At 33.7% G+C, this 120,970-nt stretch overlaps 10 protein-coding genes and 1 pseudogene across 23 annotated transcripts; 6 read left to right on the top strand and 5 right to left on the bottom strand.

Moving 5' to 3' along the window:
- Positions 1 to 7,110: 7,110 nt before the first annotated feature.
- On the bottom strand, positions 7,111 to 8,730 carry LOC132058877 (aspartic proteinase PCS1). Its single transcript, XM_059451262.1, has one exon. The coding sequence runs from the start codon at positions 8,640 to 8,642 to the stop codon at positions 7,350 to 7,352; it is 1,293 nt and encodes a 430-aa protein (XP_059307245.1). The 5' UTR covers positions 8,643 to 8,730; the 3' UTR covers positions 7,111 to 7,349.
- An 18,736-nt stretch (positions 8,731 to 27,466) lies between these two features.
- On the top strand, positions 27,467 to 30,676 carry LOC132058876 (uncharacterized). 2 transcript variants are annotated; one of them, XM_059451261.1, is made up of 3 exons: positions 27,467 to 27,589; positions 29,252 to 29,433; positions 30,056 to 30,676. In XM_059451261.1, exon 3 carries the CDS (start codon positions 30,065 to 30,067, stop codon positions 30,488 to 30,490), a length of 426 nt encoding a protein of 141 aa, XP_059307244.1. In that variant the 5' UTR covers positions 27,467 to 27,589; positions 29,252 to 29,433; positions 30,056 to 30,064; the 3' UTR covers positions 30,491 to 30,676. The 2 variants fall into 2 exon arrangements, with proteins under 2 accessions (XP_059307244.1, XP_059307243.1); XM_059451260.1 differs by having other exon boundaries at positions 30,045 to 30,676.
- Positions 30,677 to 33,059: 2,383 nt separating this feature from the next.
- Positions 33,060 to 41,536, top strand: LOC132058874 (uncharacterized). 5 transcript variants are annotated; one of them, XM_059451256.1, is made up of 3 exons: positions 33,261 to 33,592; positions 38,523 to 38,574; positions 40,866 to 41,536. In XM_059451256.1, the coding sequence occupies exon 3, from the start codon at positions 40,896 to 40,898 to the stop codon at positions 41,319 to 41,321; it is 426 nt and encodes a 141-aa protein (XP_059307239.1). In that variant the 5' UTR covers positions 33,261 to 33,592; positions 38,523 to 38,574; positions 40,866 to 40,895; the 3' UTR covers positions 41,322 to 41,536. The 5 variants fall into 5 exon arrangements, with proteins under 5 accessions (XP_059307240.1, XP_059307239.1, XP_059307242.1 ...); XM_059451257.1 differs by lacking the exon at positions 38,523 to 38,574 and having other exon boundaries at positions 33,060 to 33,592; XM_059451259.1 differs by lacking the exons at positions 33,261 to 33,592; positions 38,523 to 38,574 and adding an exon at positions 33,694 to 33,716.
- A 976-nt stretch (positions 41,537 to 42,512) lies between these two features.
- LOC132058873 (DExH-box ATP-dependent RNA helicase DExH18, mitochondrial) lies at positions 42,513 to 48,427 on the top strand. The gene is made up of 2 exons (XM_059451254.1): positions 42,513 to 44,928; positions 47,617 to 48,427. The coding sequence occupies exons 1-2, from the start codon at positions 42,720 to 42,722 to the stop codon at positions 47,706 to 47,708; spliced, it is 2,301 nt and encodes a 766-aa protein (XP_059307237.1). The 5' UTR covers positions 42,513 to 42,719; the 3' UTR covers positions 47,709 to 48,427.
- Positions 48,428 to 49,048: 621 nt separating this feature from the next.
- Positions 49,049 to 57,620, bottom strand: LOC132058872 (NADH dehydrogenase [ubiquinone] iron-sulfur protein 1, mitochondrial). Of its 3 annotated transcripts, XM_059451252.1 has the most exons (6): positions 57,213 to 57,620; positions 56,378 to 56,429; positions 53,955 to 54,201; positions 52,563 to 52,857; positions 51,385 to 51,759; positions 49,049 to 50,261 (listed from the first exon to the last, which is right to left on the bottom strand). In XM_059451252.1, exons 1-6 carry the CDS (start codon positions 57,561 to 57,563, stop codon positions 49,365 to 49,367), a joined length of 2,217 nt encoding a protein of 738 aa, XP_059307235.1. In that variant the 5' UTR covers positions 57,564 to 57,620; the 3' UTR covers positions 49,049 to 49,364. The 3 variants fall into 3 exon arrangements, with proteins under 3 accessions (XP_059307235.1, XP_059307234.1, XP_059307236.1); XM_059451251.1 differs by lacking the exon at positions 56,378 to 56,429 and having other exon boundaries at positions 57,161 to 57,619; XM_059451253.1 differs by lacking the exon at positions 57,213 to 57,620 and having other exon boundaries at positions 56,378 to 56,634.
- A 3,771-nt stretch (positions 57,621 to 61,391) lies between these two features.
- LOC132058871 (nicastrin) lies at positions 61,392 to 72,943 on the bottom strand. Of its 2 annotated transcripts, none has more exons than XM_059451248.1 (16): positions 72,587 to 72,943; positions 71,058 to 71,177; positions 70,849 to 70,963; positions 68,716 to 68,798; positions 68,563 to 68,639; positions 67,432 to 67,509; positions 66,976 to 67,047; positions 66,793 to 66,866; positions 65,861 to 65,993; positions 65,634 to 65,705; positions 65,269 to 65,388; positions 64,704 to 64,775; positions 64,077 to 64,214; positions 62,860 to 62,944; positions 62,308 to 62,752; positions 61,392 to 61,901 (listed from the first exon to the last, which is right to left on the bottom strand). In XM_059451248.1, the coding sequence occupies exons 1-16, from the start codon at positions 72,651 to 72,653 to the stop codon at positions 61,637 to 61,639; spliced, it is 2,016 nt and encodes a 671-aa protein (XP_059307231.1). In that variant the 5' UTR covers positions 72,654 to 72,943; the 3' UTR covers positions 61,392 to 61,636. The 2 variants fall into 2 exon arrangements, with proteins under 2 accessions (XP_059307231.1, XP_059307232.1); XM_059451249.1 differs by having other exon boundaries at positions 62,308 to 62,749; positions 72,587 to 72,942.
- Positions 72,944 to 74,423: 1,480 nt separating this feature from the next.
- On the top strand, positions 74,424 to 80,633 carry LOC132058869 (protein ABA AND ROS SENSITIVE 1). Of its 3 annotated transcripts, none has more exons than XM_059451245.1 (9): positions 74,424 to 74,589; positions 75,797 to 75,877; positions 76,733 to 76,832; positions 77,672 to 77,888; positions 78,340 to 78,637; positions 79,510 to 79,585; positions 79,681 to 79,727; positions 79,837 to 80,039; positions 80,146 to 80,633. In XM_059451245.1, the coding sequence occupies exons 2-8, from the start codon at positions 75,804 to 75,806 to the stop codon at positions 80,012 to 80,014; spliced, it is 990 nt and encodes a 329-aa protein (XP_059307228.1). In that variant the 5' UTR covers positions 74,424 to 74,589; positions 75,797 to 75,803; the 3' UTR covers positions 80,015 to 80,039; positions 80,146 to 80,633. The 3 variants fall into 3 exon arrangements, with proteins under 3 accessions (XP_059307228.1, XP_059307229.1, XP_059307230.1); XM_059451246.1 differs by having other exon boundaries at positions 74,424 to 74,593; XM_059451247.1 differs by having other exon boundaries at positions 74,424 to 74,597.
- An 8,501-nt stretch (positions 80,634 to 89,134) lies between these two features.
- Positions 89,135 to 98,228, top strand: LOC132058868 (potassium channel SKOR-like). 3 transcript variants are annotated; one of them, XM_059451242.1, is made up of 13 exons: positions 89,135 to 89,625; positions 93,109 to 93,333; positions 93,435 to 93,498; positions 94,167 to 94,506; positions 94,638 to 94,933; positions 95,081 to 95,161; positions 95,339 to 95,437; positions 95,532 to 95,753; positions 96,056 to 96,244; positions 96,350 to 96,425; positions 96,515 to 96,809; positions 97,401 to 97,522; positions 97,872 to 98,228. In XM_059451242.1, exons 1-13 carry the CDS (start codon positions 89,405 to 89,407, stop codon positions 98,111 to 98,113), a joined length of 2,472 nt encoding a protein of 823 aa, XP_059307225.1. In that variant the 5' UTR covers positions 89,135 to 89,404; the 3' UTR covers positions 98,114 to 98,228. The 3 variants fall into 3 exon arrangements, with proteins under 3 accessions (XP_059307225.1, XP_059307226.1, XP_059307227.1); XM_059451243.1 differs by lacking the exon at positions 95,081 to 95,161; XM_059451244.1 differs by lacking the exon at positions 89,135 to 89,625 and having other exon boundaries at positions 93,290 to 93,333; positions 94,108 to 94,506.
- A 7,454-nt stretch (positions 98,229 to 105,682) lies between these two features.
- On the bottom strand, positions 105,683 to 107,743 carry LOC132060544 (F-box/FBD/LRR-repeat protein At1g13570-like; annotated as a pseudogene).
- A 2,928-nt stretch (positions 107,744 to 110,671) lies between these two features.
- LOC132058867 (F-box/FBD/LRR-repeat protein At1g13570-like) lies at positions 110,672 to 113,855 on the bottom strand. The gene is made up of 4 exons (XM_059451241.1): positions 113,722 to 113,855; positions 111,667 to 112,469; positions 111,426 to 111,572; positions 110,672 to 111,317 (listed from the first exon to the last, which is right to left on the bottom strand). Exons 2-4 carry the CDS (start codon positions 112,450 to 112,452, stop codon positions 111,033 to 111,035), a joined length of 1,218 nt encoding a protein of 405 aa, XP_059307224.1. The 5' UTR covers positions 112,453 to 112,469; positions 113,722 to 113,855; the 3' UTR covers positions 110,672 to 111,032.
- A 1,638-nt stretch (positions 113,856 to 115,493) lies between these two features.
- On the top strand, positions 115,494 to 118,859 carry LOC132058866 (F-box/FBD/LRR-repeat protein At1g13570-like). Of its 2 annotated transcripts, none has more exons than XM_059451239.1 (4): positions 115,494 to 115,613; positions 117,107 to 117,946; positions 118,042 to 118,206; positions 118,362 to 118,859. In XM_059451239.1, exons 2-4 carry the CDS (start codon positions 117,128 to 117,130, stop codon positions 118,662 to 118,664), a joined length of 1,287 nt encoding a protein of 428 aa, XP_059307222.1. In that variant the 5' UTR covers positions 115,494 to 115,613; positions 117,107 to 117,127; the 3' UTR covers positions 118,665 to 118,859. The 2 variants fall into 2 exon arrangements, with proteins under 2 accessions (XP_059307222.1, XP_059307223.1); XM_059451240.1 differs by lacking the exon at positions 115,494 to 115,613 and adding an exon at positions 116,133 to 116,911.
- The last annotated feature ends 2,111 nt before the right edge of the window (positions 118,860 to 120,970 follow it).

The following is a 120,970-nucleotide window of genomic DNA, read 5'->3' as shown; positions in this document are numbered from 1 at the left end:
TCAGAAAGTAGTGCACAGGGATTATCCCAATAAAGGGCAAAGATACTACTGAAATAGGGACAAAAGTGCATGGGGATTAACTCATTGGGCAATGGAACAGTACAAAATTTGCTGTTAAGTTTGAAATTTTGAAATTTTTTGGGGGCCAGAAAGTTTTTATTTGAATCCAGCATATAAAGCACATAAAAACCCCAATTTTGTCCATTGTATTTGAACAAGTCTACTTTTCAATGATTGGAGAGATATAAGGGTTCATGATAAAATAAGCTTTGATTAATTTTCAAAATGTTAGTCAACGTTAAGATTTTATTGGACAAAAATAAAAATAAAAAATGATATTTTTCTATATTTAGTAAATGATGACTTTGAACTTCTCACTTTACCCTAACGTCATGCTTTATAGCTACACAAATATTTATGACTTGTTTTAGATCAAAAGTTCTAAAAGTCTTTTCATTGTTAAAATTTGTGTACAATCAAATACCTTCACATAAATCGAGACGAACGGAGTATTTTTTCTTCATTTTAACCCAAAAAAAGGAAAACATATTCAAAGGAGTATGGAAGGGTGGGGGACCAAAATTTGGTGAAAATAATAGTGTCAAAAGTCGTAGGCGTCAGTTCATATAATAGCAGACCAAACTATTTTAGTATCATATTGCTGGACACTTTGTTCATCTACTCTTTCCTTTCTTTAAAGATAAGATTCTCCAAGCGTGCGTCTAAAACTACAGTTGGCAGAAGACCATACTTTTATGATTTATTTTTATATCTGATATTCGAAATTCACTTATCTAATTAACTTTTTATACAGGATGATTAAACTATGCGGAGGATTAAAACCACCGAACCGCAACTTTACGCGTCGCGTCCCCCTTAAGTGTCCACACCCCTTAGCCGTGTAAACACGCGCTCGCATACCTGTAGAAAATGCGATGTGGTTGTCCACGTAGATATCCACGTAGATAATTACAACCCGACCCAAGTTACCCATTTATTTTAACTTTAAACTAAACAGGTGGGATTTAAACCTTTATCTCAAAATTTCAACCCTCACCGATGGTTTGTCTCCTTCATATGTTCTCTGAAAGCACGTTTCATTTATATATTCCATTACATTTGTTCAAAATTATAGGGGAGTGAGTAGATTATTTCTCCTCCACCAATGAGCTAATCTAATAAATAATTAACTTTAATAGAAGGAGCCCAAACAATAAGCATTCAAGGATACGGCTAACTCGCATTTTCATATTTTCTTTTGTTATTTCTCTATCATGATGCTTTCCTTTCCAAAAAAAACTCAACTTTGAAAACGAAAGTCACCACACACTATCAATGTATTAAGTTTTCCTAATACTAATAACCGATACAATACAAAGAATCGGCCAGTATAAAATACGTAAACGAACATGCATAACTAAACATAACTAAATATTAGTTTCTTAGACTTTTAGTTAAACACAATAAAATTTGACTAAATTCGCATAACTAAACATAACTAAAAGTTCGCCCCTTTGACTTTTTAGTTAAACACAACTAAAAAGGAGGACCAAGATAACTAAACATAACTAAAGTCGTTATTCTTACAGTACTTTTAGTTAAACACAACTAAAACGCTCTTTTTTTGATCCGAGGGATAACTAAATATAATAAAGCCAGCTGTTCTCCAAAGATATTAATTTTCATTTCTAAGAAAGTATGCCTCTATTTAGCTTGCATTTTAATCTTCTTTCTATTGATATTGTTCAACTCACATTTAATTAGTTGTAATTAACAACAATTAACATTTATAGGTTTGAGACAAGCAACCCAAGCGATATGTCCAACTTAACGAATATAAGTAAGTCTAGATTTTTATTCATTTCTATTTTTAAAGTAACATAAAAAAACTTAACAAATGTGAGTTTGTGGTAATTAAGTTATATCCCAAAGAAATTAACAAATCAATATTTAATTCTATTCGTATATATTTCAAAACCTAACAATAAATTGTTCGAATTCGTCAAAACAGTATCTAATTAATGACAATGGTTAATATAATGGTTTTAACAATTAACATATTTTCCGGCCACTACAACGCAACCCATAATTAGTCTAGTATTATAAATCTTGGTTCAAAGATTAATTCTTTGTAAGAAAATTGATGGCAAAGAGAAGAAATTTAATTTATTCATTTGATTGCAAATTTCTAATAAATGGTGGAGGAGAATGGGGGTGTGGTGTATAAATAGGAGTTTATAGAGAGAGAGTTCATAATTTAAAATATTGTTTAAAATGGTTATTTTAAATTTTTAACCGGTCTCCACAATGAAAATCTGACCCCTCACGCGCCAACGAACATTTGAAGTCACAAAAAAATTGAAGGATCAGTGGACATTTCCATGGGGACGCATCGAATAAGAAAAGCAAAGTTCGGGGGGGTTTTTAATCCTAATGTTTGGTCAATTATAAAAAAGTTGAATTCGGGGGTCTCTCAAGCGCTTTTGCCTTTATTTTTATATCTGATATTCGAAATTCACTTATCTAATTAATCCAAATTCACATTACGTAGAGCGCATTAAACAAAAGATATTTACGAGGTTTCAAGTTTATATTTTGTGACAAGTAATATGATGTTCTTACTTACTAGTAAGGTATTCATCGAAAGAAAATTTCTCTCAAAATTAATCATTAGGTTATTTTTTTCCTCATCAGAACAATAAGGTGTTTATGCTTTACTAAACTTGTTGAAGAGGTGATGAATCCCTTCCTGAAAAATTATATATTACATACAATGTCAAAATTAACTAAATTATAAAAAGAGAGAGCTTAAGAAAAATTTTAATTCTTGAATTTATATATCAAATACCTATCACATCCCTTAATGGTCCAAACTCCAAGCCATGAACTTCTCGAGGAGCACAAAAAAGCAAAGCAAACTTTGAAAACGATCTAACACTAGTTAGTTCTTTTAGATTTATCAAAGACTTTTGATCAAAAAGAATATATATTAAAATAACATCGATAAGAAAATATTAATTTCTAAATAAAAAAATATAATTTGACTAAATTGCCCCTAATAAAATATGCATTGAGATTTGATCACATAACATTTAATAGGGGCAAATTTAAAAAAATAATAGAGTTTATTCTTTTTTTCTTACTTGCAAGTACATTTTTTTATCTAAGGAGTACTAGTTAGTTATATATATACAAGCCAGCTGTTTCCTCTTAATTTTCATTTAATTTTCTCTTTTATCTCCTTTTTGGCTTCTTTCTATTGAATTTACTCTAGCTCCTTTATTTAATTAGTTGTCTTTGGTAAGCATTTATCTTTTAGGTTTGGCACCAGCTAATGCCTTGCTCTTCCGAATAAGTAAGTCCCGTGATGCTTTATTCATTTCTTTTTTCGAAAACATTTTCAAAACAAAGCAACAAAAGATTGTATAGATTTGACTTAGAAAAAAAAGACATTTTAATTCTATTTTATGATAGTTGCTGGAGGCATTCGTCAAAACACTATCTAATTACTATTATTATTTAATATAATTTGTAAAAAAATATTTTCCAGCCACTACTTAAAAACCAAAAATATTCTCTTCTCAGAACTATGCTTTATAAAAAATGATATTCTTTGTACCAAACACTCAATTAAATCACTCCTTTATTCATTTGATTGGCAAAATCTTAATTCGAGGAGAATGGGGCGTAAGTAGATCTACATAAGTTTATTGAAGGTTCATAATCACGAAAGATTATGGTGAGGTGATAAGTATTAACGGTCTCCACAATGAATATCTGACGTCAGGTGGGATATCAAAAAAATTGAAGGATCAGTAGACATTTCCAACATCGAATAAGAAAAGAATTTCTTTTTCTAATGTTTGGTCAATTATAACAACAAGAAAAGAAATAGGTCCTCTTCTAGCTGGCTCAAATTTAATTTAGTGAAGAAAGAAGAGATAGTAGAACTGATAAGACATGGTTGGTAAAGAATCAAGAACAAAAGATATTTAACGATGTGACAAGTAATATATTTTTGTTCTTACTTACTAGTATATGCTTTTTACAGCTAAGAAATTTCTCTCAAAATATATGTGACACTAATATTCTTTTTACATTGTCAAGGGCTGTGATTGGACAGATTAAATTCGTCAGAGGAAGTTAAACTTTTAAATTTATAAGTTCTAAATTAAAAAAAAAAAAAAAAAAAAAAGAGAGAGAGAGAGAGAGAGAAGAAGAAAGTTACTGATTCTTGAATTATGATATATACCAATTAAGTAAATTTTTCTAGTACTGATATACGGTCTGGTGCGCCATAGCTCTATATTTTGCCGAAACCGTAATTAGAATGCTAGCTCCGCCCCTGAAATTTTTCGATCGTTAATCAAAGATTTTGAGTTGAAGATTTGAATATATATTAAAATATTTTCGGTAGGGAACGAGCGCTTCTCTTTATAACATAATTTGAATTTTTTCAATTAATGAATTAGTTTGAAGTTTCTAGAGTTAAAGAAAAATAGTATACCCTTCTTTTTGTTCTTACTTGCAAGTATATGTTTTACAGCTAAGGAGCTTTTTCAAGTTATATGGGACAGTGATATACTTTTGCTGTCACTTAGAAGCATATGTTTTTACAGCTAAGAAGTTTCTTCTCGAGTCTACAACTTACTGATTGTCTTAACAACTTTTCTAGTTTGGCAAATATAAAGAATCTGCCTTCCAGCGAAGGCAACTTTTTTGTTTTTTCATTAATATATATTTCATATCAAACACAAAGTTTTTCAAAAGACAGTGATTTTAGAAATTTGTGGTCTAAGATCATAAAATTTCTTTGGTTATAGACTAAAATTTATGATCTTAAAACATATTACCAGTGATAGGTAAGGGTGTATTTAGGCTTTGGAATGTCAAAATGCGGTTCTAAATTAATAATTTATACATATTTATAATCTTTAATATAAAAGAATCAAATTCTTAGATATAATTTAAGGAAAGTCTCAGAAATGGTAACCACATCTTTAGCACCCGCCCAATGTGTATATATAAAAGCTTGTCATTATGGATAAAATAAGAAGTAAATGTTTATTTTTTCTGAAATAGACAAATTGGGGAAAAAAATGCTATTATATCTAGGAGTAAAAACTTACCTCACTAGATGTTTACACCAAATTATATTAATTTATTATGATTATATTATAAATCAAGGTGAGAATGTGTAATTAATTATCTAAAGTTGAGTAATCGAAGTGTACTGTAATCATTAGATTGGTGGAAACACTGTGGTTTTACCCTTTCTAAACCCAAAAGAAGACCATTCTCTAAACGTGGTTAAATGCAATTAGACGCTAATAAACTATTTGAGACATTATGACTCAAGTACAATTAGATTTGTCCAAAGGCTTTAACAAAGAAAGAAAAGGAGAAAGGGGGATTAATATAAATGACTTTAATTAACACCTAAATCTTCTTAATCCACTTTTAACAAGGGCCGGCACAACACTCCGAAGTACTTGTCTTCTTAGTAGCAAGCATATTGCCTATAGGTAGACCCCACCATTATTTTGTATTTATATCATTTCTTTTTTATTTATTTTGTTGTTATTATTATTATTATTAATAATAATTTTTGTCTAATCCATAACATAATTTGATGTTTTTCAATTATCATGAATTAGTTTGATTAATTTCTAGAATTAAATCAAGATATTATATTTGTTTTATTTAGACTTGAATATTGAAAACTTAGTGACGTTTCGGGTCAAATCTCAGAAGAGGTAAAATAATCTTAGATGATATCTTTCTACCCGACTAAACCTTGGTAAAAAAGCTATTGATTAGGCAAATTTGATGGCCGTTAGTATGAGCAAGGGGGTTCATCCAAATCTCTTTTACAGGAAAATTGCACTATAAAAGCATGGTAAAAAATTATTTGTTATGTATGTATAATAGATGTTGATACATGCTATCTCTAACTACCATTGGCTCAACCATTACCAGTGAAAAATAGCAGATATTCGATTGGAATAATCAAAATGCGCGCAAAGTACTGCTCCAAACACTATTATTCATATAAAAGAAAAATATCCGTATAATTTAAGGAAAGTCTCAAAATAGTAAACATCTTTAGCACCTTGACAACATGTAATCCTTGTTTTTTGCTTGACCATCATCAGCTTCTACAATGGTCCTAATTTTTTTTGCTAACCCAAACTGTTGTAGAATTTTTGGAGTAAGTGGTTAGTACGAATATGCACTAAAGTCTGTTCACCAATTAAATCTTTACGTGACCGACCACGGCAAATTAATAAATGAACCAGGACACATGTACAATTTTTTTCACTCTGAGGGTAATTATATTTGTTATGAATCCATCCATATCTATAGCAAATGGTACGAATATGGAGAGTCACAGAATAATTAAACTAACGAATTTTAGTGATCATGTATTGTCACAATCACAAAAAGTCACTATCAGTATTTTTCTTCTCTAAAATTAATGTTTACCGGTTACTTTTCGACCTCATTTTTGAAAAATAAAATAGAGTTCACAAATCACTTTTGTACCTTATCTTTGAAAAATAAAATAACGTTTATGGGCTACTTTTATCGTTAGAAAGAATCACTAACTTAAAGCCGTGACTGTATTCTAAAATTCTACTTGTAAAATTAAAATTTCAAAATAATGGATTTTTCTTTATAAATTATAAGGTTTAAGAATTAACTATTAATTGTGAATTTTCTCGTATTTTCGACCATAGCTTTATATTAATTAATATCAGATAACTAGGCTGCTCTTGTTTAATGTGGATCCTACTGTTTATCCAAACAATTTTATGATTTGCATAAATAAAAACAAGAGAGTTCGATCCTACCGTATTTTTGGTGTAAGGAATAATGATACACAAAGAATGAAGTGCATTTCAAGTTGTAGTTTAGCGATCAATGAAGCGAGATAAAAATTATAGAACACCTTCCAATCTTAGTAGTAGATTAAAAGACGTTTAGATAGGCTTCATTGGATAGAGCTATCATGAACCACATGCAAGTGAGAGCTATCAATAACTTGCCCAAACTGACTCGAACAATATCCGTAAAAATTCAACCGGAAGAATAATGCTATTGCGAGAATAAAATAATAATATCCGATGGCATAAACTAAGCCAACTCAGCAAATATACATAGTATACATCCATGTTTTATGTAATTTTCTATTAGGTCAAAGACATATTTTATACAACACAAGTCCCCAACAACTCCTCTAGATTAACATATACACCATTTTTCAAAAAGCATCAATAAAAATATGTACTCGAAACAAGCACCCATAATATGTGACAACCACCGCCTACTAACACTATTGTAGTACCCTACTTACACGCTCCTTTCCCAAAACCAACTCTTCTATTACTCAAATCAAATTCTACCCATAAATTTTGTTGATGAAAATTACCAATAATATTACTTGCCATTCCAAGTGATTCTGATCTTCCAATCCCCACACAATGAACTCCTCCACCTACATCATCCAAAATTTTCTCTTTATTGATCAAGATTTCCACTCCTTTTTCAAATTCTAGTGTCATATCACCTATCGATCGTCCAACCTGTACAGAATTTATAGCATCGAAGCACATATCAAGCGATTCACCGTAAACGTACCCCTTCTTCAATTTTGGACCTACTAACCTAACGACTTCATCTCTAACTTTATTATAAGCTTCCTCCACTAGAAAAGTATATTGTGTGCCTGAATCAATCATCGTTTGGCCAGAACCACCAGCGTTTGGTCGAAAAACCCTCTCGGGGATATTCAATTTTTTCCCGCCAATTTTTATCCCTACCATGCCAATAGTGTAAGCTAGGGGGTCCAAATTAGGCATGCGTTGACTTTGAGGAAAAGTCAAAAGATTAATGTATTGGAACATATGTGAATTGGGATTTTGACCTAGGTAAAATGTGCCACTTGGCAATATTTTCCCTTGCTTACTAGGGACACAATAAGAGAATTTTTGCAATTTAGCTTGTGAGGCAAATGAGAACCTTCCAAGATTCATTCCCAAAATACCCTCGGCGTCACGTGACTCCGTCGCGCAACCAAGGATTAAAGGAGGGGTAGTTTGGGAATTCGAGAACGTTATTTTTTCTCGGACAAGATTACCCTCAGCTAAAGTACCATCAGCATAGAAGTAAGAGTAGTGACAAAGACGTTTTTGGTCACACGATGTTGGGAGGGTAAAATCGGGAATTCGAGGCTTACATAACGGGTGGTTACATGGAAGAACAGAAAAAGAAGAGGACAGAGAAGGATCAAACGTTGTTGGAGGTGTTATTTTACGTGATAATTTTTTGTTACATTGTATCCAAGAAAGTTGACTACCAGTATCTAAAACCATTTGTTGATCCTGTGGCGGTGTCCCTATAGGAAGTGTAACAATTAGAGCCATTGAATATTTGAAATTTGATTTATAGTTCAAAGATGGGATTTTAGTCATGGCTTTAGAAGAAGATAGAGATATAGATTTTAATGAAGAATTTTGAGATAAAGGGGTTGTAGTAATAGGGAAAGAAAGTGATAAGGGTATGTTTTCTTGGTTTTTTTGGGCTATTGATAGACGAAGAAAACTGAGGAACAAAATCAAGAAAGCTTTGTAAGTTTCCATGGAGAAAAGAAAATGGTTCACGATTTTGGGCTAGGGGATAGTTTCAGTGGAAGGAGGTGTTTGGCTATTTATATGGTTTTTTGTAGGGAGGAAAAAACAAAGGAGGAAAAACAAAGGTAAAGAGAAAAATAAGGGAAAAAGAAAAAGGAAAAGGCAAACACGGTTTTGAGGATAATACTATTTTGAGTTGTTTGCTTGTAAGGTGCTTTCTAATGATCACAATTACCTACTTGTGGAGTACCACTAAATTGTAGTTGAGCCACTAGCTACTTTCTTTTCTTTTTTTCTCTCTTTTTCTTTCATATTCTTGTATTCATTTTTTTTTTTTGGGGGGGAGGGGACGATTATGGTGTTCATGTTAGTTTTGGCGCATCTCGACTATGTCATTGAATATCTGTTATTTTCCACCGACATATGTATGTCTACTAAGATTTAGAGAGACAAGAAAAAACTACTTAATATTTGTTTTGCCTCAGTTGGAACTGAGACTTTATGGTTTGCGTCCTACTTTATTGATCACTTCGCGATAATCTTGGGTGTCATTCTTCTATTCAATATTTGAAACTAATTCATCTGTATATGTATTGTGTGAGGCTTACTGAAGGAGGAAACGCCTCTATTTGGAGCTTTTTCATAATCAAGACTCAAATTTTCAAGATTTTTTATTAAGGATAGAAAAATCATGGGTATTTATTTAACCATGTTCCTTGGTTGCCATTACTATTCTCTAGGTTTATTTTTCTTTCTTAGATTATGTGCATTTTCTCTGCCATGGCCTCTTTTCTTATGAAAATAACCCTTCTACCACCCTATGAGAACCTAAAAAGGTTAAAAAGAAAAAAACAAGAGTTTTTCTATTTTATTTTAAAAAAAAAAAAAAAAACTGGTTCTGTTCTTAGATAATTTCCATTTTCTTTCTTTTTTATTCTATGGAAAATTAGTTTTTTTTTATTTTTTTATTTTTTTTTTACACAATCATAGACTTTTCCCTATGAGAGAACCCTTCTACTACTGTACTACCTATTAGAACCTAATAGAAGAAAACAGAACAAGGACTAGATTTTCCTTAAAAAGAATTATATGAATTCTTATTTTATTTTATTTCCTTTTGTTTTATGGAGACTTGAGTTATTATTTTTAGTCATAGCCTATTTCCCTATGAAATAACCTTCTACCACCCTACGAAAACCTTTTAAAAAAGAAGAAGAGTTTCTCTTTAAAAAAAGATTTTTTTGATTCTCTTTGTAAGAGAATTTATCTTTTCATTCTTTATTTTTATGGGGGAAAAATATGAGTTGTTAACATCCATAACAGGTACAAGTGGTTGAATTTGAACTATACAAAATAAGAGAATGGATAAAATAATAAGTGATTAGCAATTAGGGAGACAAATTTGGAAATTTGAGAAATTTGGATAATGTCACTTTCTAAGCACAAGAACCATGTTTTAGTTTTGGTTGCTGTTTGGCAAGCAACTTGTCCTCTAGCTATTGTTTTATTTCCTTTCAGGCTTTCACTGTCTTCTTTTACAATTTTTTCTCCATTTCTTTATCCCTTTTTATGTTTAGAAAGAAAAAGAATTCTCCTCCACCAATTTCTTATTAATTATAGTTTCATTTGATGTTCAAAGAATTTCTAATGATATGGTATTACAATGGCCACAAGGAGTTCCTTGTTCTTCTTTTCTTTTTCTAATTTTGTGTTTCTTTTGTAGCTCCAACTTTTTCTTTGTGTTCTCTTTTTCCTCCACTAATTAACTTTAAGAATTAATTAATATCTTATAAATATTATAGGGCTATATATATTTTAGTAAAAGAAACAGCCTATGGTCTAGTTTCTTTCTTAATTTTCCTTTGCTCTAATTCACCTAATTAATAAAGAGCTGGCATCTTCTAATTAACTACAAATATTGATATAATTCGATTGATTAATTCAGGAAAAAGGACAGCCATTTCTTTTGGCTATCTTTTACTTTTGATATTTTTAATTTATCCCTTTCTTATTAAGAAAATTCAAAGTTTTTAAAAGCATAAAAGTGGCAATCAATCTTGCTTAAAATTATAAGGTGGTCTAGAACATATAAACATTCTTCTATTACCAGTCATTTTCTGTTCATTTTTCTTTTCATGAATCTTGACTAATCATCCTATAAATGGCAGGGCCCAGTTGAAATTGTGGGAACCCAATTATGACAATCAATATAAGATGAAAATTAATAGTATATTTCTTGCATATAATTTGGCACTAAATGTCATAGTATGCATACTAATGTTAATAGTACTTGAGAGGAAATAAGTTGAAAAGATTGCCACATGGTCCATTCTCAATAGCTACTAGGTTTTTTGTAGACATCAATCATAACTTTCCCTCCCTTGTTTGAGACTATATTGAGCAGAATATATATTCTTCGGAAATTTATTAAATTTGTATTGATTTGATTCGAATAATGATAGACATAGATCACCTCCGTCAAGGTAGAAAACTAGCTAGTAGATCATTTTTATATAAAGAAGAGCAACTTGTCAATAACTCTTAAATGCTCAAAATAAAAAAGAAAAAAAAAACTGTTATATGACTCAAAAGTCAAGAAGATGATAACCTAAGGCCTAGGTTAGATTTCCTTTAGATATAAATTATAATTGACAGATATTGCAAAAACTATTTTTCTTACAAGGGAAAAAAACATTAGTTTGTTGCATTAAAAAACGTAAAATGGAAGGTGTAGGACGTTAAGAGATCGTGCTAGCTAGCTCATTGACATTATTTCGAAAATAATAACACAAACTTGTAGGTGAATCTTATATATATGGAACTGAAAATGATAATTAGCAATAATTTCCTGCATTGAACTCTGTCCTATGGTGTCGTCCAAACTATCATGGCTTTTTTACAATTGATCAGAGGCAATTCCAAAATTAAATTTTACTTTTTCAATTTATAAAAACATTAGTATTAATATTAAATGCAATGTATTTATAAAATTATTAATTTAGGCGTACTATATTTATAATAATTATAATAAATATTTTACACATAAATTCATATTTCATTATAGTATAATGATGAAATGGATGAGAACAGCAGGTATACAAAACTCAACTCACTATCAAATCAAAATCACATGTTAATGATAAATCATTTCACTCGATATATGTGAAAGGCTAAGAGAATCGTCCAATTTCTCACACGTAGCATAAAAAGCCATAAACTAAAGTAACAATCAAGCTTTTGAATTATGGGCAAGTTTTAGCCATATGGCACAATCGATTTCATCCACATTTTGTCCTAAAATTAGAATACTTTGAGTGTTTGTGTAGAAGCCTTATTTAAAAAGCTTCAAGCTTTTCTTATGTGTTTGTTTGGTATATTTTTTTCAAAAAAGAATTTACCGACCATCAATATCACTTCATTCTTAATCACAAGCTTCTTGAATCCTAAAATAAAGTCACTTTTAGTAAAAGCAACGAAGAAGCCACATAAATTAAAAGATGATCAGTTAAACCCCCTTGGTTAGAAAATTATAACATATATAAAAAATTATATTCCATATATAAATTAAAAATTACTTATATATATATATATATATATATATATATATATATATATATATATTAAATCGTAAACATCTTTGATAAAATTACTGGTTTCACCATTGATAAGGAGTCTTTTATCGATTCCAAAGTAAACTTTTCAATATGAATCTGGATTGGTTGGTCCTAAAACAAATAAGGGACTCTGGATAAAAAATAAAGATTTTTTTTTTTTTTGGTTGGTTGGCTAAAGAAAATATTTTTTTTAAAAAAAATTGTTTCTTTGTTTCTCCAAGTTCTTTCAATAAAATGTGTCCACATACCACCCCTATATGTGTGAAAATCTAGTAGGCTAGATTCTTATCCTTTGTCAAGTCCCATTGTAGACTTCCATGCATACTTGATTATCTGATGCGGTGAGATGGATGAGATTTCTCCATCATTAAATGAAAGTCTTGAGTTTGAATCTAGAAAACGAAAAAGTTCATGGTAAAAACCATTTTTTTTCTTTAATGGATTCTATCCTCACGCGAATATGAAATAATCAGATCAGTAAATATCGAATATCAGATGAGTATAAAAAAAAAAAAATGAATGTCTTCTTGTTTGTGGATAAGGAAAAAGACCCCCTCTCTGAGGCCTGAGCCACTCTTAATCGATTTCTCTTAGATAAATATTACATTTAACATGATTTTGATAGGCACTTGATTGTTGATGTAATTCATAGACAGCTCTATCTGAATTGCACTTATTGCAGCAACCTTTGGAAACTTTTCGTCTTTAGCTAGAAATAATAATCATGACCAATTTCTCTCTTTAATTGGTCACGCACGATGCAAATAAATTAATTAGGCCAATAAATATCGGATCCCACTTTTTTTTTTTTTTTTTAAAGAAAACACTTTACGTATTTGAATTTTTGTTTGCACTGCACAATGAACTTTGTAGGTTTATTTTTATTTTCCCTTAAAATAATTTATCTTACAGACAAAAGAGTTTACCGTTGTTAATAAAGAATTAAAATTTTAAGCCAATAATTGTGGACATCTTATTAATAAAGAGATGCTTATAAGGATGTGATAAACGAAAGTTCCCTTCACTTGAAGCTGATTCAATCATGGAAAAAGACAAGCAGATTTTATTTTATAAAAAGAAAGCTATTGACAAATAAAATCTGAAATATATTCAAGGTTCACGATTAATGTCATCAAAAAGGCCAAAAAAGTGAATCACGGGCTTTTTATTAATGCAAGCATATTGTGTTTGACCAAAAAAAAAGTTTGCGATTTCACACTCCTCTTATGATATGAAAAAGATAAGTGTCACATTAATCAATTAGAGGTTAGCAATAAAAACCATTAATATTTCTTGTTTGTTTCAACTTCTATATTAATTATCTTGGACAGATGTAGAAAATTTGCGGAAGATTTTCCTAAGGCAGATAGTGACATACAAAAACTTTCTTGGAGGGTTCGTGGTTACGATGGGTTAATCTTAACAAGACAATAATTCTTGTGTTGTCAATAGAGATTTAAGTTATATATATGTCCTGATACTTTAATTAAAGTTACACTTGCATTACGTTTAACATGTTTAGTATAGTAACTTGGAAATAATCGTACTAACATTTAATTTTCAAGTTATCATACCAGACTTATTAATGAGATAACTTAACGTGAGATACACAATCAATGTACAAGCTTAAACTTTTGTCAAAAATACATAAAATGCTCACAGAATTTGACAGAACTTGCTTTTTTACTTTGGTTTAATCATGTAATATCAGAAATCCATTGATATTTATATAGATTCACGCCACGTAAGAGTTATTTAAAAAATCGTTAGAACATATATAGAGTTCCGTTTGGATTGAAGATCCACATATCTTAAAAATTTGTTAGAAAAGAATATGCATAAAAAATAAGTTGGGGTGCTAAAACTGATATTTTTTTTCTCAACTTATACCGAGATTTTTATTCTTTTAAGGGATCTTTTAGATAAATAATACAAAACTTAAATGGGTAAATTATTTTTTTGACAATTTTAGTAACGCATAATGATTGGTTTCATTGGAGTAGTATTGGTTGTATAGGACATAATCATTGAAACGCTGTGGAATTCAGTTATAAATAATCAATGAATTTGAAAGTAATAAAACAACTCTCTAGTTGGTTCACCTCAGTTGACTCAAAGTACCTCTTGAATTAAGATACATATGACTATTAATGTTAGATTCTTTTTAAAAATCCCATTTTTTGAGACTAAAAGAAAAAATATAAATAGAACAATTAATGACAGCATGCTAAAAGCCCATGATATACCTTCTTGAGTTGAATTTCTCCAATTAAAATCATTAGTTAATTAAAAAAATGATTAGATTCACTTTCTAATTTTGATCTTTTATCCATCCTGTCAATACAAAACTTACTAATGGGAAACACTAGTCAATGACAATACCAAAGTACGTATATACGGATTGGTTTCATTGGAGTAGTATTGGTTGTATAGGACATATGATCAGTGATCACATTGTGGAATTCAGCAGTAAATAATCAATGAATTTGAAAGTAATAAATGGATGCAACAAACTCTCTGCCAGGTCAAATTTTATCCATTCAATTTGTTGCCTCCCTTAAAAGAGACATGAGGATTCAATTAATGGTACTACATATGACTAATGTTAGATTCTTTTTAAAATCCCATTTTTTGATTGGACTGAAATGCAGAGAAAAACAAATTAAAAAGGAATAAAACCTTAGATTTGGTAGCTATTGAGTTTGGAATAAGTACACTAATTATAATTTTCCTTGCTTGAGTTGAATTGCTTAAATAATTTATTCTAATCATTAGTTAATTAGTTATAAAAATGATTAGATTTCACTTTCTAATTTTTTCCTTCTTTTAAATTTTCTTTAGGGTGAAAATCACACAAAGAAAACGAGATTGAGGAAGATTGGAGTTGAATTACACTTTTCAATCAGTACTATTATCTGACACTTTATAGTAAACAAAAAAAAAAAAAAATTGTCCAAAGAATTTGTCAAATTAGAAATCAATTTTTTTTTTGGATCAATCCTGATAGACCTACATTATGTGCTAATATTTAAAAAATATCGTGTTCTATATAAAATACTGACCCTTCTGGAGTCTTGACACACGATTAATCGTTGGTCAGTATAAAATTTTTAAGTCTTGCAAAGAAAATATTGATTTACTACTCCAACTCTCCAAGTATGCGGATAGTCTCAAATTACTCATTGTCAATGAAAAAATAAATATAATTCAGTTAAATCCCTGCACGTTGTGATTAAATGTTACTAAATAGTTTTCATAACATTTGTGTTGAAACCTTAAACAACAGATAGAAAAATATTAGGAGTATTAAGATCCTAGAAAGTTTGGATTACGTACATTTACTACGCCACTAATCCGATGCCAATAAGTTCCAGGTTTTTTCAATTTTTTGTATTTTCCACCCAATGTCTAGTATTTGCTTTGATTTCGGATTACATTTGGAAAGTTTCACTCCAAGGGTTATAGAACTTCCTAGCAAAGACTATTATATCCGCATACCTCGAATACAAAACTTGTAGTTAAGGATGAAATAGTTTTATTACTTCTTCGCTACAACCTTGGTGGTCAGGTTTTTCCCTAAGAAGAAAGTAGTCTATCACACTATTTTTTTCTTTTTAATTTGATCAATATAATCGATTCGTTGAACCAGCAAAAGATTTTCGCATCTCTTGTTTAATCCTCGATAAATATTTATTTTGCTGATTTGGATCTATATGATTAATCTATCTACTAAATAAAAAGAACTGCATTTATTATTTTGCAAATTGGAATCTTTGATTAGTTTGCATGTCAATTAACACCAATCTTGAACATAATGAAAAAAGAAAAAAAACAGTACCCTAATATGATTCTCTTTGAAAAAACTATCTGTAGAATGTTTGTGGTGTTGTCGAACCTTCTCACTACCATACAAATGAAACAAATAAAATAGAATTTACTATACACACTATACACTAGAACATTAGCCTTGTTCAATGAACTGAAATAAATTTCTCTTAAGATTTTCCCAAAGTAATTGAGTTATAATTCGTTTGGTCAATATTTGGTAGGGACACTAGGGAACAACTTCCTAACCTAGTGACTAAAATTAGTATTGTCGTCTTGGATTATATAGTGTATTTTTCTCTTTCTTATTTTATTTTGTATTAGTATGTAAATATTTTGTTTGTATTATACACCAACCGAAAAAAACAAGGGAAAAGAGATAATCATCCCGTATACATGGCAAAATATAGCTAGTCACGTGGCAATATGGTATTGAAACACGTGGTAGTAGAAGGTGGAATGTTACAAGTTGTCTCTTGTAATTCGAGTAAGAAGCCCCGGAGACATACGGAGCAAATCTACAAAGGAAATAGCACCGGGTCATTAATAGGAAAATAACGTTATATGACCGGTCCAGATACGGAGCAAGCATTACAATTCAGAATTAAAGCTGCATTTATTAGTCATTATTGGAATTTAATCACAGCTTAAGAGTTGATGTATTTGTATTATAAAAGGAGCCTAGCAGTCCTGAAAAGAGCATCGAACAACAAAAACTCATACTCATTCTTTTGCATCTCAGTCTTTACAATTTGCTATTATTCTTTTCCACCGGAATAACTCTCATTTTCTTAGAGCCGGAGTGAATATTTTTTCCACTGGAGGAAATCCAATGAAGGATTTGCTCCAAGGATCAACAAAGCCTAGGCTTATTTATTCTATTATAGCTCATATATTTAACATCTCATATATTTTTACCTGATTGATTATAATAGCTATCATTATTTCATTTTCATTTATAACAAAACAAATCATGCATCCTTTAAACCACAAACAAATTCAACTGTTCTCTTTTTAAGGTAAACACATCCTTCCTCCTAATAGGCAATCAATGTTTTTGTCGCCGCTTCGAGTTTTGGAATTAAAAAAGTTTTGGTACGGAGAGTGAAACCTTTTTGATTCTTATGCTCTGCCGAATCAAATTAATCGGTCCTCAAAACGAGTACCAAACTTTGGGTAGGAAAAAAACTCGTTCACATATCATTATAAAATTTAAGTTATGTATATTGACAATGTAAAAATCTTTACAATATGAGAGCAAATTAACATGTTATCACATGTTATATTTGTAACTTTCAGATTATTTTTTCAAGGTTACGTAGTTATGAAAATTTATTTTTTATTATAAATATAGGACACGAACAATTGTACTCATGTCACACATAAAATCTGAGTCCGGAGCCTAAATGGCATAAATTTGCCACAAAAAAACCAAAATGGTATGCCTTTTTTTTTCAAACCAAAATGGGTATTTCGTTGGATAACCAACGAAATACCCGCGTGTTCTTGTTCATGCCCGAATTATTTAGGTCAAATGTTTTTTTTTTTTTTTAAATTTTGGTGCATTTATGAAATCTTTGACCAAATGGCATTAAATTTTTTTTTTTTTTTTAATTTCGTTTATACAAAAAACGAAAGTAAAAAATAAAAATATTTTTGGCCTATTGTTGGATCTACCAACGAAATAGGACAAATTTTTTTTTTTAATTTCGTTTTTGTTAGTAAATTGTTAGTCAAATAAAAAAATATATATATATATATGCTTCAAGGGAAAAACAGCCCTCTCCTAACTTTGAGTTGTGTTCAACTAAAAGTCCTAGGGACCCTAATATGCTCGCCTTTAGATGGTTCTTGTGTTTCGTAAAAGTAGACTTTTAGTTGTGTTTAAGTCTTACGGAGGGCGGACTTTTAGAACTCTTATTCATACTACCATACATATTGCGGACAAACTAAATAGATTTTATTATAGCCAACCAAACCAAACACGTAATGTTGATAACCAAATTCATATCAACTTTTGAAATATTATTATTAAAATTGTACTCAGTTTCTACACGTAATGGGCATAAGGGAGTTGCCCATTAAATTTTCCTTATAAAGGCAAACTTTGTTATTGACCTTAGGGAAAACTTACGCCTTATGGGGCATACTTTTAGTTATGTTTTATGGGACACCTTTACTATAAGGCATTACTAAAAGTTTCCTTGAAAAGTTAAAAAAATATATATATATATGCTTCAAGGTAAATTCCACGCAAATATTTAGCCAGAACCTTTTAGTGGTGTTCAACTAAAAATTACGGGTTCTTGGATTATATATATATATATTTTTAACTTTTGCTGTATGTAAACTTTTCTTTTATTATACAAGTGAAAAAAACATAAAAGAGATAATCATCCCGTATACATGGAAAAATATACTATAACAAAAGTTTGCCTTATCAAAATTTAATTCTTTTAATGCCAGTGACGAATCAATATCGTACAATTAATAATAATAATAATGTTGAAAAGTTACATATTTGGTTAAGCATTTAGTGTTCAGTTTGGTTCTATAATAAAATCTTATAGTTTAAATGATTCTTGTAAGAGCATTAATAACAAAAACTCATGCCGTTTCTTTTGCAAAAGCTTTTACAATTTGCTATTATTCTTATATCTCTAGAATTTGTTCCGGCTATAAAATATTTCTCAATAAAAAATTTATTTTAGTTCTATTATAGCTGAATATTTGTAACATATATATATATATTTTTTTTATTTAGCTATCATTATTTGGCATTTTCATTTATAACAAAAAAAAATCCTTTAAAAAAAAAATTTTATTCTCGATTAAACACATTTCACGCAAAATGCACCAAAATTAAAAAAAAAAAAAAAAAATTTGTCTGCCAGAAATAATTCGGGCATGATACCAAATGCGGGTATCATTATTTGGTTATCCGATGAAATACCCATTTTTATGAAAAAAAAGGCATACCATTTTGGTTTTTTTGGGCAAATTTATGACACCATTTTACTCATTCATAAAATCTCTTTGAATGCGAAAGTTGGTTGGAACCTTGTAACTATATGTATATCAGACCTATCAATTTTACAACAACCATTTTCCTGATTACTAAAACATAGTATGAATTAACAATTGACAAAATTATGTCGCTAAACAACAAAATATCATTGCTAATCTTATTTAACGATAGATTAGCGGTGAATTATAAAATATTTTGTTAACTACCGGATTTTTAGCCATAATTTCATAGCTAATTCTTGTAACTTTTTAAATAGTGCATGATTTTTAATTTTATAGAAGCAAAGAATGTAAGTATTTCCATCAATATCAGTCACCAGTGCAGAGATAGTCAACATCTCACATTAATCTTCAGTTAATCTCTTTTAAAGAGTTTAGGTTCTTAATAAAGTAAATATATACATGCCCATACTTCTCAACAAATTTTTGCATTTTGGACCACGTTATCATATACTCCTCCTCATAAAATCAACTCCTACTCATATAATCAATCCTACATCATTTTTTCAAAGGACATCCTCTACTTTAAGAGAGAAAAAAAGGGGCCCTGGGGAGAAAAAAGATGAAGATTTTGACTGATTTGTGAACGACTTAATTGTATATACAAGTTGTATATATATTATATATAGGGGCTACGCACGTAGATCAATCATTATGATTGAGACCATGCGAAGGGATGTCACTGAAAGCTACTTGTTGTGTTCTCGGGTTATATACAATATTTGGTTGAATACTAATAAGTTTAAAATATTAAACGTACGTAATTATAGCAAACTTGACCCATTGATGCCTTGACTTTTTTGGCTACTTACACTAAGTAATTTTCGTTATGTGGAGTGACAACTCAGTTTGGTATGCTGGGGAATATTATTGTTTATGTCGAACTTAATGTTTACATGATTTGGTGGTGAAAAAAGTAAATAGTACTCGAAGGTTCACATGCAATAATTGAGTACTTCTTAAACCAACTGATTACTTGTTCTGATAGCCACCCCTGAAAACATTACATTTAAGTTTAATTGAATGAATTTGGATTCAAAGTTCGAAAGTTGGATACAAGGATACTATAATACTGCTAGCAAAGAGAATGTAATAATTTTTTAAAAGTATTGTCATGATCGATCCCATTTGACACAGACTAGATAGTCAAGTTCATCAATATGTGGTCCTTGTGCAGAAAATGGTTAAGCCAACTAGAAAGTTGATTTGATCTTATCCAAGACAAGAGAAAGGACATAAGAAGTAGCAGCAGCTAGAGGCGAATTCAAAAATAATTTAAAATCGGGAAATGTCAGTCAGAGGCGAACTCGATCGAGTTCAGAATGAGTACGATTTTATTATAAAAAAATATATATATATATATATATTTTTTGATTTATGTGTAATAGTTCTCTTTTATAAGGGCTAGAGAGAGGACCGAGCTTCAACTTATGAAACTCTGAGGAGCCCTCCCAATGTCACAGGTCTCATCGGATTGAGCCTACATTGACCGTCACGCTTAATCCGCGAATCACATGAAGTCCACGGATGAATAACAAATTATCACACTTATAATTAGGCTCAACGTTTCTGGACTATCATCAAACGTAACACGTTTAAAGTACAAATAAAATATTTTGATAAAGTAACCCCATTTCTGTTAAACCAAGCTCATCAAATGGTATTCAATATTTAATCACATCATCCTGGCAAAAAATGCAATAGATTCAAGAACATGAATATTGATGTTTTTTGTCCTGATGTTTTGGTCCCAGCTCCCAAGTGCCAAAATAGGCAAAAAGTGTAAGAGATTTTGAAAGTCTTGTGCCTTATTTTATTTATATTTCAAGGATTCATTTTTGGTTTGAAAACAATGTTCACGAGCCTTTGTTCTTTTGTAATGGTCCATTTTTATGATTCTCTGAATGTCTGTTTTGATATTGTTTTAGCCAAACATGGAACATGGTGGTGTAGCAAGGTTATTGGTTTCAAAAAGCTTTCAATTTATACGTGGTCCTCTCTATTATTTCAAATGGAAATTGGAGTACATCATATACATAACTTTTTAACGGACCAGTCCTGTTATTTGATGTACTTTTTAACTATTCAAAAGTGGAGTTTAAGCATTAATATAGTCACTAGCAAGTTGCAACAGCTTGATAAGCCACCAAAAAAAAAATTAAAAAAAAATAATGGTATTTGATGAAATAAGAATCGGGGGAGGAAGTGCACGACAAATTACGGACCCGTTTTAAATGAGAATTATTGACTTTTTTCTGAAATAATTTGTCACTTTATTTTGAAAAACAGCATATAACCTGTTTTTCAACTCCATCTTCAAATTAAATTGCTCTCTTCTCCTTGACAACTCGCTAATTGGTTCAAATAACCTTATCGCGTTTATAAGCCAAATTTTCGTTATGACAAAAGGAGCTCGATTGACAACTCAGAAAAGAAGAAGACAAGAGAACTTCTAAAGAATAGTGAAAATATGATATTTTAGATAAATCATCACATAATGCAATTTTATATTTTTACTTTGTCAGGACTATATGTAAATAAGAATTTATTTACATATTTCTTGGTGGCCTTTGATTTTTTGTCTCTATAATCAAATTTATAATAGCAAGACATAAATTTTTCGCGTGGAACATAACTTAGGAATTATTCATATTCCATGCTTAGAAAAAATATTTGCATTGAGAAGTAAAAAATTAAAGATCAGCACAAGGCAGGGCCAAAAGTGCAAATGTGTTGAACCACAAGATGGGCTTTCTACAAATTCTAAAGCAAATGTCAGTGTAGGCTCATCGGCTCACAGGTCTGTCGATCTACAAAACTTGGGTTAAGCACCTATTAGTGAACTATTCTTGTGAACATTTTTTTGCACGAATTATCGTTCAAAGGCGCTGGTCTTTAATTTTTGTCCTTTCGCTCAAAAAAATCTAAAGGGAAAGACTTTATGAAAATTTTGCCTTATTTGCCTTATAAGACAGAATTTAATTATGTATTAAGGCAAAAGTTTGCCTTGCGAAATTTTGCAAGACAAGAACTTTTTTTTTTTTTTTACTCTAAAATTCTACTAAAGTTAGGCCTTTTGCCCAAATAGACCTAATTTTCCTACGTAATTAAAATTTTAATTTTTTTTTATTGAACGCACCCGAATTACCTTGGGAATTTTAGGCAAAAGACAAAAATTAAAGACCAGCAATTTTTGGGACAAAAATTAAAGACCACCCAGAATAAGGTCAATCATGCAAATTACCCTCTTTTGAATCAGTATATGATTGGGCAATTCACAGGAATGTCCTTATTTTGGGTGGTCTTTAATTTTTTCCCATTAAATTGGTGGTTAAAAATTTTTACTCATTAAATTAGTGGTCTTTAATTTTGTCCTTCGTTAGAACTTTTTGATTTCCGGTTCGAACTTGACTCGGTCAAAATTTTTAAAAATAAATAAATTGAGATAGAGTTTCATCCGCAAGTCGAAATCATTTTTTTGCGGAGTGCCCACCGTTTTGGGGTGATCTTTAAATTTTGCCCCTCGTATTTGAAATCTTTATAAATTTGCCCTTCGGCTAACATACCCATAGGTTCCGGGTTCGAACCCATTTTCGAAAATTTTAAAAAAAAAATTCGCAAGGCGAGTTTAAATTTACTATGGACCCGTACATACTTTTGTTAAGGAATTACCAAAGTTATGCGGACGAGCATCACTTATGCCTTGTGGGCGAGACTTGGCATAAGTATGCGGGTCCGGCATAGCTGATAATTCCTCACAAAGATATAGTGAAACTTTATAAAAGTATGCTTATAACTTTGTAAATTATATACCCATACTTATATATATATATATATATATAATTCTTATATATATATATATAAAAGTTTGCCCATTAAAAGTATGCCCCCACCGGCATAACATGCGACCCGACCCGTGGTGCGCGGCCCAGCGCCTGTTTAGGCACCCGAAACTTTTCGTGATCAAATCATCATAATTTAGCTTAGCTATGAAATATCATATTCATCATTTTTAGCAGGCGAAAATAAAGCGGTCGCCGTACAAAAGTGTCATATCAAAGTCGAAAGGCGGCGGAATATACATCTTGTAACATATATGTATATGCAAACGCAAAGGCCATTTTGGCCACCACTATAAACGGGACCGCATTGAGATGCAAATCATGATGAATTCAAACATACATAGGACCCGACCCGCAAAATACGGGCCTACGAATCATAACGAAATCGAGATGACGGGACGGGGCGCCGTCCCCAAATAGTGTGAAATATAAACATATATATCACGAAAGATATGTACCAACGTATCACACTTATAACGAATGTGTGGCCTACATTGGCGGATCACGAACCTTTAATTTTACGCGACCCCGAATAAAAAGATGTCTTGTATGTAGCATAAAGTGCAAAAATCCATTAATCAATTGAAGTAAAAGTATAAGGAGAGAAAATACGACTCTGTATCAAGTAAATATAAACATGCCCATATATAATGCAAATCGAAATCATTTCGGGAACGTGGTCACCACTGATATGCCACGCACGGCATAACTCCGAAGGTTTCAAATCTCGGTACACCCAGGAACACGCACTAAGAGATCAAACATAAACGGGAACTCCATGAAGCCCTATTGAGGTCTGGGGAACCAATTTTTGTCCTGATGCTGGAATTCACCATAGTGCGCACGATCCGCCCGGCCGGGAGCCGACACGAAATCATAATAAAGGCACGAGCGGAGTCGTAAGCAAACAATGCAATTTATACATCGAAATACTTTTACAAAACTTGATATAAATCATATGTTGACTCATTAGTCAAAATAGTTCGAACAATTAATTAAAGCGGGGTTCATTTTTGGTATCTCCAGATGGTAATTATGATTCAAAATATAATTCGGGATATCGCGCGACAAAATGTTATCTTTCGATAGCCAAATTCACAAACAAAAATTCTTTGCCAACATTATAATAAAAGAGACTAATAGTCAAACAAAAGAGTCTCGGAGTTAAGCGAACCCCACCCGGGTCAAGTCGAGGGTGGCGAAGGGACACGAATCGCGGACGTTTGGGGGTGTGGACTCATACATGGAGGTGTCGAAACAAATCGATTACATTATTACAAAAGTTTTGAACATATGGCACTTTCCCGCATTACAATATGAGTTTTATAGTTCAAAACATTAATGAATAGTACTCGATTTTCATTTTCGGATTGGAAATTGGAGCTACGTATCGACCTAGTATACTAGGACATGCCAAAAGAAGGAATAGGGTAGCCTTACATTTTCTCACTTATTATGCGTGTTCAAACTCGATTGGAGTTTAAGAAATCTCAAATATCGAGTTACCAATTAGAAATTTCAAGTTTAAGTTAATTCAACTTAGACTTGATTTGTCTACCGAAAGAAAAAAAAAAATTTAACACCCCCGAGACTTAGCTCGGCGTATTTGATGATAAAAGTTATCACGAATCACGGGAAATGGTTCTAACGTCAATATTTCTTTTCTACCTAAAGCAATACTTCCGTTTCAAATTTCCAAATTTCCAAATATATATATATATATATATATATATATATATATATATATATAATTTAGAAACATTTCATATCGTTTGTACAAAATATTGCGATATACAAAATATATATTTTCCACCAAAGTCATACTTCGTAAAACTTCTAATCTTTAACATACTTATTCATAACACCCAAATTCATCACAATCATCATAATTTGCACCTTGACAACTCCATTTCTATAATATCATAAAATCCGCTAAACACATGAACTTTACTTTCCATTTCAATGCAAATTACATCATTTTATCTTTATTCACATTGCAAACATCACAACAACACAACAAACATGTTAAACCAAATTAATTCATTCTCATTCCAACTTCAAATACCACACGGCCACGCTCATTTTCCCAATCCATCCAATTCATTCAACTTTCATTTTCAATATACGTTCCATCCTACACACAACTAAAATACAACATAAAATTCAACACGTTTTTTGTACAATGTAGTATACACACGGCCACACATACGTATGCACACCTGACTTTGCAAACTTCCATGTTTTCATGAATTCTACTCATTTCCATATACTACAACACAAACAAACCTTCGTAACATAATAACATGGGATAAATTCTTACCTTTTTCTCCAATCTTTTGTCAAACATGTTGTCATATTGAAGAAACAAGGGTTCTTCCTTCCCAAAACAATTGCACCATGTTGTAGAGGATACTATTTAGTAGGAAAATCACAAGATACAAATTTTTGGAGGAAGATTTTTGATGGTGATTTTTCACCATCCATGGCCGAATATGCTCCCCATTTTTGCTCTTCTTGTTTTGTTGCTTCTCTCTTTCTTTGCTTCATGAATATTCTAATAGATATGGACTACTTATATAAATTTTTGCACATGGAAAAATTAATTAAAACTTGGGTTGGGCCATAAGTGGCCGGCCACCCCATCTCTTGTTGGGCCTCATTTACTCTTTAATTTTTTGAGCCAAATGACTTATAATTTCAAATTTTGAAATTCACACTAATGTTTTTAAAATTCCAATTTTTGCCCTCGGCCTTCCTCCGTATTTCCACACCAATAATAATCATGAACACCACACATATGTTGAATAAAATAAAAATATAGCCTTATTTCTTACAAGTCAAAATTATTTCAAATTTCCCGAACGCACAAAACACGGGATGTAACAATAACTTTGTGAAGGAATTATCAAAGTTATGCCGGACCCGGCATACTTATGCCAAGTCTGCCCATAAGGCATGAGTATGCGGGTAGGCATAAAATGTGTAATTCCTTAACAAGTGTATCTTGTTGGCGGCATAGCGAAATTTAAACTGCCTTGCGAATTTTTTGTAAAATTTTGACTGCGCGTGGGTTCGAATGGAACCTATGGGTGTTTCAAAGGGCAAAATTTAAACATTTCAAATATGAAGGGCAAAATTTAAAGACCACCCAAAGAAGGGACGGTTGCGAATTGCCCGTCAGAAATTTGCTTGCAAAACTTTACCTTGTTGCCTTCAGGTAGAGTTTGAGTCAAACTCTATCTGATCAGGTAGAGTTTTCGAGGCAGAAAATGCGCGCCTTAAGCCCTAACTTTTCCGAACAAGCCTTCAGAGTTTGATTGTCAAACTCGCCTAATCGGTAGAGTTTTCGATCCACAAAACTCCGCCTTAAGCCCTAACTTTGGCCCGAACAAGCCTTGCGATTTTTTTTTCCCTTTGTTTTACTGAGCCGAGGTTCGAATTACAAACCTCGAATGGGACAAAAATTAAAGACCGCCAATTTGAGGGATAAAAGTTAAAGATGAATGCATTTGAAGACCACTCCGCACAAAAAATGTACTATATGATATAGGCCCAGCCCAGGTGATTGTCTTTCATCATTTTTTTGTGCGGATTGCCCTTCTTTTGGGGTGGTCTTTAAATTTTGCCCCTCATATTTATGGTCTTTAAATTATGCCCCTCATATTGCTTGTCTTTAATTTTTGCCCTTCACGTTGCAACCCTAAAAGTTCACGCAGAAATCATGAGGTTCTGGATTCGAACCCCCGCTCAAGCATAAATTAAAAAAAAAAAATTGCAAGGCAAGATTTGGGTCGTGTGTATGCCGGACCCGGCATACACTTGTTAGGGAATTACCAAAGTTATGCCAGACTCGGCATACTCATGCCTTATAGGCAGACTTGGCATAAGTATGCCAACTAGGGCATAACTTTGGTAATTCCTTAATAAATTTATGCCGGGTCCGGCATACTTATGGATAAACTTTTAGTTAAGCCTTAAGTAAAAGTCTTTTCGTAGTTATGCCTTATCGTTAGAACTTTTAGTTAAAGCACAACTAAAAGTATGTCCCATAAGACATAACTAAAAGTATGTCATATAAGACGGGACTTTTCCTTAAGACATAACTAAAAATTTGCCTTATAAAACAAAGTCTATGTCTTAAGAAAAAGTTATGCCTTATGGGGCATACTTTTAGTTATAGGCATAACATAACTAAAAGTATGCCCCATAAGGCATAACTAGGAAAAGATAAAGTTTGTCCCATAAGGCATAACTAGAAAAAAAACTTTTAGTTAAGGCTTAACTAAAAGTTTGCCCATAAGTAAGGATCCGTAAACTTGTCGAAGGAATTACAAAGTTATGCGTCATTGCATACTTATTTTTCATAAGGCATAAGTATGCCAAATCCGGTATAATTTTAGTAATTCCTTAATAAGTATATGTCGATGGGAGCATAGTAAAATTTAAATTCTGTCGTGTGAATTTTTTTAAAATTTTTGAGTGAATGAGAGTTCAACCTGGAACCCAATGGATTTTAGCCGATTGGCAAAATTTAAAGACCACCCAAAAGAAGGGCAGAATTGCCCGTCTTCCATAAGAATTTATATTTTCTTACAGACTACAAAGATCTAACTTTTTTGGCAGACTTCAAAGATTGATTTTCACTAAAGTAAGTTCCAATTTTGACTTAGCAAAAGTTAAAATCTAAACTAATGTGTCTTTCTATCTGTATCTCTTTTTTAAATCATTATGTTTGGTTAATACCATTTTGTTGTTGACTTCTTGATTCAACTGGCTTTGCTTTCTTCATGGGGTTTCAAGATTCTGCAGATTATTTTTTTTTTGAAACTTTTTTTTGTTTGCTCTAAAAAAATCCCATGTTTCAAGATTCAAATTTGTCTTGAATACCATATTGCTTAAATTGTTTTGATTATATCATTATAATTACATTTTGTATCCCATTTAAATATGTGATTAGGCTCTCCAAGTTAGAATTTTTTTTTCTTAAACAATTGAAAAGGTTGTACCTTTCCTCCAAGTTAGAGGCAAATTAAGCCAAATTTGGCTTGGAAAAAAGTTTGTGTTACCAGTAGGACTTTTAAGATGTTTTTTCTGTTTGAGCTAAGAAGATGATTCTAATGGTATGCTGAATTCTTGCACCTTGCTAAAATGTATACAAAGAGTGTGAAAGTTGACATTCCAATGGAATATAGGCTTGAAAAATACTTTTAAGGAGTCAAAATTGCATTTTTATGGGGCTCTCTTACCAATTTAGTAGATTAGGATGTAATTTATGTCTACTGTTAGAGTAAAGAATTTTTAACTGCACAATGTGAACAGTCTGTGCGGTTCGGCATGTTAAAATTTCTGTTGCCAACTCAAAGAGAGATGAACTAGAAGTCCTGTTTAGTCTTAGCTGAAATTTTTTCTCATATATTTGAAGCAAAGCATCTATATTGGTTAAGGTTAAGGGCTGCGCTCCTACTGTTTTCACAAAAAGATCGTAACGCAGACAAGCAGCATACTTCTCTTGCTTCACTTACTTTAGTCAATCCTCTATGTTTTTGTATATTGCTATAGAGTTATCTAAGAAAATAGAAGGAAGACATTTAGTCTATAGAAGCATTTGTTCAACAGCTGATCACAGTCGGTGGTTGTTTTAGCCCACTGATGTGCATTTAGCTGCCATGGCCTTAGTATCCAAGTGTTCATAGATGCTTCAATTTGGATATGCGAGATCTTAAAGCTTCTCTATCTTCAGTGAATCATTCAGGTGTGAACTGCATTTAGCAACTGTAAGTTCTCTTGACAAAGAAGGTTTCAGTACCTAGGTACTGTGAGCCTACTAAATTTATGGTCATTTCTTAAGAAAGGCCACAATTGAAGCAGTGAAAATGTGCTCACTATGGATCTTGTGATGTCATTGCTTTTCTCTGATGATGAAATATCCTCTGGATTTACTCTTTAGTGCTGTTAGTCTTTAGCAAAATATGCAAGTTAAACACCATCTGGTGTTGCGTCAATCATTTGATGAATATATCGATCCTACCTAGCCTAAGAAGGTAGGAAAACACCCCACCCACCCCCACCCCACACACAAAAAAAAAAAAAAAAAAAAAACCCAACCCCAATGGTAGTTTTCCTCTGGATTATCAGTCTACAACTGCCTTGTGTCATAGTCTTTATTGTGATCTGATATGATTCTCACTAATAATCTTGCAAAGAATTATATGTTCTTAAATCTTGAATATTAAGATTCTTATAATTCTTGAGACTTGAAGTTACTGAAATATTGTATACTTTTCTTAAATCATATGTCACCTCCTTTCAGATCTACGTGCATATCAGGAAGTTCTTTATTGGATATCTTCAAGCTCATTTTCTGGAACTTTGTAAGATGAAACAAGTTTTGGCAGACATTCTATTGAAATGACTATCTGAGCATATAATTCCCTTCTTTTGGTCGATAATCTGGAAGGCGTCCCAATTATCTCACGTGGATCTCAATAAAATGTATTCTCTGTTACATTTCATTTACACAATGTGGGAACTTACTTCTTTCATTTTGATCATCATATACTGTGTTATCTCTTCAATTACACAAGATAATTATGTTACAAATATCATCACTGAAAAGAGAATATGTTGTGATGTTTGTAGGTAAAAAATATATCTGTGCAAAGATTGTCTCCCTCTGTTCCATTTTATGTGCCACTAGTTCGTTATTAGTCCATAGAAATGTCATGGTGGATTTAGGACTACAACTTCCAAATGCCAATCTTTCTTTTATTAAAAACTCTGTGCCTAGTCAAACACCGCCACATAAATTGGAGAGTAGTAAATATCCATTTCCAAATCAGCTTTAACCGAGGCAATACATGCTAAGCTTCACATAAGTCGATCCTCATCTTTTTCTTCCTCTGAAAGGGTAAATGGCATTTCGTTGATGTCAAAACAACAGTGAATAAGTCGATCCTCATCTTAGCCTGCTAGTATAATAAATCCTTAGATTTGTCGTTTGCAGATTATGAAATAAGTAACTTGTTTCTTTTGAAGGTCAATGGGGTTGGTCTTTGCTGATCTTCACTTAAAGATAAAGCACTAATATACGTTGTCTGATGCAGAGTCAGCGGAGAGATAGACAATGGATTCTGAGCCGGTACTACATACTGGCGGATGTCACTGTAAAAGAGTAAGATGGCGAGTCTATGCACCATCTAGCATTGTTGCCTGGGATTGTAACTGCTCTGACTGCTCCATGAGACGAAACACACACTTCATAGTTCCCTCCGAGAGATTTGAACTTCTCGGCGACTCCAAGGAGTTCATCACAACTTATACTTTCGGGACACATACAGCTAAACACACCTTCTGCAAAGTTTGTGGCATAACTTCTTTCTACATTCCACGATCGAATCCAGATGGAACAGCTATTTCATTATGGTGTGTTGGTCCCGGTACGCTGAGTCATGTTGAGATCAAATGTTTCGATGGACAAAATTGGGAAGGCTCGTACGAGCAAACTGGCATTGCGTCCTGTTCAAGGGCAACAGATGAAGACTCAAAATGATATCAACTTTTGTTTTGAAAGCCAGGAGCATAATGTAACACTTGATCAAATTTCTTGATTCATCTTCTCTATCTGTTTTCACAAATTTTTATTGTTATAAGTTGAATTCATCCTTGAAAATGATGTTAAGTGACATACAAGTTTAACTAAATTTTGATACAGCAGAGTGATTCACTTGTGTTGCAATTTGTGTATGGTGTGAATTCGGTCTTGGTACTAGGATATGGTTTAAGTAATACGCGACAGTGTAAATGTTCTCTCACATTATCAGTCTAGTTTAACATCTTAGATTACTTGCCATTTCTACGAGGTTACCAATTACTACCAAAAAAGCAGGAATTAACAACAGACAAATTCTGTAGTTAAAAAACAAAATTTGTTGCTAAAACTATATAGTCACGGATCATCAGAAAGCTTGTTAGCTAAGAGTAATTTAGCAATGAAGTTCGTAACATTATGCCATTTTTGTTGTAGGGAATATAATATTCATTGTAAAGATTTATAATTGATTATAAGTAATTGTATTAATATTTTTAACACCGTACTCTATTAACGCATATTAACTTAAACTCTCGTGACTTCGATCACTTCTCTTAATTTCTAAGATAGCTGAAAACCTTCCCAAATAGCACTATTATTTGAGTAAAAATGGGTAAGATAAGAGTTTTCCATATTTGCTTGCTTGCAGTAGCTTGGTAGATTTTATTAATCACTTCATGATGCATAAATTACACATCCACATTTTCTTTTTTTATTTCGCCGTTTATAAACAATATCTTCCAAATTGCTTTGTATTCATCATAATGATCTCCTTATATACAAACAAGGTTTTCCTTTACGTTAGTCTAATAAGGTAGCCTTATTCTAATAGAACTACAAATCCTATATTGCCATAATTACAAATTCACCATAAATAGACCAAACCTATTACAATTAGACTAGAATAGGGTTCCCACCGACGTAAGGATTCACCGACTCACTGATGTGATCGCAAATTGGTCTGGTCACATTCGGTCTCAATACCCCCCTCAAATTGGAGCATGAGGGTCCCTAATGCCCAACTTGCTAAGCAAATATTGATGCTGCGATTTGCCCAAAGCTTTTGTAAACACATCGACCAATTGCTTACTTGTTGCCACGTGGCCGGGGAGTATTCTCTTGAATGGAGGCGTCCCAGACATAGTGACAGTCGACTTCAATGTGTTTAGTCCGTTCATGAAACACCGGATTTCGTGCAATATATAATGTCGCTTGACTATCACTGTACATTTTCACCGGAGATTTATGTTCAATGCCCAAACTATGCAAAATTCTCTTTAACCATTTCAATTCACAGACTGTCATTGCCAGTATTCCACCTCCACTGACAAGCGAAAGACAATGTGCTGCTTCTTGGTTTCCATGATACGGGTGACTTCCCGAGGGAGATAAACCAGCCGGTAAGTGATTTTCGAGTAAACAGACATCCGGCCCAGTCCGAATCACACAAACCGTACAACTAGAGATCACAATCTTTCTTATCACAATGCCTTGTCCTGAGTTCTTCTTCAAGTAGCGGCACCACATAGAGACCCGCGTTCTAGTGTGGTTCCTTTGGTTGCTGCATGAATTGGGACGGAACATGCACGCAATATGACAACTCAGGTCTCGTAAAATTGAGGTATATCAATCTACCGACCAGACGTCGGTATGGAACCAGATCTCCCAAATTGACTCCTTCAGCCAATGCCAAACCGTGATTTTGTTCCATGGGAGTATTGATTTCTTTAGCTCCCAGTAATCCGGGGGAGGAAGTGCATGGCAAATTATACCTGTTTGGCCATGAGAATTATTCACTTTTTTCCAAAATAAATTTTTACTTTATTTCAAAATCAGTGTTTGGTCATAAAATTTCAAATCCAACTTGAAGTTAGATTTCAATTTTGAAGAACAACCTATAAGTTGTTTCCAACTCCATCTTCAAAATAAAATGTTCTCTTCTCTACTTTGTAAAAAGTATAACTAAATACAACTCCAACTTCGTAAACTCAACTAGTGAAAAATATTTGGAATCTATGGCCAAACGCCTACAACTACTATGACAGCCATGACGAAAAACGAGCTCCGGTGAGGGCAACTCAAGGAAAAAGAACGGCAAGCTTATGAGCTAGCAAACTTCCAAAGAAGGGGTGATATGACTTTTTAGATAAATAGCACATACAAAATATAGATAAAAGTAAAGTACAATATAAGACATAATATAAGTTGGGAAAAGGGTCAAACATACCCCTCTATTTTGTTTTATTAGTTAAATATATCCTTCATTAGTGAAAGTTAACAAAAATATCCCTACCGTCTTCAAACTTCATACTTATGCCCCTATTTGGAAGGAAATCCCCAAATCCTCTCAAATTACCCAATTTCAAAAAAATTACCCACTTTTTTTTTTTTTGCCCGCCCTGCCCAACCCGCCTATCATCATCATCAAGCTCTAGCTTCATCTTCTTCCATGGACGAAAAAAAAAAAGCAAGAACACACCCAAATGATAAAATCCCAAAACTCACCTCAAATTTCATTATTAAATTCAACTTCAAATCTTGGCGCAACCAATATTTAGGCTTGACATTATTCCTTATGCAGAACTCTTGATTATGTGTTTAAGGTTCTATTAATTGGGGATTTAATTTTATGAAGCAATTATAAGTTACCAAAACTAGGTTTGATGTAAGTAGATTTAATTTTCATGCTTTTCTATTTTCAGGCCCCTCTTTTCTATTGTTTTGGCGGGAGGGGGGGGGGGGTGCTGTTATTTCTTTTTTCTTTTTAAATTTAAAAGGTAAGAAATAGGAGAAACTTAATTGTTCGACTGGCCAATGTGTCCATTACAATAGAACAAGATATGGTGCAGAGATTTGTACACCCATTTTAGGTGATATTTGAAAAGGAAGGGGAAAAAGGAGATCAGTGAAGTGAAAAAAATAAAAGAGAACTGGAAAATTTGGGAAAAGGAAAAGCTGATCACGACAGTAACTCAAAAGGCTCTTGAATTTTCCAGGTGCAAGGGCAATTTGTTTAATGGTACGCACTAAGATTTAGAGTTGGATTTAAAGATTAAATTTGAGGTGAGTTTTGGTATTTTATTATTTGGGTGTGTTCTTGCTTTTTTCTTTTTCTCCATGGAAGAAGATGAAGCTAGAGCTTGATGATGATGATAGGCGGATCGGGCGAGGCAGGTCAACAAAAAATGTGGGTAATTTTTTTTTGAAATTGGGTAATTTGAGAGGATTTGGGGATTTCCATCTAAATAGGGCCATAAGTATGAAGTTTGAAGACGGTAGGGGTATTTTTGTTAACACTAACGAAGGGTATATTTAACTAATAAAATAAAGTAGAGGGGTATATTTGACCCTTTCCCCATATAAGTTTCTTCACTAGCGAACTGCTGTAACGAAGATCATATTTTCTGGGGGGAAAATTACAGTTAAATACCATTCAGCCATCTAGTTTATATAATATGTACATAATGTAGGTAGTGTATACTTTATTCTAAATATACATATACTATACAAATAATATACATAAATATACATACTATTAGCGAATAGTTTGGCCATATTGGTAAACTAGTTGGCCGAAGAATACATTTACATAAGTTTCCCTATTTTCTGACTACTTCTCTTCACCTTTTAACATTTTTTTTTTTTTGGTAATAAATTGTAAATATATTACCGTACCAACAAAACAAACCAATACATCATCCAAATGCACAAGAGCAATAGCCACCTTTTAGGAATGTTGCTATTCTCCAGTGTGTCAAAGCTAAAACAAAGTGAAACCTAAACAATTTTGAATCTAGAAATGCAAAACACAACCTGCTAGAACTTTAGCTCAACTACACAATTGCTGGACCAAGTGTCTACTACTGTAAGCTTTTTTTGTACATTTGAAAATTCCTACTCTTTCCTTCACCTCTATCTGGACTTGAGCAATTGCAAGCTGAGGTTGCACATTCCTTTCCTGAAACTGCTTTCCATTCCTTGCCATCCCAGGTGTGGCATATCATAGCACCCCAAATGGCAATAACCAGCTCCTTCTTGAACTTCTTCCATTTCCTTCTCCTGACCCATTGCAATGTTTGCTGAGCACTCATACTCGTGTATGAGATCCTAGACCAGTTGACCACTGCATCCCTCAATTCTTTAAACCATGCACAATTTGCAAATATGTGCCTATGTGTTTCCATCTGAGCATTTGAGCATAATCCACAGCTTTCATCATCATCATGTATGTGCATCTTAGTGAGCCTATCCTTTGTCAACAACCTTTCTTGATTAGCTAACCACACAATGAATCTATGTCTACGTACCATGATAAAGTTCCACACCAGTGCAGCTTCAGGGATCCTTGTGTGCCTTCCTAGCAATGCATTGTAACTCTTTGAAGCTGAATATTCCCCATTCTCTGTCAGGATATACACCCCATTCCTGTACCATTGAACCATTGTATTTTTCGAGAATATTCCCCATTCTCTGTGTCAGCAATGCATAACTCTTGAAGCTGAATATTCCCCATTCTCTGTCAGGATATACACCCCATTCCTGTACCATTGAACCATTGTATTTTTCAGAGAGTCGATTTTTTTTCCAGTACCAACTGCAATCCTTTGGTGCTTGGTGTTCCCAGATATCTATTTCCCCTTTCATATAAATACCATGCACCCATTTGACCCATAACATCTCTTTATTGCTGGCTAGTTACCATATGAGTTTACCTACTGATGCTACATTCCAGAGCTTGCAACTCTTAATATTCAGACCTCCAAACTTCTTAGGCAAACATATTTTTTCCCATGATACCAATGCTATTTTCCTTTCCTCCTCAGAACACCCCCACAAATAATCCCTACACTTCTTATCCACTGCCTTTATGATGCTCTGACTTGTAGGGATGGCAATGGGCCAGGGCGGGTGCGGTGCGGGTTTAGCCTTAACCCTCAAAATTGAAACCCGCCCCGCCCCGCATAACATTTCTCTGTGTTTTAAATTCGCTTCGCCCCGCCCCGCATAAACCCTCACCCGCCCCGCCCCCCACTATTTTCTTTTTTAAAATCTAGAAAAGCTAAATCAAAATTTAATACAAAAATTATTTTTGCATTAAAAAATAAACTAAGAATGTAGTTTAATAAATCCATCTTTCATTTTCTCTTGCCCCGTAGTTAAGAATTTTTTTTTTTTTTAGAACTAAATGGGGATGGCTTGTGTAATTAAGGAGTATATTTTTCTCTAAATATGTCACGTCCCAAAATACCCGCTAGACGTGATTGACACCCAGCAAACACCACCCGCTAGGCGAACCATATATCATACTCTTAATCATTTACAAAAGCACTAAAAGAAAATAAGTACAGGTCCAACAACGTTATTAATGATAAAAATGCGAAATAGTCGCCAACCAAATCCATAATCGATTTATGAAAACCAACCAACGCTAAGATAAAAAGAATCTCTAACCCATATCCCACGCTAAGACCATGGAACATCTAACGAGTTATATGTTTGAGTGTCGGGCATGTAAACCTAAAATAAAAGAAATAACTAGAAATAAACTAGATAAGGCCGAAATGGAAATAAACTAGATAAACCGAAATGGCCGCTCCACGAACAATGCGGTGGCTCACCTCGACAATTAATCCACTCACGAAGTCTTCAATTACCAGCCTCGTTCTTAACGACAATATTCGTACGGACATACGGGTAAGGAGTGAGTTATACATAAATATAACCCAGTAAGATCTTCGACCCGCCACTTCAAATACCTCTAGAACAAGTGTTAGAAAATACAAACACACAACAAGCACAAAAATATTATGCACATGAATATATCATTATATAATAGCAACCAAGGTCCAAACCAATGTTTATCAAATATATTATATATCTCAACACAATTTACACTACGAACCGTCATAAGTGGCGTTAAAGAATTAGTCAACACTATGAATCCACGGCAACATACACAATGTGCCAAATATGTTAGGAAGCATACACAATGTTAAGGAAGCATACACAATGCCCCAATATCATCAAAAAACATACACAATGCTATGAAGTATACACAATGCCCCAATATAATCAAGCATACACAATGCTAAGGAAGCATACACAATGCCCCAATATCATGGCTCACAGCTATATCACATCACAAAACAATTTATAAAGAGAGTTTTGGATTATTTGAAAATAAAGTATATGCAGTTGGCCTTAAGGACCACCGATTCTGCCAAGCACACGCCGCCCCAACACATGGACTGCGAGACAAAACATATTTTTAAAACGGGTTTTGAAAAGTAAGTACCCAAAGCTTAAAGTCTCACTTACCTCAAATTCACAATTCAAGCACACTTCCCAATAAATCAAAACTGCATTCTCGAGTCTCCGGATTGCCTCAAACTACACAAAAATGGATTTAGAATGGTCAAAACCCTTAGGGTAAACCACTTCTATATTTTTAGATGCTTAAACGGTTAAAGTCAAATTTTAAAGGACGAAAACGCCCTCTGGTCAATGTGTTCAAAACCCGACAAGACATATGTTTTCGGGAAGGCCTTAACGAGAGGATTCCAACGATATATAGAAGTCTAAAATCCGACACTATTTGTCCTTTCAAATCAATGATTTTGATTGAGAACCCTAGAGCTAAACTTTCTCCATTCCTCAAAATATTCTCATGTTTTCATCATAAAGATTCACCCATAATTATGTTACAAACTTAAATAAAAGATTAGAGTCATTACCTTAATGAGTTGGGTGAAAAATCTTTATTTTTCTCCTCTCCCTTCCTCTCTTTTTCTCCCTTTCTTCTACTGCATTTTTTTTTCCCTCTTTTGCTTCTACGTTTTCTGCCTCTGTTACAGTGGCTTCTTTTTTCTTTTTAAAATCATTCTTCTCCTTTCTTTCAAATTGGGGCTTCAGCCCTTCCTTTTAATTTTTTTTTCCTTTTCCTTTTTCGGGCTTGGCCCACTGAATTCCTTATTTTTTTTTTTTAATCCTTTTAGCTAAAATTATCAAATAAACCCTTATTTAAAAATTGGGTTATTACAAAATATGTACATAATCGTATTTCCATATTAACCCAGATAAAATAACATATGACTTCCTAAAATTAAGTTGGTGAAAATTGAAAATGGTAACCAAATTATTCATTAGTTTTATGAAGTCTTACTACTGTCTCCTTACTCTTTTGAGCAGTTGATACCTTATATACATTTCTTCTTTGAATATGGAGTATTTGTTAGCTCTATATTTTATTTTGGAAACTTCTTTCCTACTTTAAATTTTAATAAATTTAATGTGGTATTAATGAAACCTGTTGAAGATGGAGGCTTAGGAGCCCGTTTGGATTGACTTATAAGTTGCGAAAGTTTTTGCTTTTTTTTGAATGTTTGGCTGGCGGGAACAAAAGCTGTTTATGATTAAATAGCGAAAAAATATTTTGTGATTAAAATAATAAAAAAATAATTGGCGGTTTATAATTTATTCATCTAAAACGAACAAAAAAAAAAAAATAAAAAAATTTGTCACGAAAACGTTACGAAACAGAGGAGAATCACTAAATTTTTGAAACCCGCAACCCGCCCCGCCCGGCATTGAATTTTTGGAAAAAATATTCAACCCGCCCTGCCTAGCCCCGCAACTGCAGAAGATCAAATCCGCCCCGCCCCGTTGCCATCCCTAGCTCTGAGGCAGGATAAACACAGCCCCCCAATAGTTATATATAGAAAATAGTACAGCTATAATGATTTGCAGTTTCCCAGCATAAGTCTCCTAGCATAAGCTGCAGTTTCTCTTTTTAACATTGTTGAACAACAAAAATGGGCTTTCTACAAGTTCTAAAACAAATGCCAGTGTAGGCCCATCGGCCCACTGTGTTAAGCACCTATTAGTTGACTATCTTATGGGTTAAGCACCTATTACTTGACTATCTTATGGGTTAAGCACCTATTACTTGACTTCCTTGAGAGAAATTTATTTAAAGATTTAACTTTTTTTGCAGACTTCACTGATTGAATTTTACTATAGTTGTTTCAATTTTGACTCAGCAGAAGGTAAAATCTAAGCTAATATGTCTTTATGATCCCTTTTTCAATTATTTTTTTTGGTTGATTACAAGTTTTCTATGAGTTCTTGATTCCATTGGCTTTGCTTTCTGAATTAAAAAAAAAAAAAAGTTTTGTTTTTGTAATTTCTTGTTTGCTATACAGTCCCATGTTTGATGATTCAAACTTGTATTTCTTCCATTGAAAATTTGTCTTAAATACAATATTGCTTATATTGTTTTGTTTATATCATTGTGATTGCATGTTGTATCCCATTTAAAGATGTGATTAGGCTCTGCAAGTTGAGTTTTTTTCTTCTTAAACTGTTGAAAAGGTTGCTGCTCCACTTTACAAGCAACTAATCAAATTTGGCTTGGGATCAAGGATGAGCTGTAAAATTTTGGACTTTTTATGTGTTTGATCATGTTAGAGCTAAGAAGATGTATACTAATCATATGCTGAATTATTTTGTATCATGTTAAAATGCATAAAAGAGTGTGACAGTAGAAGATTGCAGTGAGATATAGGCTTGAAACATAAACACGAGGTAATTTCTTTCCACCTTCTTAAGTCGTAGAGGCAGAGTTACCTGGTATCTGTGTTGGTGGGAGGTAGCACGTATCTGGTCGAATTAGTCAAGGTGCGCACAAGCTGGCCCAAACACCACCATCATAAAAATATATATATATATATATATAGGCTTGAAAAACCAATTCTACTTATTAAGTGGTGAAAGTTGTCTATGGGGCTATCCTATCAAGTTACTCCTCCATTCCACTTTGTCCGACTCTATTTCCTTATTAGTCCGTTCTAAAAAGAATGACACATTCCTATATTTCTTTAATGAGAAGTTTTTATAGCCATGCAAATGCTATGTCATATTCAAGATAACAAGTTTCAAAAAGTCTTCCTTTCTTTGTTAAACTTTGGGCCAAGTCAAACTATGACAAACATAGTGAAATAGAGGGGGTATTAGATTAGAATGCAATTTATATCCACCGACAGTGTAAAGAACTTTATATGCTCATCCAGATTACATGCCCACTGATGTGTGTTTAGCCGCCATGGCCTTAGTATCGGAGCTGCTCATAGATGCTTGAATTTGGATAGACGAGATCCTAAAGCATCAAGTGTATTGACTGTCTATGATCTTGCAATGTCATTGCTTTTCTCTGATGATGAAATATCCTCTGGATTTGGTGTTTTAGTGCTGTTCATTTTGCCAATCTTTAGCAGAATATGTGAGTAAAACACCATCTAGTGTTGCATCAATCCCATTTGACGAATATATCGATCCTACCTAGCCTAAAAAGGTCAGAATCTGATATTCACAGTAATATACTTGCAAACAACTACATGCTTGTCTATTCAGTTTAATGCTTCAAGTGTTGCATGTTAGGGGATTCTTATAATTCTTGAAGTTAAAATTTTGTAATCTTTTCTGCAAGGGAAGTATAATTCAATAGAAGTTCCTAAATCATGAATACCTCGTTCTTTTTTAATTTTATGTTAATATAAGGAAGTTTGCTCATTTTCTCGAACGTGTTAGAGGGAATAGTTTCAGCAGACATTTATATTGAAATGACTGTCAGCGCACATAATTCCATTCTTTCGGAACCGGTGATCTGGAAAGGGTGTCATGTATTTCACTTGAATCTTGTTCTCTCTTGCCTTTCATTTACACAAAGGGAACTCATTTATCTCATTCTGATCATATAAAACGTGTTATCTCATACATTTCGATTGCACAATAGGATTATTTTACAATCTTGTCAAAAATAGAAATATTTTACAATCTCTTCATTGTGAACGTGTTAAAAGGTTAGGAGTATACATATTTTGTTTGTACAAACATTTTCCGCAAATATTTGTTTCAATTTGTACATACTACTTCATTCTGAAAGTTCTCCAATATCCGAGGCACGACATGCCAGAGCTTACACCTAAGCCAATAATCATCTTTGCGTGGTAGTATGATAACTGCTTAGATTTATCGTCTGCAGAATATGAAATAAGTAAATTGTTTTCTTGAACGTTTAATGGAGAACAACAACAATATATTGTATGTGAATCTTCATTTTAAGATGGAACACTAATACAATCAAACCTCTCTTTAACAACATCGTTTGCTCGGATATCTTTTGGTTGCTATAGCGAAATGTGTTATAGAGAACATATAATATAGCATAATATGAAAGATCGATACCATAGAAAACATGGTTGTGATAGTGAAATGTTGTTATAGAGCCTAGAGGATAACTGTTATAGAGAGGTCTGATTGTATATGTTGTGTGATGCAGCATCAGTGTGGAGATAGACGATTTTGAAGAATGGATTCTGAGCTGGTACTACATACCGGTGGATGTCACTGTAAAAAGGTAAGATGGCAAGTCTATGCACCATCTAGCATCGTTGCCTGGGATTGTAACTGCTCTGACTGCTCCATGAGAAAAACCACGAACTTCGTAGTTTCCTCGGAGAGATTTGAACTTCTCGGGGACTCCAAAGAGTTCCTTACAACTTATACATTTGGGACACATACAGCTAAACACACCTTCTGCAAAGTTTGTGGCATAACTTCTTTCTTTATTCCACGATCGAATCCAGATGGAATATCTGTTACATTATGGTGTGTTGATCCCGGTACGCTAAAACATGTTGAGATCAAATGCTTCGATGGACAAAATTGGGAAAGCTCGTACGAGCAAACTGGCATTGCTTCGTGCTCAAAGGCAACAGATGAAGACTCAAAATGATATCGAATTTTTGGTTTGAAAGTCGTTTTTCACAAATCTGTATTGTAATAATGTGACAGTTGATCAAGTTTTCTTGATTCATCTTGTCGTGTTTTTCACAAATCTGTATTGTAATAAGTTGAATTCATCTTTGAAAATGATGTTATTTGATACAGCAGAGTGATACACTTGTCTTGATATTAGAATAAGCTTTAAGTAATATACACTTTTTTGCATTATCAGTGTAGTTTAATTTATTATAGCAGATGACTTTTCATTTCTATAAGTTTATCAGTATAATGTTTATCGTAGAAATATACCAATCGTTATAAGTACTTGTAACACCGTCACTATATATAACTTAAAGCATATATGGCTTCTAAATATCTCTTCCCTTAATTTCCCAAAATTGCTTACTTGCAAATGCTTACTAGATTTTATTAGTCATTTCATGATGCATAAATTACACTACTTGGAGCTTCAACAAAGCACAAAAGTTTCAAAATCCTTGCTCAACAAAATATTTGCATTTTCTTTTTATTTTCGCTTTTTATAAAACAATATCTTCCAAATTAAATGGGAAATTTTTCACACATGCTTGGGAAAAGGATTCTCCCGAATTGTAGTATTTGTAATAGCATATTTTCTCCCATAGATAATGCACTTAACATTCTTTATGATTATGATAATTAAGAATGCTACTGTTATTATACCACACCCTAGCGGAGATATTCAATTTATGAAAAATATAAACTGGGATTTTCTTCTAGAGAAAAAATAGTACTCCCTGTGTTCCACATAATGTGACACAATTACTATTTAGATAGTCAAAGGAGTTTTTCCTGAACGACAACATTTTTATACGTCTTTTAAATAATTTGAATCGTTAATTATTTTAACTTATAATACTTTTTATGTTGTTTTTACATATGTAATTTAAAAATATAATTATTTTGTGTTCGAATTCACACCATTCACACTAAACATTTGAATACTCTAAATTGTGTGACATAAGGGATGGAGGGAGGTAATATAATGTAACAAAATATTAGGGGTTTATGATTCATTATGTTTTACAAAAAAACAATTACTATTTATTACAATACAAATTATAGACTAAAAAAATTAACCATAATGTTTTTAAATATGTAAAGTTTATTTTTCGTTAAAAAAAAAAAAAAAGATATCTGTGCAAACAAATATTTCTTTTTTTGTCCACTGTATTTCTCTATCGTAGGGTTTATGGTATACAACATTCACCACTCTTTTTCCTCCATTTTTGCTTCTCTTTACAATCTTTCATAGTTTCTCGAGGTATGCTTTTATTACTATCAATATGCTATAATTTTTTTTTTTTTTTTTTTTTTTTTAGCTATATGCATATTTTACATTCTTGATGCAATAATCTTTTATCTCTTAATGGCAATAGGACCAGCAAGAAATCTTTTTTATCTGTATTTATCTAAGAATAATCTTACCAAGTTTAGATTTTTCTCAGTTTCCAGTAGATTCCTACATACCCATTTTACAGAACCAAAAAAAATTCAAGATTTTCACATTTATAGACACCCTTTACTAACCCCACCTCAATTTTCACCTTTATGTGTTGCACAATGGAAAAGATTGAATCTTTTTCATTTTTATGGACACCCTTTTTCCACAGTTGTGGAAAATGAGGATAATGAATCAGAAATTTGTGATTTAGATGTGGAAGAGAATGAGTGTGAAAATGATGCATTAGGGTTTGAGAAAAGATTGAATTTTGTTCAAATAGCTAGTCGTGATCCGGTCGAAATATATAGGGAGCTTAGGGAGGCTAGCAAGTGTGAAAAACAAACGCGAGCTGATTGGGATACTTTGATTGAGATTTTTAGATGTTTTGCTAAGTCCGGATGGGCTTCGAATCAGGCTTTAGCTGTGTATATTGGGGCTTCATTTTTTCCTACAGCAGCGCATAAATTTCGTAACTTTTTCTTTAAGAAGTGTAAGGTTGATATTGTGAAGTACTTAGTGTCGCTTGGTCCGTGTATTGAAGCTGAGAAGTTTCTGTTTCCGATATTCGTTGAGTTTTGCTTAGAGGAGTTTCCTGATGAGATAAAGAACTTCAGGAAAATGGTTGAGTCGGCGGATTTGACAAAGCCGCATACTTGGTTTCCGTTTGCTAGGGCAATGAAACGCAAGATCATATATCATTGTGGTCCCACAAATAGTGGTAAAACATATAATGCATTGCAACGGTACATGGAAGCAAAAAAGGGCATTTATTGTAGTCCTCTAAGGTTGTTGGCTATGGAGGTTTTCGATAAGGTGAATGGATTAGGGGTGTACTGTAGTCTTCTTACCGGGCAGGAGAAAAAACACGTCCCTTTTTCTAATCATGTCGCTTGCACGGTTGAGATGGTTTCAACCGATGATATGTATGATGTGGCAGTTATTGATGAAATCCAAATGATGGCGGACACACATAGAGGTTATGCATGGACGAGGGCGTTACTGGGGTTAAAGGCTGACGAAATACATGTTTGTGGAGACCCAAGTGTTTTGGATATTGTTCGAAAAATCTGTAGTGAAACTGGGGATGAGTTGGTAGAACAGCATTACGAGCGGTTTAAGCCGTTGGTGGTTGAAGCAAAGACACTTTTAGGTGATTTAAAAAACGTGCGATCAGGGGACTGTGTTGTTGCCTTTTCAAGAAGAGAGATATTTGAAGTCAAATTGGCTATCGAGAAGCATACTAATCACCGCTGTTGTGTAATATACGGTGCCTTACCGCCTGAAACACGAAGACAGCAAGCTACTTTGTTTAACGATCCGAACAATGAGTACGATGTTTTGGTTGCCAGTGACGCAGTCGGAATGGGTTTAAACCTAAATATTCGAAGAATCATCTTCTACACCTTGTCGAAGTACAATGGTGACCGCATTGTTCCCGTTCCTGCTTCACAGGTAAAGCAGATTGCTGGAAGAGCAGGTCGAAGAGGAAGTCGATATCCGGAAGGACTAACAACAACTTTACAGTTGGAGGATTTAGACTACTTAATCGAGTGTCTGAAGAAGCCGTTTGATGAAGTTAACAAAGTTGGGCTCTTTCCTTTCTATGAGCAAGTTGAATTATTCGCGGGGCAAATTCCAAATTCTACATTCTCCGAGCTGCTTGATAGGTTTGGTGAAAATTGCCGTTTGGACGGTTCGTACTTCTTGTGCCAGTATAACCATATAAAAAAGATAGCTAATATGCTTGAGAAAGTTCAAGGACTATCTCTTGAAGATCGCTTCAATTTTTGCTTCGCCCCTGTTAACATTAGAGACCCGAAAGCTATGTACCATCTTCTGAAGTTTGCTTCATCGTATGCACAAGCGCTGCCTGTTAATATAGCAATGGGCATGCCGAAGTGTTCAGCTCGTAATGATTCGGAGCTCTTGGATCTTGAGACTAAGCACCAAGTGTTGTCAATGTACATGTGGTTATCTAATCACTTTGAAGGTGAAAAGTTTCCTTATTTCAAAAAGGCTGAGGCAATGGCAACAGGGATTGCTGAGTTACTAGGTGAATCACTAGCAAATGCTCGTTGGAAACCAGAGTCGAGGAATCCCGGGAAACAACAAAAAGTGTTACCGAAATCCCAAGGTCAGTTGTTAAGTAATTATAGTGAATTCCTCTTGCCCCCTATTTTATTTCTTTATTGACTTTATATAAGCGAGCATGAAATTTCCAGTTAAAAAATAATACACAAATGACTTCTATGTAACCGGTGCATAGAAAGGACTTTAATCATTTAATCCATTTTCCTTGAGGAGAAAGTAATGATGTTACATTAGTAGAAAAAATTTACGTGGTTCTGCGTTCATTTGAGTTTTTCTCAAATCTAAATTCTGTATTTCATTCCAATGCCTCTTTGTGATCAAAGATCTGGTGCGTTTCTGCAAGGCTGTTTGATTGAACAGTAGTGGGATTGTATAGTTAATAAAGTTGATTCTAGCTGCGGGCTAGGTTGTTCACATGGTAGGATGTACAGCTAATAAAATTCTGTAGGACTGCTTCGGTGGTGCTACCACAGTGATGTCCTCTTGAAACTGATAGGTACTATGAGAGAGAATGACAAAAATGGTTCTTTATGTTTGGGAATAGGTTAAAATAGTCCCTGCAGTATGCTCTGATCAGTTTTGGTCCTTCAAGTTTGCGAAAACACTTTTAGCCTCCACCACATATTTAGCGAACTTATCTCCATTACATTTGATGGTAATGTTTTAAAAAAAAAATTACTGGGAACTCACATAAAAAGAAGGTTTAATACTAGACACCTAAATTGGCATGATTTGTAAGTTAGACACTTTAACTTAGTTAGTGACCAGATAGACACCTCAACTTGGTAAAAATGTGTCTTTTAAACACTCAAGTCAACAAATCCAAGGGCGTGAGATCTACTTGCAGGTGATGTGTCAAAAACGAATAGGATAGAGACGTGTCATGAGAGAAAAAAAGAAAGAAATTTCGTCCCACCCCACTCCAGCCAACCCCCTTTTGATCATCTTCTTCGGTCCAGTAAAGAACCAACCAAACTTTACCTTCATTCTTCATTATTTACTTCTGCAAATTCACAGAAAGCTATTAGCTATAGCAATGAATAGGTATTTTATTCTTCTTCTCCAATGATCCGCTTCATATATCTCTTCAGTTTCTCTCCCTTAACCACCGCCCATTTCCACTCTTTCTATCTTCTTCTCTCTGTTTTTCTCTCTCCTTGTTCAAATACTTATGGCATGGAAAAGTATAGGATTTCTTTTATTTTGCTTAAACTGGTTGATGAAGACCTAAAGTAAAGAGATTTTGGGTAATTTTTATAGTTATATGTCCACTGCATTTTGTACCAACTAGGAGAGCAATGCAAATTTTCAAAATCAAGGATATTGCTTTAATTGAAATGTAAAAAGGGAAATTACAAAATCCTTCGATCGAGTCTTCCTAAGCCTGAACTTTGACATGTTTAAGTTGGCTCTGTTTATTACACATTCAAAGCTTTTGAATGATACTTTGGCCTTTATTTAGTTCATTATGTGGTCAAACAAATATAAAGTTCACCAGATAAAAGGGAATGCATAAATTAATTATTTTTTATAAAACAGGACTTCATATGATATTTTAATCCTCTGTTGTGTTGTTTAGATATGGAGAAGAGAGTTATGCTAGAGCTTTTCTTTTAACAACAATGGTGAAGATGAGGGTAAATTTTGTGTTATAAAATGTTTTTACTCATAAAAGAGTGGACTCCTCAGCTTTAAACTAGCAGTCTCACGCACCATAATGAACAAAACAACACTGTCTCACACACCATAATGAACAAAACAACACTCCACGTGCCATGTAGGACTCATGTGTCTAAAAGACACATTTTCACCAAGTTGAGGTGTCTTTTTGGTCACTAACTAAGTTAAAGTGTTTAATTTACAAATCATGCCAAGTTTACTGAGAACTCACATTTGGAGGTACTGTTTTTGCAGTTTCTACTATTTTTGGTTTCTTTCTAGAGTTTGGTGCAGTTTTCTCGGTGTAATTTCTGCTTTTTTTGGTCTATTTTTGGTGTCTATTATAGTTTTTTGTTGTTGCGATTTCTAGGATTTGACAGACTTTCCTAATGTCTCCGTCAAAACCAACAGAGTTTGTTAAATATTTGGAGGAGACCAAAAGTGTTAACTTTTGGCGAATTTAAAGGACCAAAGCTGTTCAGAGCATACTTTAGGGACTATTTTAAACATACCCGGAAAGATAAGGGACCATTTTTGTCATTTTCTCGGTCCTATGATGATAGCATAAGAGTCTCTCTTTTTTTTAACCATGGTGGTGTTTGGGTCAGCTTGCACGCACCTCAACTATTCCACCTGGCACCTCCACCTGTAGGTAGGTATGATGATTATCATGATAGCACTGTTATGAGACGAGGGCAGATGTTACCACTTGGTTTCTTATTCCCTGTACTCCACGCCATGCTTCCAAAGACCAAAGATACCTGCATCTTGCATGAGCCTGAATCTTATTTTAAGTATACTGCATGAAGAGATGATAGGTTGAGGAGGTGCATTGAAGTCTTTGCTTAACCTAGATTTTTGCAAAATGTACTCTTCTCATAGGCAAGTAATTTATAGAAAGGCTTTTAGGGGTTTATGCCAATCTTTTGCGACTCAAACAATTCACGGTTGAAGTTACGCTTGTTATATCCTTCTTTCATCTTATTACCTTATGCCACCATGTTCAGCAAAATTATCCTGAGTCAGTCCAAAGATGTCATGAATTTGCTTATTCATTTGATTCCTTTTACAGGAGAACTCAAGGAACAGCTTTCTATCAACACCAGCAGTAGCCGCAGAAGGTTGCAGCATGATGCTGCTAGTTTAGCAGTTCATGTACCATAGAGACTTATACAGGCGTCCAGCAAAGCAGATAGTCTTGTACAGCTCCCAGATATAGTAGACTAGAATTAGAATTAGAATTATAACAAGGAAGAAGAGGCAAGCTTCATCCAAATGTTATCATGGTTAGGTCCTTCTGGAGGATGCATTCTTTTTGTGCTTGAACTCGCATGTTTAGTCATGATGCATCGCGTTCATCAAAGTAACGAAAGATTCAGAAGAGAAGATATCGGTCCTGTTCAATCATTAACTACTAGAAAGCTTTTGGAGATTTTACGACTATAAGAGTTTTTGGGATTTCAATACATAGAAGCTGCGTCAAAATCTAGCAACGTCTGAATCAAGTAGAGGCGGATTCGAGATTTAAACTTGATGTGTTTAACTATCAAGTTATTAGAACTGAACTCAATTACACTTCTGAAGTTATGAGTCGAATTTCATATTTGTTGAAATTTAGTGGTTATTCATATAAATGTTGCATCTGGCCTGAGAATCGAGAGGTGGTGGATTCTGATGCTTAGTGTATTTGTTTTGTTAGGTGAGCTATTTATCTTAGTCACTTTTGACTATTGTATGAGTCTTTTATGCTGTTGTATTATGTATATCATACATGTATCTTCTTGTGAGATCTAAGGGGATTCTTGAACTAACAATATTTTCAGGCTCTTATGTCAAAGAATAATGTCATATAAGCTGTCTTTCCTGTAAGGTATTATCTTTGATTTTGCCTGTCTTGGAATTTGATGCGTTTGCATTTAGTATGAAATGAAAAAGATTGCGCAACATGCGCCCCATTGCAAACGCTTGTAAAACTTGGATATGATGTGGCCAGGAAAGTACCACTTATCTGCACCAGGTGTCTACATTTAACCACAGTTGCGTTGCACTTCTTACCCTAGCTCGTATTCCCTTCTTCCTCGTCACCTTGCACGCCTCTATTACTAACTTAAGATTGTTACTTGTCTACCTCAGATTGCCTCTTGGCCATACTAGTAGTAATCTCATCCTCCAGCATCTTTTTAACTACTTCGTTTCAGTTTTTGACATTCCAAATTCTATTTATCCACTGATAACTTGAAGTCAAGAAAGATACGAAAATCTGTTATAATCTTTAGTAAAAGCACTTCATTGTTCTTGCAGGACTGGAAGTACACAAGCGCAAATGTCAGTTTAAAGTAATTCCTCAGAAAAGTTTTACCTTGGGTAAGAAACCTCGAGTTCGTACAATCATTTCATAATTCATTTTCTCCAAACTATGACTAGATACGTTTCCAAACTGAGCTTAGTAATTAACCACAATTATAAAATAACAAGTCCTAACTGGATGATGTAGTTCTCCAGTGTGCTAAATTGATGTAAAGTCTTATTATGTTGGAGAAGAGTTCCATATTCTGTGCTGAGAATTTCAGGTCTCCAACTTCGGTGTGGAAAACTCAACAATTACAGCAACCTGCTGATTAAATTACAGAAAAAGGTACAAACTAGAGATCCAAGTTGTGGTGCCATTTATGAGGACATTCACTGTGGCACACCAATTTACAGTCTTCTCTGCTCTCTTCCTTTGATCTCAAATACAAAAAATTCATCAACTTTAAAACTAATAACACTGGCAGGAAAAGTGAATGGAAAAAACTTATTATAGGTACCGAGACCCGATGCTCATTTCTTTAGCAATGCACTACACTGAGCCATAATCTTTGAGGCCCTAGTAATTGCATCAGTCATGTAGAAATTCTCCACAGCAGATGTGAATGGTGTTGCACTTACTTTTTGGCTGACCTCAGGTCTCAAAGAAGTTGAGAATGTGGCTGGTTGTCTCTCCTCCACTTCTAGGAGATTTGGTGCCACCGTCCTAATTCGAGATCGGATTGCCCCTAGACTATCATAGGGTAATCCGACACCTGCCACCTCAGACAACGCTCTTATTATCTTCCAATCATCCCTGGCATCACCAACAGTAGGAACTGCTGGTAGTGTGATCTGAGCACACCCTTCGGTGTTTTCATATATTCCTTCTTTTTCTGTGAAAGCAGATGCCGGCAAAATGACATTGGCACGATACACACCGCGATCACCATGGTGACCTTGGTAAACCACAAAGGCATCATCTGGAAGCTTGTCCAAGCTCACATCATCAGCACCCATCAAATATACAAACTTTGCAGAATCAATGCATTTATCAGATTCAGGCACAAGTCCAAGATCAAGAGCGGCAGCTTGGGCAGCATTAAGAAGCAAAACATTTAGTCCATTCCAATCAGGTCTCACAACATTGTTGTTCTTTGCAATAGTGTCAACAGCAGCAAAAACAGCATCCTTATCCTCTCGGTCAAACACACCAGCACCGACGATGATCACTGGGTTCTTGGCATTTTTGAGAGCTGAAGAAAAGGGATGGCGGCCCTCAGCAATTTCAACTAGTGTTTGTGGGTCTGTTCCAAGGTGTTGATGATCATAGTTGAAATCAGCAGCAGGCCCAACATACCCTACCTTAGCATTTGTTGCTTTAACTGTTTTGTGAATTCTGGCATTCACCATAGCAGCTTCCACCCTTGGCTGGAATTCAGAAGGTAGTAGCCAATAGTCAATAGTGTGAGAATAATAGAGACACAGCTAACTAAAGATAATAAATAAACAAAAAAAAAGTGCAGCATTGTTCCAAAAAAGATCTAGGTACTCAGAACTACACCCCAAAAAGTGTAACATTCAAGTACCATCATCCCTTCATTAGATTCAATGTCAGTCAACAAGTAGACTGCACACCAAGTGAGGAAACTTCTTACGCGCTTTGGTGTACCAAATATTCTTCCAACCCACCCTCTTCTTCCCTTGTTGAATAACTTCGTGTAAACATACGGTAAATGAGTTATCCATTGCCCCCCCCCCCCCCTCCCGCCGCTTCAATGGAACTATCATTGACTATTATAAGAACTAAAAATTATCCATAATGCTTTATCACATTCTGAATATCATTCATGTGATCCCCTAGATTAGGCTAGCTTATTCACCAACAATTTGATCTTTCAACTATTAGGTTAAGTAGCCAAATCATCAACTAGTCCAGTAATTCGCTCATTCATTAGAGGTCAAAAAATAAAAATTATGCCAAATTCCATCCCATCATTCATTCCAGGAGAATAAAGTTTATCCCGATGACTAGATTAGCTCTTTACCTTATTCCTCATCAGTAACAAAAGCACTGGTCTCCCCTTTTATATTAGTTAGAGAAGAGGGGAAGGAAAGGGTTTTGGTTTTTTGGGGTTGGGGGTTTAGGGGTTTTTTTTGGTGGGTGGAGGAAGGAATAGAGCTGGTTTCATCAATTGCACACATGTACGTTTCTAGCCGTGATAAGAATATTATCAAAAAAGAGTACTCTAAATTGAAAAAAAATATATCATTAACACAAGATGTCTCATAACTGGCTACAGGTAAACCTTTTTCCAGTAACTCGTTAAGTAAGTAACTGAACTGGAAAAAGCTGAATCTAGCCACCCATCCCACCCAAGAGGACCCCCAGGGATGTCTGTACTGTATTTGGGAACAGGGGAAGGGGTAGGCATGGGGACAGAAACTGAATGAATGATCATGGAGTTTTTTCAATCCACCATGTACATATATAAGAGATCAGAAGACAGCCCTTTTCCAAATTATAATCAAGAAAAGGGTTGTAAACATTTACCTGGGTTCCAACCAAGAGGAAAGCATCTCCTTTCTCCAAGCCACTAATGCTGGTATTCATGATATATCCAGAACGCAAGTCAGCATTTGGATGCATGCCATTTCCTTCACAAAAGATGTTGTTTGACCCCATTTTGTTCAAAAGATCTTTCAGTGCCATCATGGATTCTGCATCAGACAGCTTTCCTGCAACACCGACAATTTCCTCTGGCTTAATTTGATGCATGACTTCAGCAACAATAGCTAGGGCATCCCGCCAGCTCACTGCCTTAAATCGTCCATCAGCACCACGGATCATGGGGTCATTCAGCCTTTGCCTCTTCAGACCATCATAAAAGAATCGTGTTTTGTCTGATATCCATTCTTCATTGATGTCCTGCGCCATTATGTGCAGTAACTCACTCTTTTAATTTACAATGAAAAGCAAAGTGAAAAACAGATGTAGAAGTAACAATTCAAAATTCAACAAATTAAAAAGTTATCGCACAGATAAATAAAAGTATCAACTTCCAGGAGTATGGAAACAAATATTTTCAGAGGAAAAAGCACATAAAAGAGAAAGGATCAAGGGATCCAAATCATCACTGCAGTATTTAGTCATATTGAATTGCATAGATGTTCTTCCTCTCGCTAAAGAACGTATATGCTTTTCTTGAATAGTACAGTGTAATGGAAGTATGTGAAATAGACATACTTGCATAACAAAACAGTTGGCTAAAATATGTGAATGTGAAGGGTGGAAGGATGCGGAAAAGGAAATCTATCACCTTATGAAGTAAATTGAGACAATATGTCATCAACCTGTATTGTGCTAACTACACCTCCTTGCGCAATCAGGTGCAACTTCTTCACCTCGGCTATTTTTTTTTTCAAAAACAAAAACTCAACTACTAAAGTATTTGGCCACACAAATTATCAATTTTAATTTAAACAGGCTGCGCCTTGGGTAAACATCAGCTAATGCACAAACACACCGGCAAAGTAGTCGTCAGACCGAGTTTAAATCACCCCTAAAGCTAGCTACCCTGAAAAATCAAAACCTTGAAAGACTTCCAACTAGAACAAAAAGCAGGAATCGAAGACAAACAGGCAATCCTTGTGAATAAGATAATCTACCATATATAAGCATGACAACTCAGTTCAGAGGGGGGAAAAATAGAGCACCAATAAATACAGTACCTCATTTAATCGTGGTACAACACGCATGACCTCTGGACCTCTACTATCAATTCGGATGTTAGAACCAACAGCATCAGTCACATCAATGCTTTCTGTGCCCTTTAGCTCCCAATTTCTGGCTTTAAAGGCAAAAGGTTTTGATGTAAGGGCTCCTACAGGACAAATATCAATCACATTCCCTGAAAGCTCACTTGTCATAAGCTTTTCAACATAAGTTCCAATTTCTTCTCCACTACCACGACCCAACATTCCAAGGTCCTCCACTCCAGCTACTTCTGATGCGAATCTGACGCACCTGTTTCATAAACAGGCCAAAATCAGAGGATGCTGTGCTAGAGATATAAAATCCACTCAAGCAAGTATTTCCTATTCCTCCTGTGTCTAAAGCTTAAACCTAATAAATATTTGCTATACTCAATCTCTCATACACGCCCTAAAGTTTTTTAAAGCTGTACCACCAAAGAGGAATAATTTTGAGGTTATCAGCAGAAAGGAAGAACTCAAAAAAGGCAGAAGCACATCAGACAAATGAAGGAGCCTGTAGGATGGTATACACCACAAAATATGAATGTCAACATTCCACGAATTACAAAGAATAGGAGGAATTGGAGAAGACAGACTGGCGTTTCTGCTAAGCCACTGGCACTTATAACACGTCAATGTTCACTAAAATTACCATTCCCATCTTATCCGGTTACCTCTTAATTAGAAATGACATGCATAAGGGATGAGCATTTAAATGACCGTCTGCTCTAACTTGCAACTTTTTTCATGAGATTTGGGAAACATAGTAGGCATTTGGCCATAGAAACCAAAAACTTTTTCACTTTTTTTGGAATGTTGGAGTTGGGAGTTAAGAGTTGTGTTTGGCCATAGTTTTTGCAAATAGTATTGTTTTGTTGAAATGCACTTCTTTTGGTTGTGAAAAAAGTGAAAAACTTGAAAAACAAGTTTTTCTTGTTTTTCAAATTCCAAATGCAAATCTTGAAGTTGCATTTGGAATTTTCATGGCCAAACACTAATTCTTGAAAAAAGTGAAAAAAAATTCCGAAAAAAAGTGAATAATTCTTATGGCCAAACGGGTCCATAATAAATTACAATATTGACAGTTGGTTATGTTACATCGACTCAAGATGCGTGTACGATTCAGGACGCGGGGTACCTTTTTTGGCTATTTTTAATCCATTACCTATTTCACCCAGGTACATCAATGCATATGAAGAAACCATGTACCATACAAGGTTGGCATGTCACAAGTTACGACAGTAGTTATCAAGTTTTGGTTCCATACGTCAAGGTTGATTTTAAACTTCATTTCAACTAAAGAAATTGAACCACTCACATTTTATGATTGGCAAAAAACACAAGTAAAGGTAAGGATCAAACACATACCTTGTACACTGGATGCACCGGGTCATCACAGTCTTCACCAATGGGCCCAAATTCTTGTCAACCACAGATCTCTTCATTTCAGTGAAACGCCCGCGGTCGGACCCGAAGGCCATAGATTGATCCTGGAGATCACATTCTCCTCCCTGATCACAAATTGGGCAATCTAGTGGATGATTCATAAGCAAGAACTCCATGACTCCTTCACGAGCCTTTTTGGCAATAGGCGTATCAGTCTTGATCTTCATTCCTGTAAGCGTGATCTCCAGATAAATTTGCAAGGCTCGACACTAAAGTAAATCCAAGGAACAGATGGAAACACAAAGTCGCAAACAATAATATGCCAATACTAACTCAACACTAACTACAAACAGAATCAGCCTTCGTGTAAATTATCAAAATGACAAGCAACAACGGAGTAAACCAAATGCACAACAGGTCAAGATGTTACTAAGCTAAAAAAACATTACCTACAGAAAACATTGCTTCCCGTAATTCTTCAAAAGACAAATTGAAGGAAAAAAGGCCTACAGAAACTTTGTTTTGACGAAACTCAATTAATATCTCTAAAGCACTAATCCGATGCATGCAATATCACCCAGTCAAAGCATACAGGCTCAAACAGATATACAATTAACGCATAATAAATGGTTTTGTTAACTACAACTATAATCTGAAAAGGCTTCATTTCTATCGTTTCTTTTTCCTGGGATCAAAAGATGGTCCTTTCCCGGTTGACCCTAGGTACAACTATAGAAGTGCACATATGGTGACCTGCAGCTCGTGAGCTTGATGCATATAAACAGCCTCTTTCGCAGAAATACAACAGAAAGATTTCGTTTGTTTCTCAATTACAGCCAGTTAAGCACTAATCAACTATAACTACTCAAAGAAAAATCCCTCGAATGAGCATATTATTACCATTAACCCCTCCCACACACATAAAAACTATTACCGTTAAGCTGGAAAGCTCTCTATTTTCCAATTTTTTTTTTTTTTTTTAAATCGCGGGTCCAGATAGAACCGGATGGATATTGAGGATTGTTATAGCTGACCCGACAAATTAAAGTACTAAAAAAAAGACGTTTTTGAGAGCTTAAACAAACATTTAAACCATCAAGTTGAGCATAAAATTCTGAATACAAATCAACTATTACTACTCAAAAGCAAAATCCCTCAAATGAACATATGATTACCCTTACCACCCCATACAGTCTGCTTCTCTTAAGCACAAGTGTTGAGCTGGAAACCTCTCTATTTTCCTTTCTTTTTTTTTTTTTTTCCTTTTTTTATTGCGGATCCAAATAGAACCAGATAGATATTGAGGATTGATATAGCTGACCCGATGCTACTAATCTAAAGAAACATTACCTACAGAAAATATTGAAAGTACCAGCTTCCCATAATTCTTCAAAATGGCAAAATTGAAGAGAAAAAGGGCTTTAGGAACTTTGCTTTGAAAAAATTCAATTAATTTTTCAAAAGCACTGACTTAATACATGCAATATCACCATCAGCGCACACAGCTCAAATGAACGTATCATTAACCCAAATATATGGTTTTGTTAACCACAACTATAATCTGACAAGGCTTTCTTTTTATCGTTTCTTTTTCCTGGGATCAAAAGATCGGTCCTTGTTCGTTTGACCCTTAGTACAACTATAGAAGTGCACATATGGTGACTTACACATCATGAGTTTGATGCATATACAAAGCCTCTTTTGTAGAAATGCAATGGGAAGGCTTCATTTGGTCCTCAATTAAGACCAGTTAAAGCACTAATCAACTAGTACAACTCAAAGCAAAATCCCTCAAATGAACATATTATTACCATTACCAAACCATATAGTCTGCTTCACTTAAGCACAAATGTTTATTTGATGAAGTAAGTTGTGTCATTACTGGAATAAAAAAGATGCAATAATTACAAAAAAAGTATCGTTAGCTCCAGAACATTTGTCTATGCTGAAACAGAGAGCTCACGAAGTCCATAAGGGACAGTGGTAAAAGCGCTTTATTTTCCCTTTTTCCTTTTTATCGCGGCTCCAAATAGAACAGAATGGATACTGAGGATTGATATAGTTAACCCGACAAATTAAAGTAGTTACTCCGTCCCATTGTAAGTGTCTTACTTTCCATTTTGGTATGTCCCAAAAAGGATGCATCTTTCTATATTTAGTAAGCTCTCCAATTCCAAGTTTAAGACCGCAAGATTTAAAGGACTACACACATCTTTAATAGACCACAAGATTCAAAAGTCTCCATTTATTTCTTAAACTCCGTGTCCAGTCAAACTAAGACACTTAAATTGGAATGGAGGGAGTATTAAAAATTACAATTATGAGAGCTTACACAAGCATGTAGCGCACAAATTAAGCATAAAAATCCAAATACAAATCAAGATCAATAAACTACATCAGTATACCTGGAAGTGCAGGCATTGCACAAGAAGCAACATGTTTAGGAGATTTCTCAACCTCTACAAGACACATTCTACAGTTTCCCGCCATCGGAATCCTATTATGATAACAAAATCTGGGAATATCAACACAGCGACTTCACAAGCTTGTAAAACAGTCATACCCTTAGGGATTTTGACTGGATAGCCATCAACGAAGACTTCAGTAGCATCATCCGGGTTAGGGAAATGGATTCGGGCCCCACCAACTGGGTCCCTCTTCAGAAGATCTGATGGTGGGGGTGGGCTTCTATGGCCCCTTTATTTCAATTTACCCCCTTTAAAGTATTAAGAAAAGCTGGTACTTTTAATTGCTTTCGTAGGTAAGGTTTTGTTTGTCATAGTAAGCAGCTTGACCTATTGTGTATTTGGCTTCATTTGGTTCTCACTTGAGTCCAGTAAAGCACTGATCAACCACGACCAATCAAAGCAAAAACCCTCAAATGAACATATTATTATCATTACCAATCCAAACAGTCTGATTCACTTAAGCACAAGTGTTCAGCTGGAAAGCTCTCTATTTTCCCTTTTAACCCCCCTTTTTATCGCGGCAAATGGATATTGAGGACTGATATAGCCAACCCAACAAATAAAAGTACTAAAAATGTCATTTTTGAGAGCTTAAACAAGCATTTAGAGCATCCAAACAACAGCACAATACAGTACAATAGGTAACAACCATCAAAACAAGCATTTAAAGCATCAAATTGAGCAACGAATCGAGATTCAATAAATAAACAATAACTATACCTGGAAGTGCAGGCATGGCACAAGAAGCAACAGGTTTAGGTGATTTCTCAACCTCAACAAGACAAATTCTACAATTCCCCGCAATAGAAAGCCTATTATGATAACAAAACCTGGGTATATCAACACCGGCAACTTCACAAGCTTGTAACACAGTCATCCCTTTAGGGATTTTGACCGGGTAACCATCAACGAAGACTTCAATAGCATCATCCGGGTTAGGGAAATGAACTCGGGCACCACCAACTGGGTCACGTTTTGGAAGATCTGGTTGTACGGTGGCGGTGGCGGTGGCGGCGTCGGCGTTGTTGAGCTCCGGTGTGGAGACGATTGTACGGATGTTAGGGTTACGGAAGATTCTAGAAGATCGTTGTAGAGTTCGAGAAGCGAGTAAACCTAATCCCATTTTGTTGTTGTTGTGATGGAAATGGAGAGAGTGCGTTTGTTTGGGAGTGTGGAGAGCAGATGTGCTACGTTTTGGTATTCCTGGGAGAAGGGAGATTTGTGGGGGAATGGAGTTCGGGTCGGTTTGCAAGCGGATTGGGCTTTGGAGTAAAATGGCCCATTAAAAGATATACTCCAGGTGTTTGAACCAATGGGCCTTTTAGTTTTTATGTGGCCAATTTGCACGATTGTATTTTGTTTCGTTTGGGTAAGGTCTTCATCTAAAATTTTTGTCAACCCTTAGTCATAAAAAATAAAATATTACAAGGCAAAACTTTTAAGAAGGTTGAGATCCCAATTTAATCATAGAAATAAAAATAAAAAATCCCAAGGCAAGATTTTAATACAAAATAGTTATGCTTTATCGAGGCGCATAAGATAGACTTTTTTAATTATGCTATTATTTTTAAAGCAAACCTATTCTACGCCTAGATTTTTTTAAGTGGAAAAAATTAAAGACCACTAATTTGAGGGTTTGGGGGTTTTGCAAAGCTACGTTTTGGTTTTCCTGGGGGAATGGAGTTCGGGTCGGTTTTTTTTGGAGTAAAATGGGTGAATTAAAACATATACTCCAGGTGTTTGAACCAATGGGCCTTTTAGTTTTTTTGCCAATTTGCCGACCGTTGAATTATTTTTAAGCAAAGGATTTAATCATAAAAATAAAAATAAAAACTAAGATTTTGCCAGAGACGGCAGATTTTGAGTTAGAAGGGAAATCCACGCAAAAAAATGTTTTTATGTTTGTTTTGGGCCGTGCACAAAATGTCCGATTTTAAAGGGGAACTAACTCATATATACGCCTCACGCATCTAGTTTGTAGTTGATGTAGCCCACTGTATCATCAGTGTATAGATAATATATATGTTATGTGCATCTATACAGCCTAAGCATCTAGTTTGCAGCCGGTGTAGCCCACTATATTATCAGTGTATAAATAATGTATTTGTTTTGTATAATTATATATAAACATTACATATATAAACATTGTATATGTAACGTATATGCTTTGTATAATCATGTATAAACACACATAACAAACTCAACTTGCAGCGTATAAATAATGCATGTGTTTTGTATAGATATATATAAATATTGCATAGATTAGTTAATTTAGATAAATTAAGTTGAATTTAAAATTATCAGAAAAAAAAATGAACATACTATAAATGACGAGATCAAAATTGAAGAAGGCACAATCTTGAGATATATTCACTTGTAGAAGGGAAAAAAGGTGAATAAAATTGCTAGCCCTATAAAAAGAAAGGGGAAAGATCACACATGCCAACTCGAGGCAAAAAATATATCCGCCCCTGCTCCATTACTTTCATACCCAGAAAAAATTAAAATTATTTACCCGAAATGCCTCCAAAATTATGATACTAATATGGTATATAGATATATTGAGGTAGTCTCATAAAAGACTGTTTCAATCCTTCTCTTAGTCCTCCATGATGCCATCATCTTATATACATATGCTGTGATGGTATCATGGAGGACTGCTTCAGTCCTTCACGAGACACTGCTCAGTCCTCTATGGTACTATCGTGGTATATAAATACATATAGATGATATCATGGAGGGCACCATCATGATAGATAAATATCTCTAATCGTGAAGGAAGGGCCTGGGGCGAGCGGTGCAGGCGACACCATCTTGTACCCCTTGAAAATTAGTATATATAATATTTTGATTTTGATGGTATCGTGAAGGAAGAGTTTTGGGCGAGCGGTAGGTCATGTAAATACTTTGGGCTGGGATGCGCAGAAATGAAAATAATTTGAGTGGGGCATGGGCGAGTAATTAGTTTCGGTCCAATGGATAATTAGTGTCGCTTTCCCTAAAAAGAATGTACAAGAAAAAAGAGAGGGTTTTTAGCCCACTAACAGCAGTTACAGTGCATGAAATTTAATCTAATAGTTGGCAAAGAGAAGAACAAATTCGTACTGTAATTCCTCACAAACCTGGAAGCTTCAATATCGTATTCCCGAATAAACGTACATGTTGGAAAAAACTTAGAAAATGGAAAATTAACAAGAAGTAAGCAAGGAATGGCATTTTATTTATTTTTTGATATTTTTTTATTACCTAGGGGGAAGGGAAGGGGAAATGAGAAAGGATAATATGAGATTTGAACCCTCACCAACAAGGTGAAAGTTTAGGTAGCCAACCAACTGAACTACTAGATCAGCAAGGAATGGCACTGATATTGGGCTACACGGGTAATAATTAAAGAGTTTGGTCAAACTGAGTAAGTTAGATCGTGACGAACGGTATGATACCGTAGTTATCTCGATTTTAAGGGCTCAGCTGCACTAGTTCCCCTAATTTGTGCTGGTCTTTAATTTTTGTCCCTCATAACAAACAATTCTTTAGTTTATATTTTCGCATCATAATATCCAACAAGTTATGGCTCGTGCTCTTGAAGCACTTATGCGCCACTAGGAATAAGTTCGATTGCTAATGAGCAAAAATTAAAGACCAGACCATTTGAAGGGAAAACCGTGCAATTTCTTCTTAATTAGATGGGTGTTTGGATGGATCCACCAATGTAAGAAATGCAATGGGCCTTTTAGTTCTTTTGTTCTTTTTCTGCCCGAAGCGCACTAATATCTGATTTTAGGATCGCTATTTAATGCATAGTCGCGGTTAATAAGGCATTATAAGTTTAGCCACTCAAAATTAACTTCACACGTATGGGACTGAAGTAGAAAAAATTCGAGTGTAAGATTACAAACTTCACAAAAACGAGTGTGAAGTTAGACTTGCCAAAGCTGAACTCCAGAAGAAGATTTGGACAAGCTAACTTCATAAGTAATTTGTCCGAAGTTTTGGATGGCAAACCTTTTTGTTTGAACATAGGCCTTCATTTATGTAAAAGTTTGGTCTGGTAGTCGAAACTCCAGATCCATATGTTTAAAGTTTGGGACTGCTAGACCTAACTTCATACACCAAAGACAAATCAATATCTTCTTGCTGGTCATTCTAGTGATGGCTGGGACATTGAAATAAAATCAACCACTCATCATCCTCCATCTTTTCATGTAGCTCTAGAAGAGGTAAACGAAATAATAGAAAAGACTTGTAGGATATCGATAAGGATTCTTCATCATAAACAATAACTCATTTTGGTACTATACTACAATGAATCACGTTGAAACTCATTTATGTATTCAACTTGTTAGCTAGATATATTATTATCTTCATTAAGTCCCATGCCAGCATCACAATAAGCAACTCGTGCCGCACCTTTACCGTCAAAATCATCATTCAATCAACAGCTACGGAGAAGAAGAAGAAACAGCAGAGGAGCAAACAGACTTTGTCTAAAATTTATCCACACTAGCTACAAGCTAAATAATATGAGAAAATTGAATATAGTTTAAATAGCAGAATCAGAACTTTCTGCTGGATGATTTTTTATTTTTTTGGTCTCGTGATGACATACGGCACGAGAATAAACAGTGACATTTGTTACGTTTTAAATTGGGATATCTTCGCATGAAAAGTTTGAGATATTGCTTTCACTTGGTTGTACTAGTGGTGATGATAGAAATAAGTAATAGGGTAGCTCTAACGGACTAAAAGGTCACTTCAAGCTGTACAAATTTAAATGGTTAAAACAGTTTGAATTCTTAAAAGATATGGCAATTGTATATAATTAATATTATTAGTGGAACGGAGATAAATATACGGAATTATCCTTCAAGAACTGGAGAAATCAGTCTAATATTTTCTCAGAACATGTAAAAGTTGTTCCAAGCTGCTTTCATTCACGACTATGCAACAGAGCGAACGATGTAAATGACATGTCAGAAACTTCAAATATCTCATAGCTGCAATTTACATTTCAAGATAGTCCACAATACCAATGACAATTCTTCGCCCCCGTGGGATTGCAGAGCATTTTCAACTTGCGTTTAAGCAGTAATAACAGCTAAGAATTACATTTCCTTCTCGTCACTTTGCGAGGCTGTGCTTTACAAGCAATCAGAATGCTATTTCCAACGAAAATATGTTTAATCAAGAATTTCTATGCTAATCTCGTTTCAGGGCCTTTGTAATGAAGGCTTTTGAAATTACTATTATAATGTATGACAAAACTGTAACAGTTGCACCTAACAGCAGAATCCAACTGTCAAATCTAGTGTCCTGGACTGTGTAGACACGAAGCCTTATTGTATCCCAGTTACTTTCTGTCCAAACGGGGTCAGCTGCTCCCATCGTATCGGAGGAATTATGAGGCAACACCTCCCAAGTTTCAGACTCGTACTTCAATCGAGTTGAGTATGCTGGGACATACCTGAAATTACATTTGATAGATAAGTTCAGTGCAAGAGCATGTATAGCACTAATCAACTATCAAGAAACAAAAAGCGGTGTAAATTACATTATGAGGACAGCCTAATCAGCCTAGAAAACCAGTTACTGAACCAACAAAAGCATATACATGGAAAATCATCATAAGTTTCCCCCAACTTTTTGGAAATATTCCAGAGTTACCCTTTTCCTTGTTTTGTTGGAACGAATTGGCAAGCTGACAAAACCGTCTATGTTTTTTTATCAGCCAATGGAAGTCAAAGTAGTACAACAAGCGTACGACTGAAAGAACAGATCAGGCTTCGCGTTGCTTCATTATTTTAAGCAAAGGCTTTTAAATATAAGGCGGAATGAGCTTAAATTTCAGTAAATTAAGATTGTGGAACTACCTGGTTGAGGAAATGACACAGACACCCTTCCCATCTGTCTCTGCTTTGACACACATTTCACCATTGCCGCTGCAGCCCTTCGGACAAGCAGAGCTCGTATTCTTCAAAGGAATAGCTGTTTTATCTGCCAGAAAATTCCACAGAAATCGAGGAACATCCCCCACATTACCAGGATACGGCTGAGAGGAAGGTTCCCCCAGGACGACTCCCACATAATGGCTTGGGCAACTTGCAGAAGGAGCGATGTAGCGATTTACCAGTTCGCATGATAAGCCAGGTTCACAACTTAGCAAGCAGCCAAGAAGTTCTTTAACCAAGGAGGCATTTATGTTGATGGTATTCAAAACTGAATTATTTATTTCCTTCTTATCACTGGCTAGAATGTACAGACTTCGGGCAACAACAGAAGCGGCAGCTACTATGGCTGAGGAGTTTATATTTGCTGCTAACAGGGAAAAAATATTTTAAATTGGAAAACGTTATGTGATTCTACAACACTATGAATTAATCCAGACAAAGGCAAGAAATCCAAAGAGTGAAATAACAACTCACATAGACCATCCAAGTGGCTGTGATAGAACTTATTTGTGAAGGTAGCATCGAAGTCTTCAAGGACTACCCCAGAAGTCTCTGGATTCTGTTTAAAAGAAACAATAAATAAGCTCCCAGCCAGACAAAACAGACTGCTAAAAGTCTTCATTTATTTATACATTTTCCACTCTTTTCATTGATAGTAATTGATTCTCTTTCATCAACAACATTCCTGCAGTCCTCCATAAAGCCTTTCATTAATATCCAATAATTTGCATATCGGTGTTGCTCTTCTAATGTTCATTATCGAAACTTCTGCTCATACTCTAGTAACTCTATTCTAAAGCAATAAAGGAAGCGCAAACATCATTCAGATATTACAAGGACGTTACCAATTGCATTATTCCCTTCATCCATTTTCCTCCACCATCCTATTCCTCTGCCCAGCACCCTCACCCTCACCTCGGGGACAACCACCACCACCACATCAGAGTTCAATTTTATTTTATTTTTTAAAAAAGCAACACGACAATGGAGCATAGGCGATTTCAATGCGTAGGACGAACCACAAAAAATCATAATAAGATGCAATTCATGAATACACGATATAGAAGAAGAGAACTTTACCAGGAAAACAATAGGATGCTCTTTCTTAACAAGCTACACCCAAGCTTAATTTAGCATAAAAGCCTATTATGTAAGCCCAAAGGGGCAGGCTCAAGAGCTGGCCCAGATCATAAGCCACTAAAATTTTGAAAAAGCCATACATATTTACTACAATATAATACAGTGCATCAAAGAACTTAGCACAAAATACTAATAGCAACTTTACCTTGTGAAAAGAAAAAGTAATAATGGCAACTGAAACGGACAATGCAGGACTTCTTTTTGTTTTCTTTCTTTTTTTTTTTTTTTTTTTTTTTTTTGAGGTAAAGGTAACTTTATATTCACACAAAAAATTCATCATTCAAATGTGATGAGGTGGGATCTTACAACCCACAGTGGGCAGATGTTATCTTCAAAAAAAAAAAAGAAAAAGTTTACAGTTATCCTATGAAATCAACTAAAGCAGAAACTAACCCGTACATTCTTTCTGTCTCTTCTATCTTCATATTATTTATGATTTGTAATTTCCTTTTAAGGAGAAGGTGCATTGGGCAGATCAAATTGAAGATCATGGAAGACACAAAGAAAATATACCATCATTTATAACAGAAAACTGGGGCATTTTCACCAACCTTCTTCAGAAATGACATCAGTGAGGACGGGGGTAACCCCGGATTTGATTTACTTGCCCTTGAGATCTTAATGCTTTTAGTCTTAAGCGAACCTAGAGCATCCTTGAGGGCACTTAAAGTTCCATTTGTGCCACTCCCCTACAAAAGTGAATCATGTAACAGTTTGTGAAATATTAACCATGGTGATTGAAGAATCACGTCTTTGAATATTAAGCAGAAAGATAAAGAATGACTAAATAAGAAAGCAACATAACTGTGGTGAGGATAGATATAAATCGTTTTGAAGTTCTTCAATATCCAGGTAGCCGTGTGTTAATAATTTCAATATTTAATTCCCATGAAGCATATAGGATTTAGGACTGATATCTATACATATGATTGACATACTTTCACAGCTTAAACATACCACCAAGACGAGAATACAGGAAATCATAATGTAACTAAACAATTATACAATTTTTTGATAATTCTAAAACAATTATACATTTTCGTAGCAACTTATTTAAAAAATCATTATCATAAATAATTATATACTTTCATGGTAGACTAACGCGTGCAACAGCAAAGAGGAAAGCACATATTTGATCCAATTTAATAAACAAATTAGCAAGCACGAAGAAACCTTACCTTTGTACTATGAGCAAAGAATGTTTTATCATCCTGAGCGAAACCCATTCCAACTGATCCAATTTCAAGAACCTATACAAACAAATTCGGATATAACAGCAGCATAAATGGACATGCACGATCTGATTAGTGGTCTCTCAATACATTTTTATAATAACACAACTTGTATATCAAACATATCAAACATATTTTATATAGAACTAAAAGGATCCACCTAATATTAATAAACTAATACATGTTAAATTTTCACGTTTATTCAATAATAGTGGACAAAGCATAGCTAGAACGTGCTGGAATGGCTATACAATCAACAACACAACTGATGGGGATAACATTCAGCAGAAAGAAGAGATTATTCGTAACAACTTAAGATTTACTTGTTCTGTATTCAGACCCTGAGGTTGAATGAGTAGTTCTCCGAAATATTTCTAACATCTATAACTCTCTTATGCCAATAATGACTTCATAAGAAAGATAATACATGTCATTTTCAAGTTTACATCGGATATAAGTAGTTTGACCATTAATGCATTCTCGGAAAATTTTGTGCAACAAAAAGATATACCGTTTCAATTAGTGCCAAGTCAAGTCCACTAACAGCATCAGAATGTTGATCAAGCTCAAGAAGAAATCTCCTACTGCCAAGGTAGCCCCAGGCCTCCCCGGTGAAAACAGCAAATACAAGCTGCAGAAGGGAAGTGTCGCAAAACGTGCATAGTTGTGGTTACTAAAACAAGAAACGCTTAAATAATTAGCACAAAAGCCTGTATATTGTTGTAACTGAAGATTATCTCACAGGAATTGCACTACATAGAGTGCTCAGGGCTTAGATAAAGATATAATGCACTAAAACCAGAAGCCGAGAGGAAAATCAAAACACTTGGGGAAACAAGTACAATAGGCATGTTAAACAATTAACAATATGTCCACCTGTTTATCAAGGTCCCCCAAGCCATCAACACGTGAAAGAGCATCAACCACAGCCAGCAATGAGATCAACCCCTAGAGAGAAGTTTGTACATATGATACATGGTATTAAGAAAACATAGAAGTGCAACGAGCTTCTAGCTTTGAGAGTGCAGGAAAATTGAACAAAGCATAATTAAAAAGTCCACAAAGACAATGATACAAATAGCATCTGAGAAGAAGCAACTCACAGATATAGGTGAATCTGCACCAACACTTTTGTCACGAAAAAAGGAAGCCGCATCCATAGAAGCCACAGTCAATATCATAGGCTTTACCTTCTTTGATGATGAGACGACTATTGGTGGTAGCGCTGACCAGACACTGCCATTAGAAATTACACATGCTATAGGTAAGATATCGAGGTAAATTCTGTAGGGAAGAGTTTCAGAATCGACAAACAAGATAATAACCTATGCATCAAGAACTCGAGAAAGGCATAGCAAAGACAAGAACATTTTAACATTCAGTTGTCTGTGAAACTAGAATACAAGATTCCATGTGTGCACCACTATAAATTACAGGAAGGTCGGATAACAAGATACAGAAAGAAAACATCCACCCAGGACCAGGAGATGCAAAGCCAGTACCACCCACCTGGCCACCCATGCAAGCCAAAAAATTTCAAATCAAATATAAAAGATTCCATCAAGAAAATAAAGAAATACTAGCAGGATATCCCAAACTGTACTATTCTACCATCAGCTGAACAAGGAGTGGTTTCCTCTTATTTAATTTTACTTTATTATGAGTGAACAACTCAAGAACACCAAATATAACAGTATCAACAATCACATAAGAAACCAAAGAAAACTAGAAAAGATGGTAAAGATGGTAAGTGCAAACAAATAATCACATCTGCATAAGATACCTTATATAATACTCAAAATGTCAAGGTCAAAACCATACTCATGATATTAATATTATCCTCTAAAGATGTCTCATATTTAAATTTTTTTTATAAGGAAAAAACCAAGGTTAATCAAAGATAATCCTTTACTAAAAATGTCTCGTATTTAATCTGGTTCTAGCTGAGAAATTAAAAAGGAAATGGATAGTTGTTCAATCTGTTCAAATGTACAATGAGTATTTTAACAACTAGAGAATTTGGACAGAATCTCACCTGTACCCACCCAATGGAAGGCAAGTCTGTTCTCTAAGACAAGTTTCTGAATCCCGAGTCCCAGACTTTGTTGTCTGATAAAATAACACAATATGGGCAAGTTTCATAAGTAAAATATCAGATACCTATCCAGGAATTTTTAGGACTATATCCAAATCTTTAGCGACATGAAGAATCTTTAACCTGCATCACAAGATCAAAGTCGGCCACATCAACAGTGTATGATTTCTTTCGCTTCTCATTTCTCAAAGCAATCTGCACCACATAACAAGCAGAATATATGTTAATGAAAATGTTTGTGGACACTTTCATTTCAAAATATTTGTCACCCTTCTTCACGCAGCCAGAATATAATGACAAGTATCTTTGATACCCTCGCCTTTGATACCCTCGCCCTCCAATTTTTCATTAATTACTTTGAAGACAATAAGGTCTATTGTTTGTTGACATACGAAACACCTTTATAAAAAAACATTGGGGAAATTTAGGATGGAAAGAGTTCTAGAAGAAGTTAGTAAGCATCCAATATAAGGCACTCATAAATCATAATTAGTAATTACTATAGTAACTAAAGAAAAAGATCTTATGGGCAAATTAAATATGGAGAAGAGATTTACAAAGACAAAAGACATAACAAACCTCTTGCAAGGCCACCGTGCTACTATTTGAAAGCAAAAATACAGGAAAATTGTAAGCCTTCCACATCAATCCAGATCCCTGCAAGTTGAGAAATGACAAACATTTACTTTATCTTACAGGTCCACATAATGCAAAGTTGAATAAAAGGATGAGTCGTCTACAAGCGATTGTAAAAGCATGTATTTATTTATTTTGATTAATTTGTTTCCGTTGCATATAAGATGCATACAAAAGATATTGAACCTTATACAAGAACATAATTCTTTACAAAAAGCATACAACCGAGTAGAATATCGTATTGCTCTAGGTAAAAGGACATTGATGACAAATTTCTAAATGATTATCCCCTATTTCATCCTTAATGAACCATAATCTTAGTGCACATAAATTACAGGGGAGCATTCCAGTAATTGGTTTAGAGGTTTCTTTTGTTAAATCATCAAGAAACCAACAATAAAGAAAATAAAAAGAAACTTCGGCGTACTGTTTCAGTCAAACTTATAGATTAATCCTTTGGCTCAACATTAAACAGATCAAAACTAAAAGTTTTGAAAAAGGAACCATATAATTCTTGGGATAACAGTGACAACGTGCATCATGAGGAGCTTGTAGATTTCATTTAGCGTACATCAAGCATTAAGGAACTTTACATAGTATTATCTTTGTAGTTTTCTGCCCTTCGATTATCTGCTGCTATCTGCTGTCTCTTGTACTTCGTTTATCGCATTAGTTTGCTGCAGGTACTGTTACTTTTCTTCATATTGCTTATCTATAGTATTTTGCCATGGCTTCTTTACTTTCGTCAATTCTTATCTGAACCTTTTTGTCATGTTTTCTTGAGCCAGAGATCGTTCGGAAACAGCTTCTCTACCTCCCAAGGTAGAGGCAAGGTCTGCGTACACTCTACCCTCCCCAAAAGCCACTTGTGGGATTAGACTGGGTATGTTGTTGTTGTTGTTGCAAGCATTAAGGAACTTTAATGGTATATTGATATGGCAGCATAGCGCAAAAAGGAAAGCAGAGGAATAACTGGTGTTAAATTTGCGTTTAAAATGCAGCATTGTTTCATGTTTTTTAATAATCAGTCAAACAAACAGAAGCGTATGATCATAATAGTTCTCCACGACATACAGTTGGGTTCCATTCAAACTTGCCACTTTGATAAGGAGCGAATTCAGCTTGAGGAAACTTTTTGTCAGGGGAAAATCCTGTAAACGAGAAGGACCATAGTAACTATCCAAATCCTTCGAAAGAATAATAAGAGAAAATGACAGAAGTACTTACCTTTTAAGCCATTTGGAAGCTGAGAACCTGATTCAACTAATACACCAACAACATGCCTAGAAAAATCTGTATCATCCGATAACCTGAAACACACCACACCACCTGAAATCAATCAAAGATAGAATGCTGTGCCCATTGTGCTTAGGCAGAAGCTCTACAGAGCTTAAAACTTGCACACTTATCAGATGTATGAAAATGACATCTCCATCCAATAAAACATTTTTCTTTTCATTTTCTTTTTTCTGGAAAAGGATTTAAATTTTGTGTTACCCTATGATGCATACACATCATCAAAAGGCAAATTCGATGTTGACACAAAAGTTGGATCTCATTGTCTAAAACATGCATACTCATGAGAAGTTACACCTCGCTCATATGCCCGACAAAGGCCAAGATGCTATAAATGGCAGTGTTCACCCTTTACCTAAACGAAATTATGAAGCTGCTGCTCTCTGTCAACTGAATATATAACTAAAGAGTTGTCAACAAATTATAGCATCTGATGTTTGATATGCAATATAAATATTCTGTAGAATACAGAAAACTTTATTAGCCTCTATCATGTCCAAAGTATGCAATTTAATGGACCTACTTCAAATAAAATGCAAGAAGTGAGCCACCGTCTAACAATGTGCTACATCTGTCCTAATAACTATCTTAGCAAAACATAACTTGTCGTTTTAGGCGACCACTAAGTAGTTGTTCCTCTTCAATTCATTGTCACTCTCTAAACCAAGAGCCCCCCTATGGTCTACTCCTCATCACTATAGCAAACATGACCAAAACTTATAAATACAAAATCATCACATCAGTTGAAAGAAAGTTACTTGTTTTTTGATAAGTAAACTTTTTATATAAACAAAGGAATCACAAAAGGATTGTGCAATGGGTTACATCTGATTTTTACAAATGAGTCAGAATCCACATCCAGGAATATGACATAAAACTCAGTTCGATCTAGTCTAACATGAGAGGTACCTGAGGAAATCTTAAAAGCTATCTACATCGTATACATTCTGCATGTTGCCCCAAAAAGCTAATATACATAAGACATTGAATTTCTGTTTGTGGATGTTCTCTACTTTGTCTTCAAAACATCTGATATTTGGCAATTGGGTATGACTATTTTAGTCTACTTCATGCTTCAAGTTTAGCACATTATAAAAATCCTCTAACACTGGATTAAAAAGAATCTTGTAAAATAATTTTTCTTTTTGGGTGCGTAGTCTTTCTCTATGATATAAGGTCTGTCATTTTAAAGTAGTTTTGCCTTCAGCAGTTGGGATATATGGTTTAAGGGGTGTGGCTTATATTAACTGATGGGGAATGATTTTCCGGATTTTCATCGGCACATTAGTTCTCCTGGCAGCAGTGGTTCTTTTCCCAGTTTCCTATATCTAAAGCCTCTTGGAATGACGAGTGTAACTGCCTGGAAAACGATGGCTTTTTATAACACTGCTATCTACAAGGTAAGATTCACTTCTAAATTAGTTCTAAAAGAAGGTTCCTTTTTGAGCTTGAAGGTAAAAAAAGACAACATTAAGAATATACATTATCTTTTAGGTTTTAATTTACAATGTAAAGCCGAATTGGTGCATTTACCTATCCTCGTTGATCTCCAGCTTCCGAACCCGAAGAAAGATGATGAAACTTGGTGCATAAATGTCAACAGAGCTAGTGTAGGATCAGATGAGGTGCATATCTAAAGATGGTAAGATGTTTCTTTATCTGGGAAGTTCTAAAATTCTTTTTGACTCATCGCGCTAAATACAAGCAGGGGGTCAAACAGTTAGCCATCTATAGAAAAAGTTCATTTAAAAACTGGAAGATTTTGGAATTATTTTTTCCTCCTATTTGTTTGATAGGTCAACATTTGCTATCATCTGGCAATTCAATTGATCAATCTATACCAAAAATAAAGAGAGTATAAAGTGCACATTAACCAGAATTAAAGAGTGGAACAGTTTGATGTACTGCAACTCCATTAACCATTCAAAGAGGTTCAACTGTTTGGCAAATGTGGGAAGGAATTTTAAAGTAAAATGCTAAAAAGAAAATAACTTTTACATCCAAAGGAAGGCCGAAGATACACAATCTTGCCCAAAAACATTACAAAGAGAGAGATTTACATACCTTGCAAAAAGATCCTCAAATTGATCTATAGACACTAGTAATGCAGATGGCTCAGTCAACTTATTCGCAGTCTTGAACCTAGTAACTGGAGCAACTATGTTGGCACGCCCAGGGTCTAGCCATGCACAAGAAGAGTTAGACAAGAAAATTAAAAGCAGATGAGACATTTCGTAGACCAAGAAAAATGCAACTAAACGCATACTTCGTACTTGAACAACCGATCTCCCCTGAAAGGTTAAGCAGCCGTACACATGGATACCCGTCAATGGCCATGTACATTGATTTCTCAAGATCAGGAACTGACTGGAAAGAGTTCACTTGGTCTGAAGCTGTTCAAATTAATAAGAAATTCAAAAACTTATTATACAAAAGTATCGCTAAGAAGATAAAGGAATGAAGAAAGACATGCATTCAAAGTCAATTAAGTTGGCGCTCCAAATAGAACTCTGCATCGGAAAATGCTTTCTGAAGTGAAGGGTTAAATGACATAAAGTGCAGCTTCTAGATTCTTCCTTAATTTAGCACACACAAACTCAAAATCCAACCATAGCCATGCTCCTTAGAACGATAAAAAATCCCAATGTTGTTTTGCGAGCATTGTTATGGATTTCCGAAGAAGAAGAAAAAACCCCGAGATTCACAAAACTCTTTTCATAACTTAGCTGCATTAGCTGCCTTTCTTATTAATTTAGTTACGCTCCAGCTTAACAGAAGGCTTCTTTGAAATAGTTCTAAGCTCATACTTAGTTAATTTTCAGCTATAAGCTAAACTCTACATCTGTACTTCAGTAGTTCAGTTATCATAAAATCAATTACTTTTTTCTTTTTTACCAGCTTAGTGATTTGTTAATTTGATTGGCAACAAAAATTAATCAACGTATCTATCAAACAGTAACATTAACACCTCATTGAAATAGTTCCAAACTCATAATTAGTTAATTTCCTGCTATAAGTTAACATCTACATCTGCACTTCATTTATCATAAAATCAATTACTTTTTTCTTTTTTACCAGCTTAGTGATTTGTTAATTTGATTGATAACAAAAACTAAACAACATATCTATCAAACAGTACCATTAACACCTCACTGAAATAGTTCTAAACTCATCATAATTTGTTAAGTTTTTCGGTTATAAATTTGTTAGATAACAAAAATTAATTTAAAAACTGCACTTCATTTACATACTTAGTTTAACTATAAAATCACTGCACTTCATTTACTATAAAATCAATTTTTTTTCTTGTTTCCAGCTTAGTATTTTTGTTAATTTTTGTTAATTTGTAAAATAGTTCTGAACTCATAATTAGTTAATTTTCGGTTATAAGTTAAAAAAATTAATAAAATAACATTTTTGTTATCTATCAAACAGTAACATTAACACCTCATTATTGTCAAAAAAATGTATTCTTTTCCGCGGCATTGAGTAAAACTTCAAAAAATAAAGAATAAAAACATATAATACAAAAATAATTATAAGTGAAGTTGTTGTTGTTGTTGTTGTGAAGCTTGTAGAACACTAAACCCTAGACCATGAACACGGTTCATTTACCATAAAATCAATTTTTTTCCCTCATTTTTGCCGGCTTAGTGATTTGTAATTTGATTGATAACAAAAATTAATCAATATATACATCAAACAGTAACATTAACACCTTATTATTGTCAAAAAAACGTAGTATTTTCCTCAGCATTGATTAAAAAAAAAAAACTATATATACAAAAATAATCGGAGTAACCTGAGAAAGAGATGCAAAACCGAGCAAATAAGTAAATAAGAAATACGAAAAGCTTTGAATTATCCATGGCGGAAGTGAAGTTGTTGCTGTTGTTGTAGTGGAAGCTTCTAGAACACACTAAACCCTAGACCATTGACCCGGTTCGGTTCTCTCCGGTTCAGAGCTTGCGTTTTCTAAATCCGGTTCACTTAGATGTTGATTAATCGGAGAATCGGAATATTCCGGTGATCGGAGATAATTGAACGGCGACGATGAGCTGGAGTTTAGTGCTACTCAATTTTTTGAAAATGGACGACAAGGGGAAATAATAAAAATGCTTTATTACGTTAACCTCCTGTGTAGTTTTTCATATTATATTTATCTACCTTATGGCTCTTTTATTATTGCTTTAGTCCCATTATTGGGCTCGAATTTTGTGGAATAAAAATCCTTCCTACTCCCAGTTTTTTTTTTTTAATTAATTACTTTCTTGTCCCAATTGATTTGTTTACGTATTTCAATTTTCTTTTTTTTATTATTGCTTTAGTCCCATTATTATTGGGCTCGAATTTTGTGGAACAAAAAAAAAAAATCACTTTTTTTTTGGAATTTCCCACTTGTGTTTTTAAATTTAATTACTTTCTTGAAATCCCAATTGTAAAAAAGTAAAAAAATTGAAAAATAAGTTTTTCTCTCTCTCTCTCTCTCTTTAAGTTGTATTAATTAACTTGCATTTTATTAGTGAAAAAAGTGAAGAAAAAAAATATTAAAGTGAATGAAAAGACAAAAACTGAGACTACATTGAGTCGGACAGGCCTAATCTCAATGCACGTCCTCTTCTGTACTACTGATCAGCCCTTGCGTTACATAGGATACAATCTGCTAGCTAATCTCTGAACCATACTACCTCGAATAAGCACCTCATGTATTGCCAATCTAGCTATCACTTCTAGTTGTCTTGTAGTCTCTGAAATACTATTCTATTCCTTTCTTGCCACACATAATAGACTGTTGCAACTAGCGACATTCTATATATGGTGGTGGTTGCATTCTTGCTTCTTCTTCTGTCAATCATCCAGAGTATCTCCTTTTGCCATTCCGTAGGTGCTCTATCAATGTCGTTCCAGGTGAGCAATGAGGTATTTTTGTTTTAAAAAGCCTCATAAGAGGTTTATTCAGATTATGACTATTTTAATTTTGTAGATATTTTCTTTAAAAAAAAAAAATTAAGTAGTTTGACTGTGGTTTTTCAAGCATATTCTTCCCCTTACAAATCCAGATATATAAAAAATAACTATTCAAACACATTTTTCTTTTTGTGCAAATTTCTTTTCCAACAAAAAAAAAAAAAAAAAAAAAAAAGAATCAGCTCCTCATCTCATTTCATATAATGATATTAGATGTGAAACTTAAAATATTAGTTTGAGTTATGTGTGATAGAGTATTAAAAATAAAAAAGGAAACACACTAAATTAAATTTGAAAAACATTAACAGTATTAGTTTTTTTTTTTTCAACAAATTCATACTTCACATTTTAATTTGATAAAAAATTCTCCTACAATATTACTCGAGAAGTCTTTTATGTATTTTAAAATGAGAAATTAGTGAATTTAACCAATAAGACGGGATAAAAACGGTGTGTAGCTACAAAAACGTTGGTAAGTACTTTTTTATTTTTAACCAAACGTCTCGAGTTTGAATCCCAAAGTGAGATCACTTTTATAGGGAGATACATATACCTGACTTTCTAATGTGAATTCAAATTAATACGACCCAAAGTGGACACAAAAACCAAAATGATATATTTTCTCAACTAAATCAAAACTCGAGTGGACTAAGAGTAAATTTACCCCATTAATTAGGGACCGAACCCGAAAAACAAATATCAACCCGGCCCACTCGAACCCATGAAGGAACAGCTAAAACAAATTTCGAATTTACGAAGAACAAGAATTGAAATCACATTAGAAGATTAAAGCGCAATAATCTATCAACCCTAAACATCAATTCTGCTAATCCACAAGTAAGTAAGTTTATAATTTTTAATCTTATAATTTTTAATCTTGTAATTTTTAATCTTACATTTAAGTGCCTGAGTTTTTAGTTCAATGAAGTTGAAGTGTACATACAATTTTATTTTTCTGTCACATTCCATTATTTGAAACTCTCAGTAATAGGCTTAATATTTTTTTTTTCCCTCAATTGAGAAAAGAATTTGCTGAATTTATTGCACGTATAACCTTTTTTTTTTTTTTTTTTCCTAGAGGAAGATTAGCAAAAGGTGTTTATTTTAATTGTATTTGTCTTTCGGGTTTTTGAGCTAGCTGGATTTTATCGAGTTTTATTTGCAATAGGGTGTGTTTGGTATGACAGAAAATGTTTTCCAAGAAAATATTGTGTCGAAAAATAAGTAATTTTCCTACTCATTTACCTGTGTTTGGTAAGCAAGTTGGAAAATGTCATTTTAAGAGCATTTGCATATGTATACATTCCAAGCAAATAACTATGAGGTTTTTGAACTCGGATTGCAATTATGAGGTGGGGGTGGGTGGATAGTGGGGGGGTGGGGGCAGTGGCGGAGCCACAGCCTGGCAAGGGTGTTCAACCGAACACCCTTTGCCGAAAAATTATACCATGTAGACATGTCAATTATTACGTATTCTAGACATTACATATTGAACACCCTTAATATATAGATTATATGAATTCAAACACCCTTGATAAAATTTCTAGCTCCGCCACTGGGGTGGGGGTGGGTTGGGGACATATTGGTGTGTTTTTATTGATCCAGAAAATGTATTCCCTCAAATTTTTAAGGAAAACATTTTTCAAGAAATTTGGTGCAATCAAACAAGGGAAAACTGGAAAACATTTTCCGTCATACCAAACACACCCTTATTGTTTGATCTGCTGTATTTACAATTAGAAACATTTCGCTGAAAATTTTCAGGCCATTTATGCACTTCTTCTTTTCCATATGAGAATTAGCAGAAGTGTTTGTTTATTCTTTTATTTTATTTTCTTGCTGTTTTTGATTAACTGAACTTTACAGTGTTCTATTTATAATTGGAAGGTTTTCCCCCCCCCCCTTTTTTTGTGAAAAGATAGAAACTTTCTGTATCTTTTCTAATTTTTCAGATGAAAATTAGCAAAAAAGTGCTTTGTTATTGAATTCATTTACTTTTTGGGTTTTCTTCTAACTTTATTTTTGGTGCTGTATTAACACAGAGCATTGCAATGGATAAGAGAGCGTTATACCGGGCAAAGCTGAAGGAGCAGAAGCAGAAGCGAATTGATTCCCCTCTTGTAAGGTATTACAGTCAAACCTCTCTATAACAGGGTCGTCTGTTCCGATATCTTTTGGCTGCGATAGTGAAATGTTGTTATAGAGAACATATAATATACATAGCATGAAAATCGGTTCCACAGAAAACATGGTTGTTATAGGGAAATGTTGTTATAGAGATGACTGTTATAGAGAGGTCTGACTATATGTACAAGGGAGTCTCTATAAAGTATATTTTTGTATATTTTCATTTCTTGGTGTTAAGTTATGGCTAGTAAACAACTAAATTCCCTTTAAAAAATTTATGTACGACAACAAGCTTTCCGGAAAAAGTTTTTGCCATCGGAAGATAGATTGAGGCATTCAGCATCTGGAAACTCAATTCTTTTTTTGAAAAGGTAAAGATAAGAGTAAAGGGGATCTGGAAACTGGATGCGTAATGAGTAGATAGTGTTGATGATTTTGTTGATAGTTATAGCAACATGTTGGTTTCTAGAATTTAGCCTATTGCTTGGTTTCTAGAATTTAGCCTATGCTTTCACCTGCATTTGCTTAATACCCAAATCAGTGTGTATGTGTGTGCTCTTTGATTGTGGGGTGGAATCAGTTTTGTGTTTCAAGGTCGAAGTTCTTATCTGCATTTGAGTGTAATGTTAATGCGGTATTTGTTGTATTTGGTCTTTTACATGATTGGACATGATTGCAACCTATACTTAAGACGGTTTTGTATTTACAATCCTAGTTAAAGGTGCATTGTTGTCTAGTTTTACGACATGTATCTTTGTATCATGTCAACAATGATCTGGCTTTGTTAATGTAGAGTTGTCAGCACTAACTTTTCCCAAGTCCTGTCTTTATAATAAATTGTGTGACACCACAGGTACAATGAGAACGATCAGCCTGTATGTAGAGTGTGTGATGTTGTTCTGAAATCTGAATCACAATGGCCTGGACATCAAGCTTCTCGTAAACATCATGAGGTAAGATCATACTCATTGATTTTTGGTCTTAGCTTTTTGCATACTGGAATTTGGTGCAGGCTAGTCCAAGCTTAGTAAAGTGGTCACCATGTGGTCCGTACCTCTTAAGAAAAAGGTGCTTTCAATCACGCTAAGATGAACACATTAAGTCATTAGTATCCTTCCTTTCTTTTCATTTCTTTTCTTTCTAAATTTGAGGTATCTTTTTTATTTGAGTTAAGCATCAGGTAAAAGCATGTTCTGCAAAAGCTAATTTGGCCATACCAGACTTGGCAGCTTCATAGTCATCAGTTTGCTTCTTTTTTGTAATATAGGGATCTTTCTCCTTCACCATTCTCCAATTAGCTATATTGCTAGTTTACATGTTCATCATGAACTCAGACTTTTGGAATTGGTCTATAATTACATTTGCTTGGGCTATAGTAGAAGTTGCTGTGAATTCATAGGGAAAAAAACATTTCAAGTGGGAGGCTGGTATGAGAAGCAAAAGGACAAGGAATTGATAGGGACACTGTGCTGTGAGTCTAATGCAGGACGATTGTTAGAGGAGGAATTAGAAAGCCTTTTTGGTTTTTTTGGGTTAGGGGACTTACTATAGTTGAATATAAATTTTTTGAACTTTTAGCTAACAGGGAAGTACTCACATGGTGATCCAACCAAATTTTTATGAGTTTTCTGCTGGTCATCAATGTTTATCATGCATGTACTATATAGCCTTTGGTGTGCTTGTTAAGGACCTCTTTAGTTCTTGCTGCTCATCTCCTGTTTTCTCCTTTATATCACACGTAAGATATGTGCTGCACTCTTCCCTGCTAAGACAGATTGTTATGTTTGTACAGGCCATAAATAATCTCAAAGCTAATGCTGCTGCAGCGAAAAACCCAAACAATGTAAAAAGTGAGCCTCCAAAGGAGTTGCCTAAACCCAAGCCTGAAATTCCTGAGGGCATAAGCCGTAAAGAACCTGAACCTTCTGTTGGATTGTCTAAGCCTCGTGCATCATCTATGCTTCCTCCCAATTTTTTTGACAATCAAGAGACAAAGAGACCAAAAATTGGTAAGTTGCCTCCCGTGGGAATTTACCATTTTATATAAACTTTCTGAATAGAAAAATTTAAACAGTGGTTGAAGCATGACTTTATCTTTCAATCCTTCCATGATATTGAAAAGAAAAAGACATTCTATGAGTTTGCAAGTCGTATTCTTAAAATCCACGCACACTGGATGTATGGTGAGTCTTTGGTAGGTCCATTTGTATATGCTTTTCAAATATTTTCTTAAAAGGAAGAATATGTTACTATGAGAGAAAGAGATAAAAGGTGGAGGATAGGGAGAGAAATCAGTAATTCTGCTGCTGTTTGGTGTGCCCTGATCTTGCCTCTCTGTATATCCTTACCTCTGATTAATGTTTATATACTTGGTAATGAAGACTTGGATATTCCAATATAAAAGTTGTATCTCTCTCTCGTTGTCAAGGATGACTTATCTGTTCAGTTTTCATGTTTCAGAGAAAGATTCAGCTAGGTTGGGAGACCATGTACCGGAAAGAGATTCTCCAGTTTCAGATCGAACTGAAGAGGTTGAACCGTCTTTGGCAAGGTCTAGCAGTCAGGGCCTATCTACCTCCAAGAATGCTGAGACTAGAAGCATGGAAAATCAGCGATCTGGTGAAAATGGACCGGTGTCAAAAGTTAGTTCTGGTTCAGACGCTAAGCAGGTCAAAGGAGCTCTCCCTGCAGGTTTCTTTGACAACAAAGATGCTGACTTACGTGCTCGTGGTATTACCCCGGTCAAACCAGATGTCAAGTAAGCTTGGATAACTTGCTATTACTTGCTAAGCAGCCTAGTTCCTTACTCTTTGATTGTTGTGTCTTTAACTGTTTTCCTATTTTTCTAAAACTGGTCGACCTCAGATGGGATCTTTCAAATCTTATCCAACCATTTCTTTAACCTTAACCAGAAAGTCGATTGCTACCCAATATGAATAGACTATCCAAATGAGACGCACCACTTTCTGTGGCAATATAGATGCTGGATAATGGCAGATGCACTCTCTTTCAAAGTCAGAAGAGCTATAAGGCTCATTTCTCTTCCATTTATTCCTCCAACTTTCAAATAGTATACATGTTCTCCTGGATTGCAGCCTAGGCAGCTCCACTACCTCCAGCTTCTTCATGATTACATTTAATTAGATGTGCTGTAATTGTCTTGGTGCAGTGGTGCAATTGAACTGCTACAAGTGCACTTTATTCTGTGAAATGTATGGTCTGCGGACATGCGTACATCCTACCCTCCCTAGACCCCACTTGTGGGATTACGCTGGGTATGTTGTTGTTGTCTGGAAATGTATGGTGGTCATTTCTGTGTGGTGCAATTGCTGAAGCTATTAAGCAGCCTTTGATTTTACAGCTCCGAATGTGACAAAATATAGCTGTTGCATCAGAAGTAAATTTATTCTTTCTATTCTTTCATCAGCTCCTTCGCATTTTGGAGTAGATAACACATCTTACTTTTATATGACTACTGTATTCTCTCAGGGTCTTAACTGATCTAGTCTCAGTCCTTGTGAAACAATAAAGAAGCAGTTCGTTCTTTTTCTATCCTGCTCCCCCTCCTTTTTTTATTTTGTTGGCTCTTCCAGGCAAAAATTGACCTTGACTCTAATGACTTAATTGCAGGGATGAGTACAAAGAATTTGAGAAGTTAATCCAAGAAGACTTAAAAGAGGTTGACAACCGTTTAGAAGAAGAAGAGGTCATCTTTTATTACAAAATAGTTGTTGAGCTTCTGCAAATTTTCTATCCTGTTAAACCATGTTATTTACCCACTCTGCCATTTATACAATGCAGATTGATGCTGCAGAAATGATTGAAGAAGAAGTATCTGTCGAACAGAGGTCAGTTTCTGAAATGATGAAAACTGATTTAGTCCATTTTGAAAATTTTGCTATATTTTGTTTACATGGTCCAAAAGTCAATATAAACTTTTATATTGCATGACTCCAGGGGCTATAGAGAAAGACTGGAGATGTTGAGGAGGAAGAAGATGGAACTTAAGGCTGCTAAATCTTCATTAGGCAGCAAAGAAATTAAAGTTGTAAATAAAGAGTCTAGTGATGACGAATCGTCAAGTGATGATGACAGTGATGAGAATACTGTGGACTGGAGGGCTAAACATTTGTGAAGAAAGTGCTTGCCCGTTTATGCTCGTAATACACATTCTATCTAGTCTTTCCCTCATCGTCGTATTTTGACCCTGTGTCCATAGAGTAGTTCTGTTGCTCCCATGCTAAATATTTGTGCTTTTTGTTGTAGATAACAAGGTTTGCTTACTTCTGCAAGTTTGAGCCAAATTCATTTGTACCTGTACTCTGTTGCGAAGGGATAATGTGATTGTTGAGAAAAGAGGTGGACTTGGTTACACTTTGATTTCAGTAAAATATTGGGGCAAAGGGTTAAGCTTGGCACCAAAGTGGTCGATACTCTCGTTCCGCTGTGCTAAACAAGTCGAGAATGGAAGAAACTAAGAGTGTCATGCTTTGTGTTAAAGAAATTTTGTACTCTTATGAATACGTTTCTAAAATTGTCAGCAAATCTACTTTTATATTCTGGCATGCATGCATAATGAGATAAATGAGGTTCTTCCGTTGCACATATGGAAGGCTTGCAACAATGTCTTATTTGGTATTCATTTTGTTGTACATGTCAAATTTAATGTTATTCTTTTGCAATGGTGAATATAGCCATGAAGTATTGCAGCCAAACGTGGGTTGTGATGCCAAGGGGCTATTCTTTCAGACCCAGTTTAGGTAAGAATATGGACCTTAAATTGTTTAGATTTGGCCTTTGGGTTATTTGAGCCTTGCTGCAAATTACTAGCCATGTCAACAGTGAAAAAATGTAATTAGTTTGATAGAGAACTGTTCAAATCAGATTTATATTTTGGAGAGCTTCATGAATTCGTATTCTTGAAAGATGTAAACATTATATAAACATGAAATAATATCAAGCAACTGCCAACCTAGAACGTTCCAAAAAGGTAAGAGTGTTGCTCTATATAGGTTAAGATTAAAGGGTCTTGGGTCTTCGGATTAGAAGGTGTTTGATAGTCAAGCCAGAGAATTATGGTCTGCTTTAACCACACATTTTTTGGTTTTTCACCCGGTATTTCATATCCGTTATGGGGCTAGATTAACTCAAATTCAAGCCAGAGAATTATGGTCTGCTTTAACCACACATTTTTTGGTTTTTCACCCGGTATTTCATATCCGTTATGGGGCTAGATTAACTCAAATTTGCATAGGAAGTCACTTTGGGGTAGAATAGTCCTAGCCAATTTGGGCCTTACGACCATTTTCTAAAAATAACCACTAGCCACTCTTGGAGCTTTCTTGAAAATTACAGGTGAAATTTTGTGACATATCTAATGAAGTTTCTTCACCTTTAAAATTTGAAAACCTGAAAACGATTACCATTTTTTTAATTATAGGAGCCCACTAGCCACTCTTGGAGCATGTCTTTGAAAATAGTCATTGTCATGAATTTTAAGGATGACTCGATATTTATGATTAAGGATGGAACATTACTTTTATCATCCTAATACAACCTTTAGTGGTGCCTTAACAATACAACATACTCTCCGATATTATGAAGTCCTAAAGATAATTGTTTTGTTTCTGGGTCCAAGAAATGAAATAGTTAGGGTATACAAGTTTTTATTATATTGGGAAATCCACATAAACAAAACGAGAAATCTCGACAAAAACCCACTCTTTACTATTCCATTTTGGTTCAAAATTAAACCTGCTTCTTAATTTTCCCCCCCAAGAAGTGGTAACATCATGTCTGCCAAAACATTATACAACAATGACTCATTTCCTTGTCATATCATTTACCTTAAAATTGGTCCACTTCTATCCAAGCAAACTTTTTATCAGTTGCTTTACTTTTCAACAATTAGTTAAACAAATATAATTTAATTTGTTACTTTGCTCATTGGCTAACAAGTGTTAAGAGTTCAGAAAACTCGCATACCACTAATGACTTTGATACGTTATTAAACAAATATTCACCTCAAAGTGGAATTCAGAAAATGAAGTTTTTTATTTGATAACTTTTCAAGTGCTTGTTTGCTAGTTGTCTAACATATGATAATAATTAATATTAAAATCCCACTTGATAAGCCGACCAAGATTTCTATTGGTCTATTTTCAAAGATAAAACGACCTGTGGCTTTTCATTATATATAATCTTAGGGGTCAACCATAAGATGGGCAACTCAAAAGAGACAGAGAAAGGAAATGGATTGGCCAAAATACCAATAAAAACAATACAACTTAAAGATATTGATAAAAGAAATATAGATAAATGGTATTTGAAAAGTCAGTTTACTGTTTTTGGTCTGGTTTGCCTTGGTAATAAAACAACAACCAGACAAATAAATTAAATAATATCATAGTGTTCACATTTATAGTAAGAAATAAAACTTTTCAGGGCCAACTTGCACACACTTCGACTATTTAAATAGGACAAACTAAATAGGAGCAACTACCTTTTTTTTTTTCTTTCTAATTAACTCTTTTAGAACTGGAAATAAATTAAAAGTACACTGCGACTAAGTTGTGACAACTCAAAAAAGATTCGTTAAATCCCAACATTTAGGCGAGATTTTATGATTACGTGCAATAAGAATTAGCGTAGAAATAGATCGAGAATTTAAATATAATGGGTTTAATATTTAAAATTCTTTAAATTTGTGAGTTCGAAATCTGACCTTAAAATTGTTCCACTTTTTCCCAAGCACACTCTTTTTTTATTAATAAGTTGCTTTGCTTTTCAAAATTTTACTAACAATTGATTAAGCAAATATTGTTTTTGTTACTTTGCTCACTGGCCAACTAGTGTCTCAAAAGATATTCATATTACCTTAAAATTTAGGAGTACGTGAACCACAACTTATAGAACTTTACATTAAAGAGCTTATGCCTTTTTGTGGCTTTGCATGAGGGTCATGGAAAAGGGGATAACAGTGAATAAACTTCTATGTTGGAAATTCCATGACCATATGATTTAAGTGTGTACTTTTGCCGTTCACTTTTATTTTTTACGTTTCATTTTTTGTAGAATAAAACTATATGGATTTTGACCCATTTTTTAAGATATTTTTTTTAATCATATTAATATGAGAAGAATTGCAACTTATAGTATTTTTCGTATAGTTTTTGAACATCTAAATTTTAATTTTAAAATATTGAATTAATCTAATTCAATTTGACTTTGGGGATTAGTCAAATTGACTATCGAGAAGCGAAACGTGAACATGACAAGTAAAAGCGAATGGAGTATTTTCTATATAGAGATAATTTTGGGCCATTTAAAATTTCCACCAAATAATAAACTTTGAACTAGTTACATGCATATTGAATATTACATATCGCCATCTAAATGCATGTTCCTAATCTAACAAAACTTTTCCCTCTTCAACATTCTCTTCCCAACTTTTATCGGGACTCGATACAACAGAGAAAAATTATTGAACTCAATAATCATATAATTGAATTTTTCAAAACTATATACGTTTTAAAAAATCCAATTATATGACTATTGGATAGTATCCTATAAAATTCTTTGACATTATAACAATTAGTGTATATAAGATTTAATGTTGCATTAAAACAACATAATGTTGGCACTACAATCCAAAACCTTGTTAGGCCAGCTTGAACAAATAAATTAGCTAGCTAGCATCATCTGTATATGGCTGTTAAGCATTACTCAAATTAAATTGTTAAGTGGGTTTAACACTGCATTACTACTTGGTTTTTTAGACAGTTAAGTGGGGTTTGCACAATGCACATCATCACCATTAACTAAAAGACCTTTGAGGTTGATCGTTTTTAAAGTTTATATAACAGTTAGTGGTTTATGCCTCCGTATAGATTCCCATTAGCATAGAGCTCATTTGTGGTTTGAGGTTTTTTTTTTTTTTTTTTTTTTTAAAAAAAAAAAAATTATAAATAACCATTTAGAATTTGAAACCTGTCGTGTTTGTCTGATTAATCTAGATTTCCATAGCGTAAAGCCTATAAAAGGATGCACGGCTCCATATCAAGAATTTCTTCATTCTCAATAAGGCTCGAATGCCACTGTTAAAAAACACAATTCTCTGGTGGAATCGTCGAAAATTGTCTCGTCGGAAACATTTTCGACAGAGTTTCCATCGATAATCCCATATTTCCAAGTCAATTCGCATTGTTTTTAAATAGTGGTCGAGATATCTAGTTAAGGGTGGAGGAAGGTTTTTTTTTTTTTTTTTTTTTTGGAGTCTTCAATTTGTTTTAAAATGCTTAGATCCTTTCTATCTTCTTGTCTATTTATTTTATAATTAATATACATTGAACAGAATTTATTTTGAGGTTTAACTTATTGTCATTAAAGAATAACAGTTAGTGGTTTATATGCTTTTATAATTATATATTCCCATTAGCAAGCTCATATATATGAGTCACCATTTATGTTGCTTGTTCCACCCCCCCCCCCCTCAATTCTTCAATATATTGCTTTAATGTTTAGACCTTTCATTTTTTCTCTGTCTTATGTTTTTAAATAAGACATAATAGAGGATCACTAGTTTTAAATTTTATGCTTATTAAAGTATTACAGTTAGTGGTTTATGCCTTCATATATCCCCATTAGCTGAGAGTTCATATGTGTGGTTCACCATTTCCAGCTTCTTCTTTTGTCTATTCTTTAATTAATTGCTCTTATAAAAAGTTTAGTGTTTTCTTTCTTATGTTTTATTTTCTATATTTATTTAATACATATTACATTTTAGAAGTAATGGACGACTACATCAAATACCTTATTAGAAGTGGCGTTAAAATAACCTTTGAGATTAGAAGAACTAATTAAAGTTGTTAAGCAAAAGTTATATATCAAACATCACTCTCCATTAAGGCCTGATGTGGAGTATAATTAATAATATTAAGTCTAGCAATAAGATGATGTTATTATTTTATACTTGCGTGTTCAAGCTAATCATATATAAATTCATAAGATAAGTGCACTTGGTTTTCTAGCTAATTGTTCGAACAGAGACTTGTTGAAGAGAAACATATTTTAGTGTTTGATTATATTTCAAAGGATAAATAGAAATTGAAGGACCCAAATGAATAATAGCTTTAAATAAAACTAGGGTTAACTACATGAATGATCATTTAAGTGTGACTTTATTGCCTAAATTAAAGTCATTAAATTAGTTTTATAACAAAATTAAAAGATCATTCGACTTTACCTAAGCAAAACATATTCATCAAACTATCTTTCACCTTCTTTTACGTGACTATAACTAGCAATTTTACTTGATACTATACAAAGTTGCGTGACTTTTATTATAAAAAATGGTTAGTAACTTTCTGTATTACTAGGCATAGTGAAATGACGTTTTCATTACTACAAAATAGTAATTAAATAATATCGATGCAATAAAATGAAATCCGCCATCCAAAAGCGGCTTTAATTTTTTAAAAAGACTACTCATGTAAATTAACGCCATAAAACTACACAGTCCATACAAAGGGCGGAACTAGAAAGTTATCTACGGATTCAGTCGAACTCAATAGTTTTAATCCGAACACTATATTTTTATTAAAAAAAGTAAATATAGAATTAATTAAGTTACTAATATAATCTGATATTACTATTCTCTAGAATTTAGAATCCATAACATTTGCCTCCGCCTATAAGTCCATATGTATAACAACTAATTTCATGTGAAATGTGGTTGACCCCTGAAAATATTACTGACAAAAATGCCTACATTAAATTTTTGTCTATGTTTGTTTTGTTACAACCAAGTGATCACTTTACTTAAAGCCAAAATAAGTTGAATATTATATTATGGTTGCGTACGTAATAACACAGAATTCCTCATGTCCATGCTCTTATCTTTATTTGTTTTTTTGGAAAAATGCTAGATTCCTGATCATGAACTTTATCAAATATTCAATGATTATACAAGTATGTCCAAGGAGCAACATGGCTGTGCAGTTAGGTCCCTTGCCAATTCTTTTAGCTTTTCTTTCTCTCCATGGTATACTGCCTATGATATTTTTCCCAATAAACGTGATATTCGGATCGACTTGCTTATATTTTGACTAATTCTATAGGGTATAGGGTATTTGTTACATTCCGCATAACACAAATACAGGTAAACTACCTAATATATTATTAAAAATGGATTCGGGATCTTAATTTCTTGATTTATCACTCGGTGTCCGGTATCCGCATTAAAATCCGATTAATTAAATCTGAATTCAAGCCAAGAAGTACCACATTGGGGGTGGGGTTTTGGGGGAGGGGGGGGAGGGGGAGTTTGGGTGGGTGGGGGGTTAAAGCACTCCCTAGCTATAACAATGGCGATTCCATACCCAAATTAAAGCTCGAAGACCTCTAGTTAAGTGTGAAGGAGTACTTACCACTGGACTAGAACTCTTGCTGGAGCAAATTCGGGATTTGAATGTTGTGGTTCGTAATTCCATCACAATCCATCGATTGTTTAGAGTCGAAATTTTATTGTACTTATAATTTAATGATAATTAATATTCTTTGGGATAATGTAACAATATATGGACACCACAGCTTGAACAAAGTCTAGCTTTACTTCTATAATTAATTCCCACTAATTAATCTTAGTGGAGACCCATTGTGGTTTAGAAATATGTAGACCATTTAATTAAGTGGACAAACCCTCAACTTCGATAACTGATTTGCCTAGTTTTTGTTTTATTTTTGCAACAAATATACACCACATTTTTGTGTATCGCAAAATTAATCCAACACTTGATTTGCAAGTCAAATAATAACAACATCGTCACCGTTTGTTTTATACATATATATACCTTCTGACATAATTAGATTTTTCGAAAACCAAGTTGGCCAATTGATTTATTAGAAATAAGTGAATAATATACTAATTGTTTTACTAACCAAGGACAAAGTAGTAATTTGAACATGTCAAACTCAAACATACAAAATACAAATATATGTACAATTACTGTCAAACATATATCTTAATATTGCGTGCATGCGTGATCTATATAATACTCTCTCCGTTGATAATTATATAAAATATTATACACTATCAGTGTTGTAAACTTATACTAGTCGCATTGTATTTGTAGTTTCTTATTCATTGATTTATGCTATTATATATCTTTCATTTCTTGTATTTTAATTATCGTATTAATTTATCGTAATTATTGTTTCTTTTTTCAAACTGCTCTATCATGCTTCTTATAGTATTTTGCCATGACTTATTGATTTTAATTGCTTGCTCTTGTCCAGGGTCTACCGTAAAAAATCTTCTACCTCCTAAGATAGGATTAAGGGTCATTTTTTAAATCTTCTTTGTATTCACTCTCTTGCCAAAGAGTCTTTTAAACATCTCTCTCTTTCCAAGATAGGGTTAAGTTCTGGGAACACTCTATCCTTTTCAGATCTCACTTTATGAGATTTCATTGTTGTTATTGTTGTAGTGTTGTAAACTTAAAAACTTGCATGCAAAGTAGTCGGTCAAGCCGCCAACTCTTTTTGTTTGCATCATTAGACAGCTCGCCAACTTGACCGCTTGCTCGGATTGGAGTAATTGATCTCATCCTTTGATTATTTGTTAAATGGTAACCCACTTTTCAGCAACTTGGAAAGGAAAAAAATACGGATCTCTTCACATATAATACTATTATTAAATTATAATTAACTAATACTAGTACATATATTTATTATCTTAATTTATCAGTAGTTCATCAATCTTAAACTAGTAGTATGGTTTAAATATATGCCAAATGTGGGTAAGTTTATTTATTTATTTATGATGGTAATGTTCAGGCCAGTTTCTGCATACCTTGGCTATTTTATTTTATTGGGAACCTGCTATCTCCCAACAACACAAGTATCAAATATTTTTGTCCATTAAATCTTAAACAGATGAAAAAATCTCACCTAATATTTATATCTCCACTAAAATTTAAACCTGAAATCTCATAATTCTTCGCACGTTGTTGATCATTAGATCATATACTCGCGGTATGATTTTCTTTGTTGACCGGATATACCGATGTCAGATATAGTTTTTGCTTCGCACATCCCAAAGTATTAAATAGTACAACTAGTATAAGAGAAATACTAGTTAACTTATTAAATTATTTTTTCCTTCTCAAATTATTTGCCGTGATTACAAAAAATAATTGTCTTAAATTTCAATTAAATTATTTGTCATTTTAAAAGTTTAAGGTGCATTTTTGTTCTCATTTTACCTTTAGTAGAATTTTATCCTTAATGAAGATGTCACATAAATAGAATAAACATTTAATGAAGAGAGATTCTAACTTAGACATAAATAAGGGTAAAGTTAGTCAAAAATCCCTCTTAATTAATACTCTCTCGGATAAAAAAATGTCCACTTAGTCATTTGCACTTTTAAGAAATACTATCTCCTAAAAAAATAGGTAAAAAACTCGCCTAATTAACTAGGCATTGAGATTTGATCACATAACACTTAATAGGGGCAAATTTGAAAAAATAAGGTTTATTATTTCTTGTTTTGATAAGTGGACAATCTTTTTGACCCAAGAATTTTTTTTAAATAGATACTCTTTTTTATCCGGACGGAAAATTTCTCAAGGGTGTGTAAAAACAAAAAAGTGACCAAAAATTTGAGATCGAGGAAGTAAATCAATTTTGATAAACGGAAATGATGAGTAAATCTCAGTGGTCCTCTCGTACCGATGCATCTCTGTTCACATCATTTTTAATTAAATTGAAACAGCAATATTAATTACTATCATTAGTACTTCGTCCATTCCAAAATAAGTATCTTTTGGGTTTTTTATTTTATTCCAAAATAAGTGACGTTTTAGAATTTTAAGAAGAAATTAATCTTATTCTTCTAAACTTATCCTTATTTATAATCAAGAATCATTAAATAACTTTTCTTTTTCTAAGCATCAATTAGGGATAAGTTGGTAAAAATACTCTTAATTTTATAAGAATGAGTAGTTTTTTAAGGGGTGTGCATGAGCTAAAAGATACTTATTTTGAAATGAAAGGAGTAGTTTTTAGACCGCAGATTAATATTAAAATTAACTTGTCAAGTGTTTGTGGGCGCATAAACACACGTGGTGTCACATTTTCCTATATTTCAATTTAGACTAGTATTAAACATTTAAAAAAAGTTGTGGTAGAGTTTTTAAGTTGCATATAAATAGCCATCCACCTCCTTGTCAAACAGTTCATCAAATCTAGCTCTCATAAATCTCTCCATCATTTCTCTTTCTATATATACATACAATATAATTCTCAGGCTCATAATTCTTTCTATACATACATATATACAATATCATTTCTCGTGAAAACTCATCTTTTTTGTAAACTTTCTCATTCATATTCATATATAAACTCGAACTCTCTAGAAAAGGTTAGATTATACAATATCCAATTAATCAAACAAACATTCGAAAACTTCAAATTTTAGTTTCTTAGTACGATATACACATTCGATATACACGTCGAATTGATTATGAGGAGAGCAGAAGAAGTGGAGATGAACATTAATAATGGAGGAGAAGAGTATGAAGTTGAAGATGTGAGAGATAAGATGGAATCTTCTAGAGGAAGTCGATTTCGACTTATCGAAAACGATCTCGTTGGAATCGATTTGTTTCGCCGGAAAATTAGCAGGCAAAGTGTTATTAATGGCCTTAAGGATCTCTCTCATTTCGTTATTCATCCTGAAAACAGGTACTAATTAGTTAACTTTATCTCTCTACTGTAATGCTACAATAATGGTGAAAACGTGAGTATGTCACTTTCATTTTTTTAGAATATCTCTTTTTATAACCTGTGAAATAAGAATCGTGAATTATATTAGAAGAGAAAACGTAGAAGTCAGGATGTGGATTAGAACTTTAGTTTTTACTTTATATATCTAGCTTGTAACCGTTATTTAACTACTTTTTGAGATCTAAGTTCATACTTACTATATATAGATAGTTATCTAAAGCCAACTTTTTTTCCCTTATGATTGTGATGTATGGGCTAATGAGTACCTGTTATCTCCCGTCAACACATGTATCGGGTAACTCTATCCACCAAGACTTGAACAATTAGAAAGAAACCACCTAATATTTTTTACTTTCGTTAGATTTGAACCTAAAACCTTATAGTTTTCAACCACTTCATTATAACCACTAGGACGCATAATTAGTTTATTTAGTAAATTAATGACATGCATATAGTCCAATCAATTCAATAGTTTCAATTTATGTGTCTTACTTCCCTCCTTAGCATGTTTAAAATATCGTCACCATCTTTCTATATTTAGTACTAAAAGTTTTAGTTCCAACATTCTCATTTTCCCTTAATGACACTGGAAAATGGAATATTTAAAATGCTAGCGGACTTATTGTTTGTTAAGTTATGCGCACGGTTGCATTGTAAACATATAGATTTTTCACACCACTAAGTTAAATTGACCTAGAACAACTAGTAATTAAATCTTGAAAGCAAGTCTGACAACTTAAAAATAGAATAATACCTTCTACAAGTAGCTAATTACATGAAACTGATGATAAATTATCTGCTTATAATGCCCGTATATAACTTAAATGATTATTTTTAGGGAGATAAGCAACATATTTCCGAATACGGTGGCGTCTAATTAGGTTTCAAGTAGTAAACAATATTGACCACACGCTCCTCTATGAACAATTTGGCCTGGCTATATTTGGAAAATTTGGTTGGAAAACAAAAATATATAGAGCATGGGGTACTCACTAATCGCTGCTATTATAAGTTATATAACTTATTTCTTATCATGCGTGATCAAATATATGGGTAAAATTGCTAGATATATATTGAACAGATAAGTGCTATTTTGTGTCTTATTTATCCTACGACTAAGTACATTTAATTTTAATTTGACGACTTTCTAAATTTAGTCTAATTTTAGAAACAACCAGCTGACTATCAGTTATCAAAGTTCTATATACTAATAATATAAAATATACAAAAACTATACACTGTAAATTATATAACTTAAATCCCTTTTATTATAATTAAGAATTTGTTGACTCTCGATGTCCCTTACAGAAGGGCATGCATGAGTTGGTTATTACTTATTAATACGATAAGAGAGACGTTACGTTGTCTCAACTGTCTATGAATAGACTAATTAATTAGTTTGTCAAGTGGACAAATTGCAGCTTAAGATAAAGTCCAAATAATAACATGTAATGGAGGATTGTACTATACATATTCTTCTTTTTTATTTGTGTAATTTTGTATCTGCCACATAATCATCAGCTGGACCATATATATCATGTTCATCTGTATAACTGAAAGCAACCGTCGAAAATTGTCATCTTCAAAATGTATCACACCTTATCACACTTGTTCTTTTTATTATTATAGTTGTACTGGAAATTCATAGTGAGATATGATAGATTGAAAATACCATCAATCCATTCCTCTACCATTAATTAAAGGTTTTGAGTTCGAGTTCTAAGAATGAATAAAAAATTGGTAAAGAGTGTGTTTCCCCTATGATGATTAATTTATAATGAGAATTTGGATTAGTCAGAGCCTCAAAGTAGATACGGGACAACGGATGGGGTAAAAGGGCGGAGCAAGCTAGAGGCGCAAGGATCCGGATTCATACACCGGAAAATTACGTTGTATATACGTGGATAAAATTAATTTTATATATATTAGATATCGATTCCTCTTAGGTGCTTTTGTGTGTATTTTTTATATTCTGAATATTTTTATTGAAAATTTTGACTCCACCGCTTATTGAAACGGGTGACCGACTACACACATGCACACACATTACTCCAAATATGACTAGCGCGATGTTTGTAAATGCGAATGCACAGGTATAGTGAGAATTAGGACTAATTTTTGAGGTTTCTGAAGAAGTACTAGCGTTTTTAAGTGGATCTTAACATGATTATTCAAGACATAGCTAGTATAGTAACATAGTATAATAATTATTTAAGAAATAGCTAGTACTGTATCAACAAAAATATTAATAATTATTTAAGAAATAGCTAGCTAGTACTGTATCAACAAAAATATTAGGTGATTTTCTTTTGTTTTAAGTTTTGGTGAACAGGATTACTCGATATCTATGCTGGTGATAAATAGTAAATAATCGATAAAATAATTGGAATACGCGCAAATTAGTTAGTCCGAACACTATGGTCATAATTTTTTTTTTATCTGCGTGCTACTTGCGGTGCAACTAGACCTTATTTTGTGTTTTTTGTTTCAAAGCGTGCAACTAAACTTGGTTTTGCTTAACTATTAAATGATGAAGTTGGAAAATTAAAAAGAGGAAACTGATTAATGACATTGGATATGGTCGAAATTGTGAAGGAAAAGAAAAGAGAGAATGGAAATGACTAGCCATAATACCTAAGTTCTCATCAATTATATTTTTCTTTTGCCACTAGTCAAGCTGGAGGCTGAAGTTCCATTTTCAAAAAGGATATTTTTACTTTTGAAAATAGTACAAAATAATTGGACTCTTAACAAATTTGAACTAGAACATATTTGTAAATGTTCTAAAAATATTAATTTGAATTAAAATGGTGATGTATTTTATGTAATTGTTAAATATGTATATTTTATTTTATTTTAAATCTGAAATTAAATGGTTTTGCTTTCTACTCTTGAATCCCCAATTTTCTGTGCTATTTTTGCTAAAGTTGGACTCTGCCAGAGTTTAAATTCAGACCAAATGTATGCATTTGAATTTCATTCAAACTTTTAGGTTTTGGCAAAGGCCAATTTCGAACGCGACAGTTTGAATTTGGAAACTTTAGACTTGCAATTTCAACTTGAGAGTCGCATGTTTGAAGTTGATTCTGATGCGACTAAATGTTAAAAACTTCATAAATTTTGTCTATAAAGGCCCAAAAAGCGACTATTTGTGCACTTCGCCCTTGTAAAAAGTTGTACCTGAGCAAGAATTGTAAAAGTATCCTCGATAAGGGGTAGTCTTGAAATTTTGACCTCGCTTAGAAAATTCTTTAAAGAAAATCCTCAAGGCAAAACTTCTGCTGTGATCAGACATAAGTTTTACTAGTTATAATGTGTGCATAAGTTAGTACTAACCAACTTCCACTCAGTGCTACTTTTATGACAAGCTTCTTGTGTTTTTAAATTCTAATGTACTTTCAAGATTATCTGGTAACATTAACAGATAAAAATTCAATGCAGGTGGTACAGGATGTGGGAAAATTTTATCCTTATATGGTCAATATATTCATCATTTTTCACACCAATGGAGTTTGCCTTCTTCAATGGATTACCAAGGAAACTATTTCTCTTAGACATTTGTGGTCAAATAGTATTTCTTGTGGATATAGTCCTGCAATTCTTTGTTGCATATAGAGATAGTCAGACTTACAAGATGGTGTACAAACGAACCCCTATCGCTCTTCGGTCAGTACTCTCTTAATTTTCCCTCCTACTTTTCACTTTATGCAACAAAAAATTATTATTGCTTTAGTAGTTTAGCTGACTTTCCTTTGGTTTAATTTTAGGTACTTAAAATCTCATTTTATTATGGATTTTCTCAGTTGCATGCCCTGGGATGTAATTTATAAGGTACCTCGTTCATTTCTTTTGACAGTTTTTGACTTGATATGGAGTTTAAGATCTTTGACATTTTTTAGTGTATTATTTCAGTGGTAGTGAAAGAAAGTATAAATGTAATGGTTGAGTTGTTAGTAAATTTGAATGATTAAATGAATCTCGATTGATGAATGTTTAAACTGTATAAAATAATGTTGTTAGTAAAATGATGTCAAACATTCAGGGAAGTTCCAAAAAGGAAAGAGTGTCGCATACATTGAAAATTGAGGGAGCTGTGTTCTTACAATAGCTCCCTCTTTACAAAGCTGCTTTAATTTGTTGCATGACCAATGTGTTTCTGATTCTTGACTTATTTAGAAAGCATTCATCTTAAACTTAAGTTTCATACTCCCTCCGTCTCAATTTTGTTGCATGACCAATATGTTAGGCGGCTAAAAATCATCTCATTAAAAGTGTAATGTGAAGTTTAAAGTTAAATTGTTTTTGAATATAGAAAGACAACCCTTTTTTTTAAGACATTGAGTGTCACATAAATTGAGATAAATGGAGTAATATGCTGTTTCCCTCCAAGATACCTTGACAAAATGAAAATATTATGGCGGAAGCATGTTGAATTAGCAGTTGTTTTCTACATATTTCTTAGCTCTTTTAACAAATTCTGTGAAATATGAATTAATCAGGCTGTTGGCAGCAAAGAGGAAGTGAGATACCTCTTATGGATTCGGTTGAGCAGGGCACGCAGAATTACTTACTTTTTCCAGAAGATGGAGAAAGATATTCGGATCAATTACCTCTTCACAAGGATCATTAAACTGATCACCGTAGAACTATACTGCACACATACAGCTGCCTGCATCTTTTACTACTTAGCAACTACGCTGTCTGAACAGCAAGAAGGTTACACATGGATTGGTAGTTTGAAATTGGGAGATTACAGTTATTCAAACTTTAGAGATATTGATCTATGGACGCGATACGTTACTTCTATGTATTTTGCCATTGTTACTATGGCAACTGTTGGTAAGTTTATTCGTCCCTCATTGCAAGTGCTAGTCTTTAAGGTCCCCTTCATAATCTTATTGATTTTTTATTGACTTTGTATAGCAATTTCATCTTACTAATAATTTTGAGATAACATATTTATCTTACAGGTTATGGAGATATACATGCAGTCAATTTGAGGGAAATGATATTTGTCATGATTTATGTCTCTTTTGATATGATTCTTGGTGCTTATCTGATCGGTAACATGACAGCTCTAATCGTGAAAGGATCAAAAACTGAACGATACAGGGATAAGACGACGGATCTATTGAAATATATGAACAGAAATAGACTCGGAAGGGATATCCGTAGTCAAATAAAAGGTCACTTGCGATTACAATATGAAAGCGCTTACACTGATGCAGCTGTTCTCCAAGACATTCCAATCTCAATCCGTGCCAAGGTAAATATACGAAAGAAAAATCTTGATGTAAGAAAATGTAAAATTTGCTTCATAATCAATGAGCTCGAGATTATCTGGGAACTTTCACTATTATTGCTGATGCACCATTGGTAGTTCCATGACAAACTCTTCCAACATTTTCTGCAGATATCTCAGAATTTATATCAGTCTTACATAGAAAATGTTCCACTTTTCAAAGGCTGTTCCTCTGAATTCATAAGTCAAGTCGTAAGTAATTTCTTTTACGATTATTCATTCGCGGAACATTCATAGTGTATGCCCTTTGAAATGCAAGGCTTCTTCATACATTTCTGTTTGCTTTTGAGATTTGATCGGGACACAATTGGAATTGAAGAAAACTAGCTGAGAGTGTATCACTGATTTCACATACTGTTAAATTTGCAGGTAACTCGAGTTCACGAAGAATTTTTCCTCCCCGGAGAAGTGATAATGGAACAAGGGAATGTAGTGGACCAGCTTTATTTTGTCTGTCATGGCGTTCTGGTACGATATTCTACAATCAATTACACCTGCTCGGCTCTTTATGTTTTCCTAATAAGGCAAGACTCATTGTATTTTTTTTTTTTTTCAAATCCAGGAGGAAATCGGTATAGCGAAGGACGGATCAGAAGAGACAGTGTCACTTCTTGAGCCTAACAGCTCATTCGGAGACATTTCCATCGTTTGCAACATTCCTCAGCCATATACAGTTCGTGTTTGTGAACTATGCAGGCTCTTACGTATCGATAAGCAGTCATTTTCCAATATCTTAGAGATTTATTTTCATGATGGAAGAAGAATCTTGAGTAATTTACTACAGGTAAGGGAAATGAGACCCAACCTTATTACTTCTTTTTTTAAAAGCTGTTTTCTTTCACTCATATAACTATCTGGTTTACTTCATCAATAAGGGGGAACAATTTACTTACAATAGTACAACATTCAGTTGACATTCATAATAGCATCAAGTGAATTATGAGTTAAACCGCTCCCATGCCATCTACCTACTCGCATTTTCCTATCTTAGTATGAGCAGCATTAGAAAATGGCAAGGACTTTCAGAAATGAAGTGCTTTTGCACTAGTTATGGATTCGATGAGTCTAAATAGTATTAAATGACAGGGAAAAGAATCTAATCTCCGTGTGAAGCAACTAGAGTCGGATATCGCACTCCATATTGGGAAGCATGAGGCAGAGCTTGCTTTGAAAGTGAATAGTTCCGCGTATCATGGTGATTTGCACCAGCTGAAGAGTCTAATTCGAGCTGGAGCTGATCCGAACAAGAAAGATTATGATGGAAGATCACCTCTGGTATGAGCTTATTCAAATGAAATATACACAAATCAAACAATTCTAAATGAATACTGAAGTTTGATCACTGCAAATTTCTCCTAATCAATGTTTGTTGTTTCACAGCATCTTGCAGCATCAAGAGGCTATGAAGACATAACTCTTTATCTTATCCAAGAAGGCGTTGATATCAATGCTCCAGGTAAATTTCTCAAACGAGTCTACTTCACCTGCAACAATCCCTTGTTCGTGACTTCGTGCAAATATTTAATGTTGCTATTTACCATATAGATAAATTTGGCAACACTCCCCTGCTTGAAGCAATAAAGGGTGGACATGATGGCGTTGCTTCATTACTTGTTAAAGGAGGAGCCTTGTTGAACATTGACAATGCTGGTAGCTTCTTGTGTATGGTGATAGCAAAGGGGGATTCAGATTTATTACGAAGGCTATTGTCCAATGGTGTTGATCCGAACACCAAAGACTATGATCAGCGAACGCCACTCCATCTAGCTTCTTCACAAGGGCAATACCCAATGGCAAAGTTGCTTTTGGGAGCTGGTGCTTCTGTTTTCTCAAAAGACAGGTACCAGTTTAATCTTGATTGCTATCTTATTGAATTAATTTCCCTGGAATAGTACACAATCCTATATTAGAGCATGCCACCTTCTGCGAGCACAATTTTCATAAGGTTTTCGAGTAGTTTCCAAATACGCAATTTTTTTTACAAATTTTTTGAAGAATCTATAGCCGAATTCATAGTCAAATTCAGTGTTGTTGATCCTTGTACTGAGAACTCCTTCACATAAGTGGGACAGAGGGAGTATCATGGATGACCTTGGTTGGATAGTAATTAGTTAATCGGAATTCAACCTTAACTGCCTTGTTTTCTGCAAGATCATCTGATCATGGTTCATATGACTGAGGAAAATTGATTTCACCTCAAACTTGGTTTAGTTTCTTTGCTTATTTCTTAATTACGTGCATACAAAAGTTAATGACTTGAGTTGAGCTTAAATGAAAAACTATGGTCAGTGAGGATTCATATACGATGGCGCAGTTGTTGTTGTTTAAACATCCCAGTAGCTCTTGTTTTGAAATATGAACTGTACAAGCAGTATTGTGCACTATACTCTCAGATTGCAAGTTTTGCAGCTAAATCTTTGTCATGTTTCAGATGGGGAAATACTCCAATTGATGAAGCTAGAGTAAGTGGAAACAAGCAAATGATCGGTATTCTGGAAGAAGCAAAATCTGCTCAATTATCTGAATTTCCTGATTTTCCACATGAGATCTCAGGTATTGCTTGAACAACTCTGTCATCTTGCAAGATAACTTAAACTCTTCTTTGAAGGATTTGATCTGACCATGCAACCCAAAGCCTCATAAATTCCTAATACAGAACGAAACTTGTGTGAACGAACTTACCAAATTTTGGATAATTTTGCTACCATGTGAAAGAAACTGAATATCTATTCTAAAACATTAAGGCAATAAACGGAGCAGTTCAAGACCTTTATAACCCTTTTGGATGTACTTATATATCCTATGTGGATATATTTTATATTTCTAACAATCCCCAATGTAACAATATAGTCTATTTGGTATTCAATTCTTGTAGCTTGACATATTTTTGGTGCAATGACAGACAAATTGCGTCCGAGGAAATGCACTGTGTTTCCTTTCCATCCATGGGAGTCCAAAGATTTGAGAAAACATGGTGTTGTCCTATGGATACCTCAGACGATTGAGGGGCTCGTTACAACAGCGTCAGAACAACTCGATATTCCGTCGGGCTCTTGTATATTATCAGAAGATGCTGGTAAAATTCTTGATGTAGATATGATTGTTGATGGTCAAAAATTGTACTTGATCAATGAATCAACTTGAGTTTTCCACTTCCTTCATGTAATTCTTGTTGTATTTTGTTGTAGCTTTGGTTGTTTGTAAATCTTGTTCCACTAAAATGAAGATGAATATAACTCTCTTCAAGTTCTACTTCTAATTCTCACGTTGTATACAATCTAATATTGTTCGGACTCTTTAAAAGCAAACGAAAGAGCACGGAAACCGGAGCAGAACATTTGATAAGGGGGTTCGGATCATGGGCTCAAAAACTAATGCTTAAGTTTCCAATGTGGAGGATCAACATTATAGTTATACATGAATCAAAAAATTGCATATCTATAGTGCAATTTTTGGAGAGTCCGATTGACAAGCAACGTAGAGCACGGAAAGGTATTTTAGAAGTGAGTATCTCCCTGTTAAGGATGCCACGTTGTAACAGCAGAAATCATTCTTGCCACAGCAATTTAAGCTTCATCTTTTTTGTATATTTTGTTTCATTACTTGTAGCTTGCTAGTTGCTAATGCTATGTAGCATGATAATGTTTGCTTTGGTATTATCAATTTATTCTGTTACAACTAAATCCTAGTGCCTAATAAATTTGGCTCAAGAAGCCTGCTTTTGGGCAAAGACAAGACTCAGTATTTAAATGTGATGGACTTAATCTTTAGGATTCGATGGACTCAATTTTTAGGGTTCTTTTCTTCTTTTGGTTTCCCACCCAGCATTTGGCATCCTCATTGGGCTGCCTAAATCCGGATTCGCACCGGAAAGTTCCACACTGAGGGTAAAACGCTCTCTAACAAAGACGACCGTATTCACTCGAAGCTGTACTTTTAATCGTATCTTAGTCTTTTGAAAACGTGCGTCGCACGTTTATCCCAAAATAATCAAATTTTTAAGCTTTCTTTGAGCTACAAAATAAAAATCAAAACATATAAAAGAGTAACAGCTTAGCAACTTGAAGTTAGGAATATTTGCAAACTTGATGCTACTTTAATGACATGTATAGTACTTTAATTTAAAGACAAATACATACTCGAACCTCGTAAAAGTAACTATTATGCATGAAAAATGAAAACCAAACTGATACTTATATTCAATCCCGTCATGATCAACCCAACATGGTCAGAAGTTGTATATGAATCTTGCTTCGACTCAAACATATGAATATTATAAAAATGAAAAGGCAGAAAAAAAAAAGGGTGAGATTATTGTATAGTAACTATTACATAGCATAAAAAGGAAATTACAACATCGTAAAAAGATTATAACCCATAAGCACAAACAAAAATCTTCAATAAAAACAATGAAAATTAAGATGCAAATGATGAATTAGTGGAAGTAAAATTTACTTTCTGTGCATATATATTAAATCTTGAACACTCAAAACATATAAACAACTTGAAGTTAACTACTCATAAGAGAATGAAAAGCTAACACAAATCCAAGGGAGTGCAATTTGAAACAATAAGGTGTTAGAGTTACCGTAGGAGTCGAGAGCTTCCAACATCATGATTATCTCTTTTTATTCTAGGCTTAAGAATTAGTTCAAGAGTAGTAGAATAATTTTTTTTTTTTTTTATATATATGTGGTCATATCAAGATTTAAGAATTGATCGTAATTCAAAAATCATAGGTGGAATATGCCATATTTGTATAGTTTTAGTGCTTCCAGGTCTGTGCCTATATGTATCTGTTTATCATCAAGCTATCAATAAAGAAATGATCATTCAACTTACAATATGCGTTTTGGTAGATGAATATAGACCATGTTGTGGTATTAAATGGTACTCCTCAATTATTTTTACAGTTTCAAAGAGAAGTAAATTCTATAGTTGGCTGATAGAATATTTAATCTATAATAATGATAAAATGTTTGTTTACGTTTTTGTACAAACAATGTTATAGGAGTAGAGTTTGAGTGGAGGATAAAATGGTCATTCAATATTTTATGGACATTTTGGTAATTCAACTTTGCACTTTGGAGCTTCTCACTTTCAATATATTAGGATTAAATAGTCACTCTTGGTAGAATAACACCGAGAGACTGTTGCGGAATTGTTATTTGTTGGGATTCCTCCATCTTAACTTGAGGCCTATGAAGTATGAACACACATAGAGTCGAGTATCTTTCAGTGGAGCACTTTAATCCCTCCAGTGCTCTATACAACGTGAACCTGAATTACTTTTGGCGCATAGGTTTCGAATACCAGATGGTTAAAGTAAAAACTGACGGTATAATTTTCTCCACACGCATACTAATGATGTTTACCGAGCTGCAAAATATTCTCCACTCCTGAGTTTATGCATTGAGTCAACATGCATGATTGTGACTTGATCAAACCAATTCCAGGCACATGGTTTGAAAATTATGGCACACGAGTCTCTATTCCACACATCTACTTATTTCTGCATCTGACTTATTGATGTAGTGATATTTTCTTTACCACTTTTTCAGTATTGTTGCCAACTGCTCCATATTGTTTAAGCCCCACTCTGAAATTCTTTCTTATATTAGTAATTTAATGATTGAGCTAACAAAAATAAGTTTAAAGAACTCAAATAGAAGTTAACAAAGGATAATAAGAAGTACAATGATACAATTCATAAGCTCGTTAAACAAAAATCTGCTTCAGTTTTTCAAAACCATATAATAATCATAAGCCTTGCAGCAGTGATGACTTATGACTTTCCTCAGTAGCTAAATTAACAACCTAAGAGAGTAATAGAAAAGAAGAACAGAGAGAAACTATTTACACTATATGATTTTACACTTATTATGCATATGCTTTTAAAATAAAGAAACTGCTGAACAAAGACACCATACCGGTTGGTCTTGAATTTTTGGCCCCGCTTAACAAAATCTTTAAAGTAACATCTATTGCCCATCCGGGCATAAGTTGTTGTTGAAATGTCCACACACGTTAGTTTTGCAGTACGGGACATTTCAAGAATTTACATATAGTGAAGATAGTATAATGACAGCTTACTGGACATGAGTTTCAGTTGTATTGAGTTACAAACGATTGAGCTACTCAAGCAACTTTTGCCTATGGAGCAAAACTTATGACAGGTTCGCTGTATTGGAACATCTCGAACTTCTGCCTCATAGACAAAACTAAGTTACGTCCACAACTTATGCCCGATGGCTAATAAATATCATTTTTAGAAGGTTTGTTAAGCGGGGAAAAAGTTCAAAACCAACCTTATGGAGGTCATTCTTCCAAATCACCCCTTTAAAATAGCTTAGCTAGTTGATAATCTCAAGCACCTTTGATATGTTGAACTTGCTGAAAATGCTTCTGAGCTGCTATATTACTAGCATTTGCTGTATCTTCATTGATTTCCCTGTCAGTTAATTGTGTATCATTCTCATGAATTTCATCACTAAAGCTCTCATGACAAAGATATTTGAAAAGGGTGTGCATAACACAACCCAAAATTGGAATTCTTGAAAGAATATATGCAGTTTGTTGTAGATTCATGGTAAATTGGCAACAACTCACTGAATGAAAATTAGTATGAAATGGTTTAAAGATGGCAAGTAATTATTGAATATGTGAAGAGGTTAAATTAATTTATAGTTGGAATTATTGGTGGGACCAAAAAGTTTGAAAGCATAGTCCATTAATTTCTAATGTTTACTTGCCACGCAAGTCCCACTTTCTTTGCAATCTCTTGTTTTTTGTGGTGAAAGATAATGGTGGCCACCTCAAATTGACTGACTTTTTAAACCTGCTGATTTACGTAATTGTTACCTTTTTAGGTCAACATTTGTCATTTAAAAGTTTGTACAATCATAACTCTTTGAGAAATTAATTTTTTGGATAACCTTAAATTCAGGTATAATGTTGCTCCTATATTGCTCAACCTTACGGATAAATTAGATTGACATTTAACGTTTTCTATTCTTACAAAATTTTAGACTGTCGGGCATCATTTAACACTTTATCATAAGATTTTTAATTTGCTCAAAAGAAATCTTTAGATAGTGGTCTAAATGGTCCATAAGTTGCAAGATATAAAGCGGATCATTTAGTAAACAGTTGCCCCAGCTAAAATTGCACATCTAACCCCTTGCATAATAAAAAGCGGAAAGAACACCAATGCCCACTACACACAAAATAATTACCCTTCTATGCTCCCCTTACTTTCAGAACCCCAAAACTATTCACCCTTCCAACCAATTGTAGCTTTTGTAGGTAATAATCTCTTTTTTCTTCTTTATTTCCCTACTTCCTATCTTCTTTACTTCCTTCTTTTTTCCTTTTTTTTTTTATAATCTTTTTCCCCTTTTTTGTTCATTTCTTTCTTTCCCAAATCATACTATTTTTATTTTCTTTTTCACCATAATTTGATTCCATATTTAATTCTAGCTCCTTTGTTATTTTTTAATTTCTTGTTCCTTTTTAATTTCATCTATTTCTTTTCTTTTTATTGTTTATCTCCATAATCTAATTTCATTCATCTTATTTGTTAGTTTTATTTTTCTTCTGGTGATTTTTATTTATTTTTTTCTTTTTTAATTTCATTTTTTCAGATTATATTTTTCTTTAGTTCCCGTTATTTTTTCATAATCTAATTCTACCTTTTGGCTTCTTTATTTTTTTATTATGTTTTTATTTTTTATATCAATAAGAAGGATAATTGATATATTATTTTTATTATTTTTTCTATATCTCAAAAAACAACATATTTTAGCATATAGTATACCAAATTAGTACCGGTTGAAGTATACTATTGCAGTATGCTATGATACCCACGTGGTATATACCATATACTAACCTGGTATCATAGGAGACGATTTATTTCTTCAAGAAAAACACTCAATCCTCTATGATACCCACATGGTATATATTATATGTAGATAAAGTATCATAGAACGTTGGATTATTCCTTCAAAAAATACTACTCAGTCTTTAGTGATACCCACATGGTATATCATATACTGACATGGTATCATACAGGACTGACAATCCATTCCTTCAAGAAAAAATTGAGTTCTCTATGATACCAACCTGGCATATCATGTACTAACAAGATATCGTAGATAGAGATTCATTCTAACACTGCTGAATCCTCTATGATTCCCGGACGGTATATTCATATATTGCCAGGGTATCATAGAGAACTGGTTCATTTCTTCGGGGGAAAAAAACACTCCTTGGTCCTCTATGATACCTACACAATATATTCATATACTGTACTATCATAGAGGACTGGTTCATTCCTTCAAGAAAATACAACTCAATCATCTATGGTACACCCATGGCATATATTATATCTTTGATAGGGTATCATTGATAATATCATATACTCGCAAGATATCATAGAGAACTAATTCATTCCTTCAAAAAAAAAAAAAAAAAAAGATCTCAGTCATCTATGATATCCATATGGTACACATCCTATACTAAAAGGGTACCATAAACTGATTCATTCCTTAAAAAAAAAAAAAAAAAAAAAAAAAAACACTTCTCAATCCTCTATGATACTCACATGGTTATATCATATACTGACAGAGGGAATTGTTCATTCCTTCAAAAAAGAGCCCAGTCCTCTATGATACCAATCTGAATCATCCTATACTAAAAGGGTACCATAAACTGATTCATTCTTAAAAAAAAAAAAAAAAAAAAAAAAAAAAACACTTCTCAATCCTCTATGATACTCACATGGTTATATATATACCAGAGGACTTGTTCATTCCTTATATGATACCAATCTGAAATCTATATATACTAACAGGATATCATAGAGGACCGACAGACTGACTCATTCTCCAAAAAAGGAGCTTAATCGTCTATATACTGACAAAATATCATAGAGGACCGACAGACTGACTCATTCTCCAAAAAAGGAGCTTAATCGTCTATATACTGACAAAATATCATAGAGGACCGACAGACTGACTCATTCTCCAAAAAAAGAGCTTAATCGTCTATGATACCTACATGGTATATATCATATATACAGATTTGGTATCATGGATGACTGAGCCCATAATATATCATATACCCAAAAGATATTATAGAGGACTGAGTGTTTTTCTTGAAGGAATGAACTATTAGTCCTTTATGATACCCTGTCAATACATGATATACCACATGAGTATTACAGAGGATTGAGCAGTGTTTGATATTTTAATATTTATATCATTTTTAGGGAGTTATATTTTGTAAAAAGAGTTAATTTTTATATTATTTTTAGCAACTTTTACTTGTGATCAAAATAAAAAATATATTTTCTATTGTTTTAAGTTTTAATAAATAAATTAGTGATTTTAGTATTTTTTTAATCTTCTTGTTAAAGTCTAATTATTTAAGTTTTATATTTTTATTAAAAATAGTTAGCTAATAGTTTTAGCTTTCTCTCTTATTTTTATCTTAAAAAAAGACCCCAAAAAAAAAAAAAGACCAAAAACTAAATGAACTTAAAAAAAAGAAAAAGAAAAAAAAAAGAAAGACAAAAATCTAAATGAATAAAATATAAAAAGGCAAAACAGAACAAGACAAAAAAACAAAAAGATTTGGTACGAGAGCACTTGAAGTGCACCATATTCGGCGCCGAACTTTTGGGTAAAAAATTAAGGGGTACACGGGTAATTAATTAACAGCTGTACCGATAGTTATGTTATTTATTTAGGCGGGGTATGAACAGGTAATTTTTTTCTCTTCAATGGGCATTTGTGTTGTTTTTCCTAATAAAAAGGTGTACGATTAATCAGAAGAAGCAGATTCAGAATTTAAAATTTATGGTTCACACAACAATCTGGAGTTAATATACAATAATAATAAATACTAAGTTCAAACTGTGACCTTATCCACCACTGAATCGTCTGCTTTGAAAGAAAAAGTTAAAATTCACGTAAAGATGAAAGAAAAATTGACGTGGCCACCAATATCTTTCTTCACAAGAACAAAAAATAAAGGTAGGAAAATGACAATAAAGTGGGACTTGGGTGACAAGAAAATTAAGCAAAAAATGGACTATGCTTTCAATTTTTTTTTTATTTTTTTTTCTCACAAGTGCCTTGTGATCCACAAACCACAAAAAAGAGATTTCAATTCTTGCCAAACAAGAAATACAAAATCAAAATCAAGTTTGCACCTAATATAAACCTGGGATTCTCAAAGAAGCACTAATAATTTTCCCAAGTTGTCACTTTAAAAGTAGGGAGTGTGTGTATTGATCAACCAAAAAATGAAAAATTTGATTGAAAAATAAGAAAACTATTGATAACTTTGATAAGGCCTAATCCTACTATAAAAATCAAACTAAAATCAAATCTCCAAGAAGTACTTCAAGCTAGCCATACACATGGAATTGGCCAGGTAGAGAGTAATGCACTGCGAACCACAAAATGCATAGACATTTATATGCAAAAATAAAAAGTACCAACACAGTATCAATTCATGTGTATGTCACATTCCATAAATCATTCATGAACAGACGCTAAATGCAAAAATTCTTAACATGTAGACACTGTTATTGCAGAACAACTAATCAAAACATCCTTCCAGAAATGGTGATGATGTTCCAAGACAGATATTCACAAAACACAATGTTATACTACTGCATCAACATTTATATCAGCTCAAATTCTAATGATCATGATTCAATTAAAGGATTAATGTAGACTACTTCTGCTTTAGGTGATGCACGCCAAAATTTTGATACCTTAGCGAGCATTTTTAATCTCGCGTCAAGAGGTACATCATCAGATAGAACATGTTTGATTAGCATTCTCACCAACACCGGAGACTTGGCTAACAAAAGCTTGATAAGCTACATCTTAGGTGTTGTCCCTGTGAAGTGGTTTAGCTTAACTTTCTTGAGGTGATTAAACGTCACATCAGAGAAATGTTCAAGTTCAAGGGATTCTAGAATATGACCATCACCGTCACAGTAACCCTAAGAAAGATAACAGAAAGTCCAACTCTCAGATTATTGAGGATCAAAAAAGTATGAAAGAAGACCACCAAATAAGAAAGAAAAGAGTCACAGCACTAAGAACCTGTATTTTGAGATATTCTAAATATGGGAAGCTTCTTATCAAGCAAAGAGCACATGAGAGCTTATATGATTCATGCAACAAAATACCAATCAGGAAAAAAAGGTTTGACACAGCTAAGATCATCAGGAAGTCTTGTTGGTGCTTCATCTGCTTCTTCTGTAAAGAAATAGGAAAGAAATACCAAAATTCAAGATGAATCAGTCCAAAAGAAGTTCCATCTGTGAAAAGTGCATAACAATAAAGACGTAAAGCACTACCTAGGCACCTACCTCAGTATAAAAGAAGTCCAAGAAGAGGTACTCGATAGCACAACAAGACTCGAAAAACTCTGCAAAATCAAAATTTTGTTCCTTCGCAGAAGAATCCTCAGCAATCAGAGATACTTTTGCAAGAAGAGGGACATTCTTTAGACAAATAGAACTTATATTTCCTTCGAAATCAAAGGATCTCACCATGGGGGCTTTAGTTTCAATTATGTTTAAAATGTCTAAGGATTTCAGCACCAACTGCTCAAGCAAGGGGCAATGAGATATTAAACTTTCTAGCAATTCAGAAGAAATTGCGACTCTACATAGTTCCAGGCTAATTAACTTATCAAATCCTTGAAAGGCCGATGGATGATGTATTGAGCAATAATGAAGATTTAGATGCCTCAACTGCAAACATGTGAAGAGTGAAGAAGGCAATTTGTATAGCTTTTCATTCCATGGTAAGTGAAGAACAAGATGCTGAATGTCATTCCCAGAGAGGAAATATATGAAGTTGTCAATGTTAGGACAGCTTCTCAAATCATCAATGTCGAGGGTAAACTTAGTAATGGGTCCTTCATGAAGGGTCAAAAACTGGCAGATAATCTTTTTAAATTTAACTGTAGGGTCTAGAAAATCATTTTTTGTTCTCGAATGAGATTCATCAAGTGTCAACTCTATAAGTCTACACCAGTTATACCTCCATTTCTTTGACAAGATGCTTGTCCTCACAGCATCTTTACAAGGCAAACACATCAGAATGACATCGATTACATTATTAGGAAGTTTGCTAAGGACGTCAGGAGGTAAAATTCGACGATGCTTTCTTCCCTTTGGAGGCATCATATAACAAAAATCACCAAGAACCTGTAGAAAATAAGCAATAGTACAAAGTAAGGAATCTCCCAATTATCTGGACAGAACCTCTTTTCGCAATATTGTCGAATCAACATAAGAAATAAAGGTGCATTTTAGTTGAAATCCAATCAATCAACTATCTCTTCTTAATATCTATGTTATACGGATAAAGGCGAGGGTATTTTTGTGCAGATTCTTCAAAATACCCGAAAAAATGGAAGGTAGAAAAAACTTCACATACCCATGCTGGATATTTCCAAACACCCCAGACCCCACCATAGCTTAATATCAATTAAATGGCATTCTTACAGCAAGAAAACATTCCATAGATACTTCGATAAAATACATTTGTGGGTTCCAAAGGAAGAAAAAGAACAGAAACCAGAATCACATAAACCTTGACATACCCACACTGGATACTTCCACACACACCCACATAGCTTAAACTAAGTTGCGCGGCCTCTTCACTTTCGATGCCGTACCCGTGTCGGATTCTCAAAAAATAAACTACTTTTGGAGAATCCGACACGCATCTGTTGAGATTTTTGAAAATTCCGAGCAACATAGAACTAAACTTTGCAAAACCAAGATTCTCTGCTTCCATAGACTCGTCACCTATCAGAGATACTTTTGCCAGAAGAGGGACATTCTTTAGGAAAATAGAACTTACTCTACCAGTGAAATCAAAGGACCACAGCTTGGGGGCATTAATTTCAATTATGTTTGGTTTCTGAAATTTCCAGCACCAACTGCTCAGGCAACGACAGTGAGATATTGAACTTCCCAGCAATTGAGAAGAAATTCTAATTCTACAAAGTTCAAGCCTAATTAACCTATCAAATCCTTTATAGGCCTATGGAGGATGCATTGAGCAATCACGAAGAGTTAGATGCCTCAACTGCGAACATATGAAAAGTGAAGAAGGCAATTCGTATAGCTCATGCCGTGAAAGGTGAAGAACAAGATGTTGAATGTCATTCCTAGAGAGGTAATTTATGAAGTTGTCAATCTGAGGACATCTTTTCAGAAAAGCAATGTTGAGTGTAAACTTAGTAATGGGTCCTTCATGAAGTGTCAAAAACTAGCAGCTTATCTTTTCAAATTTAACCGTAGGGTATAGTAAATCATTTTTCGTTCTCCAATGAGATATAGTAAATCATTTTTCGTTCTCCAATGAGATATATCAAGCGTCAACTCTGTACGTCTACAGCGGTGACACCTCCATTTCTTCGATAAGATGCTTGTAATCACAGCATCTTTACAAGGCAAACGCATCAGAATGACATCGATTCATTATCAGGAAGGTTGCTAAGGACGTCAGGAGTTAGACTTCGGCTACACTTTCTTTCCTGACGACGCATCATATAACAAAAGCAACAATCCAAAGTAAGGAATCTCCAAATTATCTAGACAAAACTGCTATTCACATTGTCAAATCAATATAAGTACAAAAGGATCAATCACAAGTCACAACTCACAACTCACAACAATAATCACCAAGAACCTGTCGGGGATAAACAATATTACGACGTAAGGAATCTCCAAACAATCTGGACATAACTGCGATTCACATTGTTAAATCAACATAAAGAAGGAAAAGTGCATTCTAGTTGAAATCAGTCAACTACCTCCTCTTAATATCTATGACATACTGATTTACGGGTTCAATAATGGCACGGTTATTTCGTGTAGACATACCCATACATGATACTTCCACAAGAAATTGATCAAAATGGTCCGTAATGTATCGTGGTTTGGACTACTTTGATCCTTTATGTACTCCGCTTAATAGAAAGTCCTTAATGTATGTAAAAATATGGAGTTACTGCATCTGCCAAGCAATTTTATTCCTAAAGATTGATGTTGGTAAGATAAAAGGCAATTGATTTTGTTCTAAAAGTTAAACAAGTTACATATGTTGTACATAACAACATATCTCCACTTCCAACTACAAATTTTATTAGTGATAATACTGCAGTTAATGTCTATGCAGTTTAGTCCTTTTACATTTTTGGAATTACAATTCAATTTATTAGTATTAGCTTTATAGCATAATGTTTCATCTCTAACGGGGTATAGTTAAATAAAACTCTAATTTTTCTTTTTACCTCATTTCTTCTTTCTCTGCTTTTATCTGTTTTTTATTATTAAACACAGCTAACAATAAAGTGAACCAAAAATAAGTCAATTTTAAGTCATAAAAATAAGGTTAAGAAGATGTTTCACCTGATTTTGGACATCAAATTAGTAATTTTACTATATTAAAATTTGTGAACCCTAAAGAAACCTCTATAAATGCAGAAAACAACAATTTTAACTGTGAACATACCTGAGAAAAGCCAAAACAGTATAGACTGAAGTTAGTGAGAGACAAGAAAAAATAAAATGTAATTTTAGAATTAATTAGTTTTCAGTTGTATAAAATAATGCGTGTTTCAAAATAAGTATTAGATATTTGTGTGGTTGTAAATCATCTCATAAAGTTAAATTATTTTCTAAATATATAAAATTGACATTCTTTTTTAGACAAATTTAAAAGAATAGTGTTCCGCGTAAATTGAGGCAGAGCAAGTACTTATAGTAGCATTGTTCAGATGAACATAGCTTTAACTTACTATTTCATTAAGTATTTATATTTTTTTCAAAAACAAGACAGCTCGATGCATTAAGTTTCCACTATGCGCGGAGTTTGGGGAAGGACCGGACTATAAATATATAGGATAATTTCGTTCATTAATTTCTAAACATATACAATAATCAACATGATTTGTTTGATTTATTTCTAGAAAAAATATGAGATATATGACTCCCTTATAACTCCAAATTAAAAAGGATAATTTTTTTTTTTTCAATCTGAATCTAGTTTTTGTTTATAAGAAGAAGAAAGAAAAAAAAAAAAACAAACAAAGGGTGAGATTATCTTCGGAAGGGGTAAATGTGTCATTGTGATAGTTTTATTTAGGTAGTAATCCCTGGATTATTATCCTGGTAAAATATATGTATAAACTATATCGATATAAATTATATTAAAAAGTTGAAATAATATAACAATTTCTTGAAAACATATCAATCATATTTTCAATCTTTAGATTATCTCTTTTCACAATTACATATTATAGAAGTACAGTTTTACCTTAAAATACTTGTGTTGTATCAAACTTTAAAGCTCTTTGTGTTTTGCATTGTGCCCATTCTTTTCTTTCTTATATCAAGCAAATGGAAGGAGACATAAGATCTTGGTAAACATCACATTAGTTAACTTAAAACGATCATCTCCATGTCATATAACGAATAAATATCATATTATCAACAACAGATATGTTGGGACATTTATCCCACCTTAATCACAATTCCTAACACGAACCAAAGTTAGTCGAACATTTATCCCACCTTCATCAGAAGTCTTAACACAAATCAGAATGGCTAAACCAAAAACAAAAAGAATAAATAACATATTAAAAAAAAACACAACTAATTACTAAAGAAGCTGCATAACACTGTAGATTAAAAAGGTTAAAAGTCTTTTAGTTCTTCAACAAGGGAGCATGAGAAGTGCATTCCCTCCTGAAAGGAACATTACTAATATTAAGTTCACACAAACCTTAGTACAAGGAGCAGAAGGCACATAACTCGCGCTATGGTAGCTAACAAACGTAAGCAGAAGGCGCATAACTCGCGCTATGGTGGCTAACAAACCTATGTAAACTAGGGGTATCACCCAAAGCTGAGTCATTACACAAAAAGTGGAGAACCAATTCACCCCAGATAACATTGAAAATAAACAACCACTGATTAGATAACTTAGGCAAAAACAAGCATATACTACTACATCCTGACTCATTCTAGCTGACATTCAACTTCAGCTTTACGTGATGCCCGCTGAAATGTTGATAACTCTGCAAGTATCTTGACACCTTTTTCTTTGTCTACCAACAATTGGTCGGGCTGGATGATCATTCTCACCAGCATCGGAGATTTGGCCAATAGAAGCTTGATAAGCTCCATCTCAAGCTTGGTGCCAATTATTCCTGCAATCTTAACCGTCTTAACTTGATTCAATCCTACATCTGAGAAGCTTGCAGAAACTTCGTCAACTTTGTCATCCGATTCTTCCATAGATACCTAAGAAAGATTAAGAAGATTGAAGATCCAATGAGTCCAAAAATAAAGTCGCCATTATGTATGAACAACACATGCAAAAGAAAAAGGGAAAAAAAAATCGCAAATAACCTCCACTTCAAGATCTTGTAAACATGGGGAGCTTCGTATCAAGCAAAGAGCGCAGGAAAGATCATTTAATTCATCCAGAGATACGTAAAGATGTTTAAGATAGTTAAGAGCAGAGGAAAGCCTTGTTGGTGCTTCAGCAACCAAGAACTACAAAGAAAATGAAAAATCAGGATGACTCGAAGCCCAAAGACGGTACATTTAGTGGGAATGCATAACAATGAAGTTCTGAAGCAACATTTACCTGGGCACTTCCATATTCCAAGTGGAGATGCTCAAGAGCAGGATGTGACTGAAAAAATTTGTCAAGATCACATTTTTCTGATTCCTCAAAAGATTCTCCACACAAAAGAGAGAGTTTAGCAAGTTGCGGAACGTTTTTTAAGGAGATAAATTTTATACAGCCTGTGAACTCGAAGGATCTCAACTTGGGAGCTTTAATTTGGATGTGGTTCGAATTATCTGACATTTTCAGCACTAAATTCTCAAGTAATGGGCTTGAAGAGATTAAATTTTCTAGTGCTTCAGAAGAAATTGAAACATGACACAGTTCCAGACTAATTAACATATTGAAACCTTCGAAGGCTGGTGGAGGACATATTAGACAATTTTGGAGGGTCAAATGCCTCAACTGCGAACGCGTGAAAAATGAAGAAGGCAGTTTGTATCGGTTCCACTTCGAAAATTGAAGAACAAGATGCTGAATGCCATTCCTAGAGAGGAAATGTATCAAGCTGTCGATCTTTGGATACTTTTTCAGTTCAGACATAGAGAGGGTAAACTTAGTAAGTGGTCCTGAATGAAGGGTCAAAATGTTGTACATGATGGTTGTAAACCTAATAGAAGGGGATGGTAAGTTATCTGTCGTCTTCCAAAGTTTATCATCAAGTGTCAACTCTGGAAGTTTGCACCACTTGTACCTCCATTTCTTTGATAAGATGCTTGTCCTCACGGCATCTCGCAAAGGCAAAGACATCAGAATGGCATTGATAGCATTCTCAGGTAGATCGGTAATTTTAGGAGGCATCATACAACACCAATAGTAATCTGCAGAAAATAAACAAGAACACAAAGGTAAGAAATCTCCAAATAATCTGCAGATAGTACACATACGTGATACGACACTCATCCTCCATCTCATCTTGATATCGAGGAATTGCATTCTTTAGAGCAAGAATAAAAGGGATTATACAGATCTGTTATTGGAAAGGAAAAGTCCAAACAGCACACACAAGAGACGCACTGTCTTTTGCTGCTAATAAGCTTCTCAACAGACATCTATAGCTTCAGCATTTGGTAATTTTCACTCTTAAAATCAGCTAAGCAGCTATTTCACAGCTTTGGCTGGATTTGACATCAAATCAGCTACTACAAGATTTCGGATTAACTAATACTTACATTAGTATTTACTAAATATCTGGTTAAATTTTTTATGAAATTACCAATGGAGGAAATGTAGCATAACACTCAGCTCACCTAAAGGCAATTAAAGACAATTTTTGAGCTTATCAACCTAAATTTTTCGGTGAAGGAAGATTTTCAATTCTTCTTTAATTACTTTTGCCTTGGTCTGTTTTATTCTTTTCCTTAACCAAGGGTGTGGCCTATCGGTGGGACGAAAACCATAGGAGACAAGGTTCAAATCTAGATTTAGGCGATTTCGTTCCATCTGCTTAAACCTTGATGGATATAGTTTACAAGTGCCCGAAATATTCAAGGCGCAAAAGCTGGCCAGGGCACTACCATTTTTAAGGGGGGAAAAGTAACTCTGTGTCTTGTTTCTAAAATAAAGATTCAATTTTTTGGTAATCCAATTCCCACTCCATACAATTGTCTTGGTCTTTTTGTAATCCAAGAATTTTCCATGTTGTTTTCTTTAAACGCTGGTGTTTAGGCCAACTTAAGCACATCTCGACTATCCCAACCCCCCAACACACCACACCACCACACAACCCACCACCACAACCCCACCACCATCACCATCACCACCACCACAACCCACCACCCCACAACCCACCATCCCACATCCCACATCCCACACCCCACCACCCCACAAAGCACCACCACCCCCACCCCCAACACCACAACCCCACTCTTTTTTCCTGAGTAGGATTTTCCATATAGTACATCTCTATAATTATTTGCTTCCACAATTAATTCTTCCTTTATGACACTTTTATTGACTTAAAGAAAGAACAAATGTACAAACCCAAGCAATAAACACAAGTTAAAAGACTAATATTTTGATATAGAAAAACACAATAAACAAATAAATAATGGATGAAGATTTTAAGGTTACCAAAGCAAGAAGATGTAAGATCCAAAAAAATTGAATCTTTGCCTTTCTATTTTGGGTAGTTGTTAGAAACCCCTTATGCTTACTACTTCTGTGCTTCAGTCCTTAGGGCAATACTTTTGTAATTTTTGCTTATCAGTGACAGAAATGGAAGTGGGTTGTTACATAAGTATGGACAAAGGTGCAAATATTCCGCTCAACTTTGTTATTTAGAGTTTGTATACCTTCATTATAAAAATAATGTATATATATTCTTATCATTACAAAATGATACAAATATAACTCTACCGTTATAAAATTATGTAAATATACCTTTTTGCTGTTGAATTTTTTTTTAAAATTATTTAAGTTATTTTTTAACTAAAAAATATCATGTGACTTTAAAAAAAAGTCTACCTATTTTTTTTTTGAGTAGACACTACCTATTTTTTTAAGTAGACATACTTTTCTAAAGCCATATAGTAAATTTTTTTCTAATGAGTCGTGTTTGATTTGTTTAAAAAAATATCTCGTGACTTTAAAAAAAATAAGTCTATCCATTTTTTAAACGAACCAAACCCGACCCATCAGTAAAAAAAAAAAAATATTATGTGTCTTTAGAAAATTATGTATACTTAAAAAAATGGGTAGACTTTTTTTTAAAGTCACGTAGCATTTTTAATTAAAAAATAATCTAAATGATTTTTTTTTTTAATTCCGTTAGCGAAAAAAAAGTATATTTATATCATTTTATAATGACATGAGTATATATTTGCACTATTTTATACCGAAAGGATATATATGCACCGCTTTTATAATGAGGAGTATATGTATTCTAAATCACAAAATTGAGAGCTATATTTTTCCCTTTACCCTATAAGTATTAGGTAGAGAGGAAGTGGATGTAATTTTAAGCCACGTGTCTAATGCGTGGCATATCACAATCCTCCGTTACATAAAGTTTTGCATATCATGTACTCTATATGATTTGATATTTTACCTATATATTATTTTGAATTAGGTATTTTTTGCAAAAGAATTTTAATATATTTATTTATTTAATTGTGAGACCCAATCTTACTATTATCTGATTATGAAGTCTTCACGCTCGATAAGAAAACCTTAAATTATATAACAACAATAAATTATTCAATGAACACTCACAAAGTGCGTCTGAAAAGAATAAAGTATACGCAGACGTTATTCTTACGTTGAGGTAGAAATATTATTTGCGAAAGATTCTTAGCTCAAATAACACATATCAAAGCAGATTTAAAAAGAGAAAACAGATGTAACGAAATATCTCAAATAAAACAGGAGGGAGAAAAACTTTAATAATGTTACATTGTACAATGATTATAAAATTATACTCCACTATTGTCATTTTATGAATTATTTACAAAATCTAGCTACCTCTATTTAGAGCGAAATTGGTACCGCGTAAATGGTTTTTTTAACTCAATTTGAACATTTTCTCTTTGTTCTAATACTCTCTCCGACATAAATTATTTGTCATGTTACTAAAATAAATATTTTAAATTATTTATTATTTTAGAAGTTGAACGCATAATTAATTTTTTATTTTTTTCTATCATGTTATTAAATTGATATATAAATAAAGTAAACATTTAATGAAAAAAATTATAATTCACGTTTGAATAAGAATAAAATTAGTTAAATATCCCTGTTAATTAATATTTCTGGAATGACTCGTAAAATTTAAAAAAACCAAGATAATTTGAGAGGGATGGAGTATTACAATATGGACCTTATTTATTCCTTGCACACTTACTTACTTCACTCTACAATGTTTTTACCCCAATTCCTCTATCCACTGGCTATGAACCAAATCCCTGAATTGAGACGGAAGATTTGAAGAATCCAAACAGTTCCCTAAAGCTGAAGCACTAATAAGGGTATAATTGTACTTTCACTCCTTTTTAATTTGTGTTTTCTGCAGTTAATAGGATCTTTTAGGGCTTGCAAAATTCTAACACTAAAACTACTAATTTGATGGTCAAATCTTAGTTAACTCTGTTGACACAGCTTCTTAAGCTTATTTTTAGGAGGTAAAAATGATCACAATTATGGAAATTATTGTTTCTCCTTATTTTTATTGATGATGGTTGATAAAAGCTTAGAAGAAAAAAACAAGAAGATGATGTTTGATAATGTTTTTTATTCCTTTTATTTTTCCTTTTGAAACCATGTATTCTCTTTGTCCCAATTTATGTGTTACTATTTACTTTTTTACTCGGTCCCAAGAGAATGACACATTTTTATATTTAGGGCTCGTTTGGCTTAGTTTAAAAAAAGCACCTTATAAGCTGAAAACATTCAGCTTATAAGGCAAAAAAAATAAGTTGATTCTATCAACTTATTTTTTTTGGAAATTTATTTTTAAGAAAATATGCTTATAAGCTTAATCACCAAACACTCAAAAAAAACAAAAAACAGCTACTTATAAGCTAAGCCAAACGGGCTCTTAGTAATAATTTAAGTTTAAACTTCCTTTTCTGCCCTTATTAGATGACTTATAGCCACACAAATATCTATGATTTATTTTATACCACAGGTTTTAAAAGTCTTCCTTATTCTTAAACTCAATGTCTAGTCAAACACCTTTCACATAAATTGAGACGGAGGGAGTATAAGGTATTGATTGGAAAGTTGGTTTGATTTGGATGAATCTGTGGAAGCCAGGTATGGAGTTGGACCTTTGGAGAAACTTATTATATGAGTTAAAATGATCACAACTTTGGAAATTATTTTTCTTCTTATTGTTAGCTATGATGGTTTATAAGTTTAGAACAAGAAGTAGATAGATAGTGTGATTATGGTTTCTATTATTTCTTATTTTTTCCATTTTGAAGCCACAAATGTATTTATAAACTATTGATGGAAAAGTTGGTTTGATTTGGTTGAATCAGTGGAAGCTATGTACAGATATGTTTGAATCTTGTTCAAGTGTTATATTTGGACCTTTCCAATTGTCCAGGGCATGCAATAGTTTATATATAAGCCGATTTGATAGTTTAGGAGTAAGTTTAGCACTTTTGTTTGTCTATGTGGTTTCACCTTGGAAAATGTCAAAGCCAAGACTAGACAACCATTAGAGGGAGGGGCATAATTGAGAAGAAAGACAACTGTAGAATCTTTCATGGATCAATAGGTAAACAGAGAGCAAATGTAAGACAGTTCGGATACTTCACGGGTAAATTTGAACATTTTTCTTCATTTAGTTATTTTGTACAGGTTCTTGGTGATTATTGTTATAACTGATCGTCTCGTTCTTATGTTTATTTGAAAATGTGAATAGCATTTCTATCCGGATAGTTTGGAGATTTTGCCAGTTCTGTCCAAATAGTTTGAAGATCTCTTACTTCGTATTATTGCTTGTTTTCTACAGGTTCTTGGTGATTACTGTTATATGATGCCTCCTAACGGAAAAAAGCATTGTCGAAGTTTACCTCCCGATGCATTTACCAATCTTCCTGATCATGTAATCGATGTCATTTTGATGCGTTTGCCTTGTAAAGATGCTGTGAGGACAAGCATCTTATCAAAGAAATGGAGGTATCATTGGTGCAGACTTACAGAGTTGAAGCTTGATTATGAACTTTGGGAAACAAAAAAGGATATACTAAACTCTGCAGTTAAATTTACAAAGATCATCTACCAGATTTTGACCCTTCATGAAGGACCCATCACTAAGTTTATCCTCAACGTTTTTCATCTAAAGAGCTGTCCTAAGATTGACAACTTCATATATTTCCTCTCTAAGAATGGCATTCAACACCTTGTTCTTCACTTTCCACTAAATAATCTATGCAGATTGCCTTCTTCGCTTTTCACATGTTCGCAGTTGAGGCATCTAACTCTTCATAATTGCATAATACACCATCCATCGACCTTTGAAGGATTTGATAGGTTAATTAGTCTGGAACTCTGTGAAGTCACAATTTCTGCTGAAATGATCAAAAGTTTAATATCTCTTTGCCCTTTGCTTGAGCGGTTGGTGCTGGAAATCTCAGAACTTTTAGACACAATTGAAATTAATGCTCCCATGCTAAGATCCTTTGATTTCAAAGGCTGTATAAGTTCTCTCTGTCTAAAGAATGTCCCTCTTCTGGCAAAAGTATCTCTGATAGGTAAGGATTCTCATGAGGCAGATTATGTTGATTTTGCAAAACTTTTCGAGTCTTGTCCTGCTCTCAAGCACCTCATCTTGGACTTCTTCTATTCCGAGGTAGATATTGTTTCATGACTTCATTGTTATGCACTTTCATAGATGGAGTTTCTTTTGGGCTGAGTCATCTTGAATTTTGGTATTTATTTCCCTAGCTCTTTATGGAAGCAAGAGATGAAGCACCAACAAGGCTTCCCTTTGATATTAACAGTGTCAAACGTTTTGACCTGCCAGCAATTGTGCTAATGGATTCATATGGGCTCTCATGTGCTCTTTGCTGGATAAGAAGCTTCCCATATTTAGAATATCTCGAGATTCGGGTTTGTAGTGCTTTTTACTCTTTTCTTTCTTTCTATTCGGGTTTGTTGTGCTTTTTACTCTTTTTTTTCTTTCTTTCTTTCTTATTTAGTGGTATTTTTTTATATTTCGTAGATCCTCGATAATATGAGAGTTGACTTCTTTTTATCTTTCTTAGGTTTACAATGATGCCGAGGATGATCATGTTCCAGAATCCCTTGAACTCGAACGTTTCGCAGATGTGACATTTAATCACCTAAGGGAAGTTAAGCTGGGATGCTTTGTAGGAATAGCGTCTGAGATGCAGCTTATCAAACTTTTATTAGCCAAGTCTCCAGTATTGGTGAGAATTCTAATCGATCCATGGATAGATGATGAACCTTCTGACACAAGATCAAAAATACTCGCCGAGGTATCAAAATTTTCTCATGCATCACCTGAAGCAGAAGTAGTCTACCAATCAGAAGAAACGGAGGGGTAGTCGACGTAGACCCTTCTAATCAGATCGTGATCTTTGGCTGAAATGTTTTGGAGGTTAATAGATAGAAAGAAATGTCAGATGTAGTAGTATAACACAAGTCTTTTGTCTTGTGAATATCTGTTTGGGAACATAACTATTTCTGGATGGATGTTTTGAATTGGTTTGTTCTGTAATAACATTGTTATTACATATTAAGGACTTCTCATTCCTGCTCATGAATGATTTTAGAAATGTGGCATACACATGAATTGATACTCCTGTTAAATCATGTAGAAAAAGAAAGCATGAAAAGTATAAAACATATAAAAGAGAGTTTAGAAAGGAGGGAACAAATGGTGGCTGGTCTTGAGAGGAGGGAAGAGAGATTTTAATAAAGGATTCAAAATATAAAATAAGAAATACACGAAGAAGCTAAGGAAATTCAATATGTACTCTATCTCCTTATTTTATACATAAAAGATAATTTTTGACATTATCGATTCAATTTAATTTTCCGGTATAGAGATTCTGAACTCCTTGAGTTTCCTTAGCTCCGCCCTTACATAGAGGGTGAATGCCAGTCCATCCATTAAACCAATAAAGCAAATGATGGTTATCCTTGTCATTCAATTATGAAAGAAATGCTCATTTTAATCCTTCATAGTTCTTAACGTATGAAAAACAGTAACTATTTTAGTCCTACACTTTTAAAGTTACAGGTGCAAGTAAAAAGAATCTGTTAAGTTTAACCGGCAACTTACTGAGTTGTATAAAAACAAAACAAAAACTTGGAGTGATACATTTCAGCCATAACCAAATCTTATACTCCATCCGTTTTAATTTATGTGAACCTAATTTCTCGTTAGTCCTTGTAAAATAGAATGACTCCTTTTTATATTTGGAGACAATTAACCTTTATGCAATGTTTTATAGACACACAAAGTATATGTGACTCGATTAACACCATAAGTTTTAAAGTCTTCTCTCCTTTATTAAACTTCATGTCCAGTCAAATAGGTTCATATAAATTAAAACGGAGGAAGTATGATGACAAAAAAAGTCAACTTTTGCTACCTTCAATGAAAACCCTGGTGCCAATATCAACGTATATTTTGCCTTGAAATCATATCCCAATTGTGATCTTTGTTGCAAGAACAAAAATTATATTATGAGGAAAGCAAGAAAAATGTATACTCCATTATAAAAAGTAGTTTTTTCTTCCTTCACATGAGTGATTGGTTAAACTTAATAAAAATTTAAATTGCGTTATTACTTTCCAGATTTAGGACTAAAATGATCATCTTTCCATACATCTCATTCTTAGATATAGTTTTCTTTGATCATAGACCGACAGGTGATCCGTCCTAAACTATTTTGATTACGTGATATACATAAAGTACTAAAAGGTTCACATTTCCTATACATTAAAAACTATTTTAACTAGGATATGATATATATATATATATATATATATATATATATAAACAATGCTAGCCCGGCCCAAAAAGATATAAAAATAGATATTTTAACTAAAGAAATATAATTTTTTAATCCTTCATAGCAAAATTTTCATTCCACTCCTTTAATATTTTAACTTCCATTTTGATGAAATTATTTAATTCAAATCAAATTTGGAACTTAATTTGACATTATAACTTATGTATCCTAACAGTTATTTAGTTCTAAATAAATAATCTATACATAGTTAATGAACTTTTAAGATAAATACATAATTTAAGTAAAAAGAGTCGCTCCTCTCTTAATCGTGATTAGGGGTTCGAACATGGATATGGAAAAATCTTTGGAGGAAGCGCTCCCCCTAACTAGGCGCGATGCGATGCGAATTATCGGATTAATTGGGCTCAAATGCGGATATCGAGCACCAATCAAAATCAAAGAACGTGAAAAATGAGGTAGGAAGTTCGATACTTTTGAAAAGTAGACTTTAAAACAAAAACAAAAAAATTGACTTAAATAAATAAGATTAGGACCTAAAAGTAATTAATTAAAAAGTTTTAAAAAAAATTTGAAAATTATTGTGAGGACTACAAAAGTTGTTCGATAGCTTTTAAAAGTAGACTTTAAAAAACAAAAAACAAAAAAATTGACTTAAATAAATAAGATTAGGACATAAAAGTAATTAATTAAAAAGTTTTTAAAAAATTGAAAATTATTGTGAGGACTACAAAAGTCCTCACATTTGCTCTTATATAATATACTAGTTATGTTTGCCCGGCCCAAACTCAATATATATAAAAGTAGATATTTTAACTAAAGAAATATAATTTGTGTTAGTACAAGTGTACAACAACAACAACAACAACCAC

Source organism: Lycium ferocissimum, chromosome 6, assembly GCF_029784015.1.
Source record: "Lycium ferocissimum isolate CSIRO_LF1 chromosome 6, AGI_CSIRO_Lferr_CH_V1, whole genome shotgun sequence".
NCBI classification, from domain to species: domain Eukaryota; kingdom Viridiplantae; phylum Streptophyta; class Magnoliopsida; order Solanales; family Solanaceae; genus Lycium; species Lycium ferocissimum.
The sequence above is the reverse complement of the archived record's forward strand: the minus strand, read 5'-3'. Positions and strand labels throughout refer to the sequence as shown.

Excerpts from the sequence above, each read along its gene's own strand:
- LOC132058871 (XM_059451248.1), bottom strand. The coding sequence starts at position 72,653 with ATGGATAATTCAAAGCTTTTCGTATTTCTTATTTACTTATTTGCTCGG. Across the intron at positions 64,776-65,268 it reads ACTTGGCACTAATTGAAACG|GTTCTTGAAATTGGATCAGT; the intron begins GTATATCTTTTT and ends TTGTTTGTATAG. Across the intron at positions 62,753-62,859 it reads CAGCCACTTGGATGGTCTAT|CAGCAAATATAAACTCCTCA; the intron begins GTGAGTTGTTAT and ends TTTCCCTGTTAG.
- LOC132058869 (XM_059451245.1), top strand. The coding sequence starts at position 75,804 with ATGGATAAGAGAGCGTTATACCGGGCAAAGCTGAAGGAGCAGAAGCAG. Across the intron at positions 77,889-78,339 it reads GACAAAGAGACCAAAAATTG|AGAAAGATTCAGCTAGGTTG; the intron begins GTAAGTTGCCTC and ends TTCATGTTTCAG. Across the intron at positions 78,638-79,509 it reads CCGGTCAAACCAGATGTCAA|GGATGAGTACAAAGAATTTG; the intron begins GTAAGCTTGGAT and ends ACTTAATTGCAG.
- LOC132058868 (XM_059451242.1), top strand. The coding sequence starts at position 89,405 with ATGAGGAGAGCAGAAGAAGTGGAGATGAACATTAATAATGGAGGAGAA. Across the intron at positions 89,626-93,108 it reads GTTATTCATCCTGAAAACAG|GTGGTACAGGATGTGGGAAA; the intron begins GTACTAATTAGT and ends AATTCAATGCAG. Across the intron at positions 96,426-96,514 it reads CGTTGATATCAATGCTCCAG|ATAAATTTGGCAACACTCCC; the intron begins GTAAATTTCTCA and ends TTTACCATATAG.
- LOC132058873 (XM_059451254.1), top strand. The coding sequence starts at position 42,720 with ATGGCAATAGGACCAGCAAGAAATCTTTTTTATCTGTATTTATCTAAG. Across the intron at positions 44,929-47,616 it reads AGTGTTACCGAAATCCCAAG|GAGAACTCAAGGAACAGCTT; the intron begins GTCAGTTGTTAA and ends TTCCTTTTACAG.
- LOC132058867 (XM_059451241.1), bottom strand. The coding sequence starts at position 112,452 with ATGATGCCTCCTAAAATTACCGATCTACCTGAGAATGCTATCAATGCC. Across the intron at positions 111,573-111,666 it reads TGGAATATGGAAGTGCCCAG|TTCTTGGTTGCTGAAGCACC; the intron begins GTAAATGTTGCT and ends TTTTCTTTGTAG. Across the intron at positions 111,318-111,425 it reads TACAAGATCTTGAAGTGGAG|GTATCTATGGAAGAATCGGA; the intron begins GTTATTTGCGAT and ends AATCTTTCTTAG.
- LOC132058866 (XM_059451239.1), top strand. The coding sequence starts at position 117,128 with ATGATGCCTCCTAACGGAAAAAAGCATTGTCGAAGTTTACCTCCCGAT. Across the intron at positions 117,947-118,041 it reads TGGACTTCTTCTATTCCGAG|CTCTTTATGGAAGCAAGAGA; the intron begins GTAGATATTGTT and ends TTATTTCCCTAG. Across the intron at positions 118,207-118,361 it reads TAGAATATCTCGAGATTCGG|GTTTACAATGATGCCGAGGA; the intron begins GTTTGTAGTGCT and ends TATCTTTCTTAG.
- LOC132058872 (XM_059451252.1), bottom strand. The coding sequence starts at position 57,563 with ATGGGATTAGGTTTACTCGCTTCTCGAACTCTACAACGATCTTCTAGA. Across the intron at positions 56,430-57,212 it reads GTAGAATTTGTCTTGTTGAG|GTTGAGAAATCTCCTAAACA; the intron begins GTTGAGAAATCA and ends TGTCTTGTAGAG. Across the intron at positions 54,202-56,377 it reads TGCAATGCCTGCACTTCCAG|GAATGAAGATCAAGACTGAT; the intron begins GTATACTGATGT and ends TCACGCTTACAG.
- LOC132058877 (XM_059451262.1), bottom strand. The coding sequence starts at position 8,642 with ATGGAAACTTACAAAGCTTTCTTGATTTTGTTCCTCAGTTTTCTTCGT.
- LOC132058876 (XM_059451261.1), top strand. The coding sequence starts at position 30,065 with ATGGATTCTGAGCCGGTACTACATACTGGCGGATGTCACTGTAAAAGA.
- LOC132058874 (XM_059451257.1), top strand. The coding sequence starts at position 40,896 with ATGGATTCTGAGCTGGTACTACATACCGGTGGATGTCACTGTAAAAAG.